Source organism: Haemaphysalis longicornis, unplaced genomic scaffold (assembly GCF_048455015.1).
Source record: "Haemaphysalis longicornis isolate Haplotype H1 unplaced genomic scaffold, Haemaphysalis longicornis Haplotype H1 scaffold_20, whole genome shotgun sequence".
NCBI lineage: Eukaryota > Metazoa > Arthropoda > Arachnida > Ixodida > Ixodidae > Haemaphysalis > Haemaphysalis longicornis.
This window is the reverse complement of record NW_027526296.1, coordinates 2,993,211-3,137,389: the sequence shown is the minus strand read 5'-3', so window position 1 is coordinate 3,137,389 and position 144,179 is coordinate 2,993,211. Positions and strand designations below refer to the sequence as shown.

Below are 144,179 nucleotides of genomic sequence, written 5' to 3'. Positions count from 1 at the left end.
ATGCTAATAAATACAACTACTAATAAAAATACCACTGTTGTTAGGCCAACTATTAGAAAAATCTGAGCTGCATAGTTTGTACAATCAGCTTCCGTTGAAAGAATATAAGAAGCTCGCTTGTCCCGAGGTATAGAAGGACACGACGGCGAATGCAAAGTCGTCGATGCGACTCTGCGAATAGTGTTATGAAAAAGAAAATATAAAACATCTAATCAAACACCCAAAATTCAAAACTTAGATGCAACGCGGTAGCGCAGTTCTATTCGTCTGTTTACAAAAGACGGCGAGAAATAATGCAGACGTGAATAATGTGTTTAACAATTTACAACACAGCGAGTAACTGAAACCACCGATGTTGATGCCACCGAATTGTTCGTGTAGTGGGCCGAGGTGGCATAATATATATTGAACTCACATATTTAAAACTACGCGGGGCAATGGCTCGCGGTATTGTTCCGCCATCTGTTGATGTCGCGGCTGCTTCGTTAGTTGCGGCGTGGCATCCAGCTGGCGCTGCACGACTGCGAACGAGGTCGATCAGACGCGCTCTAGCTCTTCGACACAGGGCTTTTTTTGGGGTGCAATTCCATCCACACGTGCTTTGTCCGCGCATTTTGAACGGGATAATAGAGAGAAAACCTAATGTGACAAGTAATTGTGACTGCACTCTTCGTTCACCACTTGATCTTCTTGCGTGCTAACCAGCCTTCTGCAGGAGCATTCAGCTTCTGCACCGCCACAATCGAAATCGTAAGGGGAAGCATGGGCGTCTGCCTACGCAATGAGATGGCACGAGGAGGAAAGAGGCAGGCGCCCTGCTTGAAATCACCGGAAAAAAGGACCCCTAGTTGCAGAGATAAAATTGTAGAAGAGGCCACTGTTGTGCGTCCTTTTCAATGGTCGCTACACTGAACGAAGCTCCTGCTCGCATTACTTCTTGCATTCTTAAAAGAGAGCAGTTTTAGTGCACAGCATTCTTTGGAGAGTACCCCAAAGCCCCAGCCATGTAACGCCCCGCGTTCGCACAAAAATGCATAATTTGCGGAGTTAATACATTTATTCGTTATAATAGCGTAAATAGAGATAATGTGCCTCCCACATTGAAAAACAAAAACAAAAATAGAACAAAGTAAGAAATTAGAAGGGATTTAAGAAAAACGAAATACGCATTCATAAACCACCCCCCTCCTCCCGAAATAAACGCAAGAATGAGGAACCTGACGGGCGACGGAAACACGTATAAAAAATCGCGAAAACAGAACGACCGTGCACTATGCTTTGCATCTACCCAAACATACATAATTTGTGAAGTTAAAGCAGTTCACCTCTATAATACCGGGAATCTACATCATTGACAAAAAGAAAGAAAGGAAGAAAAAAAAAAAGAACGGAAGAAAGAACGAAAGGCAGAAAGAGAAATAAAGAAGGAAGTGCAGATATAAATTATTAATGTACAAATAAAAACTTTAAAAGAATAAAATGACCCAACGTATTTGGCTACTCATAGTCAAATCTGGCAATTCATGAGAAAATTACAGTGGAGACAAGCGGCGTTAAAGTTCGGCGCATTGTCTTCCCTTTTGTCTTGGATACGCCAAGTACCGTTCGCTTACCCCTTCCTTCCACCTTTGGGTAAATGTCGGCAGACATACATGAGAGGCGGCGTTCAGAGGCGGTATAAATAATTACATATCAAGGCTGCGTCACGCGGGCCACTACAAAAGCGGGTTAGTAAGAGTGTGTGAAAGCTTGCTACAGCGTGTACAGGGGAAAAGAAGTGTGAGAGGCCCGAAAAGGGGAGTGGGCAAAAGAGAGTACAGCCTGAAAAATATATCGGCCAAGCAAGGTGTAAACTTCGCTCGCAGCGCACCGAACAAAAGGCATCAGGTGTGTTGACGATACCTGAACAACCAACCAAAGAGGAATGGATGTGAGAAGAAAGACAGAAGTAATATGCAGTCTTTCAATATCATGTGGGACAACCGAGAAGGGCCAGCATTTGCAGGGTACGCGAGCACGTTGGTGCAACAATCAGGACAATGCCATACATTTCTATTGCTCTCCATTGCTTTAACTGAACACGTTGGACACACAACAGAGTAAGTGACATTATAGAGAGGAATGAAATAGGCTCGCACGTGAAGCTGTCGAGGCAGCGCCGGCATTTGTGAAAGGAGACGCATGCGTTAGCACAGCCCGTGTTCCCGCATAAGGAAAACAGGCGGCCCTACAACGCACCTGTGCAATAAAATTATTTGGCAAGCGCAACAGATTATGTTATACTTCCTCGAGCCATGCGCAACGTTCTCACACATATACAGGTGCCGTGGCGCGAAGTGAGTTGGTAGGCGACACCGTGCGTTGTGGAGCCGTACATCGTACTCCCGTTTAAATTGGAGAGTACCAATAAACACGAACTGACTCAGTCAATTACAAGCAATACCTGCTATTCTTATGGTTACGTTTTTTGCTTCTCCTTCCCCTCCATCTCTTCTGCGCAACGTCCACCCCGACCGCAACCGCGGCCGCCGAGAAGCGAGGGCGCACGCCCTCGCCGCGACGCACGCAAACGACACGGGCGCCCTGTACGTGGATGCCGCCCGGTACCCCGACAGACCCGACGCCTACGTCGCGGTGGCGGTCCGCGCCACCACGGGTGAAGTGTACAGCGCCTGCAGCGTCCGCGCCCCGTCCGCCCGCCAGGCGGAGGAGACGGCGATCGCTGTGGCGCTGACGGACCCGCGATGCACCACGGTGATCAGTGACTCGCGCTCTGCCATCGCGAACTACGCCAAGAACAACGTGTGTGAAAGTGCTGTGCGCGTTGTGAGGTGTCGTGCAGTGATCAGTGAAGCGGTGCCGGCCACCCACCTCCGGTGGTTTCCGGCGCACACGGAGATCAGAAACGTGGGCGGCGGTCTCCCCAACCGCAACGAGATGGCGGACGCCGCCGCGCGAGGACTGACCAACCGCGCGGCGGCGGTGACGGCGAGTCCGGCCGGCGGCCACCGAGCTGCCGGCGGGGCCCCCCCTCCTCCTCCGAGCTCCGCGGCGAAAGACCACCGAGAAGACGACGACGACGACGACGGGTGGGACCCGGAGCCCCTCCTCACGTACGGGGAGGTGCTGGAGTGGTACCGGCTCGGCCGCCGCACCGCGCCACCGCCCCACCCGGGACTCACGCGTTCGCAGGCAGTGCTGTTACGCCAGTTACAGACACTATCGGTAATCACGCCGGCACTCGCACGCCACGTGTGCCCGGACGTCTACGTCAGTGATGTGTGCAGTGTATGTGAGCGCGAACGCGCAACTTTGGCCCACATCCTGTGGGACTGTGCAGTGCATCCTGTAGAAGCAGCCGACCTCTACGGCCGTTTGCCGGACACCATCGTCAGTGCCGCGAACTCACCGGACCTGAAATCACAAACCTTAGCCGTCCAGCAGCTCGAGGCTGCTCTCGCCAGGCAGAGGCGGAGAGAGGCGCCGACGGGGGGGAAAGAGACGAGTTCCCGAGTACCTTTCGCGCGCCGCTCTCGCCGACGCCGGAGGGGGCCTAGTCCCGAGGGCGACGTAAACGCGTCGGGGGGAGAGAGCGGCTCTGTGTAGCCCGGACCTCCCCTCTGCTGGCATTGAATAAAGTCTCTCTCTCTCTCTCTCTCTCTCTCTCTCTCTCTCTCTCTCTCTCTCTCTCTCTCTCTCTCTCTCTCTCTCTCTCTCTCTCTCTCTCTCTCTCTCTCTCGTTTTTTGCTTTTGCGATCCACAAATCTTTACACAGGCTTCAAATGTATGGCATCGCACACGTTTTGCCTTTTTGCACTTATTTCCTACTGCTCTTACAGAGCTTCAATTGCTGCTTTTGTGTTTGTGCTGAGTTTGCTATCCTTCAATGCTATCCTCCCTTTGCTATCCCCCCCCCCTTATAACGTTATTGCGATTTTCGCGCGCTATTGTATTTCTTTTTTTTGCATAAAACAGCTGCCTTTTTCTTCCTTGTGCCTGTCATGACTGGAGTCACGCCTAAATTTGTAAATGTATAGTTTTTTGTGTTATTGTTTTAGTTTTCAAGCTTTCTTTAATCCCGACATAAATTGTTAATGTACTGTTTCTTCTCTAGGCTATTAAATAGGCTGTTCGTTTTATTTATTTTAGCAAAAACTTCTTTCAGCTTCTGTTCATTTTTGCTGGTTCGAGCTTTCCCTAAATATCGCTCGACAATGTGCGTGCTCATCTTTTAGTTCCAGTCAATATTGTGTTTTGAATTTGTTTTGAGGATATTTAAAGAGTCATTAATGAGTTTGTTTTCAGATTCGCAGAAGTTTTTCGTGAGGAATAATTTGTCTTCAGGTTGCAGCATAGTTGGGCACTTGTCTTGAGTAATAACATGTCATGAAAGTTATATTTTTATGGTTTTCTTTCGGTATGTTCTCTACAACACTTGCAAGAGGATGACTAGAGTGACAAGATTTTGTTTCCATTTTTTGAGTGCTGTGGGAGATTAACCACAGGCAACATGTGCCTAAGTTGTAACTGCAGTAATTATGTTAACATTGAAGTGAAAAGGGAAAATTATGCGCCTCCGTAGTTTAATTGGGTGCAGCTTCATGGGTAATTGCTGTGCGCACATGTATGTTCCTTTCTGTCTTACAATTTTCGAAGGCGGTCAAATTCTTTGAATGTTCACATGGAGTTGAACAGTAAGGTATATTGATGTTATCGACGTGAAAGTCGGGTTGTTACTCTTATCAATCACTGCTTAACCAAAGCGAACATTCGACTGCGGCTGTTTTCATGTCTCGTAAATCTTTTCAAGCAGAGATAAAATAGCTACGCTCACGGTGGCCTGTCAGACGTTGACGGCATTGTGCCAAACCGCAGTCCATGGCTTTCCGGTCCACTCAAAAACAGTTGTGACTCAAGAACGCGCAACACAACATGTGCTTCCTCTTTAGCGAGGAATTTTATTGACCTATTGCTGGAACCCATTTCTGCAGAGCTTCTCTCTTGTGCAGTGGGTACTGGCGTGATGAAGCGTTATAATCTAAATAACATCGCAGAGCACATCAATGTGCAGCAGCAGAAGAGTACACTTTATTGAAGCCATAAAATGACTTCGGATGATCATACTGGGATGGTCCCTACGTCGGGGTCCATTTGGTCCTTCAGGCCTCAACTGCTAAGGGTATCTGCCGGCACTGGCCCTCCGCCTCCGAAACCCTGCTCGCCGTCCACCACGGGCTGGGGTGGTCTCGCAGTTGTGCGGCGTCTATTGGCGGTGAGATGTTTGAGTGGCGCCCCCTGGCTCTGACGTCGGCTTAGGGACTCGCGCCGCTGTCGTCTGCTACACTCCGCTTGTGAGGGGCAGCAGTGCCTGTACTAGAAATGGCCCGCTTTGTTGCTGTAGTGCGTTAAAAAGCGTATTTCTAGTGACTCAATTATTTTGCCAGCTTCTGACGCATCTGAATAATTTGAAGCTGTATCCCCCAAAGTTTGCAACACACGAAGAGATAGAGAACAAATTTCTTCAGAGCATCGGTCAGAAGACCGTGTGTAACTCGTCCTTTCTAGCTTATTCGCGAGGATCAGCGATCAGAGCTTCTCGATAAGTATTAAAAATGCGTGGGTTTCCCTGCAGTATTTTTGAGATGCTCTAATGAAGACTCAACTGTCTACTGCCACGTACCAAGCAGCCGCCCCTACACGCGCATCGCACAGCATGAAATAAAGCGGCTTTCTTCTATTTCTTTCGGTGTTGCTGTCTTGTATCAGATTAATGTTTCTTGCTTTTTTTCTGCCCAACGCTGCGCCGTCACCAACTTCTTATTAGGAGGTTTCGGAATGTTTGGGAGGCTCACAAAGGTCGTGTGGATACTTCCTTCATGTTGTATGTCATACATTCCCTTCTTCACAAATTGGCGTTCATTACGGCTGCGTGCAAGAAGGTGCATATCCGCAACGTGCTTTGTTTATTCACATGCAAATACAATGAGAATGTTTGTGCTACGCCCCCGCGATCGCGCCCTAAACGACGGGGTCCACACTACTCGAAGGCGGCTTTTGTGCTCCGAATTTCTATCGTAATTATATCGTTATCATAACGAACTGACTCTCAACTCGAACAATGATGACATGATTACAGAGTTGAAGGCATGATATACTCGCTAACTAACGTAATAAATAGTATACCTGCATATATTACAAGAATCGAAACCGAAGAATTCCAAGTAGCCCTTTATTGCTTTTCAACCCTTCCAGGCGCGAAGAACAAATCCTATTCTACTCGGGATGGCGTTCTACGATTTGAAAAAAATTACTTTTACTCTCTTGTCCTGGACTGAGGACCCGTCTCACTAACCAGATCGATTTAATTGTTAAACAAAGTTCTCCCCTCCTCCCCTTACTCCTCCTCCTCCTCTTGAGTGCAGTTTTCCTATAACGCATATCCGAATATTGGGAAGATATGGCTGTGCAAAATGTTCCGAAATATCCCTCCAGGTCTTAACAAACATATATGTGTTACTATAAATTTAACGAAGACGTGACTCGTTTTGCTCAATAAACCTCCATACTGGTAGATGCCTGGTATAGAATCAGCACGCCCGTATATACACACTGGGTTATTTGGAACTCAACCTACAGTTTTTGCAGTCTATAGTGCATGTCGGCAAATTTTCATGCCTTGACAACGTAAAGTGATGTGACAAAACACGTTCAAGCGTTCGGCAAGGTTGCAAAAACTGTTTTACCTTACATATGATTACCGGGAATCGTAATGCCTTCTGCCAAAGCCAACAGCCCTGAAGGCCTAGAATTTGTTTTGGTCTTGCATTTTCGCTGTTGTCGGTTATTAGCAGCTGACTGTTCCTTTTGTTCGAATGCTTACTTGAGAAGCTGACGCCTAGCTCCGACTCTTCGCGCTCCGCTCAGGACCAGCTTCGCAAGGAATGGGGTGGCGCCGGCAATGTTTCTCCCGCAGCGGTATCCAAAACTATACTTTAATTGACACCATGAGTTAGTGCATGTGATTTTAAGCCTATTATTATGATAAAAAGTTACCCACACGCCAATTCTGGTGCGGACAATCAGCAGACGTTGACCGAGCGCAAAGAAACAGCAGGGAGAGCGATCCTGAGTGAAGCAGACGACAAATGCGAGAATCCCTAAGCTGACGTCACGGAGGCGCGCTTCGCAGCGCCGCCTGTGTTCGCGCTCACCGCCAATAGGTGCGGCATGGTTGGGACAGGCAAGGACCATGTGGTAGATGGTACCGCGCACCTGTAGGCAGTTGGGACACGTGGGTGAGGGGCAGAGCCAAGGGTAAAGCAGGTTCGTTATTTATAGTGCTGGAGAGGTGTTGCTTTGGAACCGGCGCCACTTGACTTGCTCCCCCTTGTCAAGCAAATGATGAGGTGGTAGTAGAGTGCGCCATCGCTCCCGATATGAATTTGTGATGTTCTTGTAGGTGCTGAGTGGTGTAGGTGGGTCCAGTCGCTCTTCTTCAGCTTCTTTGTGTGCGAAGCGATGGGCTCAGTATGGGACGGAGAGAGTATTACTCCTCACTTCGATCTTGGTATGGGGCGGTTTCCAATTGATGCTGACGGTCCGCTTCCCTTGAGGTGGTTGATGGGTGTCGAGAGCGTGACGGGCATCAGAGCAATTGCGACCACGTAGGCAGGTGCAGAATTGTGAGTCGGTGTAGATGTAACATGTCACGCGTCTCACCAGGCAGAGAAATGATGCTCAAGTTGATTCATTTGATGGCAACACAATATATTTACATAACAAAACCACTCAAACGAACGAAATCATAGTGACTGAACACACATATATCACACTAAACAGCAAAAACAAGCACAACCTCCCACTACCAACACTCTACTCCTAAAGTCACTATAATACATTAACTGTCTCTGTCAGATTCAAACAAATGTTACCGCCGGTACCACGGTGCGATGCCGATGACGTGGCCCAGTGGATCGGTTGGGTTACGCGTCACCCAACGTCGCCGAACATCGCGATGGCCCGTGCTGGTGCGTCGTGGTCCGGAGCTGCCCGCTGTGCGATGACTCGGCTTCGCTGAGCAGCGCGGCTCAGCAGGAGGCCAGCAGTGCGAAGCTGCTGGTAATCGGTGGTTCCGGGCAGCCCGCTGCCAAACGGTGCGATGCCGCTGGTGCGTTGTGCAGGTACGGCCCGAACTTCCCACCGTTCCTTCAAAGAACCCGTTCCCCTCTGTCTACTCCAACTTTGTTCTCTTCCTCTTCACCTCGCATTCTATCGTGTGCGGCTCCCATTCGCTGAACAAGCTACCTCCTCCTCCTCTTCGATTACCCTGTATTTCTTCTCCATTGGTCACTTCAAAATCCTTCTCACCATCCCGTATGCTGATTTTTCTTCGTCTTCATATTTTCTGACAACATCTTCTTCTGGGGCCAATCCCCCTTCGGGTATGTGCTCTTCTTACCACATGACAAGCACCTAAAGTTCAATGCCTATTAGATGCGACGCTAAAAGGAGCATCTCTTGCCGGCGGCCCTGTCCTGCGTGCGTCGGCGTCCGCGTCCGCACACCTGCGTCTCTCCTCCGCTCACCCCTCTGCTCTCTCCGATAGCGAACACTCTCTCTCAGGCGCGTGGCGCAGCGCACTCTCACCCCGCCGGTGGGCGGCGCTGCGCGCTGCGCGCATGTGCAGTACTCTCTCTCCCGCAATCTCCTCTCCTTCGGGTGCGCTGCGCATATACGCGGAGTGCCGCGCTCTGGCCGGTCTCTCAGTCGACGGTCGTCCGCGTTTGCGCTTGCGCTTGCTCTCTTGCCGTACCCGACGACTGCTTGATGTGATGCCAATGGAACCCCCTTCAGCGTCGCATCACACCAGGGTTCCCGCGAGGGGAGGTGGGCGTAATTTTTGTTTTGATAGCAGTGAGAATGGGGGGCGAAAAATGAAACTTAGGAGCGAACACTTAAACATCGAAAAAGTTATTGGGGCACCTTGGCGGCTGACTTTGCTTAACACAGCCATCGGACGCGTTGGGCTTGTCTGGCACAACACTGGAAAACTGACATAAGTGGCACGGCCATTTACGTGGCCATGTTTGTGGAGTCGAAGCTTATGTTTTAGGAAAGGATTGCTACCAAACGTGATAAAAATACGACAGGTACAGAAGTGCAATCAGGAGCAAAGTGCGAACACTCGTACTGATGATGAATAATATTGTATTATTATTGTATATGATTATTGTTAATATTAATAATAATATATTATTATTATTATTATTATTATTATTATTAATATTAGGAACAGGCCTCTGGCTGTTCCTGGGCACGTAAATAAACAGGATTGATTGATTGATTATTATTATTATTATTATTATTATTATTATTATTATTATTTTCCTTTTTTGCTATTTTTTTCTGAATTTCTGTAAGTATTTTTACTTTATTTTTTCTGTCATATCGAGGATTTTGTGTCTTGTGCCATGCTGTTCTACGTTTCTTTTATTAATGTTTTGTATATGGTGTGCCAGCACCAAGACCTTAGGGTTGTTCCTGGGCACCGAAAATAAAGGTTGATTGATTGATTGATTGATTGATTCTTCTTCTTATTATTATTATAAGATGGCGCCTAGCAAGAATTGCTGTATTCTGTGCTCCTGTGTTTTTTACGGTAAGCAAGAGTTTTTCCGCTGCATTTCCTGTAAGAAACGCGTGCACGCGAAGTGTGTTGTATGGCCGGACGCTGAGCTTCAGCTCCTGAGATCTGGTGCTCGGCCGTTCAAATGCAATATTTGTGAAACGGCTGAGGTGGCGGATGGGCCTAGCGTAGCCAACGACGACATCGGCCCATCCGCAAGCAGGGTCCCTTCCCCCTCCCTTCGACGAGACTCGCCGGCAGTCGTCAAGAAAGGCCCGCCGCCGCCGTCCCAACCGGTTGACCTTGGAGCGGAAGCTGCCGGTCTTCGCGCACTCCTCATCGACGCGCTGGACGGCATTTCTTCTCTCAGCTACCAAGTGGCCCGCCTGCGGGAGGACAACGACCTTCTACGCCGGGAAAACGCGCAGGCTTTCGACCGTCTCCGTCAGGGGAGGGAGGGTGACCGCGCCCATTATGCGCAGGTGGTTGCCTCCTTGCGAGCGGAGGTGTGCTCCTTGCGTGCCCAACTACTTCACCCCCCCCCCCCCCCCCCCCCGCCGCGTTGCTGGAAGGAGTGCGTCACAGCTCAGGGCAGCCTTCTTTTGCCCAAGCTGTAAACAAGGAAGTGCTGCCTTCGGCTACGTCTGCTCCGCTGCAGTCGGTGTCTTCGGCTTCTCCTGCACTGCCTCCTACTCCGTCCCAACTTTCCCCGGTGCATTCTGCGCCTCTGCTTGACTGTCTCCCTCCTACTGTTGAGAAGAAGCGTCGAAGCCGGGCATGTGTAGGTGCATCGGACACATGTGGACTGGTCGTCGTTCCGCAGCCGAAGCGCCCCAAAGCAATGTTCGTTTCAAAGCTTTCTCCGTCCACGACCTCTGCTAGTCTTAATGCCCATCTTACAACCTTAGGTGTCTCGCCCTTGAACTGCCGACGACTGAAGACTAAATTTGACACGTACTCATCCTTTTATATTTCCGTCAGTGCAGAGTTTTTTGAGCGCTTGAATGATCCCGCTGTTTGGCCGAAAGACTGCCTCTTTAAGGAGTTTCGAGGCATGTTTCGCGAAGGCATGCTTCACAGCTCTGATCGCAACACATCAGAAAAAGAATCATGACTAGTTTAGATGTTTTTTATCAGAATGTGCGAGGTCTTCGAACTAAGGCGACTGAATTTTTTGGTAATGTTCTGGCTTCTTGCTTTCCGTTAATAGCTATATCTGAAACTTGGTTGTGCCCTGATATTCTATCTAGTGATTATTTTCCTCAAAATTACCATGTATATCGTAATGATCGTGCCTTAACGGGATGCAAACAAATGGGGGGCGGGGTACTTCTCGCAGTTAACAAATCTCTCCCGTGTGGGCTACGTAGCGATATTGAAAATGCTGGTGAGTCTTTATGGGTGGAAATTCATATCTCTAAAACTGAAAAAGTTCCAGTTGGTATTTTTTACGTTCCTCCTGATGTAGTTCCTGACGCGTTCAATAAGTTAGTCTCCTGCATTGAACAGGTGCTCAGTACTCATTGCGACCTCAAGGTCCTCCTCCTTGGAGATTTTAACGCTCCTGGCGTTCAGTGGAGCCACCTCACCTGTTCCCACTACAACCACCACTTTCAACAGAAGGGCAATAGGTTACTAGATTTTTCGTCTTTCACTTCCATGGCACAGCTTAATCACATAAAAAACTGCAGTGGAAGCATTCTGCACCTGTGCTTTTCAAACTTCGATGGCGTTAGTGTGTGGCGCTCTGATTGTTCTTTAGTAATACCCGACAAATATCATCCTCCTCTTTCTATTTCCTGTAGCCTTCCTACAATGCTCCACCGTTCTGTAATTTCAAGCAATGTGCAACCTCGCTACACTTTCGCCCGGGGAGATTACGTTGGGCTGTATGGCTACTTTTCTGCTGCCCCTAGGTCAACAGTCACTGACCACTCTGATGTCAATGAACAAGTTGACTGTTTTACTGAGATTGTGCTTTTGGGTATGAAGAAATACCTCCCGCAATAATTACCAAAGAAAAAGTTCAAGTTCCCACACTGGTTTTCTTCTGAATTGCGGGATGCCCTGAAACTCAAAGAACGTGCGCACAGAAAGATGAAGCGCTCTGGTGCGAATCAGCTCGCTCAGGAATTTCGGCGCCTACGTGCCCTATGCAAAATATTTCACAAGCGTGATCATGCTTTCTACCTGGCGTCAGTTGAAGCTAAAGCAACTCATCAGCCGGGAGCCTTGTGGAAGTACATTCATTCTAGATCTAGTACAACGAAAGAATCTATTCGTTTACTGGATTCCAACGGCGATGAGGTTGCAGATGCGGCCGACTGCTTTGCTCGTCAGTTTTCTTCTTTGTTTGGGCTTAGCGGTGGTAGTGCTGACGGCAGCGTCTCTTGTCACCAGGTCGGTACTCCGCTTGTTTCCAATTGGATGAGAACATCGTGCGGACCAGCATCAAGCGGCTAAAGCCCTCGTTTTCTTCTGGGCCAGATGGTATTCCTGCTGCAATTCTAAAAACGTATGCAAATATATTCGTTCTTGTGTTCACGTCAATATTTATTAACTGTCTCCGGTCTGGCACGTACCCTCGCTCATGGAAAATCTCTCGTGTATTCCCTGTATTCAAGTCAGGCCCAAAAATTGACCCGATGAACTATAGGCCGGTGGCACTCCTTTGTTCTGCCTCTAAAATATTCGAGTTATCTCTTCATACGGTATTGTCTTTTTCATTTAAACACGTCCTCATTCCTAATCAACATGGCTTCATGCGTTGGCGCTGAACTTCCACAAACCTCGCATGCTTCATGGAGCGGGCTGTCCCAGCAGTCGTTGGTAGAAGCCAGCTTGATGCGGTCTACTGGGACATGAGCAAGGCCTTTGATGTAGTCAACCACTCGTTATTGCTTGCCAAGCTCATTCTGTTAGATGTTCACGCTTATTTAGTGGGTCTTATACGTTGCTATCTCCAGGAGCGATATTGCGATGTAAGTGTTAACGGTCAAACATCATTTAGGTACAAAGCAACCAGTGGTGTACCCCAGGGCTCCGTTCTGGGCCCCCTTCTTTTTTCCATTTTCATTAACGATGTTGCTTCTGCCATTCAAAAATCTTCTTTTTTGTTGTATGCCGATGATATGAAAATCTTCAGAGAAGTGCGTAATGTTCAGGACTGCAATCAATTCTCTTCAGGCTGATATCGTGTCATTCCATCGTTGGTGCACCAAAAACGACTTAATTTTGAACCCCTCAAAAGCGAAAGTTGTTTCCTATAGTAGGAAAACTCAACAGCTGCAATACGCCTATAAAATAGCAAGCACTGCACTACCGAGGGTGACCGAAATTCTGGACTTGGGAGTACTATTTGATTCTTCTCTGACTTTCTCTTCACACGGTACACAAATTACCGGACGCTCTCTTCGATGTCTGGGTGCTGTTTGCGGGTATTCTAGAGAGTTTAAGTGTCCTCTTCCTTTCTTAAAGTTGTATTCGGCTCTCTGCTTACCTCTTCTCGAATACGGTTCTGTTGTTTGGAACAGAACTTGCAAGTCCAATAGTGACCGCATCGAAAGGGTTCAAAATAAGTTCCTTTCTATCTTTAGGCACCGTTTCCGTCATGTACAAGAAGACGCAAAAGGCAGCATGTCTTGTCTCAAAAGTATTTCTTCCCTTTGGTGTCGACGAATGAGAGCTGATATTATCTTTCTTTATAAACTTTTTCCTGGTGATATTTTGTGTGATGACTTGGTTGCACTTATCAATGTCAACTTGCCGAACAAACTTTTCCGAAGATTTCGAACTTTCAGAACAGATGTTTTAAGTAGACGACCCTCGTCCATCTGCAGAATACAATGTGCTTATAATGAATATTCCGATCGTCTTGATATATTCCAGAGCTCTTTGTCTTTGTTCTCTAATGAATTGAAAACTGTTGTAGCTTAAGTGCCTTTATGTCATTTATGTGCCGTATTTATGTTTCGTATTTATTTTATGCAAATCATCATCTTGCTTGTTTGTTTTTCCCTTCTCCTGATTTTGTGTTGCTTGAATTTCTGTCAGTTTAAGTGTCAGTGCTTGTAACGCTGAACTTCGTTTTTCTCTTTTGAAACTTCCTAACATTTTGTTGCAAAACCTTTGTTTTATGTGTAAATCTATCTCCGTCATGTTCATTGAGTATTTGCTTTTGTATTTTCAATTTTTCACGTGCCTTCAACGTTTTGCTGGCCGGGTGTCATGGCTTCTAACACTAGGCTTCCTTTTTTTTGCTGTTTTGCTTTCTGGGATCTGTGTAACTATTTTTACTTTATTGTTTCTTTCATATATATGGTTTTCTGTGTTGTGTTGTCTTGATTTTAGTTTGTTTTTATGAATGTTTGTATATGGTGTACCAGTACCAAGACCCTAGGGTTGTTCCTGGGCACCGAAAATAAAGGTTGATTGATTGATTGATTGATTGATTATTATTATTAATTGTTCATGGTGACCTTTCTTGCGCAGACCTGATTAACTGTTTAGAGTTTAGTGTACCACAAAGGCCCACCAGGTCGCATCGGCCGTTCTTGACCGCTGCGCGCAACTCCAATCATTCTCCTGTGCGCAGAATACAGAATTGTTACAACCGCTTCTTTGAATGCCTTGACATCTTTCAGAAATCCTTTACAATTTACCGTACAGCGCTGTTGAATACAGTATGTTAAGCATCTATGATATGTTTGTCGTTCTTTTTTTTCTGGAATTTGGTTTCTCTGCGGTTGTGTCTATCCAACTGATAGTTGCCTATTTTTGAAACTGTTTACTGTCATTTCTTCGTCTTATCATTTGTCTCTACACTTTTGCCGTTGTTTTTGTTGTATTACTGTCAAACTTCGTTGCTCTGCCGGTCGTGTGGCCTTTACGATGATGATGATGATTGCTATTGGTTTCCCCTTTGAAGCGGGGTGATGACACGTCATCTTACCAAAAAGGACTAATATAACCATGTTTTACACTCTTGATTTAATACTAGCGCTGCTTAGGGCAGGCACTAAAGCTTATTAGGCACGAAATACTTTTTTTTTGCCTTGTTACAGGTGGTAACTGTCCTAGGCAATATTCCGCTCTCTGCTCTTCGTCCATCAGCATTCTAATCTTCTTTTCGTCCCCTCGACAGCCTTGAAGTTAACTTCCCCTGTGATACCCTTAAATCCTAGGGCTTCTGGAAGCCCAATATTCCCTTCATGTAGATTTGGATGGATACCCTCACATTCTAACACTATGTGCCGCATAGTTTCTGTTTCTTTTCCGCAGAACACGCATACCCCATCATTTTGTGAATACTTCACCACAAAACTCTTAGTTCGCAGGCAACCTGCTCTAGCCTCAAAAAGCAAAGCACTGCCCTGGGAATTATCGTAGAAATTTTCCTTTCTGATGTTCAATTTCTCAACCCTGTGCATCTCTAACGACATTTTAGCCTCCATTTTTTCCCTCCATTTATTCGTTTCAATCTGCCTTGCCTCTTTTTTGGTTCCCTTGGCTGTTTTGGATTCCCCACTGTTCTTTCCGCATTTCATAGTTAGCCTTCTATTCTTTCTTAACCACTGCGTGTCCACGCTTTTCAAGTATAGGTACCTAAAAACCTTAGCTGCCCACCTTCGTTGGTCCATTGCCCTCAACCTCATCTCAAAGCATATTTTACTCTGAGCTTCTCTAACTTCAAACGACGCCCAGCCCATATCTCCCTGAACTGCTTCATTAGTTTTTTTTCCATGCGCGCCTAAGGCCAAACGTCCTACCGTTCTCTGGTTTACTTCAAGGCCTGATAGGACGTCTGATTTTAAGCAGAGTACAGCATTCGTAAACGTGAGACCCGGAATCATTCTCCTTTCCACATTCCTCTTACTACTTCATATTTGTTATACCCCCACAGAGCTCTATGCTTCATTATAGCTGCGTTTCGCTTTCCCTTAACCTTAAGTTGCTCCTCGTGAGTTCTTAAGTAGTTATCCCCTTCGTTTATCCACACTCCCAAATATTTATATTCCTTCACTCTAGGTAATTCGCCTTGCTGGATAGACACTATGTCAGTGGTAGCATCATTGAAAATCATTATTCCTGACTTTTCTGCACGGAAATTTAAACCGAGGTCGGTGGCTTCCTGGCCGCTAATGTTTATTAGCCGCTGCATATCGACAGGCATAGCAACATAGGCATCTTCTTTTTATCCTTTTTTACCTGTAACCAGGCTCCGCCTCTACTTTATTTCTGTCATTTTCACTACTTCAATTTGTGTGTGTCTTGTCGCTTGTTTGTTTCTTGCTATATGTTTCTTGTATTTTGTTTTTATGTAACTATCCGTGCGCCAGCACTCAGGCCTCTGGCTGTTCCTGGGCACGTAAATAAACATGATTGATTGATTGATTATTATTGTTTTTATTATATCACTATTAATATTATTACAGGCCCTCCCTTTGTATCGGGGCGTCGGTTGTCAGCGACCGACTTGGACGTTTTATTCTACTCCTTTGCGCTACCCTTAGCTAACCTCATGGATTTCCTCCTTCTATCTCTCCCCAGTTTTAAACTCCCATTTCTCCCTTATCCCTTTTCCGGTCTTGCACGCTTGTTTTTTCTCTTCCCCCCGCTGTTCTAAATTCTCGTCGGCTTGATTACTCCCCCTGCGTACCCATCTCTTGCCTACATTTCCTCCACCACCATTCCAGCCGCCTTTTGGTCACCTTTATGGCCTTGAATGTGAGGCTCGCCCTCACCGGAAATCCGAAAGCCTTTGTCAACGCATCTCCCCATCGCCACGCACTAACCCGTGGCAGGGATCGCCACGCCCGATCCCTGCCGCAGCACACACACGTTCCATCCTGTTCCCTGTAGATACCCGTATATGCCCGTGTTCTCAGACACACCACCCGTGCTTGAAAGAGCAACGCACTACCTCGCTTTTAGCAACAGAAACATTTCTTTCTATTTCTAGTTTCTCTGCCATATTACTCGATGATGATGATGATGATGATGCTTAGTGGCTCCCCCTTTGTAACGGGGTGGGGTTGCACAGCCGCCTTAGTCGCAACGCCACTGTACAATCACTTCGCCAAAAAATACAAAAAAGAATAATGTCAAAATAAAAAGAAAAAACTTTTACAAAATTTTTGTGCTAGTCTGACTTCTTTGTTCGCATGTTTTCCCAGATTGTTCTCTGCTCTTTTCCCACCAACATTCTAACCTTCTTTTACTAACCTCTACGGCTGTCCAATTCACTTCACCGCTGACCTTAAAGCCAAGGGCTTCCGGAAGCTGGATGGCTTCATCACTGAGGACTGGAAGGATACTTTTGCACTCCGTTACAATATGTCGCATGGTTTCTGGCTCATTTCCGCAGCCTGCGCATAGTTCTTCCTTTACCGGCTCGCGGATAAGCGTTTTTGTCCGCAAGCAACCCGCCCGGGTTTCAAAAAGCAATGCACTCCCTTTGGTATTATCGAATAATTTTTCCCTTGTGATCTCCTGCTACCCGATCCGGTAGATATCTAAGGACTTCTTCGCATCCATCCTCTTTTTTCAGGTCGTTGTCTCTGTTTCTTTCACTTCATTTTATATGCGACGGCATCTCATTCGCTCGCCTTGTCCCTCCATACGGCGTTGACGTATTCCGTCCACACCCCTCCCCCATTCTCCTCGCCGCGTGAGCTGCGCTCTCCGCCGCTCACCCCCTCTCCTCTCCGATAGCGAACACTCTCTCGCGAGGGGCATTGGATTGGATTCGATTGGATTGGCTTGGATTGGATTTGTATTGGATTTGGATTGGATTTGGGTTGCATTTGATTAAAGTGGATTGTGTTGGATTGTGTTGCGTCATAGCCGCGCCACGTTGCGTCATAGCCGCGGCAAGGGGTTCACGGCACGTTGCACGCGATGGGAGAATCAACCTAACCGAAACAACAACGGAACCCCCTATGCGTCGCATCTACACAGGGGTTCCCGCGAGGGGAGGTGGGAGTAATTTTTTTATTGCCTTGGTGGTTACCCCTGCACTTCCAGGTTTCATATACTTGGTCCTGAGCCTTCTGGTTCTTTTCCTCCATTGTGTTTCCACGCTTTTCATGTAAAGATACTGTAACACTTTGGCCGCCCATCTCTGACCATCCATATTTCTAAGTCGTTCTTCAAAAAAGTTTTGCTCTGTGCTTCTCTCACTTCGAAGGATGCCCATCCTATGTCTCCCTGCACTGCCTCATTTGTTGTTTTACTGTGTGCTCCTAATGCCAATCGACCTACGGCCCTCTGTTCTACTTCTAGCCCTGATTGAATCTCTGATTTGACACACACTACTGTATTTGAAAAGGTGAATGCTTGTACCATTACTCCCTTCCAGATTCCTCTCACTACTTCATATCTGTTATATCACCACAATGCTCTGTGCTTCATGATAGAGGCGTTTCTTCTGCCTTCCATTCTTAAATGCTCCTCATGATTTTTTAGATACGCCTGACCTTCATTTCACCATATGCCCAGATATTTGTATTCCGTTACCCACGATATTGCTGCTTTTTGAACGAATATCATTTCGTTACGAGCGTTGTCATCAAAAACTAGAACTCCCGACTTTGCTGTGCTAAACTCTAACAACAGTTCAGTGGCTTCTTCCCCGCAGATATCTGTGAGCTGTTGCATACACTGTTTGCTATCAGCTAGTAGTACTATGTCATCTGTATATATCAGTCCCGGGATATGTTGTTCCACTTCCTGTTCTTTGCAGCTATAACATAGATGGAAACCTATTTTACTGCCTTCAAGCTTTCTTTCTAGTATAGCCATGTACAGCATGAACAGCAATGGCGACAAAGGACAACCCTGCTTTAAACCTCTACTTGTGACTACCGGTTCTGTGCACTTTTAGATGCGACGCATCTCTTTCACTCGCCTTGTCCCTCCGGCGCCGTCCGGCGTAGTCCGCATCCCTCCCCCATTCTTCTCGCCGCGCCAGCTGCGCGCTAGCGCCGCTCTCACAGCAGCGCCATCTGCGTGTTAGCGCTCGCCGGCGCTCGCTCCATCACCGTGCGAGCTGTGCGTGGGTGCGGGTTAGCGTGCAGCTTGCGCTCGGTTAACACATGCGCATGCGCTGCTATGCGCTGCATATACACGCGATAACTGCGCCACTCCGCTCAGTCATTCCGCCGCCGCTCCGCCGATGACATCCTCCGATGACCACCGATGATTTGAATGGAGACTAACAGGCCTGCTATCGCGATGGTCGGCGCAACCGTAACAACCGCCGGCTGCCCCGATAAAATTTACACCATCTTCCCGCGAGGGGAACCATGGGGTAGATGCGACGCATCGGGGGTGAACATGCTGCGTAAAATATGGACACACAACAACAATGGACACGCTAACATAACGGAAACGCAACGGAAACCCCCGATGCGTCCCATCTACCCCATGGGTCCCCTCGCGGGAAGATGGTGTAAATTTTGGTCCCCCCCCGGTAATTTGCACCTCGCTCTCATTGTAAATTCCCTGCAACAGCTGTATAAAGTCCTAGCCTAATCCCTCCCGCTCAAGTATGCTCAATAGAAGTTCTCTGTCTACGTTGTCGTAGGCTCCCTTTATATCGAGAAATTATATCCATAGTGGTCGCTCCTGAGCCATTGACTCCTCTATGCACTGGGTTAGGACAAATAAATTGTCCTCTAAGCGTCTGTCTCGCCTGAAATCATTTTGTAGTTCTCCCAGTATGCTGTTCCCCTCTATCCACGCCGGTAGTTCCGCTTTTATGGCTTGCATGGCCAGCCTGTATGCCACTGAGGTAACTCAGGTAACTCAGGTTTTCCAGCGCCATCTATGAAAGCACAAGATAAACAAACAACCAAATGGATGTCTCCAAGGTGGTAGCAGGCCTGGTCAGCATAATATATTTAGTTTGGAGGCCCTGCACTGGATACGTCATTGCCGACGCGGCGAAACGAGATTGAGCGGGACAATTGAAATTTTGTGTCTGTAAATTCTCAGTGAATACAGCGTCATTTGCCAATGGACCAACTCCTTATGGCAGTGTAAAATCCCAAATACTTCGAATAAAACAAATTGGTAATTTCTCTTCATGTCCCCGTAAACTACACAACCTAACTTTTGTTCCTCAGGCTTATATCTCCCCCTCCCCGACAAATCGCAGTGTGTTGCGGGCCGTTATGGCGAACAGTATCCCATAGCGAATACTGTCTGTTTGTGCCTATGCTTGATATCATCAAGACAAGGAATGACACCAAAATGTTCCCTTTTTCGTGTTCCATCTTCTACACCCAAGTTTACTGCTCCGGACCTACTGGGTTTTGCTAGCTTTTCACATTCCCATGAAAGCTGACCATCCGGGAATTCGGGCTGCTGAAACTTCTCAACTTGCCAATTGAAACTAAATCCCATAAAATCATCACGTGACTTTGTAACGGCAGAACAAAAATATGATAAGACAATAGCATTCTTGACGAGATTTGCATGTCCAAATAAATAATGCAGCAATAGCTTAACGGGTTGTGGAGCGTACATACGAGAACTGGCGTCTCTCCCAAACTGTAAAGACAAATCTAAACATCCAATTAAAAATTAAACATACTTTCCAGCGAAACATTTTTGTTGTGCATTTCACGACAACACTTTGTGTAAACAGCGCACCTTCTGAAATATATCGCTCATACTTTCTTCATTGCAGAACTACGCAATTTGTCATTTTTGCTTTATATTTTGAACCGTGATTCTTGCCTGCGTTCAAGCATGCAGATGTGTGTGTCTATTCTTCAGTCTCTGCAAAATTTCTGCACTCGGCTATGCAGAAAATACCCAATGCGGTGGATCAGTGGCTAAGCGGTTGTGCCGCTGAGACGCAAGTGGCAGGTTCGATACCGGCAGCGGTGGCCGCTTCCTCATTGCAGGGAAAAAGCGAAAATGCTCATGTTTCCAGATACCGGGGCACCTTGAAGATGCCTACATGGTCACAATTTTTCGGCGCGCCTTAAAGCCCAGGTGAAACGTTTGCGCGTTCAACTGCATATTTTGAGTTGTTCAAATGCAGGAAGGGCTGTATTCTTGTATGTGTGAAAGTCATGCGACCAACGGAAGCCGCATCAGCCAATGAAAACACGTCTAGCTTATCCGAACAGAAATACGCCGTAAATGCGTAGGGTGCGAACTTGTATACCACATACAACTTAAGTGCTCCTAGTGTACATTGGAGGGTGGGCGTTGTATAAACGATCGACTCTGCGAGCATAATTAATGGCTGTGAGTCAATAATGACACATGATCACGTTTGCTTCTTCAGCTTTGCCGTTATGATTAGACCACGCACCTGCAAGACTTTTTTGTTGCTTTGAAATAAAAGGGGGGAGTAGAGCCTTTTTTTCCTTCATTTAGCATTATTTTTTGTAAGCTGCACTACGACATTGTTTATTATCCCGTGGTGAACTATTTTGTTTTTGGATGTTCGCTTAAAAACATGAAACATTCTGTGTCGCTCTACTCTGTGAAGAAGGATGACTAGCAAAGCGGGGCGCATACAAAGAAGCAGCACGAAACAAAACACGTTTCTTTGTTATTGGCGATTTAGCATGCTTCCTAGGTAATTAGCCCAAGGAAACTTGGGAGGACTCCAGTTTTAGTATTGGGTGCAAACATGGGGCTAATCGTTTTCCTCTCGCGTCGTATGCATCTTACTGCCTGCGGAACACACTAAGATCACTCGACGATGGTGTGAAGTAAACAGGTCGAATTGGGCCGTGAGACGACCACGTTTAAGTCTCCGCAAGCCCTTGAAGCTGAACAAGAATTATTGGCTCGCGTGGGCGTATCAAGCGCCCAAGTTGATCTTCGTACCGAGAGGTATTCGCAGCTTCTCGAATAGGTGGAGCTTGATGCTGAACCTTTATCAAGGCGTTGTAGTAGCGACCGCGCCGGCTGCATGTTCTGCGGTAAAGGCGTTGTTTTCGTGCTCATTAGCACTTGTGTGCGCGCGAACATTCCTTCAATTCCTGCTCTTCTTCCTCCCTGCAAGCGGTAGGCAGCCGTCCCATAGCAAGCGAACAGTGAACCTGCTGATAACGGCACTAGCGCCGTTATCAGCCCATTGCGGAACTTGTGAAAGAAGGGTCGGCAGTGGAAAGGGGGAACGGAGAAATGATGCCGAGTAAAGCGGCTTCGCCGGAAGGAGACCTGTGGGAGGGGGGTCAGACATATACAGCTTGGCTGTCAAGGGTTATCATTTCTCATGGAGTTCGGTTTCCTTCTTTTGAGCAACGCTTCAAAATTTTGGATGGCTTTTTTCACGCTCTTAAGATCGTTTCGCGCATAGCGCCGCATTTCTGAACCTATGTAGGGCGCCCAAAATTATGTACTGACCGCTGTGCTGCTACGTGCGACGCTTCCTCTTATTCGATTTCCGGCCTTGACCGGTGTGGATATTCCGCGGAGTTCCAGCGTCTAACTGGTACTTCATTGCTCTGTGTGGTTAAAAGGTGCTTAATCGTTCGTCATAATGTGTTCCTCTTTGGATAAAAAAAAAAGAAAAGCCGCCGCAGTCTGAGCTTTGTTTTCGAGTATTTCGAGTATTTCGAGCATTCGAGTATTTATACGTACACTAAAGTGGTCACGTAAGTACCCGCAAAAATATTAAGATTGGTTGGTGCTGTAGAGGCATTTGATTCACTACGTGTGAGTTGCATTTCTGCCGGTTTTTTTGTTTTAATTCAGACGTCTCATCAGGCATTTCTTGATTTGCTTCGCCTTTCCTTTCTTTTCAGTCGGGTACATTGGAATCAAGAGGAATGTATCCTCACTGGATGCCGTAGAGTCTGAGTTCCCGGATGTGAGGATGGGCGGATGCTTCCAGCCCAAGGAGTGCACGTCCAGACATCGGGTAGCCATTCTAGTACCGTACCGCAACCGCGCTGAAAACCTCAAAGTGCTCATCTACAATTTGCACAGGGTGCTTGCTACACAGCAGATTGATTACGGCGTCTTCGTCATAGAACAGGTGAGTTGTATCTGTTACTTTGTGGCATGCTATCACTACAAACTTACAAACAGAATGGAAATTCTATGGGATGGTTTCTAACGCAAAGTGAAAATTATCTGTGCTAAATCCCCTGAGAAAACTTTATATTATCGTACGTTGTTGTGGCTTAAGATATGGTTAATCTGCCTACTATAATACCCTAAGGTTATTTTCTTTCCTGTTTCGCGCGTCTTTCCAGTCATTGTTCTTTATTTTTCTTCTCGGCGCATAAGCGAAATACCAAAAGGGAAGTACCAAAGCACTCGCATAAAGACATTATTACCTTAGTTCAGTTCCGCGGACCTGCAGAGAACGCTGGTGTTAATAAACACGTCCGCAGGAAAAAGCATGGTTTACTATTATGGAGTTTTCAGCAGTGTCGGCCGTTAACTACAGTGAAAGACACTTCTATAGCGCCCATGGTAGTCAAAGTTTTATTATTGCCGATTTTACCTGCGGAATGCCATGCAGATTAAGTTAAGGTACGGACAATGCCACACCAGTCGCGGACAGTCTCTTGAAGCATGCACTACCTGTTCCCCCAAAGTTATTGGGAAGCGTGTTCCCGTCCACAAAGCGACACCAAACAACCACCAGCAATAAGCTTTGAATTTTGGTGTACTAAAGGACAAAGGCGATCATAAAGGTTACATTGAAGCGTGGTGAGGTAAAACCTCAGACAATTGGTCCGAAGAAGTGCATTATAACGAAAGTAACTGTTATTTTGTACATCCTTGCACTCTTTCGTTCGGCAAAACTGGGTTATAAACCAAAACGTAACAATTTCTTCAAACTGCATTCATGGACCCTTCTGAAGTATTGAGCTACATGAAACTTTTCGTGGCGTCGTTTTAAGTATAGCTTGAAAGTCGATGCACTCAGCGAGAAAATGCTTTGTAACAGTTTTACGCGCACAACTAAAACCAATGACCTGAATTCACCTTCACAAGAGCTGGTCTAGAATAAGTCAGCCGGAAATTGCCTTGAGTGCCACTGGGCCAGAGAAAGGAACATGAAAATGCGAGAAATAGTCCCACCCATTGTACTGCTTGGGTTTGTTGGTATCATGTTCGTGTATTTTTCTCGTGAAGCAATCACGCTAACTTCAGAAAATAGCAAGTTATAAAAACAGGGTCAAAAACAGGCACCACAGATTGTTACGCCAAGAAACCGGTAGTGTTTGGCCGTAATATGCAGTGCATATAAAAGGACTCCTATACTCTGTCAATCGGACATTGACGTTATTTATTGTTGCACATAAAATAGCTGTGTGTGTATTATTGTATCATAGTACGTGGAGTTGTCAGAAGACGGCTTATCTTAATTGAGCAATATAGGTGTCAGTGTGTCAGTGAAGGCAAACCCCTGTCATGCCTAAACGCAGTTCTTTTTTCTGGTTTATTTTGCCGGAAGACTTATATGAGGGGGTAGAATGAGGTGATGATGAAGAAAGTTGATTATACTGTTACGACACTGAATAGCAGCGCCGTTATATGACAAAAAAGTATCTAATATGTGCGAGATTCTATATTTCTCGCTGGAAAGGAGCTCATGCTTCGACGAAAGAGAGGATAAGAACAGCAGCACAGGCCACTGGTCCTATTTTTCTTGTCGTCTGTTTACCCAAAGTTTTAGTTGCTTTCCTTTCAACAAAAAAGCTATACTATTTCGGGAAATTCGTTACCGAGAAAGCGACCTCGTTGTTTCGCTGCTGAAATAAAATGATTTCAGAAAGTTTGTATCAATCAATCAATCAATCAATCAATCAATCAATCAATCAATCAATCAATCAATCAATCAATCAATCAATCAATCAATCAATCAATCAATCAATCAATCAATCAATCAATCAATCAATCAATCAATCAATCAATCAATCAATCAATCAACCAATCAATCAATCAATCAATCAATCAATCAATCAATCGATCAATCAATCAATCAATCAATCAATCAATCAATCAATGAATCAATCGATCGATCGATTAATCAATCAATCAATCAATCAATTAAAATAAATCAAACGCCAATAACGAAATGAACTGATCAATCAATCCATCGATTGACCCATAAGTTAATAAATGAACACATGAATCAGATTGTGAATGAATCAATAAACGAAATATATGGATCAGCCAATTCATTAATCACTGAAAAAGTAATCGATTATTCGGTCAATATATACACCTAGCAATCAATTATTGCAGCACCCAAGCGCAATGCAGTGCTGTTGCCCGCACCACACATTTGAAGCAGCCGAGGCTCTAAGTGTAAAACAAAGGTTGCAACAGAATATGGTACCTCACGCGCACGCACATACAAATGGCACATAAGCAGCAGAATAGTATGAAGTACAAAGCTAGATTCCTGTAGCAATAACTATTATTGGAGTGAAGTTGTGCCCTACACTAAATTCTAAGAACAACACCAGTGTCAAAAAAGCAAATCATCGAGGTGACGTGCCCAGACGAACGTCAGAAAAACATCAGAACATTATATTCAGCGGTTTAGCACACCTAACCTGCTGTGGGGCATGAGTGAAAGGTTGCCGATGAATTTTGACGACCAGGGGATCTTCAACGTGCAGAACATAGGCGTTTTCAATTTTCGACTCGATTTAGAAAGTATCCACCGTGGTCGGAATCAAACCCGCGCGTTTGGGTTCAGAATCGAGAATAATATCGATCAAAGAGCAGTACAAGTTATTGACCACAGGATAAAACCGTTCCGCTATCAAACACGGTTGTGCGGTGTGGCATACGTAAAAATTGTCAAAGCTCGAAACACAGGATTATATAGCCGGGTGTGGCCAGGCGCTAATAACAAAAGGCAAACTGGGCATGCTTGGGGCAATATCACTCCAGCAGTATTCGATGTGCAGAAATTTATTGAAGCATGAATTCTAAGGCCATGAGCACTAAGGCATGAATGACTAAAAAAGACAATAGAATATAACTTAGAATAGAACTTTATTGTTATTGTTACAGAATGGTACATCACTAGAATATACTTAATACAGAAATGGGTCACAGAGTAATAAACTGTATTGGCACCCCTTGTTCGTGATAGCATACACTGAAATAGCTTCATTGCAGCTGCTAGCATGAATGATACCTAATAAATGTAAATCCACATTCCAACAATAAAACCAGAAAATGCTTTATCACGGGGCATTGGAGCATGCCAAAGTCGAGGCAGAGCATTTTTCTGCAACACACTAAGCAGCGGTGATTGAACAGGAATACTTTTTGTGCAACTGCATCGCAGCGGTCTTGGATGTGGTTTTACAATGGATTACTGGTGCCCCATCACGGTTTCTCTGTCGCTAATGCACTGGACTGCCGAGCCGAAGTGCATGATTTTGGTTTTGGCAACGCCGGCTATTTAAAAGACCACAGTCCTTCTCGGGCTAATGAAATACTAAAACTTTGGTTTTTTATCCACCCCTCCATTCAGCCACCGGATCAAAACATAAAAGAATTTTGGAAAGGTAAGTTTATACCGGCCAAACGTTTCAAAACCACTAAATGGAGCACCATGATTCGTGCTTACATTGTTGAGCAAAAAGAAAACAGGCACATCTGCGACATAACATTCAAGGGTAATTGGTGCTGAGCAGTGTATTTGTAATTTAACATATATGTGGGCTTGATATTTGTAACATAAAATACAAAATACACGTTAAAAACAATATTTTGACCACAGAATAAAAAAAAAAACTGGCCCGCAAGCCTAGATCTCACGTCGGCATTTCAGGTAAGAGGATGTTCCAATAGATGGTGCGGAATCAATGGAACACAATAAAATTGATTTCACTTGCGCAATCCACCCCCGCGTCTATGTGGGGAGAGTTAGGAGGGAGAAGACGTGTGAGAAGTGGGCGGAGGGAGGCATTCCCTTGTCAGTAGCGGCGGAAGGCTATGATCTTTCGACATTATCAGCCAAGTGACCAGATTTGCGGGCAATTTTCTCTGATGGAGGCGGAAAACGATAAGCACCGTGTGTTGAGATTTCAGCACATGTTCTAGATCCAAAGGACATAGCCGTAACGCTGTCCGTATAGCACAGCTGTTGCTTTCCAATGTTTAAGCGGAATTTGAAAACCTTCCTTTTTGCTGTTGGCCCATCTGGCGGGGACCTGGGACGCCACGTGTGCGGGAACGTTGCCTCTCAACGTTCGCAAATGGATAGCGCCAAATCGGTCTGTGCAGCCTCAGAGGTTGCGCATACATACATAGGTGTATACAGAAAAGAAGGACGCTCTAGGCACCGGTAAGATAACACGTCAATTATAGCAAGCTTGGGAAATGAATTCCGAAATAATCTTTAAGGTTGACGGCACATACGTAACATGCGTCTTGCCATTTATCGACATTTGTTTTCGACATGCACTATGATCACTGCGTTATAACCCCACCTGCCGTTTTTACCGCAGGTGGTCCATGCTCATAAAAAGTGACAAGTGGCATATAGGCCGCAATTATCTTTCGGATAGCTACTGTTTGCGGGTATCATTTGTGGATCACAGTGTGCGCCATACACAAATGAGAGTACACATGATTTGGCTGGAGGTGCAAGAACACTCCGAGATGTCTGATTTGATTTAGTGAAATTACGTTCTCTGCGTAGCAACGATACATAAAATGGGAATAAAGTTTAATATAAGTCATATCCCTCGAATAAATAATGTTCTGCAGAAAAGGATTGATCTTGGAAAACCTGTACACTTTTGCCCTAACCATACTCCCGTGCGTGTGTTGTGTTTGTATTTCCGCGTTTTTCACTTTTCGTGTGTGTTTCTCCGTTGTTGAGGTGTGTGGGTGGGTATTTTTGTGTCCTTGTGTGTCTCACCCATTTTCGCTCTTCTCATGTTCATACGGAGTAGCAAGCCAAACTCGCTGCCAGACGGTTATTAAGGCATACATTCTCCTCCTATAACTCGTAGGTATTGATTGTGTTGCATTGCTGCTAGCAGTCCAGTCTTTAATCAGCTCCATGAGCACTTTCGTTTATTCGAAAGCTGTGGCTATCTTTGTATTTTTTCCATCTAATTTCTTTGTAATTTCTATATATTCCTTTCTTCTAACGCCGGAACTGAAGAGAGGACCGTATCAATTGTCCGACATTTATTAGTTCACATGACATAGCAAGAATACATTGCAGGCGAAACACCCATTTTGGCGGGCGCTGATGAGCGACCGTGTCACGCCACTATAAAAATTAACGCAGTCTAAGAAGCTTTGCAGCTGCAACAGTGAAGGAGATGATGGCGGCGCCTGATAGACGAGGTGATCGCGGCCACATCTCTTCCCTTTGATCGTCCCACGTTTTGGCTGCGCAGCAGGATGCCAATCACGGCACCTGCGCTGTTTGTTGTCCCGCAGCAGATACCGTTAGTTCAACCTGCGCACATTACCCGTGACGTTGTCGATCCGGCATCAAGCGAAGTTTTACTTTTGGCATCGTTTCTTGCTCCGTGATGGAGATGTACTAGCGGCCGTGCCTGCCGTTACTGATTATTTAAGAACAGGCGTATTAACACTGCTTAAACGGGATCGTGAAGTCCTGCTGATCCTCCATTTAATTTTTCCTCCGTGCTTGAAGTTCTTCAAAAACCCTATTTGTATCCAGCACAGAACAGCACTGCGTGATTTGCTCGCCCCATGACACAACTCCCTTCCGACAGTTCGAAAACAATCCCCAAGAAGAAAAACATATCTAACAAAACGCCATACACTTCTTTTTTTTTTTTCAGGGTGACGACCAGGACTTTACCCGAGCCAAGCTCCTGAACGTGGGAGTGAAGGAGTCGACAATACTTCACGAATATCAGTGTTTCGTCTTCCACGACGTCGACCTTGTACCAGTGGATGACCGCAACGTGTACACCTGCCCTGAACACCCACGGCACATGTCCGTCAGGTTAGTTGTATTGTATTTGGGGCACGCATGCAATGCTATAGCATTTCTGATTCTCATAGTGTATTGGCATATGCACTCCAAACACGTCTGTCTCATCAACAGCTGGCTAAGAAAACCAAATATAAAAATGAGCCGCAAACAGTAGTAAAAACATTACCCTAACTCCAATTGAATTGGTGTCCAGCCATAAATTTCAATTGATTACGAAAAAACTAACGCAGTCTGCCTGGAAGAGAAAACGAGATAAATGCATATTTGGAACAATGTGATACCTTTTTATGACTTTAAAATGGCACTGAATCTTAAATTGTTGCAATGAACCAAGAAATCGGTCTCATTACTTGTACGCACCCGCGGCGGAGGCCCAGTGTTTAAGCCCGACTTCGCTCAAAATTTTGACATCTTGAAAATGTCATTTGCGTATAGAGTGCCTAAAAAGATTGCAAGAAACAAATCATCAGAGCTGAAATACGGGTGCACACGGCGTAAACGACCATCAAATATCGGGTATTTTGAAGCTGAATGTGAGAGGAACGAGGCCGTTATGGCCCGGCTGAAGTGACACTCCAGCCAGCCCAGCCGGCGAGCAAGCGGCCGCAAGCGGCCGGCCGGCCGATGCAAACCTGCGCGCAACGCTTCATCCTCGCCACAGCCTATGGAGAAGCCCGCCCAGCGCAGCTCGACCGGCTCTCCGGGCTAGCCGTAGAAAAAGCGTAGGGCCGGCCGGAATGTCCCTTCCGCTTCAAGGCTGTTTGCGCGATCCGCCGGCAGGTGCACCATCGCCTGCGACGTAGCTATTTTAAACGTTCAGAACTAATTAACAACGCTTTTCACGGGGCTACCAGTCATGCCCCAGTTTGTTTGGTGGTACGTACTGTACGTTCAAAGCAAATTTGGCCAAGTTCAAATTTAAGTGCAGTTGGCCCATAGAGTTTTTCTGGTAACTCGGCAAGTCGTGTTACTTCAATTTTTCTGAGAATGCGAAACAGGAAAACGCGCGTGGCCATGGCACATGGTAAGATCCTCGGAGGTGTAAACACATACCAGTCATTTCAATACGCCGTGCCTTATAGACCAAGTGTAGCATTGGCGTGTAAAGCACTTTGCAAGTATGTAAAGTACTTCTTATGGGTACAAGTTTGTAAAAATCGAACCTATGATCCCTTGCGGATGGGAAACCCGCTGGTGCCAATATTATGCAGGGAGAGACGTGCAGTAGACTCAAGTGAAAGCCAAGCGGGAAGAGGGGAATTAACTCCCACCTGCCCTTCTGGTACTGGCTCACTGGCGGCAACAAACTCTCTATTGATGTGCCTTTACGCAGCTTCCGGCTGAATTGAGGGTTGCCGGGAAAATCTACAGTCTACAGTCGGGCAGAAAAGAGCCCCCCCCCCCCCCCCCCCCCCCCCCTTAAAAAAAAAGAACAGGCTAGCCTTCTGACACATTTCTATCCGGAGCATATTTTGAAACCCTCCCAATGTTTAGAACAGATTAGATGCAGATTGTTCGTGAAAAGAGCTGTAGTATTGTGCATAGAGAACAAAGACAGAGTACCACTTCGAACAACGTATTTTAAGGGGAATCTTTCTCGGGCTCTTGGGCAAAAGCAGCCTTCCGTCGTCTGTTTTTTGCTCCTAATGTTCGCCGACTTTAGAGTGCACTCTAGATGGAACTATGCGATGTGAACTTGTGAAGTGTATTGCTCAGGAACGTGACAGTGTGCAGGTAACCATAGCTGTAGTCTTTGAGACGGTTGCAGGTCTCTTTTAAGGACGCTGGAAACGCAGCGCGCGTGATACGTTGAATCAGTGAGCTTCATTACAAACTTATGGCTTGTGTACGTCCTTTATTCAATAATCGTGCGAATTGTACGCTCATTGCAAAAACATGAAATTGGCTTGTTAATTGCCAAACGCAAATTACGTGGACTCCTGATTGCGGCGTTATAGACCCCTTGTTGTCTTTAACACGCACCCAGAGCTTTGACACATCGAGGTTCATGTTTTGAACATTCACTGCAGATACTACATCAAAACTGATTCTCTCAAGCCAAACAAACTTGTTTTTAGTCTCGAATGTCTTGCCGGATTCACGCTCATGTGCATGCTCCTACATACGCTGATATGCACCATTTTGGGATCCCGTACGAGAGGTTTTTTGGTGGTGTGGGCGCTGTCAACAAGGAGCACACGATGCAGCGGAACGGCTTCTCCAATCGCTACTGGTACTGGGGAGGCGAAGATGACGATATGGCTTACAGGTAAATTATTTGCCTTTTGCTTTGTATACTATTGTTTTCTAATAAAAAAATTGGCCGCGTATCTGCTCTTTTCGTTGCAAATGTCGTCAAAAGACGATAGTCTTTGTAGACATTTGCCAAGGAAATGCCCCCCTTCGCTTTCCCGCTCACCTCTCATGCTGTTCCTGTTCCGTCGCGCTTAACCCAAGGTAAACACACGAAAGGTTTGCTCAAGGCGATTTGAATTTACCGCGTTCCACTGCTACAGGCGGCGTTCCTCGATGCCAGCGCTGCAGTAGGGCAGAGACACGCGTGAATCGAGGCGGCCGACTTCAAGGTTTATAGAACCGCGTTGCCGTGCTCCACGTGCGTTCCAAGCAGAACGTGAAACATAGCTAGTGGTACCTTTCTTTTCTGTTGCCGCGTGATTTCTCATATGCCGCCAGGAGGTGGCGCGGGCAACACCGGGTGGTACGCGTTGTTCTGCAGTAGATGTAGAATATCATTTGCTATCGAAAAACCAGGTATCCACGAATTTTTAAATAAAGGAACACTGTAAATATCCCTTGTGTACTAATTTCTTGTCTTATATTTGCGTAATGTATTCTTCTTGTTCAACAAAGTTGACAAGTATGAACATATAAACCGGGCTGAAACATTTACATTTGGCTGTGAGTATATAAGACTATTGCGCAGTAAGCATTTTACTTTGACCGGGTGGCTGAATCGGATTACAGACAGACAGACAGACAGACGGACAGACAGACGGACATGCAGACAGACCAAAATTACGGGGTTTACGTAGCCCAAGAAAGACTATCGTCTTGAATAGAAATAAAATGGCTTGCGTGTACCCCTCTCCACCAGAATGAGCTAAACAAGGCATATGTTTTGTTAGCGTGCCACTAAAATGTCCCTTGTCAAATCGCTTTGAAACCAGATTGGAAAATGGTTTGCTGTATTCACAGCGTAGGGTAAATAAAGCAAGGGTGCCGATGCTTCTGGATATTGATGCATATAGCAGATGGGTATTTTGAGTCCCCTTCGGTTTCGCTAAGGGTCCGAAAAACCAGGAGTAGTGGAGAAGGGCGGTCCTTACCAAGAAGCAGCAAGCAGCAAATCTCAGCCACTAGCACATTGTGTTATGACGATGATTCTTTCTCCAGGAAGCGCTCCCTCCTCGTTAAAGGCTTGACATGATTCTAACGTAAAAAGATTAATGCCAGTCATGACTAGTAGACGGCATTGCACTCTGTACGTCGTAGAAGAATGGCAAATTGGGCTAGTTGGTGTAAAGTAATGAAGGTCAGAATAGCGCCAGATTGACGTGGGTAAGCGGAAACAAGGACGGCGCATGACAATGGTTTTGACTGGCGGTACAAGGTTATACGTCGCAACATTCCTTCTTTGTCTTTGGCGCTACAGAGAATGTGACAATATGACGGCGAAAATAGGCAGTTAAATTATTTTCATTTAGAACAGCGCACAACAGATGTTTTTCGCTTTTTGAATGTAATGTCTGCCGATAAGGGTACGTAAGAGTCCGCCCTAGCCCTTCACAAAAATGACAAATACCCCTAGAACTTCTTATGAGGAAGGGATTACGCATGATGGAGTGCCATTTACGTGATGCATGACGTCCTATTACGCAGGCATGAGTATGAAGGAGTGTTCTATTGCAGAATGTGTTGTATAGTTATTGTTGTGATCCTGTATATTTTGCGTATTTTTCTTTTCCGGGTTTCTGAACCGGCCCACACGAGAATTTGCACTGCCCCGCAAGCGGCAACTTAGACGATACTCTAACTTTTACTTGCGTAATTCGCATTGTCAGATTACTCATGATGAGATCAGTACATGTCTCTAACATATTTTTCGGTCTAAGGCCAGAACGAAGTCCTAAAGGTCACATTTATTCCTTCTCCCCTTGCGTCTTTTTCTTCTGTTGCTGTCACTCAGGACACCCGCTTTGGCATCGCGAAGCAATAAGGACAACTAGCGATGATGTACTTTGCGACTCGCCTAATTGGTACTTCTGAAATTAACAGGCCCACATTGTTAATGTATGCGTAAGTGTGTCACAAACGTCTGGTCAGGCTGGTATTCTTGGGACGTCCGCCATTACTGCTTCCTTCTTCCTCGGAATAAAGAGGTGTCTTGACGGCTGCGCTCACTCTCGCACGCGCACCCGGCTCTCGGGTCAATGAAAGCCATCGTAGCCGCTGGTATTCCCTTCGATCATCTAAGTAGGTGATTATGGAGGTGCGTAGGCCAGCAGGGGCAGTCACTTGGAAGTCGGACTCATGAATCACTACAGGCAAATCTAAGCTCGACGTTCAAGAAGTTCAAGAACCTCAGAGTAAAATGTTCTTAGAGGAGGTTGAGAGCAATGAATCAACGTAGGTGGACAGCTGAAGCTTTTAGGCACCGATATATGAAAAGCGTGAACACGCAGCGGCTAAGGAAAACTAGGAGGCTAACGATGAACTAAGCAAAGAAGAGTGGAGAATCAAAAACAGCTACGGTAACCAAAAAAGAGGCAAGGCAGACAGAAAGGATAAATTGAGGGAAAAATGGAAGCTAAAACCCCCTTAGAGATGTACAGGGCGGAGAATTCGGACATCAGAAAGGAAACTTTCTACGATAATTACAAGGGCAGTGCTTTAATTTCTTATGCTGTAGCCGGATGCTTTAGAGCTAAGAGCTTTGTGGGGAAGGATACACAAAATAAGAAGGTATGCGTGGTCTGCGAAAAATAAATAGAAACCATGCGCACATAGTATTGGAATGTGAGTGTATTCACCCGCACCTATTCAAGGGACATATTGTGCTTGCAGAAGCCCTATGATTTAAGGGTAGTGTTGATTCCCGATCTCGGAATGGGGCGCGTGTGCGGCCATTTTTGAAGAGGAGGAGAAAGAAGTGCGCGGATGTTGGGCTCGCGCTTGTGTTTCATCATAAGAGGACATAAAAGTGGAATATGTTCCGAACGGTAGCATGGCGTCGGGCCATCTCGAGTTAATATTTCTGGTGCTGTGAAACCCGGGAAGAGAGGACAAGCTCTGCCGTCAGCGAGGCGCTCTTCGTGGAGCCGTCGCAAGACTCCCCAAGGCAGCCACCAAACCGAACCCGAAGTCGCTGTCCAGAACGCTGCTCCCTTGTCAGCGTGGCTGCTCTCTTCCGATACCTGGAGAGACGAATGACCTGCGGAGAAAATGGCGTACATTTTTATGCCCTGGATGGCCACTGGGACGTGCTCGAGTTCGAGAGCCCACCACTATGCATCGCGGTCGTACTCCACACCAGTGTCTTCTGGGAATAATGGCTCCCAGCCCCAGCGTCGTGCTCCTGATTGGTCCGTGTTTTGCGGGTGCTGGTTTTGTTGGCGCTAGGCGTGGAAGCCAGCATCAACAAATGCGGCGGATCTAGCGTGGGTCATTTTCTTGGTTTGCGGCACCAGAGCTTAAGCTTTTAGTTGCGATGTATAGTGTTATAAGAAAGAAATAACAAGCAAAAAGACCGAGAAGCGTCCGGTATCGGCCAGGTTTGAGGGTGGGCTTGCCCCACGTGAGGAGCTTGAAAAAAAAATACGAAGAATAAATACCGAGCACACGTGAGCGTGCGCCTCGTGAGGAGCGCCCGGCGTCGGCCAGCTCGACCTTGCAAAACACTCTGCCCGGGGCATGTGTCGTGATTTCCTCCGTGCTGTTCCCTCGCCAGTTCACCCCCGTTCGCGCCTGAAGTGGGTAGCCCATACGCCGGGTACGCGCTACAGACGCGGAGTTCGTGAACTCGGTTGCCGTGAATTGGAGCGCGTGCGAACGCTGTGCATTTTTGGGGAGATTTATCTATGTCTGGGAAAAATAAATGAGGCATTGAATGGAAACGCTGTGGACTTTTTGAAACAATCAGGGCCTGCCAACCATGGAGAACCTTTAGCGGCAAGGTCGGCAATCCACGTCAGTTGCAACAGCCGGGTCTCCGACGAAGGGACAGAGGCCACCAGGTCTGCTGTCTGCTTAAGCCTCGCACCACCAGTGGAAGCTGCGGCAATTTTAAATGCATAGCATTTTAGTAACTCACAATGTCACGCGGCGTTGGCGAGCCTTGTCGTAGTCCGCAGGTGCGCCTTGTCGTAGTCCGCAGCCAGGCCACTACACTATAAAAGAAATAACAGTTTCCGGCGCCCGGTTTCAAACCCATGACGCCGCGGGCGGAACGCAAGGTGCCCGGCGCACTACCGACTGAGCACGAAACCGACACAGATTTCGATGCACCGAACGCGCCTTATATCCTTCACTCATTTCTGGTTTGTTTCGAAAGCGCCACAAGTTGTCCCGCGCCTCCGAAAGATGGCGACACGGGTCCCGCGATCGAGAGATACGACTTGCCGGCGCACCCCCTCGGAAATGCTGTGCATTTGATCTTTACTTGTCTTCGGGGCACCGACAGGAAAGAGGGCTTTTTCATATTTTGTCGTTCTTTTCCTGTGGCGTGCCTTTCCTTTTCGGTGCATGAGAATGTGTGCCAAGGATGACCTGTTTTGGAGTACAGAATTAACGACTGCCTCGGCATTAAAGCATTTACACCCTCTTACCATCAAGCACCCCCCTTGATCAGCGGCTACCGGCCCGATTCAGTTAGGGAATTCGATTGAGAAGTCCACGGTGGTTAGAAATAATTAAAGAGTAGCACGCTGTCTGAAGCATCATTGACTTCAAGAAGCATCACTACAAAGCTTCTTTAAATCAATATTTCGCTTAAAGCTGGATTGGACGACATTCGTTTCGAGTTTCCGCCACGCGGACAGCCAAATGGAACACCTCTTGTAAGATAGAGCATGATGTGCGAAATTTTCCCCAAGTTACGCGCAACCCGCGCAACGGTGTGTCGCAGAACACCACGGCGTTTCCTTTGTCGAAGAATTTGCACTAATGATTTTCAATGCTTTAGTAAAGTGCTGCCCGCGCATGCCACGTTGAAGAACTTACCTAGACTTGTCATGTTTGTTATGATGTACTACTTTCCGTTAACAAGGATATCCCGTCCTAAATATCAGTGCGAAGCCTTTCAAATGGCGACTTATATACGGCATTTTTCACTAAGTTTTCCTGACCTAACAAATGCCGAAATCTATCTTTTAGGAGGTGGCGGCTCTTGGGAGCATGGAAGCAGCGTTATATGGAGGATGGGCTGAACAGCCTACATTACAAGCGGCTGGGTTTCGTATTCAAGAAGCTGTACACGTGGATTTTCGTCGATTTACGAGAACCCCAGTGATATATTCATGCGACTACAAAAAGTCAGTGTTTTTTTGCTGTCACCTTCGAATTGTGACAGCTGATGAACAATTTCACTCGTCATTCCAACTGGCAATCGACAAAACAGCAGTACATCAAGTTAACAGGCGGCTTGGCAGATCCTCTTCAGTGTACAGCACGGACTGTGCCAACACCACGTCGCGTGAAGACATGCTACAAAGAAATTTCAACTCAATCATTTACCGCGCACCACGGTCGAGTTTGACTTCCAATATCACGTGCCGCAACATCACGCGGCCCTTGTGAAACTTGCAGCTTCCGCCACGGCTTGGATTGTGCCTTATCATGTGCAGGAGGACTCTTCACGTCATACTGGCGATGTTACAGCGGGCTTCAATGATTCTTGCCCGTATTATGCCTCATAAATAATTCCCGTTGGACATTTTTACTCGGAAAAACCTCTTTTGTGATACCTATAGAGAGCTCTAGCGCCACACGCGACGGGGTGCTGGAAAACTTCCCGTGGGGCTGATTTCTCGCATGGTTTCCCGTTATTGCCTTTGAGTGCTGTTATCTGTGATATTTCTGATCATGCTACCAATCAAGTGTAACTGTTTGAGAAAATAACACTCGCGGGACGTTTTCTGACCTCCAAATAATTGATCTCAGTCTATTCATTTAGTAGGCTTTTGTTTCTGACTTCAACGCACCCTAGCTCCCACTGTCGAGGTTGAAGTCTGTATGAGGGCGATGTCGACCTGACGTGCTGGGATGCTCATAAAGCTTCAAAGCTTCCCACGGCCACTTTGTTTATGTAAAAACAATGACATATTTTTTATTTATTTATTTCCAAATACTGTTGGCCTTTCGGCTGTTACAGGGGTGGGACATACTAAGAATGTCAAACATCAATACATTCAAATCATAATCAACAAATCAATCTTGAGATGTTACATGGCATACATTCGAAACACCGACATTGAGGTTAAAGGAAAAACAGTGCAGTCGTAGTAAGCACACAGACAAATTACAATAATCAAAATAGCAGACCATGCTTACAGAAAAAAATCTTTGAGCCATTCCTCAAATTTATCCAGTGAATCACAATGCACCAGTGGTAACGGCAAAGCATTCCACTGACGAATTGTTTTTGGAAAAAACGAATTCGCATATACATTGACACGTTGTTGCGGCTCTTCATATGAGTAATCATTTATACCTCTCAGGTTTCGTCCGCGGCGTGGCGTTAAGTATTTTGTTGTGTTTATGTTTAATCTATTTTTTGACAATAAAAATAAGAACTTCATCCTTCCCAATTGCCGACGTTCGGCTAAAGTGGGCAGTTGAAGAGAGCGTAACATTTCTCTTACTGATTCGGTCGAAGAGTACTTTGAAAGAATAAACCTGGCAGCTCGCCTTTGTACTCTTTCTAGCATATTAATGAGGCCTATTTCCGAGGGATCCCATACAATGCTGGCATATTCTAATGTTGGCCGAATATACGTAAGATATGCTGCTAGATTAACGGGAGTCGTAGAAAGTCCTAATTTTCTTCGCAGGTACCATAGTTTCCGCTCCGCCACAGTACAAATGTTTTCCAAATGGGCCCTCCAATTTAGATTCAAAGATTCAATTTAGATTCAAACACATCAAATTTCCCTCATGAGCGAAGAAAATGTAGTATCACTGGGGAGTGGCTGAAAAGAAATATTGAGACCCAGAGCTTGTCGAATGTCCCTCATGAACGCATCAAAGATATCAGGGTTACATTATAAGAACTAAATAGTTCTATGGGAATACTATAACCCATTTTATGGCTAAGGATTAATATAAGAAATGTTTTGGCAGATGCCATGCGTGATTTTTCAGTTATGATTGCCGGGATCTCTGCGTATAGAAATATCAAAATAAGCAAAGGTAATTTGAATGGCACGCTACAATACCGACGTCGCTGGAAAACTGCTGCCTCTCTGACTTTCGCATTCTTATCTGGGCGTAACGTGCTTTGCTTTTTGTGCACTCTCTCGGGGTGGGGTGTTGTGACTAAAAAATAGAGACCAAACGAGTCCCTCAAGTGTGTGCGCTATTTTGTTTTTGTGCTGAAGGCATGCAGTACTCTCATGATGCGGGAGATCCCTTCGGCGAGGAAAAACGTCTTGCGGTGAAATTACCACCTGTTTCCTGTCTGTCGCTGCAGTTTGTGTTTTGATTAAAGCTATGCGCAGCTTACCAAGTCTGATTCACGAAAATTTTCATTTTCCATTTCCCGAGTACTTTTTTACATTTGGATGTTGCATAAAGGCATTATTATTTCATTCTGAAAAACAATGATTTTACTTTAGCCAGTAAGGAATGGCAAAGAATACAGCTAAAGTCCACGATCACGATAAACACTAATTTGATCGGCGCCGCGTCTCGTGCAGTATAGACAGGTGCGCATGTGTTTCTGCTATGATCTGAAGGGGGAATTAACATTACTGAAGCTTTGTCTTCTTACTAGGTTCTCATGGGACCTGAGTCTACTGATGAAATCCTCGAGCGAGATAAAGAAAGAGAAAATATATTTTTTTAGAGGTGTTCGGTCTAACCCAACACCGGAATGACGAACAAGTCTGCGTAGAGTATCGAACAGTTAGCGAAGTGTACGGTTTGGCGACTTTTCAAGTCATCTCAAAATAGTGTATATATTTAGGTCATATTTGAAAATACACTTGTTGTCCCGTCGCCTTTCTTGCCTTTGTTCCCGTTCTCGCTGTGACTATTTGAATATCGAGAATGTTTCTTTTGGTTACGTACGTCTGTGCAACAGCTGTCGCCGTTATCCCATTACCGCCACACGCTGCTGAAACTCTGTACATTTATTTTACTTGCAGGAAAGAATCAACAAAGTATTTCGTGTGCAGCCTTCTTTTTCTTTTTTGTTGAAAGGAAGGCTATGATTGAGCACCACTTTTTTTCCCAGAAAGGTTTAGGGCAGTGAAACATTTCTCTATGCATAAAATCCACCTACAACGTAGGTGAAGTTATACACAAAAACGTCGCTTTTATGAAAATCTCCTTTATTCTACAGCCCCTAAAAAAGGTGCAATGTGAGATTTTATTCATTTGGGAGATCACCAGTGTGGCTGTCGTATTAGATTTTTTATTTCGTCGCGTACAATGCAGACATTATCCGGCTGAGGTAGCGAGGTTCGACGCATAATTTTGCCATGTCTAAAAAATTTTAAGAACTTTTGTGGAAGTGGGAAATTCCCTGATTACATAACCTTATAAAAAAACCCGCCTAAAGCCCGTGTGATGTTGCATCAAAAACCACATTGACGAGATGCTTGACTACAATAAAAATGGAATAGAAGGGAGATATGGCAGGGTCAGGTTCCCGTGAGGAAAATTTTAAAATCATGATTATACAGTATACACTGACTGCGGGATGTACGAAAGTACAAGGCAGATACTTTCGTGTCGTAGTCGACTATTCGGGCCGTCTTTGTGACTCCGTGAACCTCCTACAAAAGGAATAAGCAAGCGGAAGGTGTTGCTCTTTCCTTGGCAATCCGACTAGCGAAAGTATCGAATAGAAGCGGAAACATCATTAGAGACCCTTAAAGAGCATTAGACAGTTGTCTGAAAACAGAATACCCAAACGCTTCGGTAAGATACTCAAAACACAATAAAGAAAGTTAACACCATTCGGACACCTGGACAACACCGTCTGGGAGAAAATGAGGCATCGATGAAAAGGTAGGCGAACTAAAATACTGCGCTCCGTACGACCAGTGCTACAGCCCTCCCATTCCCGAAATACGTTATGAACGTCTCCTCATCCTACGCCTAGGAATACGGTCCTTCCCTGCGCCACAAGGATGGAGCCACGGGGAAGGGTGTCAATCCCGAAGAATCGCAAACTCTGTTGAGTCACACACTGTTCCAAACATGATTCGGACCTCCAGCTTGGACATACGTATCACCTTGGAATTGGATCCGCATTTGCAGTAGGTTAGAACAGGTACGATTTTTAAGATCAGTAGAACCAATAAGGTCCGTGCGTGTATTTTTGCCTTCCTTGGACGACTGCCTACAACGCTGACAAGAACAATCTGCAGAAATTCAGCGAATTGTCTAGCCAACACCAATATTTACAAGTGCATGTGGGCTAACCCAATGGGCGGGAACATCACACATTAACTTAAAACTGTGCTATATTAGGGGAGCATCCACCCTCTAGCACGCAACCTAGCCCTGTCCAAGGGTATGCTCAGGGGAGAACAACTCGAACATCACATATTGTGTGAGGCAGCAATGACCATCTAGTTACCTCAAGATCAGCGTGACCTCATCGAGACAGCAAGCGACGGAACTGCTGCATCTGGGGTCCATATAATTCAGGTTCCACCCTTGACCTCGATCGATCCCTATCCTCTGTTTACCCGGTTTCCTAATCCCCAACTATTTGTTCCTCAACAAAATCTTCACTCTCTCTTTCGCTCCGCAAAAAATCAAAAGCATTCAGTCCGGTCAAGACATCCGAGAATAAACACTTTGAAACACTGACATTGTCGCCCTCTCGCTCAAACTTGCCACCACCCCGTAGCCGCAACGTTTACATCTCACATCTTAAGCTACAAAATCGCAGAGGGCCTCTGTCTTTCCTGGGCCAAGGCGATTAAAAACCATTGATGTTAATCTTTGTCTTTTCGCTAACCTTCTGTGCTCGTGAAGCATATATCGTAAATGCAGCAACTCCTTTTCAAAACGCTCCCTCGGCGCTGAAGTAACGCTATTGCGTCATACATCGAGGACCAAACGTAGATGCCATCTGCAACTTTTGATTCGCGCTATTTGCGAGCAACTCGCGTGTAAGCCCCGGCGCAAGCCTGGCCGACGCCGGGCGCTCCTCAGGCATGTGGCGCACGCTGCAATGCGCTTGGTTTTTTTCTTCATATTTTTTCTGGTAACGCTATACGGCGGAACTAAAAGCTTAAGCAGCTCTGCTGTTAAAAAAGATATACTGTACGCCACTGGTGCAAACACGTAACGTAGACGCTCCTAGATATGCGCCGTATAGCCACCACTGAATGTTCGAAAATTGTCCCGATAAAAGTGATTGGACACCTTTCAGTTAAACAAACCAGCTTGTGAAAAAGATGACGTTCACCAAAACTGAGGGTGAAATTTTGAGCGCTTGAGAAACCAGTAGCGCGCAACTCTAGGGCGTACGAATTTCCGGTGACTTTTCGGCGCTCAGGACAGCGTGTTACCTACCCTTGGAGTGATTATCGTTACCACGCAAAAAATAAATCTTTTTGTAGCCTGCTTCTTACTTCGTTCGTAAATTACACGAATTTCTCAAATACCACCCAAAGAATGGCTAATTCGCCAGCTGTAAAAAAGTTCTCAAACGCGCGAGCAGCGATTTCTATGCGAAGGGGACGACGAACCCGCAGCGCTGGCCCGAATCTGGCAACAACAACCAAATTTTGCCCGCGGCACCTTCCTAGTTCCACTGGATTGGAAGCAAGCAACCAAGAGTCACAAGTCGTGGCGTTGCTTCAGCGGCCAGCACGTTTTCTTGATGAAAAATACACCGCAGATTTAGACTTTGCGATGTCTCGTGAATTAGGAGCGTTGAAAATGTATATAACTTCCCAGTTGAAAATTTAACACTTATCTGACAAGCAACACTTTTCTCATCATCATAATTAGCCTGCTAAAGTACACTGCAGGATGGCCTCTCCCGTTGACCTCGAACTGCTCCCGTCTTGCGCTACTCGAGCCCTCAGTTCACCCCCAAAGTTTCGCATTTCATCCCTCCATCGTGCTATTGCCCTTCCCCTTCTTCTATGCCCATCTCTTGGTATCCATTGTGTCACCCTCATCGTCCTCTGGTTGTCGGTTCCTTTCACTACGTGACCAGCCCAAGTCCGTTTCTTTTTATCTTTGTGTCGTCACCGGCAGTGTGCACCGGTTGTAGAATTTTCTTTTGAAAGAGTTTTCAACGGTACACCAATGGTTACGTGGAAATGGGACAGTTGAAACATCCCGCCCGTTTTCTATGTAATACCTATGGAGACGACCCCAATCTACTCCCCCAAATCGGAGATCTCGGACTTTAATTTCACCTGCAAGCTCACTATCCAAGCTGAATATAATTACGTTACCGCATGTACCGGTCTAGGTGGCGCTAGTTGTGCCCCGAAAGAGTAGCTATTCGTGTAAAATATTTATTTCGCTATATCGTCGTGTCGCCTTTATAAGGACCATATAAAAGAGCACGTGCCGTTGCGATGGCGAGCTTATTGCGCGAGTGGAAACAAAGTATCTCGCCATTGTAAAACAGGTAAATTGCCGTAAACAACCGCAATATTTAGGAATCAATTTCTCCCGCTTGCCTTTAACTAACCCGTTTCCCTGCAGACTTAATTGGCTGACCTGATTTTGTGCATACAATTATGAAGGCCCTCATAGATGGCACTCAGCAATCGTGCGCCATACATTTGAGAACCTTGAGAGGCAAAATAACGGCGCACGTGTTGCTCCACTTTCACCGGAAATGCGTTAATACAATGTCAAAAGTCTTCAAAATTGGGCTAAATACGCGGTGGAAACATCTGGGCTATGAGGCTAGCTACAGGCGGTTTTTGAATTTTTAAGATGTTGTGATCGTTAATGCACGATATCTCAATACACAGAACCTCTTGTTTTTAGCGTCCATCAGAATAGCAGCTGCCACGGATAATATTGACTGCAAGTTGTTGGGCTCAGGAGCACAAAATCTTATCCCATTATTCACCGTGGTGGGCTAACAGTCGTCAAATCGTCCACATTCGCTACCTTTGTAATGCACTTTCAGCAAGAATGTTCTGATTCCACTGACAATCTGACTGTTTTGGGAAATAAGCGCCGTCTTATGGTCTGTTGAACTAGGCTCGTTTATATTTTGTTGAAAGTGTATTTACGGAAGTTTATCGACCACATGAACACTTCATAGTCAAGTATTCATAGCCTCTGAACTGATGCTTTTGTATTTCTTCAAACCCTAATATGTCTGGTATGCGAAACATTCCCTGTTTTTTTCCTCGTCCGAGAACAGAAACTCTCTAGGCTTCACGTGCCTGTGAAGCGCAAGGGGTCGTAAAACAAACCTCCCGGGATTCGTTCTGTGAGCACGAAGTCACCACCAGCCACACACTGTTCCAAACATGATTCGGACCTCCAGCTTGGACATACGTATCACATTGGAATTGGATGTGCATTTGCAGTAGGTTAGAACAGGTACGATTTTTAAGATCAGTAGAACCAATAAGGTCCGTGCGTGTATTTTCGCCTTCCTTGGACGACTGCCTACAACGCTGACAAGAAAAACCTGCAGAAATTCAGAGAATTGTCTACTCATGCGTAGCATTCTTATCCAGCTTGTCTAAAGCGTGAGGTTTTTAAAACCAAATATGGCTGGGAGTAGCGAAATACGTTGGAATATTTTATTATTTTTGGGTTTTCTTTTGTTTCTTTTCGCCAATGATGTAAATTTATACCATTAAATCGATGAAGTGCCTTTATTTCACTAGGTAATTCTTTTTCAAAGATTCAAGGCGTACTGCAGAGTTGGTCCGTTTACGCTATTTTTATTCGTATTTGCAACGTTCTTGTCCAGACGTTTTTTTGTAGGGCATTCGGTATTTCGTGGAGATGTATAAGATGTGTATTATTATTTTGTCATCTGACTTTTGAATTTTTTTTCATTTGTCTTATATTTTGCTTTTTCGAAATTGCGCCCGAATATCTCCATTTACGCTATTATAACTTTTGCAGGCGTTGCTTTCACACAATATGCATTTTTGTTGCAATACAGGGCGTTGAACGGTTTGCCACTCCGGCTATTTTCTATTCACATTTGAGCGGTCGTTTGCTGACCTTTTTTTGTTTAGTCTTGGGTTTTTGGGGGAAATGTATAAGGCGCACACTTTTGATTTTGTCAGATGCTTTGTTACAATTTTATGTTTTTCTTTTTTTATTTTTAAAACTCGGTGCGACCAATTACCTCCACTTTCGCTATTAAAGCAAATTAAAAGTGTTACTTCCGCCAAATCTTCATTATTTGTGGACATGGAGGGCGTTACATGTCCTGGCTGAGTGGGTACTCGGCAAAGAATGCTAAGCATTCATAAAATGTGGTCACCTCCATTGGTTCTGTGTGACCCGATGGTGGGCGCTAAAAAAGCTTCGCTGGTCATCTAGCTTCACAGAGTGGAATGGCTTATGGTGGTTTCTGTTCTTTCCTAGTTTTCGCTAGCTCAAAGCAGTTTTGCCACGGAGTAAAATATCTAACCTCGCGTTACCTAAAGTGCACCAAACACCTTTCATTGCACCGCCGGCGTCTTCGGAGTGCCGCAGTTCGGCGCTGCAGCTAACCATCCTGCCTAAGTGTGACTAGTGCAGAAACACGGCTTCAGAAAGCATTGCATGTGTTTCGTCGCTCTGCGGTCCTGTATTACGCATCTTGAACGCCAGCGTAGCATACTTAGGCACGAGGAAAAGATGACGATAGTACGACGCTGTCGTCCTGTCGTCTTCTTTTCCTTGTGTCTGTGTATCCTACGCTGCCATTCGAGATTCTTAAACAGTATACCAACTTGCCCAAATGTCGATCCTTCCCATGTGTTATGCACATTGGCGCAACCATGTAGCTAAGCCGTAGCGGCATGCGCCGGAGGCTACAACTTCGACGTTAGGCCTCTTCGATATGCACTTTCTGCATAAGTCCACGATTAGTTCAGCGAAGGTGCCGCCACTACAGAAGCGGTCTTGCACTTTTTTCGTCTGCTCCTGCACCCCCTCTCTGGGAAGGGCCGGGAAAGCAGTGAACTCACCCTGCACTCTTTGCAACGGCGATAAATTGAAGAGAAAAGTGCAGGCGCCGCGCGTGGCACTTTAACATCGAAGAGGTGAGTGGTGAGCTACCTGAATGAGTTCAGCGAGTGCAGCCAACTCCAAGAAACCTGTTATTCCCAACAACTCTGTGTATGATTCGTGTGCGAATGAATCAGTACATGTTCATGAAATAAAACGTGGCCAACCAGCTGCTTGAAGAGGTTTTCATTTACATCAAGGGCCGGCAACCTTTCGAGGTGGAGGGCCGCATTGCATGCAGCCGACACGGCAAGGGCCGAACGGCAAACAGCGACGGGATGGTGGGGGAGCGCGGGAGGGAGGCGGGGGTGTTTGTTGAACCGGTGCGAAGAAAGGCAGTAAAGACCTCATCTGGCTAAGTGGGAAGATGGGGGCAGTGCCAACTGGAAGCGATCTTACCACTTTTCAGGTTAAAATTGCCATGTCGCCCTTCAGGTATATGAAGTGACAAGGGGTTGGGCACTTCTTACGCCGCGCCGGCGGATGCATAATACTTTCCCGCGGTCCGCAGGTTGCCGATCCCTGATCTACATGGTAGTGGTGTACGTATAACTATAAAAAAATCCGCCAAATGGCTATGAAACGCGTAGAAAGGAACTTCGGGGATGGATACCGATCATAATTCTTTAAAAAGTATACGTGTCATTTCTCGCTACTAAGTAGTTCCAGATAGTTGTCGCACAATATCTAATTGTGCCATAAGTTCCCCTGCACAGCGACGCTGAAAAATAATTTAATCATTCGTCCACAAAGCTGCTCCAGCGCTCACCGATGCGCCTCAGCCCCATGGAAGGCCACGGCGAGAAACCCGTCCTTGAATGCCAGCCATGGAGAGTGTCGTCACACCATGGCTGCACTCAGGCCGCTGCTCTGGAAACAGTGTATAGACGCGCTGAGGCTGAAGGCTTCGCCCGTAGCGGTGGGTGCAGCGGCAAATTGCAGGCGCTGCATCTATCGGTATTAGATTGGAGCCGGATGTTGTGTGGCTGGATGTGGTGACAGCTGCCGGCATAAAATGTTTCTTTTTTTGCTGTATAGGGAAACGCAGAAAGTGGAACATGCCGTCGCGCGCCATACCACTAACAGAATGCGAAGAGGTTTTACAAGACGTGTCGGATGCGCGGTGTTCCAGTGCTGTGGGAAACCTGGAGCTGAGAGACGAAGTGCACCACTTTCGGCGACCGTATGGGAAGCTGGGCCCGAGAAGCGTCATTTTTCACGGCGTTAGGAGGCTGTCCAGTCTAGGTAGGTGCACCTAAATCCCTGAAAGTAAGCGTGAAGGGACAGGCCTGCACTCTCTTTTTTGCCAACAGCCCAATCCCCCAGTCTCATTCCGTACTATTTAAACACGAAGGCCGGTTAGAACCTTCAGTAAACCTCACATTTAGTATGCTGAATAAACAAGAAAAACCTATTAGCAACACGAAACAGCATGGTACAAACATGAAATGAACTAAGAGGTACTCAGAAAATCTTGAAAGAAGCTTGATACTTTATAACATTTAGGGGCAAAGTCGTAACAAAAACGTTTCGTTGCCGAGCTTGTACTCCTTTCTCAAATAGATGATCCATTCTACCAGCTCAGTGGTTTTGGCTACGAGGGTAGTCCTTAGAACCAACGCGAATTTTTATCGGAATTAAGTCAGTCAGTAAACTTTTTTGGGTGAGAGAGGGAGGAAAAGGGGGGGGGGGGAATGTCGCTAGTGAAGTGAGTGGAGCCCTCTTTCCAGGACCACAGTTTCAGCTTCCCTGATCTTCGGTCTTCGGATCAGCTCTCCCTGAGTCTAGGCGGCAGAGTTTGTCAGGGCTGCCTCCCATGTCTCTAGTGTGTTTGGTTCGTGGGTGTTCACTAGGAGCCGTATAACAGGGCATCTCCAGGATGCGTGGAAGAGATTTGATACCCGTCTACATTTCTTGCAGTGTTCGTCGGTGGGGTTCGGGAACATTAATGCAAACCTAGATATCTGTATGAAGGTGTTTAAATTATCCATAGTGTTTGGCGTTTGTTCTGTGGTGGGGAACTTAAGACTGCTGAGGTAAATCCTGGTGAGGAGTTTTGTGCCATAAAATTCGAACCGTAACGTTCCGAAATAACTCCCACCGAAATGTCGAAGATATAAAGTGAAAAATAGGGGGTGGGCTATCTTCCGGTTTAGGTGCGAAAAACTACAGAAACTGTCGGCACCGCCAAGCAAACCTGCGGACATATCAAGAAAAAATCGGAGATGGGCGAACTTTCGGTTCATGTGCGAAAAGGACAAATTTGTGACCGCATGAACACATGAGTACATGATTCGCGTAATTTTGTTCACTCACTGGCGCTAAAGCCACCAGTTTTAGAGGGTGGGCGATTTTTGGGGTCTTTTAGCAAATTGAATATTTCACTCCTACAGGGGGGCGGCCGATTTTTCGGGGGAGGGCGTTCTCTCGGTAGTTTAAGGTAGTTTCTTTAAGATATTTCATGAGGGATCTTCGGACACACATGCCAGATAAATTACCCGGCTGCAAATTATAGAAAACTTAGTTCGACAAAATAGTGAAAACATGTTTAACAAGTATTTTGTTGCAATGAAGACAGTTTTCAACATTTTAAAAATTTTGCGTAAAAGTGTATCAGTAGACTTCATGCGTAAAAACGAATCACTGGTGCAACAAACACCGAATTCTTCATGAAAACAAGTGATCCGTTTACACTCTCCTGGAGCTCAACTTTAGATTGTGAAATTTGCTTTCTGCTGTAGCTACGGGTCACCTCTAGGCACTTACAATCGTTAAATAGCTTCAGGAGCTTAAAATACGTTTAAGCAGTTTTTGAGAGCTCGCTTACCCCTGTCAGCTTTGGTATGAGAGCTGTTTTAAAGATTACGAAAGTTGCTTTCGAACTCTAGTAAGAAGGATGGTCACAACTTGTTCAACAAGCTGAACAAGTTGAAGTTGAACAATTTGATTAACTTGAAGTTTCATGAAGTTCAAATTGAAATTCACAAGTTTAGCGTACGTTGTTGAGTTAAATCCCCAATGCAAATCTTGTTAGAACCCTAATATTATATTGTGGACATTTCTATTAGTACTCTTGCTCAGGCCGCTGCTCTGGAAACAGTGTATAGACGCACTGAGGCTGAAGGCTTCGCCCGTAGCGGTGGGTGCAGCGGCAAATTGCAGGTGCTGCATCTATCGGCATTAGATTGGAGCCGGATGTTGAGTACTAATTTGATATCTTTGAGGGATTAAGTGAAGTAAGTGAGATTTGTGGAAACACGTTGAAGCTAGATGTTAGGATGTGCCTTGGTTTATTTAAGATTTCCGGAAACGTGCAGGTCGTTTGCAGGAATTTGTGCCACTAACCCTTCGGAGAAAAACATCTTTCAGGGCTTGAATTATATTGTGGGAGTTGTGATGACGAATTAGAGTGAGGTGCAATTTGTTTATTCTCAATAATAATAACTTTTAACCCTTAAAGTCTGTTTTTAAGATATGTATAGGAAGAACCCCGCAAATGTAAAAACCAACTCGCTCAGTTTGTGAGTCTAAGCCTGCAATTTCGCGTGTACGAACAAGTTGAAAAAGAGGGGTTTAAAGCGAAACCTCTATATCGTCCGTTGTGCACTCGGCGTGCGTACGATGATGCCAGAAAATCACATTGACGGCTGGCTGCTCCAACATAAGCACGCTCAATTACAACATACCGACTGAACGCGATTGACCAGCGAATGACAGCTGCTATGAGAAGTTCGCAACCGATCCAATAATTTCCATTCGGCTGTAACATCAGCACTCACCCTCCTCAATTTACATTTGTCCGTGATTAACTCTTCAGCGCGTACGTCAGCAGCACCTTGAAAACGTAAACCCGACTGAAATACGCTTCAGAAGAAGGGTGTGACCACAATAACACCACTCCACGAGCAAACAAATAGGAGCTAGCCACACCTAGTCCTACAAACATTGCCACTAGCATGATTTCTAAGTGACGCATTTAAGTTTCTGATGAGTACTACGACGGACGAACAAAAGGTATAAAGGAATTTAGAAGAATGTCGTATTTAAACGTCGCAATCGTAAACAACATGCGGAACCATGCAAGATAACCGAGGCGGGAAGCGAATGTGAGAGCATGAACACTTATACAAACACACATTTGGAGACCTAAGCGTCTCTGTGAAGGTTTTATTAAAGGCACTTGAGACATTGTGTATAGTTTAATATGTTCTTTCAATTGGTGTTTTCGCGTGTGTCTATAGAAGGGAAACCACTTGTCCTCTGCCACTGATTTATTCGCAAAAAATGTCACCAGAACGAGAAATCTTCACACTGTTGCCGCAAATCAGCGTGAAAAATCGTCGCCCCTGAGAGCATACCGAATGTAATTAGAGGATATTATGCACTGCAGCATTTTACTTTTTTGTATACAATATTGAAAGCTTCCCAATAAACAATTTCAGTAGTGCCTGCAAAGGCGTTTGCAAAAATAATAGCAATGTACGACAACAAAATAGACTACTCATAGTTACCTGGGGTCTAATATCCACAAGTTCTAATCAGCATAGGTTTTGACAAAAATTTTCTAGTATTTTAGCAAAGGGGATTTAGGAGAGGCGTTGCTGCCAGCACTGAAATAATGGAAGTAATACATGCTTCGCAGGGACTATTACGTAAACACTTAGGTTAACCCGATGTCAATAATCTATTGTAAATCCTCTCGTCAGTACGCCAGTTCATAATAACGGATATGCTTAAATCAGTCCGCATGAAAGCGACACTTCCCTCTCGCACCATAGCCAATAAGTTCAAATAAAAAAAAACGCGGCGTGTAGCCACGTAACTGTTTTCTCGGTTGGGCGACAGGGGTCGAATTTAGAATTTGTAATTTATTAAATATGCCTGAGAGCAATTTGCGATTTCGTTGAATCTTGGCGCACCGTTCCATTAACCGCCGATTGTGTTATATTCGAGAAATGCAACTGGCTCATCAATGTGCGATTCTAAACGGGAATGTGTTTAGTCGTTTATAGGTGTATGTTCATTTATGAATAAAGAAATACAACGATTTTTGCCATTTCTGGCTGACATGTCGTGTTCTTGCGAAAGAATGGACATTCATGGTTTATCAACAAATGAGAGATATACGCGTAACGAAGATGCACTAAAAGATTGTATTGGGGATTAACATTCAAAGAACGTTAAAAAAGACGATCGCAATATTATTACATTGGAAAAGGTGTCTATGCCATCGAGTTTTCTTAGCAAAGTTTTATCCCGTCGCTTGTAGAACTTTTGGTATGATTAATTCTTGACTATACCAGCTTAGTGCGGCATCTCATAATGATTACTTAGTAAGCCCATTTGAAACATTGGAATAATTTATCCGCAGGCATTGTGTTTTATGCATTAATAAAAAGGCATTAGTTGTCGGAGTATGCCAAAAATCAGGTCTCAAGCAATAGTATTAAATGGCCGATGTACAAAGATGAAATGGCTGACGGTTAAACAATGAAAAAATCATGTTAGATTATGGTTGCATTGAGACCAGCTTTCCCAGGGGAGCTCCTACATACAAATCAATGTTATTGAGCTGGAACAAATAATTAGCTTTGGTGTGTGTGAGAACTAAACCCAGGAGCTCCGATATGCGACACAACTGCGCATCCTCAACACCACTCTGGCTACTTGGCTCTAGCTTACTAAATGGGTCCCAGAGAATTCGTTGTGGCATTAGACTTATAAACATGGGTCGAAGACATGTACTGAGCCCCACGTGAGCAATTTCAGCATGTAAAACAGAACGGGCAGTTGGACGAGTATTGCAATCCCAGCAGCCACCATCAGCTTAGCTCTTTCGCTACCGCAGAAAATTGACCAATTTTGGGGGGTCCAAGAAAACATTTTTTTTTCTGCTAAAAAATTATTTAGGCACTAATTGCAGGAGCACAAAATGCAGATTATTTAACGGCCTTTCCAATAACACCAGTTTTTTAAAGGTTTTCATATATCATAGTTGTGAAAAAAAATATCAAAATCAAAAGTTTTGTCAAGTTGTCGAAAAAAATGATAAAAAAGGAGTTGTGTATATCAAACCACCGGTAGTAGAAAAAAATTAGAATATACATTTTGCAGGGAAACATTTCAAAAACACACCCTAAAAAAAATGTCGACTTGCGCGGAACAGTTTTTCAGATATAAAAAAAAAATGTTAGCACGCACGGTGCTCGTGTCATGCGGTGAAGCCCAACCTCTAATTCAAACTGTGCAATTTTGGGTGGTTCCTTGGAATAAATCTGGCGGTTTGACGTTATCAGAGGCACCAATTTGCCCCCACATAACGTAAAAACATCTTTTCAATGGCTGACTTTGCATTTACAGCAAGCACAATATTTGGGAGAAGCACGCGATGCAGAAAAAAACATGCATGAAGTTGAAAACGGAACGCCGTGGCTGATGTTTGTTGTCGTTCACGGTCAGTTATCTCTCAAAACATAAAGCTGAGCTTTATTATCATCTTCTTACTCGCAATTGTAGCCTTGCTCGCCAAAATGAGGTACGATGAGCTAGAATCGTCCCCTGCGATCTTTGGCCGAGTAGCAGTCGCGCGCTAAAAAAGATCAGCACAACGAGCCTCCTCTATTGCAGCGTCACCTAACATTTTTCAAATGAAACAGTACAAAAACTTATCAGAGACTCCGTCCGAATAGACAGTTCAACTAAGCAGCAACATTAGACACCCGGACATACCCTCGCATGAAAACGAAACTGGAAGGCGAACAGCTGGCAGTGTAAGGCCGGTTTGAAGCGCTGTCCTCGGCGGAACAGATATCTGGCGACTGGGTGTGACCTTTTGACTTGCATCTGAAGTTCTTATCGCAGAAATCGGGTTAGGGTGGGGGGAAATGAGGAGCGGCGTGCTTTGTTCGAGGATCAGTCGCGGACGCTTCAGGCGCCATGGCAGTTAGCCTTGAAGTTGGGTAACTGCGTAGTTGGGCTAAATATGAATTTCGCGATGCAGAAACGAAACCGAAACTGTTGTAAACTGTTTGGGAATGGTCCTGGGGTAAGTAGAACTACCAGAGTACTTAGGACAACTTGCGCAAAGGCAATAAAACTGCCTAAAATCATAAAGTAGCTTTGCAACCAGGCACTGCTTGACATTTTCAGCCGATTTCTGGGATTATTACTGTCACAGCTTGAAGCTGACGATTGAAAATCGTTTGCTAGTTCCCCATTCACGCCCTGATAGCAAAAAACAAGCGCTGGTGCAGAGTAATTACGAGTTGCACGCATTCTTCGTTGGTAGCCTTGAGGCGCGATGACCACGCCCCTTTTCCACAACCAGGTGATTCAAAAGCGTGTCAAAAATCACGTTTCCGTTGCAAAAATGAAAACAAAACTGATTTTGAAAGGCCATTTTCTGATCTAACTCCGAACAGCTTTACTTGTTCGAGAAACGCCTGGAACGCTATGAAAAGTCGCTCCCAAAAGTATCGATCAAATTGATCGATTTTGATAGGCGCGGTAGCGAAAGAGTTAGAGACTCGAATGCGATTACATGTGAAGACAAAGTATTGGAGAAAAAAAAGCCTCCAAGGTAGAGAATAAGGATGCTTATGAAGCAATTCGGCAATTGGGACATAATGCTTTCGTCTTAACTATAGAATAAGAGAGGCTCAGGTGCCAGCGTAGCTTTCCTAGCACTCCCTATATGACAGCGTAAGTGGGATGCACAATTGCGCACGCATCCCGGCTCAGAAAAATCGACGTTGGGTTCCTTCGATAAACTTGTCTTGTTGTTTGGGACGCGCGTGGTAAACACTCTGAAATTTAACACCTCAGGTCGCCTTATAAGTATTAATAAACTAAGGAGACTAACATCACCAGTCAACTTTCACGCTGCCGTAGTTTGAAGTAGCCTTCTGTGCAGATAGCCATGGCAGCACGAAACAAACTGGGTCATGGCTTCATAGATTTCTGATTGAGGATCTCTAATGTAAGAATAGCACAGAGTAAACAACTATATCGAGACTTGTTTTCGTGAGATGTACTATTTTTCTTGTTTCGAGCTTGGTGTTTTGTGGACGGTATGAATAATATCATGACGGAATTCACAGCAGGTTTGAATTCACTACCGCGCGCACCTAGATTGCCATCTGCTCATGGGCAGAATTTGCTTTTCGTTGTATGCTCGGCGCATCCTTGCGGTATTTTTCTACTCAGCTTTCTGCGGCCGTGTACCTATTTTCGTACCGAACATGCACGTGCTCATTGAAGGTTCTACGTACCGTTTTTGAATCTAGTTGTAAGTATTTTTAGTTGGATCGTTGTGACGTGTGCATTATATTAGATGCTTCGCCCTGTCGCAGTGTAAAAAGGCTCAAGGCTCCGTATATATATCATTTAACAAAATATATTGTTACGGGGACGGGCAGGTGATTTCTAGTTTTATAATACTTGCTTTTTTATTACGGTTGCAATGAAATTATAAAAATTATGAACATTCTTTGTAGACGTTCGTATTGCCGGGTAGTTATTTAGTAAAAGCATTGTAACTACTCAGCAGCATAAGAAATCCGGCGTCGTCATGGCTAACGAAATGGGTGACGGCTAAACGGCAAGAGCTCTAACAAAAGAAAATTCGTATCGACGCCAAATGTCACCGGGAAGTTACTCTAAGTAAAGTAAAGTATTAAGTTGGAAGCAAAATTAGGTGCATTTAGATGCAAGCGGGAATCAAAATGAATCTTTTGGCCCCCGGAGTGCGAAAAGAGCATGGATTTCCTACGCCAAGGCGCATACATGGCTCAAGCTCACGAAACATGCCTTAAATGAATGTGTTGAGGCTTTCCTCGTTAAAAATTGTGTTGTAAACATGTTCAATGCAGCCGTTTAGACTATTCGGTGAATCAAGTTCATTATGAAAAAAATCTTGAGAAGACAGGGATGCAAGAAAGGACACTTACACAGGACGGGCGCTAGACATCAACTTTGGATTATTGGGGAGAAAAACAGCATATACATATAGGCGTAGAAAAGCCAGGAAATAGACGGGCGGCAATTCATTGGCGGGGGGAGCACATTTAGCAGATCGCTGCTGGCGGTGCTTTTGCACGCTTGGCTTTCAGGGCAAACACGTCTAGCGGCTTTGGGACACAACAAAAAAAAGAAATCTTCGAGGACTTTCGTATTAGCAAGAAAAACGATGAATGCGGTAGCTCACGCTCTGTGGACGGGCTACTAAACAAAAAAAAAACTGACCTTCAGCAGCAATCACATTCCCTGTGAAGGCGGCGCCGTGGGTCTATTTTGTAGCGCTCCTGGGCATTTATATGTATGTTTCTGTTCTCACCATTAAAGCCCCTGTTGGTGTCTAGCGCCCGTCCTTTGTACGTGTTCTTTCTTCTGTCCCCTTAAGTACTGACACAAAATTTTGAAGGCAAGATAACTTCGGAGATATATTGGTGGGAACACACATACATCATATGCAAAATATCAGCGACAAATACAGCCTAGAACATACTTAAAATCAATTTTAAAGTGTGCGAAACGCAACCGACCAACCAGCGGAACACCTGGCGCAATCGAGATTCCCTGGATATTTTGCAAATAAACAACATCAAAATTCCCCGCATTTCCCCGAGGGGAAGAATGTGAAAGTGCGAATGCACGAGTTGAATTTGCGCGGTTCGGTAATGTTCGCGAAAGAGAGATCACACACACACACACAACTACAAAGAAAGAAAGATGCATTTATTCACAGACACCTATTTGTGTTGTCGTTGTACTTGATTGCTAGAGCGGATCTCAGCTTTGAAATTTCGTGTCAGTACTCCTTTAAGCAGGTGCATTAGCCCTTCTCACGCCCGATTCTTGGCCAATCCCCCACGTGGGTATGTGCCATGTCAGCGGCCAGGCAGCTTGAGGCAGCGCGCGCCCATCTCCCCCCGTTGCCAAGGAAGACGAGGAGATTCCTGGCCAATCCCCCACGTGGGTATGTGCCATGTCAGCGGCCAGGCTGCGCGCGCCCATCTCCACGTGCGCGGACATCGCCGGTGGACGCAGGTTCAGGGTCGCTTAAGAAGTGCATTGCACTTAAAAAAATTCCCCGCATTTCCCCGAGGGGAAGAATGTGAAAGTGCGAATGCACGAGTTGAATTTGCGCGGTTCGGTAATGTTCGCGAAAGAGAGATCACACACACACAACTACAAAGAAAGAAAGATGCATTTATTCACAGACACCTATTTGTGTTGTCGTTGTACTTGATTGCTAGAGCGGATCTCAGCTTTGAAATTTCGTGTCAGTACTCCTTTAAGCGGGTGCATTAGCCCTTCTCACGCCCGATTCCTGGCCAATCCCCCACGTGGGTATGTGCCATATCAGCGGCCAGGCTGCGCGCGCCCATCTCCACGTGCGCGGACATCGCCGGTGGACGCAGGTTCAGGGTCGCTTAAGAAGTGCATTGCACTTAAAACACGTCACGAGTTTGTGTTGGCCGCTTCCCCCCTGCACTGCCGGCGTTTTCCGCCGGCTTGCCGCTCCAAGCGGAGGTCGGCGCTTCTGCTCTCGTGCAACGAATGACCCGATCGTTGGCGGCGGAGGGGCCGTGATTTCGCCGGCTCATCGGGCAGCTGGCCGCGATCTAGGTTCTACAGCGATTCCAGAAACTATTTATGTTGCTTTTAATACACTGGGCGCGAAAACGCGCCGGGGACACTAAAAGCGCACTGAGCGAGCCGCACGGTCGCTGCGCTGGCGGCGGCCACGGCCGTGACGTAACGCAGCCCGGCGCAGGTAGCTCGAGCGATAGCTTGTCACGGCTGCACAAAATGGGACCGAAGTACCAAATATGGCGTCACATATGAGGAAGCAGTTAATGATGCGATGGCGGGTTGCATTAAAAATTGTTACCTGCAGGCTTACGAGAGCGGCAATCGAATATCCGCCGCACTGCTAAGCTGTACACATCTGTAGGCGGACCTGTAGGCAGACCGGACGGCTGCTCACAGCGCGCGTCTGCCCGCCCATTGTCTCGAGCGTCGCGCGTCGTTCTCTAGCCGCGGCAACAATTTGAACTCGCAGCGCCTGCGTCACGTCCACGGTCGTATTTAATTACGCGGGTCATGAGATCCATACGTGGGGCCTTCGCAGAAACTGCCGGCGACGTGGATTCGACAGTGCTACGGCAGCTCTGCTCTGTGATATCCGTCCGACGATTACGTGTCAGGTTTGTTTACACAAAATCCCGCGCTTCGCGGCACCCCCTGAAACTGAAACTGCGACCGGCCGCATTGAAAACGCCTCTAATTAAACAACCGTCGCACGCTGAAGCAAATGAGAAATGCACACGTGATAAGTAGGTTATTAGCTACTTATCGCAACAAAAACACGAAGATGCAAAATTTTTGTGTTAGTGCCCCTTTAATTCTTGTCACACTTTACACAATGTAGAGCTCGTTACAGGCATGTTTTCATTAACCTGAGCATGCTAGTACTCAATAACACACTAAAATGAGACAATTAACAAAGTACGTATGGGTCGTATTGTATTTTCAACAAGGCGCTTTGGCCAAGCCTCTTAGGGAAACTAATAGAGTGAAAAGTAGGCGCGAAAAGGAAATGATACCGATGACAGTAGGGGGTACAATTTCACAACTGGATATGCGCAGTTCTATCCAATAAAAATGGTCAAACGAAAAATGGCTTCGATGGAAATGAGATGACATGTCCGGATATTCTGCACTCATGCTTTCGCGTACATTGCATAACAAAGAATGCTCAGCTGTCTACATGATTTTAACTGGAAACAGGTTCCATGAATTTGCAGGTGTGATATCATTTTTAGAGTTTTAAAAAACACATTTAGGGCTGGCGCTCTTAATTTACCCGGTAATGCTGATGAGTGTTACGTACGTAACATAACCGTACGTAACTGATGAGTGTTACGAACGAAACACTTATTCAAGCAACTTTGAAAGGTACAAGCAGTCTTGTTAACCTTGGCGGGACTGAGAGATAGGTGCAGATATTGGAACCTGTTCCATTATGGGCTACGCATTTTATCCTGTCAATACAAGGATTGTTGCAAGCTTTAACATTTATTGTTGATGGCATTTCTAGTTCTAAGTAGCGGCCGTCGAAGATGAGGGTTACCTTCGAGATTGCGGTTTCTCTTCCCGTGTTGTTGTTCTTATGGTCCAGCATTCTCAACATCACCATTGTTTTCGAAAACTGAGCGTACTTTTGAGGTATTTGTGAAATTCATTCTGCTGTTGTTGGCTAGCTAGTCAGTGTGTTGTCCGGCTTGCTCTGTTTTGATACTAATTTCGGTCTTCGATACATTATTTTCGCTCTGCCTTTTCCTTTCTTCTCTGCCTTCTCTTCCATAGGTTTGCCAGATGCTTATTGCCGCTTGACATATCCCAGTTCACTTTATAGCCGAGATATAATTGTTGTGTCGATTTGTTATGCTTTTGCGCCAATACCTTCTCTGATACTCTTTCCATTTCCTTATATGCTCTGTTTTCAATATATTCTCCAGGCACATGCATTCTCCAATTTTGTTCCAAAGGATTCCTAGCTGTCTTTTTTTTTGGGGGGGGGGGCGGCAGTATTTGTACGGATGGTGCCGATGTTGTGATATTTACTAATTTTCTAATGTATTCTGCCATGGTGTGAATTTTTGCGTTTCTCACACGAAGGATAAGCCGGGCATGCACCGTTCGTGTTTTCGCCTCCATTCTGTGGGGCCTATGGGATAGGGTATGTATGTATAGAATAGCACTGGCTACTTTTTAATTCGGGGTCGCTATTAGAATAGCTCATCATAAGCTTTCCCCTTCGTGAAATGTTTTCAAGCTTTAAGACGCTATTGGTACAGCTAGTGTTACAGGTTGTCCGAGGTCAGGTCAGGTGACATTTACATCGCCTCTAGCCAAGGAACCATCATAGTATACTGCGAAAACATACGGAATTCAAATCAGTTCAATGTGAGCCTACGTTATGCCGTTGCTTGTAGGGGGTTCTCTGGCTAGCTGTATTTATATTTGCAGCTCCATTCTGTGTGGTTTGTGTTGAAGTCATCCAGGAAAATGAGGCCGTTTCCAGCAGTTGCTCTTTAGTTTCCTCCAACAAAACGCACTGCGCCGTCTCTTTGTTAGCGCTCCAAACAGGTGCGCGGCTATTTTCCTCCTGCTCCGCGATGCGGCGGTAGCCGTTCACGCTGGAACACAATCCCCAGCCTCCAAGTTTGTTTGGTGTGCGAGACGTCCGTGTTCGTGCGTTCGTTTGTTCAGGCGCTAGTTTGCCACTCCCGCCCACCGTGCTCCCGCCTCATGCGAGAGGCCGTGCTGAGCGGGCGACATTCAATAAAAGCATCAGTAAGCCAAGATCGGGTTAATTTATGGTATACAATTGCTATGGGTAACCACGCATAGTTAGGACTGCAGAAGAGCAACGTGCTTACGAGGAGTGACGGTGGGAATGTTGCTGGGATATCAACGGCGGCGGCGCGCCGCAAGCAGCGAACAAGCTCTCACTCAAGAAGGGAACGAAGCGGAGATCTGCGCAAGACGACGAACCTACCGAAGTGCGCAATGCATTAGAAATATGCAGGTACCATGCCGCTAAATTAAGAAGCTTTACATAAACACACGCTGCATCTTCAACTGGATGTTTGTTGAGAGAAATTTCGGATTTAGGTGTAGAGGGTATGATAGACCAAGCGATCCCGACCGATAACGACCAACGACGAAGACAATAAAAGTGTGTACGTACCTTTCGTCGAACTGAGCACCAAAGACGACTTGGTCGGAATTCTCCTTCATTTCTGTGTCGTGCGCTAAACAGCTCGCTTTTGTCCGCCTTTACAGCGTGGAACGGCTGATGATATTTAACAAAGTTAGAATTCCTGGACTAGTTTCTGTTCATGCGATATGCCTGTCTTTGCGCAGCCCTACGTAGCCCTACCCCAGCCATCTTCGTGGGAAATATCACGAAAATGGAAAGGGGGAGAGTAGCGAGAACGGTGATGGCAGTTGAGGGGGGTAGGAGGGGAGTTGTGAAAGCGAGGGAGGGCAGTTGCGACGAGTGGGCGAGGGAAATGGGAGGGCAAGTGTGGGCGGAGGGAATTCAGCTGGTGAACACAAATTGGTCACACAACCGGAATCCCACTCCTAGTGTAGACCCCATCACTTCAAACAGAATGAACGCCCTAAGAACATTGCGCTCGTCATTGCTATGCAGCGAAGTGGGGATATAACTGCGGTGCTTTTTTCGCACAAGTGCGCTATTTAAAACCGAGGACGGGCGGCAGAAATTCCACACGCTAGAGCTTGTCGTTTGCACCAAGTGCGGGCACCTTCCTTTTCCGTAAAATAATGCACCAGTTATCAATACTTTGACTAAACCAGTTGTTCACACGCGAACAGGTGAGCCAAACATTACGCTCAGACTCAAACCCGATCTGAACCGGTACGAAATGAACCAGACCCAACCAGAACAGAAATAAAAATTCCTTTTATATTTGACATGTTCCTTTTACATCTCATACACTGCCGTTTTATTTTTACGTCGTTTTGAAAAACAGTTGATGAGGCAACTAGAGACGGAAAATCAGCACAAAAAAGAAAACACAAACCAACGCGCAAACTTTATACCGATTTTGATAGGACCTACGCTATTAAAAAAAGAATGTTATGCGAAGCACCAGGGCCGCAATAAAGTGCAGCCTTCGTGCGCGGTTAGGTACCACGTGCTGAAGCTTTTTGCGGTCGACGGCAGTAACGCCTAGCTGACAAAATATATCCGCACGTCAAGAGAAGGCGGGAAGTGGTGACAACAGGTCTAGTCGAACTTGTGGGAATCGGTACAGACACTGGCGGCGCGGCATAGCTTCGCTTTGCCCTGCCTGCTTCCCGTCGCTGCAAACATTCGTGCACCTGTGTTCCGGTGAGCCGTGCTATCGGTCGCCCCGCACCTGGTTTCTCGATGCTCGTGTTCGGAAAACTAAGCGTGTCTTGGCCAAAAAAAAAAGGCTGAGTGCTCTATCATTACAACATCAAAGGTAAGGCTGAACTTCTTTATGCCCCTGACGAGGAAAAGTGTTAAATGTACTGGCGCTACTTTTCGGCTAAGCGTAAACTTAGCTGTGAAATTAAAACTTGGTAAATGCTTATAATATCTTAAACAAGAGACATGAGCTAACGTTACTTTAAAAATGGGGATAATGAAACAAAGGAATTGTTACTGGCAGAGAAAACACGAAAAAAGTATTTCAAAGACTAAGCGCTAAAAAGCAACGCGAATGTCTAATGGGGCGTGCATGGAATATGGAAATTGTGTTACGTCAGTGATGACAAAGCTAGCGTAAATTATAACGTGCACCTGTTAAATTAGCTTGAGGAAAGTGTTAAGGCAGGTTTTATGAAATCTAGTTGATGGGTCACAAGTTTGCCTATCCTGAGCGGTGTTTTGTCCAAAAATTTTAAAATACGTAAAGAAAGCTTACTGAAACGCCGTGTAAAAGAAAACCAATAGCGATTTTCATTAAATTTTGGCGCTCTTTGGGTTCTTCAATATGCCTTAGGCTCTCAAGAGAACTTACTTCATTTAGTCTGAATTCAACATTCTAAGTGCTGATTAAATTCACGACCGGTACTTGTTAAAATTGCAGGTGACAAAACATTATATTGTTCATGCAGCAGTCTGCGTGGTAATCAGGCCAAGAGAAATTACTCCCAGCTCCCAAAGAAATAGCAAAGTACCTGCGTTGTAAACCGCCAGTACAAGTCATCATTTTGTTTTGTTCTAGAATGCATATTTTATGCTACAACTGAGCCAGTACGGCTCCAATCAGCCCATTTTCTGCCACAAAGCATTTGTTCAGTAACCCGGGGTAAATAGCCAAGTTTCATGAAATACCAGAAAATCACATCAACTTACCCTTAGAGTCTTTTTTTTTATTTGAACGTCTTGTTGTCCCTGCTCTGCAAGCTCCTACACACATTTACTTAAGGGAAATGTTCTGGGTATACAATGTATATTAATCTTACCAGACAGTTCATTTAGTGTAATCGCTGGAATAAGCAGCTCGAAGTTCAGGGACTTAACTAAACTGAGTACAAAAAAAACCTTGCTGAAACTCATTAAAAGGGACTTACAAAGAAAAATTTGAAACTGCTTGTATGAATGTGTACGCAAGTGTTGTATAACATAAAAGTGGCGGGAATATCAATGTGAAAAGTGCTCATTCATGAACTGTCGGGGATTTTTAATGAACACAAGTGAGCCCTAATCCAAGCCATATTCAGTTTTGTGGGAAGTACTTGTTGTCGGTTCAGGAAAACTTCAGGTTTGTTGCTTGATTTTACTCCTAATTCTACTCTTTGGAGTACACTTCATCTCCTTTGCGGCAAATGTCTCCACAACAAAATGACCCAATCTATAGAAGCAAACAGAAATCCTAGCCAGCTTTTCATTTAAAGAATGTAAAGAGAACACCCTCGCAATTAAGAATGATTTAATGACAAGACGCGTACAATCGACTCTCACTAATTCAACATTTGGTTGATTGATTGATTTTGGAGTTTACCGCGCCGACGCTACACAGGTGATGAGACGCGCGGTAGTGTGTGTATGTGTCGGGGGGAGGGGTGGGGCGGAAGGCGGGGTCCGGTATTATTATGACGTGTCTAGAAATCTCGAACACACGGACAATTTCGCTTTTAGCCTCCATCAGAAAAGCGGCCGCCGCGGCCGGGAGTCGAACCCGCGTCCCTGGGCTCAGCAGCACAGCGCCATAGCCACTGAACTACCGCGGTGGGTTGCTAGTCCGACAGTTACGCAAGCTCGTAAATATGATGGAAATAAGTATATATAATGAGATGCAAATAATCGGGTTTGGTTTAAGGCAAGTATTAAAAAGTATTACAGTAGTTGACTGCCACAATATATAGACCGTTTACAGTGAACAGTTGTTTATGTAGTTATTTATTTTTTATTATTTATTTATTTATTTATTTATTTATTTATTTATTTATTTATTTATTTATTTATTTATTTATTATTTTATTTATTTATTTAATAATTAACACTGCAATCCCTTCTGGGATTTTTAAAGGAGCAGGGATAGTCAAAGAACACATGTCGAACAGTTTTTTTTTTTTCACAATAGTTAACGAAGAAGTATAACGAAAGTTAACCCGAAGTACAGAGCTTGCAGTAGCACAGAAATTATACAATACAATAGAGGCAAGAAAGATAAACGGTGAAGAAAAGATAGCGCTGGCTCAAAAGGTATCAAAATCAACGCAGAAATTATACAATACAATATAGGCCAGAAAGATAAACGGCGAAGAAAAGATAGCGCTTGCTCAATAAAGTTTCCAAATCACACACATCGACGCACATAAATAGCGCAACATGGAAAACCTGTTATCAAGAAAGGACAGCAATTTCAGCCAGAGAACTGAATTTGTCTACTGTTGTTTGTTGAGTGATGGAGTGATCTAATAAATTCCACTCTCTGAAGGCGCAGGGAAAGAAAGAAAAGTAGAACGTGTCGTTGTTGCAATCATATTCTTCGAGTGTATTTGAATGTTTTTATCGCGTAGGGCGGGTTTTATTGGTTTGAATGTAGTTTTCGGAGTTTGTCTTTAACGAATGGTGAAAGAATAAATACAAAAGCATCAAGCGGTTCACTTTGGCACGCTTTTCCGGTTCACTAAGGCCCGCATGCTGGAACATTTCAGTTGGAGAGTCACTGCACCTGTACCGGTTAAAGATAAAGCGCACAGCCTTGCGTTGAACGCTTTCCAGTAAAGCAGTGCTCGCCTTTGAAGCCGGTAACCAGGCAGCACTAGCGTACTCCAGAACTGGGCGTAAGAAAGTAGTATACGCGGTAAGCTTCGTTTCGTACACGTGGCTTCTTACAAAGTACGCTTCAAAAAGAAAAGCTTGTTGTAGGCTTTATATGTAACATGCTTAACATGTGCATTCCAGCTAAGATTAGACGATATTATTACTCCTAAGTATTTATATTCTTCAACTGATTTAAGAACCAAATCGTTAATTTGATAGCAAAAATTTAATTTTACTCTCTTGCGCGTCAGGGTCATTGAAACGGTTTTTTCAATGTTTATTTGCATTTGCCAGTCGCTGCACCATTGAACTACTTTATTAATGGCGTTATTGAGGTTCAGCTGATCAGTTCTGTTTCTAGTTTCTTGGTAAAGAATGCAGTCATCTGCGAATAACCGAATCTTTACATCAATATTATAAGGCGCCACCACCGCACTCGCCACGACTGACCTCTTTCAGTTTCGGTTTCGAAGTAGACTCCCATTGTCCGCTCTAAGTCCGTCGTTAACAAAATGGGTTAGGCAGGAAGGAATGTCATAATTTAGTATTGTCGATGCAGTCGTAGCTAATGTTGGTCGTCGCGAAATGAACAGAACGTTCGCGGGAGCACTCCAATGTACGGAAGCATGGGAAGTCTTCCGGGTGGCTCCGCCAAGCGCGATTCAGTCATTCGCTCTTAATCATTGAGGCCCCTCCATAGGTCACAGTGTCGTACTTATTTTGACAGGTGGATCAGATGAAGTGTCGAAAAAACATTTTCGATTACAACGGTGGCTTGGAAAGTATGCTCAGTCTGCGCCCTCGGCAGCGACACGTATCTTGCGCAGGGCATTCTCGAGGAGACCAGTATCGAAAATCTTGAGCGATAGATGTCGCTGCGCAAGTCGTTGAAGTATATCATTCTAGCGGTACATTTTCAGCATAGTCCGATGCAGAGCCCCAACTGAGGCTCCACCAAACGCAAGTTCGCCCCTTCAACTCTCTAATTAAATCCTATGCAGAGTTCTAATCGGCGGCATACATGGTTGTCGCAGTGAAGTAATTAGGTCACAAATAAATAAACCTTGCTGTAGCAAATCTTACAAAAATTATGCACGAACGCATTAGCATACATAAAAACTAAGAACCTAGCCAAAAATTGTCGTGCCGTCTATGCTACCAAACCAATAACAACATAAAAAAAAACAAAAAAAGTGAAAATGCTCACATCCGCAGCCTTACGGGCCAGATCTGAAAATATTTGTAGGTGTTAACAAAGCTTGATCACAAAATTTAAGTGTTTATAAACCTCACTGTACGCGCTAAGTAATATATCTCGATTTGCACGCAAGCGCGCCTATCTGTAATAGTTATGCATATTCAATTTTTCACGTCCACCGTATGCGCCATATGCCAGTTTCAACATGTGTGTTTCCATGGCCACAAGTTAGCACATACCAAACCGGCAACAGCTGATAACGCGGAGCAGGTATACAAAGCAGACCACGTCATGTAAGTGAGCTGGCAATTACAACGCTGAGCGCTGTAGCTTTTTCATCGCACGTCGAAACATGAAGAAGGGGTAAAGGAGTAATATAGAACTTCCACACCAACGCAGGTTTATTTAATTTTGCAGCCCTTCATATTCATAATATAGTGTACCCACAGCCAACCATTTCAGCGTAGGCCGGAAAGAAGAGCTTTGAAAACAAGCTTTACAACTTTAATAATGTATGCAGAATTATGCTTTATTGCACAATGCTACAGCGCTTAGGCTTTTATTTTGCTACTCTAAGAGATTACGCAGCAATAGAAAAAGAAACTGAGGCCATCGGACATTCTATTTGGAGGAAATGAGTGAACAGAAAACTAGGCGACCAACGCCAATCAAATCAGCGCTCAAACGACCTTTATGTGAGATTTTTCTGACAGCGTAATCTGTGAACGTTGGCACACCCTACCTAGTTCGACATCAAGCCCCCATTTATCGCAACACTCCAAAAAATTTGAAACTCGCCCATTGAGCCGCGATGCCGCTCGCCGATGCGCCCTGGGACCAGCAAAGGCCACGGCGGCAAACGGGTTCTAAAAGGCCAGCCACGCAGAATGATGTCAAGGCGGCAAACATGGACGCACCCAGAGCGCTGCGCTGGCCTGAATTCGTCGCGCACCTTACAAACATGCCAAAAAAGTCCACCACAAAGCCGGTGGAGGATGGGGATTATTTTGTTTTTGGTGTGCGCAGAGTTAGTCCAGTGCACGGGGCAAAAAAGAGATCAGGTGTTGACACTGCGCCCGGCCGAGGCAACCACATCTTGTTCGGCGCTCGAATGAACCGCAGTAAATCCCGTGAACAACTAACCGCAGTGACGTCAGGTACATGTGCGACGTGATTGGACGATGTCCAAGGTTAGCATGCAAACAAGTTTCGGCTTCGGTTCTGTGAAACAACATGCCTGACATCCAACGTGTTCGTTAGATGGGTATTGTAGGTATCTCAATAATCGCCATACCGCGTTTTGTAATGTTGTCGGCTGTGAAATGCCTCAGATAAGCCTACCAGGAAGGCTTGGAACCGTAGCAATCACTAACCGAGGCCCAAGCAGTCGATGAACGCCCTTCGCGTCACTGCAGACGCGCAAATGCCATGCGCTTTTCCCCCTATCTTTGCAGCTTCTCTCACTAATTCCTGTATTGTTAAAAGCGTGGTCGCACCAGGCCAATGGTCGGCTGATTCGGGACTGTGTCCACTGCCCGCAAGCAGTCGGTACTTCTGGCAACAGCACGCCAACGAGAACTCGCTAGAGTGTCAGTGTCAGTCTGCGCGAGATCTTCGAACTCGCTTGTGGAGCAAATAACATTACAGTGCAAAAGGGGTGAATTCAGTATAGAAAACATTGGCCGAAAATAAGGAAATTGACTCACAAAAAAAAAGGATGCACCTTCGGGGATTCGAACTTGCGACTGGAAAATAACATGCCTACCGCTGCAGACCACCAAGCCCCGAGCCAGCGCTGCCGGTGTTAGAAATGTAAGGTATATAAAGTAAAACCAGTTTACAATTTTTTTTTACTTTTAGCATTTCAAGCAGCTGAGATGACTATTTGTTGTATAGCGCCCGTGCAGTAAGAATCCCCCAGATTTCCACAATATCTCACGTCTAGAAATTGCATTTCTTAGACGAAAAAGCGTTCGCAGATGTGTGGTCGTGCTGCTGACCGCTGTGTTTGTTCACCCAGCACAAAACAGTGCTTCCTACTCGCTAGTTTTACGCTGTGCGGTAAAAGTCTCAGTTGATTTTATTTTCTTAGTACCTATATTAACTTCGCTGACTCTTCGCCCGCCTTCAATTGGCGTTAGGTTTTCCTACTAGCGTACCAGTCAGCAAAGCTTCTCATGCGGGCTTGTGCAGCGCTTTTGTGGAGCGACATGAACTTGGAGCTTGATGCAGTGTACAAACTAACAAACTAAAGAAAGGCACATTCTTCCACTGAAACGCGTGTGGTCGCTTAGTTTCAACTGAGCGAACGAACTGCGATGACCCGTGGGCGGCCGGCGGACTAAACGCTGGACCGACTGACTCTGTCAGAAGGTCGGCGAGCCGTGCAGTAGCGCCGTCAAGCCGTCATTTTTTCCTGGAGTCACCCGAAAACGCCACAGAAAATGGGCGGGGATGCAGAGGGGAGGACAGCATTTACGAATTTGTTTCTCTACTAAATAAATTCGCGTAAACGCACCCAGAGTGGTCGAAACATGGCCTAGTAACTCCGGACTACAATTTGCGCTAGTAATCCCGCAATGTTTAGAAATCACTTCAGTATCCCTTTAATATACTAGTTGCTGCTCGTAAACATCTTGAGACATTTTTTGCTCATCTCGGCGTCATGCGGGCGTACGGCCGGTTCCAAAGCGGTTTGTTATTATGGGTGCTGCGGAATTAAGGACATTTCAATAGCTGTGCGCAGCAAAAATGTTTATTTAAACGCTCATTCAATTTTAAATAACCACCAAGTCCTGAAATAAGGTCCTACTTGAGCGCACTTTGCTTTCACAGTTATATAGTAATTGCACACTAAACCTGTTCTCGGGCGCATAAATTAAATAATGCCAGTGGGAGTACAGTTCTCAACTTTTTTGTTATGTTGCTTGCCTTACATGGGCGGTTTAATTCAGTCTAACGCAAAACATTAAGGGGATACAAGTGGTTGCCAGTGCTATTGTTATTCCTGTTTCGTCTGTGCACTAAGTTCAAGGTAATCGAACTGTGATGTTCACTAACACTGTCACATTTTCCGTGCTTGTTCAATTTAACTCTGTATTGTTGCTGCATCTCCCGCGTAAAAAATGATTTTTAGCCTGAGGGTCAATAAAAATAAATAAAATTAACTAAATAAACAATTGTGCTAAAAAGAGTACGACCGGACACAGTAAAAAAACGGGCGGTATTGTGTTCATTTGTCCCGTTTTTAGCAGTATTGTTTATTCAGTATGTTTTTCCAAGTCGCCCACACCAAGCTGATGCTGGTAAATAAAACTCTCCTACTGGGGACAGCCCTATAAGAGACCTGGAGGGAAGTGTAACCATGGAATATCAGAAAGAGTAGTTATGGGACTATGGTGCTTCTTCCGCTAACGCTACGGCGGCGGGTAGCGGGGCCCAACTGGGCAGGCGCATATTCGTTCCGGTAGGGGGGATTAGTTCCGCGAGCCAGCCTTCGTCAGCGCCCGCGCATTCCTCCTCATCCTCCGCAACCTCCTCACCCTCCACTCGCGCGCATGCGCGGCAGGGTCCGGCTATCGCGCCGCTGAGCGTGAGCCTCCGCTAGCCGCTACTAGTGCAGCCCACGCATTTAAAATGCAATTATATATATACGACTCGAAATCTTTGTGATGCGCCCAGTGTGAGAATGCCAGTAAAACGGGCTACACGCGAATGCCTTTATTCAAAGCACTTGCAAAAAATACTAATAGCGCAGCACCTGGGAAAACTCAACAAACAATATTAGCAGTAAGCAAAAAGCCGTTGCCAATGTGTGCTCAGAGGATGGGAAAAAAGGTGGCATATTTTTAACTGAACCCTGAACGCCAAACCTTGAATGCTTCCTTACACAGTGCTGATCGGAACTTCTTCGCATATGTCAATTGCTGGATGCCTATGACGAGCACAGCTTTGCGAGCTCCTTCTTCTCTGACTTTTTTCAAAGCCACATTGACATGCTGACAATGCCGCCTCAGTAGCATGCGTACATTATAATACAGCAGCTGCACGGTCAGTTTTTTGGGTTCGGGAAAGGAATTAATGTCAGTGTGTACGTGACGAGCACGCATGGAAGAGAAGATTGTGTGAAGAGCAGCACTGGCTTTTCGTACGTTCTGTTCCCAGAATTTCCGTTCGGAACAAAGCACTTCTTTCCCATTACCGAAATCCTTCAGCGCCATGGCCCATTTTAACACACGGGCACCAACCACTGAGATATGCCGCGCTCGCCGCTCCATTGGGTCCCCATGCCTCCGCGCCCTCTACAATTGCGCTATCGGCAACGCCGCTAGTTCTGAACACGATGTGGTACCGCCGGCTGCCGACGGGACGGCGTAGTGTCATCATCTATGCTATTTCTTACACCGGGGTCTAGTACTGTTATCGTTGATAATAGAAACACGCCTGATGCTGCTCCCTGTGGGCGCAGTGGTGGCCAAAATCAGGTTATCTCGGCGTGCTACACCTCCATGTTGGTAACTATCCTATGTTGCTTAGCGCACAGCGTATTTGATACTGGGAACAGAACTGCTCCAGCGCCTGTCTTCTGTTTCCTGTGTCAAGTTCCTTGTGTTTGAAAGTACCTTCTACAATCGGTTTACTGATGAGTGCTGTTGGGTCATAGGTTCTCATTGGTAAGGAAGGGATGAATAATAAAGAGCGGCATTAAAGTGGCGGAAGAGGGGAATGAACAAGTAAATGGTAACGCACAGAACAATATAGAAGATTTGAATAAGTGTAACTTCATCGGCCCCCGTCTCTTGACCTTGTCGCGAATTATTCAGTGGGACTTATTACCATTGGTCAGCAGTCGAGCTGTCCCTTGAAGCACTTGATTGATTGATTGATTGTTGATTTATTGATCAATTTTGGGGTTCACGCACCGAATCTACATCTGGGCTATGAGGTGCACCGTCGGTAAGGGCTCCGGATTAATTTTGACCACCTGTGGATCTTTAACGGGCTCCTTAATCTAGATACGCGGACATTTTCGCCTGCGTTGCGTCGGCGCGTTAAACCATACAATCAATCAATTCACAATAATTTGTATAAAATAGAGTTGCTATCTCTTAATTCAGAAAGGTTTTGCAGCTACCCAAAACAAGTTTCACCGAAGCACTGCCACCGTCACCACCTACGTTGGCTCGACCCGTGTATTCATAATTCCACCCGAACTACCGCGACACGGGAGCCTTTCTCAAGACTCCAGAAAGAGCAGTCTTAAGAAAAGGCCAGCAGATATTCAAAAAGACTTCGCCCAGGATATTTAAGGGAGTTTTGTAAGCAGAACCTCCTTTTGAATGGGTTAGATATCCTGAATTAAGTTTAATAATGAGTGAAGTGACAAATCAGCACGTGCACGGGTGTGCGGCGTACTACATTGTCAAAGAAGAGTGACCTGCCTTTTGGTTGTTTCAAATAGTTTTGAACAGTTTAAGGATTCGCTCCTGGAAGAAATGGAGGCCACCATGTTGGCCAGCATAGCATGGCTGTTTTAAGGGGGAATCACCTGATCAGAATCCTACGGGGTTACTGATTCATTTACCAAGGCCTGAAAAAGCATGGTGTACCGATACGAAAAGTTTGCAAATTTGCAGAAATATTTATAACGGCCTAGTTTGCTTCGTTTAGAAATACTCCACTTCTTTATTGAAATGAAATATGAGCAAGAAACGCATCTTTGCTTATCCAGTTTTCACTAGATGGCGCTAGCTAAAAAGCGGGAGTTTCATTTCTCATTGTATTGCAGAAGTGACCTATCTCAAAAATGAGCAAACTAGGCTGTTGTGAACATTGATATCTATTTATAAAGCTTTTCTTATTGGTGCACGATGGTTTTTTACTCCGTGGGTCATGAAGTAGTGAATGTGATAGGAATGTTAGCAGGTGCTTGGCACAATTTGGCCTTCATTAGTAACTTCTTTCCTGCATGTGTGAGTATTTTTTTCCGAGATTTCTATTCTTCAGAGCGATGATGCTTTGTGGTCTGGGCTACCTGCACCAGTGGATAATTTCAGCCAGGGAACCGTGGGGGTGATGGCCGTGCTGAGTCAGTGGGCGCCCAGGCTGTACGCCACGCGCTTAGCTCTGCGGCAAACAGATCGTGCGGTGTAGTCATCTCCAACTGCAATGCACAAGTCATAAAATATATAAATACAGCCGCGGGGTAGTTATAATCCGCCTGATTTTTAATCAAACGCACCTGACATAGTGATGGTGGTAGCTCAGAAATACGATGCAGAAGAACTAGATGGCTGTTGTGTCCCACCAACCGCACACACCGCCAACTCGAAACATGAGAATCTTCTGAATCGCCAGCCATTTTGTTGCACTGTTATTATGTAACACGGAATACTTGTGGCCATTGCCGGCCTCTAACAAAGGTTGTCGTAAATAAGAATGATTGTTCTATTTTACTCGTGCAGCTGGTTCTGCTCCATCTTGCCGCTTGAACGCGGGCGTCGAGCTAACACGCTTACTTTTCTGTTCTTAGTAGCCAGTCGGTGGCGGCCCTGCTGTCGTTTCCTAACAGGAAATTCAAAGTCTATCAAAATTTGTGAGCCTATGTCGCGAGAAAAAAGTCGTTTGGGCTGGATTGGAACTGAGCGCTTTTTCAAAGTGTGGTTGTCTTCGACTCAACAAGAATGTATGTTCTCTTCATGGCTCCTTTGAGAAGAGCTTAGCTGTAATGCGGGAAAGGGGCACTTTCCGCACAAGTTTACGTATTGGGAGGCGTTAAGGTTGCACAAAATGTGTGATAAAAGAAGAAAATCTCGAGGCGTGTTTCTGAATACAGGCACTAGTGTCCACAAAACAGATATGAAGATGTGGTTAACAGCAGAAACGAGTACTGAACACACGGGGTTGTATGCAGAACACAGGAGTATTGAATGCTACGTTCTACTGGATTGTAGTACAGTCTACAGTGGTTCCTAGTCAACCACTTTTGCACAATATAAATACTGTTAAGGAAGTGCAGTAAAAAAAGTAGAGCAAAGCGCTAACTGGTCACGACTCCTTTCTGCAGCAAAGCAGAAGGTTTGAGACCTTTTAAAGTCTCGCGCGGTCTTTATTCATTGTCTAACCAACCTCAAAAGGTTGCTGAAGAGAATGATGGTAAACTTCGTGTCAAGCATAGACAAAAGATGCCCGGAACACAAGAGATAACTGTCATCGAAAATCCACTATATTGAATAAGCCCTGGCAAAAGTAACTCCCGCAAAGAAGACGCACCGCAGACACTGTTGCGTATTTGCACATGTTTTTTTCCAAAGGTGAGGCACCGAACGGGGAAAACTGTCATGGTTTACCTCCATAGCACGTGTGTGGCCAATGACACACGTCCGGTTTCTACATTTCTGTTTTTTTTATTGTCACTGCATTTGAGGAACATCGAGCAGTTGTGCGGCTCGTACAGGTGCCATGTGAAAGGCTTATTACTTCGCTTATTCTTTTTTTCCTTGATTTACTTAGGAGTGTCACAGCATCGGTCTCCGATGCAGTTAACATTTATGCAGGTAATTGCATTCTAAAAAAGCAGCTATTTTGAACCACTAAAATTTCTTTTCATCAATAAATAAACTTCTTGGCTTTTTTTGGGATTCGAGCCGCCACTAGCTTTCGTTATCCCAAAACGTACGTCGCACATGAGTCCTACCAGCTGTTTAGGGGCGAAACCCGTTCGGCGGTCGAGCTGTCGGCATCTTGTGTCGTCGTCGTCATTTTATGTAGTAGCGCTCCTAAAACTCCGGGACTCTCGTTTTCCAATGCCTTGCACTAGAACGTAACGCGTACTAAAAGAACACACCGGGACACTCGTTTTCCAACGTTTTATCTGCGTGGGCAAAAATGCGTACTAAAAGAACGCACCCGAGCACTCGCTTTCCAACGCCTCGGGCTAGGACCCTTCGTGCTTCAAAGACACGTAACGTTTACAGCAAAGCTGTGTACCTGTACCTTTCAATGGTTTCATCTCCGTGGGGAAATACGTGAAGGCGCCAAGAATACACTCCAAAACCGCGTGCTTCGCCTCTCCTCAGCTTTCATGTTAGTGAGATGGCCCGGTGTTTTATATACATCGGGGTTTAAAGGTTAGCCGAAGGTGCGGGTGATTACTTAGGCGCATTTTATCTGAAACAAACCTGAGCCTTTTCGTATATAAAACCGAAAACAGGGTGGAATGTACACTTGTTCGCTTCTCTTGTAACTTAAAATAAATTCAACCAGCACAGTTTCTTCAATATTGGTGACAATACGAAAAACATCATGTTACAGCGACGCTTGCATTTATATCATTGAGCAGCGGCTCTCAAGTCGAAGTGGACTCAAGGGGCTGGCGGTTGCATTTCAGGGACCCTTGAAACTCCCGTACGTTGTTTTTAGTTTTTTTTTCGAATGATTGGAATGTGGATTGGAAAATACACCTTATTGACAGGGATCCTGCAGTAGGTGGCAGTTGGTTTACGGCTCCGCTTCAACGCGGCCTAATGTCGCATCTCCGTTCGCAGCCCTACTGAGCAGTAGCTCCTTTTCGGAGCCCGTGCTTTTCAAGCGCGGTGAAGATCTGCTGGATGGCCCACTCTTGGTCCAACTTGCTGGCCGACTCATTGGCTCCTGGAAGCTTCACTGGATACACTTCAAAACTAGCAGTGTCTTTTTCGAATGAACTTGTCCACGATTTAAAAAGGGTGACATTCCCAGATGTCGCATTTATTCATTTCACTACTTAGCACGCAATACAAGGCGGTGTTTTTGGACATCCCGGCAGCTGTGCGAAAAATACAGGTACACAAAAAGCGAGATCTTTATGGTTTGTGGGCGACACAAGTTGAAACGTCAAATTTAGGGAAAATAATATGAGTAGCAAGCGTAAGTATATTTACCCTTGGGGTCCGTCATGACGTTCTCAACCTCAGGAAGGACGTCTTGCCAAATGAAGGTCTAGCGCTAATGGGCTGGAACATATTTGTGCGCACGATAGAAAGGCTTCGCATGAAGCCAACGTGAGGAATGTGAAACGTTATTAAGCCAGTACACGTGCGCTATACTGACGCAGGTCAAAACATCACTCGAAAAATTCCAGCCCCGTTCGTTGATCCTTTTGTCGCGTCTAACTTCGTATGAGGCTGATTTCACGAGTTATCCTACAGGTATATACAAGCGCATTTCATTTTTTTTAAATTTTGAGTTATGGGTCCGACAGTCCCTACCCCCAAAACAAACGCGGTTATTCTGAAAGAAAAAAAAGGGCAGAAATGCGGCACGAATGGTTTTCCCCGTCCGGCAGTTGCCGATGTATTCACTCTTTAACTTTGCTCTGTGCTAGCGAGGAGTTATTTCTAAAATTTGAAACAAATAAGAGCCCGGGATGTTCGTCAGAAGGAAGAAAATCCTGCCTTGTACAAAAAACAGAAATGTTTATTAATATTGAAATGCTTCCAGAAGCCGCATTTCTACTCTGTTTGACGAACCCTACGACAGAATGTGCGATATTGCCAACATGTTAAAGGCATTGTAAGCCAGGCATTACCTAACACTTAACCCTGTAGTAAATACACTACAGGCAGAGCAAGTCGACAGCCTGGCAGACCAGGTGGCTCTCCTTACCGTATCTAGAAAAGAAAAATGGACGAAATGATTGACTGGTGTTCTTTGAAAAAGCGGATTGAAGGTATAAATGAAAAAGAAGGTCAATTTCGACCTTTTCTAAATTCAGCAAGGCCGACAATAAAACTGAAGAAAAATACCTTTTATTTTGTTTGTACTTATTGACCAGGCAGGAAAACTTCAGCGTCGTGTTACGGCAGCCCTCCTATGTCATACGCTGTATCGCAGGTTTTCTGACTCTGAGAGCGTAGAACAGAACCGCTGTTTGCATACCGCCGTTTTTCCTGTTAATGTGAAACGTACTTACTTTTCAATACAGAAGCTGTTATTCAGTGTTAGTACGTAGAAATAAAAAGGTCTTGATACGTACTACAACCTTGAAGCCTAGACCAGCTGCGCTGTGAAGCACGTTTTTGTAGGCGTCACTTTTCTGATGGATAACCTTGGGAGCCTGGGACTAAAATGGCAACAAAATAATAAAGAGCGATTACGCTCTTTCAAGGTGGATAACCAAGAAATCTGTAGGAAATACGCATCATACACATGTTCGGAAAATCTACTCGAATTATTTGCTCATCACTTAGTAATGGTAGTGACCGTGCTAGGCCATTGCCTAATGCAACTGGAAAGGACTCAAGTATCATCCCAGCAGAGAAATATGGGGCTCTTTGTTTCCCTCCGGTAGAAGCCCACGTATTGTTAGCAGGTAGAGATTCCACCAACGTCGCCACCTTACTGTGAGCTGCGTAGTAATGAAAAGTCAGCAAACTTCACTTTGATGATGCAGTCATCATAGTGGCCATTTTCACGCAGTGGTTGCTTTGAAAGTTTTTATAAAACAGGAGCAACGGCCATTTTGTGCTGAGCATTTGCGATAAAGTTGGCCTGGCTGGAAGTAGTTCTCGCCCACGCAAATGCACCAATCCCTAGCCTGTTTCTGTTCCACCCTCTGACCGCCTCATCATGTTAGTTAAGCAGATTATCAATGAAACGTAATCCTTCTCAACGCTTTCGGGCGTACATGTACCGCACTGGAGCAGAAGTCTCGAGCTTCTTACGTTAAGAAAAAGAACATCACGCTGTGCGCTACAATTGCGCAGTTACCGTCAAATCAAAGGTCCTTTGATACCAGATACAGACTCCCGACGCTCTCTACAGTTGCGAGAAATCGAGGCATCAAGGCAACCTGTTCCTTAAAGACAAGGCAGTTATTACGCAGAGTTGATTGGTTGATTGAAGGGTTTCACGCGCCGATGCAACACAGGTGATTAGGCGAGCCGTACAGGAGGGCTCCCGATTAATTTTGACCACCTGGGGATGTTTAACGTGCGTCGAAATCTCGTACACACGGGTGTTTTTGCTTTTCGCATCCATCAGAAAAGCGGCAGCCGCTGATGGGAATCGAACCATCGACCTCGTGCTCAGCAGCACAACGACTTAGCCACTGAGCCACCGCGGCGGGTTCTATCGCGCAGAATAATTTTCCGGATGCACCAATCACCCCGATCTGGTAACGCCCTGCACTTGCACACAAATCCGTAACTTCGAGGATTAACGTACTTGATTATTATAATAGCGTAAACGAAGCATATTGCCCGGAGAGAATTACAAAGTAACCTAATGGAAATATAAGAAAAAATCACGCCATATCCACGGAATGAATGATGATAAGTGGGGCGAAGCTCGAGAGGGGCAGATCATCGGTAACCGTAACTCTCCCATGAAAATTCGCCCATTACATCATTAAGAAAGACGTAAGACTGTGTGCGTACATTGTACAAATCAACTTTTATTTTCGGAGTCAATGCTCCCAGGCCCAGACCTGGTGAAAGACCCCGCGCCATCGAGGACTACCCCGCACCTCCACCACAATTTCTCACGTAGGATGGGACACAACGGTAAAGAAAGAACTTTTATTTAGGGCGAACTTGTGCCCGAACAAGACGAGAGGAAACGAGCAAAGATCCTTGCGTCTCGTTCGATCTCCGAGAACGACTGCCTGCGTTCGTGGCGTGATCTCTTGCGTGATCTCCCCTTAGCAGTGCACGTGCGCTCGCGCCTCCGTTGGCGAACACAGACAAGCTCGCGCTCCCGGTGCCGAGTTTGCGCTGCCGGTTGCAGCCGGTTCTTGCGCGTGCAACGCGGCCCACTTTGCGACATCTCCGAAAGCATGCGGCGGTCACGTACCACGAGACACAAGGGATGGACAGACCCATGGCTTTTGGAGCTTCGCCCCTAAAAGTAAGGATGAGAAACACAATAATAAAAAGGTTATCAGTCTAAAGACACTCAAAATTAAAATGTGTTATCATCACCACTACCATCATCATCACCATCACCACCACCACCACCACCACCGCCATCATCTTCATCATCATCGGCAGCAGCAGAAGCCGCAGCAGCAGCACCCTGTCTACGCCCGCTCCAGGGCAGAAGCCTCTCCCACAGATCTACAATTATCCCGGTCCTGTGCTAACTGCGACCAATTTATCCACGCAAGCTTCTTGATCTAATCTGCCCATCTAACTTTCTGCCGCCGCCTGCCACGCTTGCCTTTCTAGCAATCCACTCTGTTACCCTTAAGGACCAACTACCCGCCACGGTTGCTCAGTGGCTAACGCGTTGCGCTGCTGAACACGAGGTTGCGGGTTCGATTCATGCCCACGGCGGCCGCTTTTCTGATGGAGGCGAAAAGCAAAAGCGCCTGTGTGTACGAGATTTCGGCGGAAGTTAAAGATCCCCAGGTGGTCAAAATTATTCCGGAGCCCTCCACTACGGCGCGCCTCATCGCCTGTGTTGCGTTGGCGCATTAAACCCTACAATCAATCAATCAATCAATCAATCAATCAATCAATCAATCAATCAATCAATCAATCAATCAATCAATCAATAAATAAATAAATAAATAAATAAATAAATAAATAAATAAATAAATCGATCGATCGATCGATCGATCGATCAATCAATCAATCAATCAATCAATCAATCAATTTATGACCAACGGTTATCTTGCCTTCGCATTGCATGGCCTGCCCACACCCATTTCCTCTTCTTAATATCTACCAATACGTCCTTAACATGCGTTTGTTCTTTGACCCACCCCGCTCTCTTCTTGCCCTTTAACGTTACACCTATCATATTTCGTTCCACTGCTCGCTGAGCCGTCTTCCTTTAAGTTAAGCTCTTTTAGTAAGCCTCCATGTTTCGGCCCCATGAATGAGTAGGTGAGTACCGAAAGAAAAGATGGAACTGCGACCATCATCATCATCATCAACCTAATTATCATCATCATATTTATTTCACGTGCCCACCAACAGCCAATGGCATTAAGCGGTGGTGCACCGGATGAAACACAAAATTTAAACCAAACACAAACGATTTAAATATGTAACCTTAAACGAGGAGAAATAAATATGAGAAACAAAGAAAACCGCGATCAGTACACCTGAGTCAAGCAAGCTTAAACAAATGCAAATTGTTGTTATAAATATCAAGGTGACTTGCCGTTTCATTGCACAGTCTAAAAAATCTTAGCATGGGAGGACAAGTATAATGGATTCGAAATAAAAGAAAGTCTCGGAAAGACTTACAGGGAACTCTCACCTCAATTGATGACGTAAGGTCTTCACAATCAATGATGCTGTGTAAAGATTTAAACAACGAAAGCAAATCCATGTCTAGCCTCTTTTTAGACAATTTAGCCAATTGAAATTTCTCCAACATGTTTTCTTACTGATAGTAAACTCGGCGATCGAAATGCTTGTATACTATTCTAATAAAACGTCTTTGTACTTGGCGCTACTTAGCGCTAAGCTTAGCGCTACTTAGCGCTTAGAAGCTTAGCGCTACCTATTATGCCCAACCTGTTCCAAACAACGGACACAAACTGAAGTTGTGGGATCACCATAGTTAAGGATACTCGAACAAAACACACAGGATTAGAAAATGGCCTCGTAATTCGCTCCACAATTCCCAGGAGGCTGCAGGCCTTGTTTACAAAAGAATCAACATGCGAACAAAAATGCAGCTCTGAATCCACAAAAATGCCAAGATGACGACTTCCTTTAACTTGTTGGAGCACTGTTCCATTTATTGTGTATACACGTAGCACAGCAAGACTTTTCCTAGTGAAAGTCATTACATAGGTTTTGTTGACATGAATCGACGGGTTATGTTCAGCACACCAATTAACTATATTTAAAAAGTCAGACTGAAGTAGGACGCAGTCATCATGCGGGCTAATTTCTCGAAACAATTTGATATCATGTGCATACAAACGGATGCGGGAATGTTCGACACAGCATGCTTTATCGTTAATAAATAAATAAACAAGAGAGGTCCCAAAATAGATCCTTGTGGAACACCAGAAGGAGAAATACAAGGCTTGGACAGCACCCCGGTAACGCGCTCGTAGTTACATCTACTACAAAAATAATCCATAATAGAAGTACAAAGTTGATTGCACACGCCATACGCTCCTAACTATTAAAGCAATCTCTGGTGGTCTACTAAGTCAAACGCTTTGGACAGGTCGAAGTACACGACTCTCAATATAATGACTTGTGTGCTCCTGCTGGTCACTTGCCTCTTCAGTGACAATGGTAGGCTGTCGTTCGTTATTTGAGAATGCCAGTCGAATGCACTCCACCCCATTCTTAACCATGTCTTATACTCCTGTATAAAAACAAATACAAAAATAAAAGGATGTATAAAAGCACAACGAAAACGCAAAAAAATCTGAAAAACTCCACAATTCCCAGGAGGCTGCAGGCCTTGTTCACAAAAGAATCAACATGCGAACTAAAATGCAGCTCTGAATCCACAAAAATGCCAAGATGACGACTTCCTTTAACCCGTTGGAGCACTGTTCCGTTTAATGTGTATGCACGTAGCACCGCAAGACTTTTCCTAGTGAAAGTCATTACATAGGTTTTGTTGACATGAATCGACAGGTTATGTTCAGCACACCAATTAACTATATTTAAAAAGTCAGACTGAAGTAGGACGCAGTCATCATGCGGGCTAATTTCTCGAAACAATTTGATATCATGTGCATACAAACGGATGCGGGAATGTTCGACACAGCATGCTATATCGTTAATAAATAAATAAACAAGAGAGGTCCCAAAATAGATCCTTGTGGAACACCAGAAGGAGAAATACAAGGCTTGGACAGCACCCCGGTAACGCGCTCGTAGTTACATCTACTACAAAAATAATCCATAATAGAAGTACAAAGTTGATTGCACACGCCATACGCTCCTAACTATTAAAGCAATCTCTGGTGGTCTACTAAGTCAAACGCTTTCGACAGGTCAAAGTACACGACTCTCAATATAATGACTTGTGTGCTCCTGCTGTACACTTGCCTCTTCAGTGACAATGGTAGGCTGTCGTTCGTTATTTGAGAATGCCAGTCGAATGCACTCCACCCCATTCTTAACCATGTCTTATACTCCTGTATAAAAACAAATACAAAAATAAAAGGACGTATAAAAGCACAACGAAAACGCAAAAAAATCTGGAAAACTAACCAATCGTGTAAGGCTATTCGTATGCATGACAAAGCATTATTATCAGATGTAAATTACTTGATTGTTATAATAAAATAAATTGCGATAGTTGGTAGGCGGAAACAATTGATAGAACATGGAATAAGTATACAAGTATGGGAGCTATAAAATTCAGTGAAAACAAAACAATGCATCTTATTCACTTCTCCCCCTGAACGGAGTGCAAAGATAAAACACCCTAAAAAACGACCCAAACTCGAATGAAACGGTCGTTATAGCGAAGCAGTGGTATAACTACATGCATGGGTAAGCAAAGGCGGAATGTTCACCCACATATATATTACAGTAGTAAAAATAAGCAAATCTTAAATATATAAAGAATCATGAAGCTGGGCTACAGTAATCAAGAATATAAATCTTTTAGTCTCCCTCACAAAAAAGGCAACAATAGAAGGCCCCGAAAAGAACGACGGAAACACGAATAAAAATGAGAAACAAACAGTTGTGCAACGCCAAGCATTTGCACAAAAATGCACACTTGGATATATGGACACGTTTAGCGTTATAATTGCGAAAGAGAAAATTTTTGGAAGGGAGTTTTAGAAAAACAAATATTACAAAAAATACGTGAAATAAGCAAATAGGAAATGACGTACCGAAATTAGAAAAATATGCATCTCTACGCCACCTCCACAAAACCAAGACAAAAATAAAAGACGTCAAATAGAGGGTGGAGACGAAATACCGCTTAGAAAAAGACCAATCGTGCAACGGGCTAGATTTGCACAAAAATGCATAACTGGTGCAGTTAACAAATTGAGTTGTTATAGCAGTTTGAATGGAGATAACTGCGGCAAGAATTCAAAAATAAAGGAAGATGACAAAATAAATTTACAAAATCTAATATATGTACTTATACGCTGTACTAACAAAAAAGATAAATGTAAAAATATTCCCCCCCCCCCAAAAAAAAAAAAAATTCACAAGAACATCGTCAAACAGCAGCAACCCTGCACCAGGCCTTGCATCTATGGGATATTTTATCCACATAATAATAAAAATATGCATCATTGACTCACCGAAACAAAGGGGCTAGTGTCTGGATGAGGAGAACAGCTGGCTCAACGTTATTCCTGGAGCTCTTTTAGAAGGCAATACAAAACGCCATCCCTGGAGATAAGGCGTTTCCGCTCTCGTTGATTTTGCTGGCGGACTTGATATGTAGAAACGGAGACATAACAGCGTCGCTCTGAAAATACACGAGGCACTGTGCCCCAGATGAGTGTCCAAAGAATACCTCTAGAAAGCTCGCAAACTTTCTACTGCTGTGTCTTTAAAATATTTCTCGTTAAGGGAGATCTGCCCTGTACAAGGGTCCACGCGGATGAGCGTTGAATTCCCTTGGGATCAGGGCAGGCCGGCACGACTCCGAAGGAACGACGTCCGCACATAAAGATTCACAGGACACCACTAATATTTTCGCCAAATGTCGGGACATTCAATGGCAGTGCCCGCTGGCGCATCTGGCCTTGTAATTTTACGCACACTTGATATTGCAGCTAAATTTAAATGCTTCATCATCTTGCGTTTCAATCCCGCCACCTAGGGTGCAATGGACTGAAAGGTATGAATGTCAGCCCGCTCCCGACACTTTTAAGAAAAGGAATGGCTCTTAAGTATATTTGAACGAGGCTGTGATCGTGCTCTTAAAAAAGCGGAGTAAACTCTAGGACGCATATCATTTTTCTTGCGTTCGCTTCAGTCAATCTTTCGCTACACAAATTCCGAAGTTTGTTCAAACCGCTCCCATTCATAAAAAACTCTGCACTTGTGTTGGCGCGAACGTTCGCCGAAACAGAACACGAAATCATAGTCTGATTGATTCAAGTCTTTATTGAAACGAAGCCTGGATGTTAAAGTGATAGGAAAGTTCTTGCCAAAATAACGAACCAATTAAAACTACTTTGCATTAGGCACATACTGAATTGGTCAACAGGAGAAAACTTGCAGTTGAAACAGCGAGGCTTATAGGATGTAGCTGCCCTTAAGTTTACGTAAAAAAGGGCAATATTTTTGTAAGCGAGTCGACAGGATTTTCTTTCCATAGCAACACCATCTGAAGCAGGATTTACATCATGTCGCCCTGAATCACAGCTTGAACACGACCAAAACTAAGAACATTTCGCACGTCCCTGCTAGTACACACTGCTAAAACTAAACTATTGGTGCTTGACTAAAAAAATGCGTCAGATTTTTTGCAGTAGTGCCGCATTTTTCAAACAAAAATATTGTACCTAAGTAGCTCTGTTGCTTTTCGATATCTATTTTTCGGGGGCACGATTATTAAATCATACACAGCCCTGCCGCAAGATTCGAAATTTACCTGAATTCGAGGAATGACGTACACCATTCGCAAAACATGCGGCGATGGTGCACCGTTGTGGAGCCCACGATAATAAACTAACCTGCGTTTTGAACCTTTACATGCGCGTAACATCGTTAAATTTGGCGTGTTTGTGCTCTGTTTTAGCAGACATTTATTTCACGAGACATCAATATTAAAGACGGTAGTCTTCTTGGATAACCCAAACTCAAATGTGTTTACGGTCTGCCTGACTGTCTGTCGGTAGACTCAGCCGCGAGGCCAAAAGGAGCGAGCCTTCCTAAGCAAGAAGTTTATAGAGGCAAAATACTCCCAAACAACTAAGACTGGTACCATACTTCCCTCTTGTCAAGAATTTTGAGCAAGAAGAAAAAAACCACCTCCCCGCGAGGGCAACCCTGTGTAGATATGACGCATCGTGTGGTTCACTTGGTGTTTCCGTTGGATTGATTCTGAAATCACGTGAGACGTGTCGGGAACGCGTATGATTATTATGTTTTATGATTATTATTATGTTTTATTGGCCAATATTGGTCAATCTCTCTAAATGGTATGCTTGGGGCTTGGCTGTCGCAACGACCTTTACTCTATCATTCTGGCTGTAAGTGGGAGCTTCTTTTCTTTTATTGCAAGTGTTAATCATTGCCCCATCATGCGTTGTATCAGTAGCATCTTGACGTTGTTTGAATGAGTCAAGGATATAAGGCGCGTTCGTAGCATTTGATTCTGTCTCGGTTTTGTGGCGCAGTGGGAAGAGCACCATGTACCTCGCGTTCCGCCCACAGGGTCGTGTGATCGAAACCGGGCGCCGCTAACTATTATTTTTTTGTAGTGTAGGGGAGGGGTGCGGACGGCGCCGTATGGAGGGACAAGGCGAGTGAATGAGATGCGTCGCATCTAAAAAAAAGCATTAGGCATATTCATATAAGAATGCGTTGTGTGCGTGCTTTTTGCGACAAAACATCTGAAAAGTACGTGTAGAAAACAATGTTTGGACCCCAAAAATTTCGCATTCGATCACATACCTTGTGACGGCATTCCGAGTCCAATGGTAACGATATGTCCCAACAGATTGAGCACGAGCAGTAGGGCAAATTGGTAGGAGGGCAGCAGTTGGTGGGTAGCAGTAGGTGGGCAGCCAAGGCTTTTAGGTATCTATACTTGAAAAGCGTGGACACGCAGTAGTTTAGGAATACTGGACGTCTAACAATAAAATACGGAAAGTGCAGTGGAGAATACAAAACAGCCAAGGTAACCAAAAAAGAGGCATAGCAGATAGAAACGAATAAATGGAGAGAAAAAAAATGGAAGCTAAAACGTCGTCAGAGATGTACAGGACTGAGAAATTGGACATCAGAAAGGAAAATTTCTACCATAATTCCCAGGGCAGTGCTTTGCTTTTTGAGGCTAGAGCAGGTTGCTTCCGAAGTAAGAGCTTTGTGAGGAAGTATTCACAAAATGATGGTGTATGCGTGGTCTGCGGAAAAGAAACAGAAACTATAAGGCACATAGTGTTAGAATGCGAGGGTATCCATGCAAATGTACATGAGGGAGATATTCAGCCTCCAGAAGCCCTAGGATTTAAAAGTAGGACTGAGGAAAGTAACTTAAAGGCTGTCGAGGCGACAAAAAGAAGATTAGAATGCTGGTGGACAAAAAGCAGAGAGTGGCATATTGGCTAGCACAGTTACCACCTGTAACAGGGAAAAAAAGTAGTTTGTGCCCAATAAGTTTTTTGTGCCTGCCCTAAGCAGCGCTAGTATTGAACCAAGAGTGAAAAACACATGTATATCAGTCCTTTTTTGTAAGATGGCACGTAATCACCCCGCTACAAAGGGGAAATCAATAGCAATCATCAATCATCATCAAATAAGTAGAATTACACAGCCAAGCCGGTTGGTAACAACCAACGTTCCGTTACGGAGAGCCTTTAATCATCATCCTCATCATCGTCGTCGTCGTCGTCGTCGTCGTCGTCATCCCTGGAAAAATGACTTGCGGGGGAAAGGCTCCAGCGTGTTTATTGTGAAGAGGGGGCCAGGAGGACACGGGAGGGAACAGATGCATTTGCGTTGCAAGGAAAGCCTTTCCACGAGATTTGCAGCGAAGTTAGCCAGAGGCGCGACCACCTTTTGGGGCATGTTTCACTGTTGCCTCGCCCCGTTTAGAAAAAAATTATGACATTGTCACGTTCAACAACGCATGGGGGAAATGCCATCAGTATGCAAGAGCGCGAGGAAGAAAACCGTAGACGTCTAAGGAAGGGTCGCTTTGTAACGAGTTGCTTTCGGGGCGTTGTCTCCTCGCTTCGCCCTAACTGAACGCTTGTTTGTCTCTGTGTGTCTCTGGGTGTTGAAATAGGTTTCTGGGCATTTGTCGTTTGTGGCCAAGATTTAGAAATTTTGTATTAAAATGTTGTGACGTCACACATACGCCATCAAGAACAATTGCTTTTTCGTCAGGGAACCCCACTGTAGAATACTAAGAAAAGTGTGCTGGTTCTGGTTAACTCGCATTGTATTCCGGATTTGCATTGTCGCTCTTGACACCGCAGCAACGTTTGTCCTGCTGCTGCTGCTATGCTTGACGTAGGGATGTACACCCTTTGTCAGAATTTTCGGGGCCAATCCTAATTCTTCTACGCAAAAAGAATTAACATAATAAGCCTTACCTTAAAATGTGTCGAAAATATTTTATGACAGCTTGAATGTCTTTCCACTAGCTTTCCGGCGTGCTCCGGATGTAAACTTGTACACTGACATTTTTGAGGCTAGCGCACTTTCGGTTTGGTCTAGAAAGTTTTGACTACGTGCGTACTTAATCTAGGGGAGACGTAACTAACTCGGTGAAATGGTGAAAAAACTGGCCACACCACTAGGCCCCGCTGAAATTTTCTGCTTCTGTAAGCATTGCTACAATCAAGGTGGGGTTAATAATCGTCAACCAGCATGAAATCGTGAAATAGTCGATCATTTTTTGTTCCCACGCAGAAACGCACGCTTTTCCTCTATTCAGAAGAAGCGAACATTTCATAAGAAAATTTGCATTTGCCAGAGAATTCGTGGAATTTCGGGAAGTGGGCGTTGAACATTCTCATAATAAACACTTGATGACGTAGTGCTCGTGGGCTACGTCAGCACCTTGCGCATGCTAGGAAAATAATTATGCTTTCGCTTCTAACTTTGTATCCAGTCTGCTATATTCACCCTAAAAGGAAACTTTCCGATCCATTTATTTTCTGTAAAAGTTCCGTCATTCGAGTGAGAGTATGGTGCTGTAAATTTTTCTCGCACATTACTGTACATTGAATACACCAGCGCATACAAATGAATCTGCGTGAACGAAGAAATATAGGACGGCCACTCAGCAGCGGTGCTAATTTGCGTGCTAGGGGAAGTTATATTGTTCTCAATTTTAGGCTCATTGACATTACTGGCTGGCTGCAAACTAGTGGTTTAGTGGTTTACATTATTCTTTTACTTAGCTACAATATATATATATATATATATAAATATATATATATATATATATATATATATATATATATATATATATATATATATATATATATATATATATATATATATATATATATATATATATATATATATATATATATATATATATATATATATATATATATATATATATATATATATATCAAGGTGTCGAGCCGGAACCGAGCTACACTTTGGCCGTGAGGTGCACCGTGTATGAAAACGAGCGATAATTACAGACGAAGACTTTATTGGCTTTGAACATTTCTTACGAGGTGAGAAGGAGGGCATGCGGTGATGCTTTGTACTTCGCACTGCAATGACCCATGCATGCATGATATTAATCAATGAACTACTGAATGAACGCCTCTTCCACACCCTTTCGACACTTTACCAAAACCGACAGTGTTGAAGTTGGTCAACACCCTTTTTTCACACAGAAACGGGTGTGGAGCCACGAATTAGCACCTTGACAATATAAAAAGGGGTGAAATAGCCTCCCAACGCCTTTTTTCCAGTTATACAGCACCATTTTCGGCCAAAAATGTTCTAGGAATGTTTAATACGTAGGATTAGAAGCTTGCTGATGCGCACACGCGGAGGGATATGTGCAAGGCGAAGAGTAAGGTTCACAGTTTTGCGCTTTACGTAAATATAGATAAAAAACATCAGCGTTATCAGTCGAAGAATTCACAGAATTTTCCTTCCCTAGTGAAGATAAATAGCAGAATTGACAACAGCATACCTGACAACTGCATACCTGATCCGGTCTTCGTCAGAGTAACGAAGACCGGACCCCGGTCTAAACGTTAGTTCGATCATCGTTTTCATACGTGTGTCTACCCTCTCGTGTATATATATATACATATATATATATATATATATATATATATGGTTAGCAAATGAGGGGCTCGTTAGGAAATACAGGAAGAAATGCGGGCAGTCTACAACGCCAAATTGCATAGGGGAATGGTTGGACTATATTTTTTTTTACCGTTAGTAAAATTATATTTTTTTTCATAGTAATTGAAGCGAGACAGAAAGAAAGAAAGAAAGAAAGAAAGAAAGAAAGAAAGAAAAAAAAACACGCGCCCAGAGTGGGGACCGAACCCACGCCTTTCGATTAGATCACGAATGCCTTACCATAAGCATAAGAGGGTTTCCCGCCTGTTACCCGCTTATGACAGGCTGTAGACGTTCGCGTCACGCCCCGGGGGTTGAAAAGAAGGTCCCCTTCTCCCCGTGTAGTCTGAGTGGCGCTGGCTATCACCCTCAACCGTCAGATACAGTTGTAGTAAATATAAATACCCCAGAAAGTGAAGCAGAACACAGTCGCCCAGATAGCCGAATTGGTAAGGCATTCGAGATCTAATCGAAAGCCGTGGGCTCGGTCCTCACTCTGGGCGCGTGTTTTTCTTCCTTCCTTTCTTTCTTTCTTTCTTTCTTTCTTTCTTTCTTTCTTTCTTTCTCGCTTCAATTAATATGAAAAAAAATATAATTTCACTAACGGCAAAAAAAAAATATAGTCCAACCATTCCCCTATGCCTTCTTTGGCGTTGTAGACTGCCCGCATTTCTTTCTGTATTTCCTAACGAGCCCCTCATTTCCTAACCATATTATCCTGCGAAAGCTTAGCGAGGGCCTCGGTTGTGGCAGCTTTGATGCCAAGGTAGCATAAGAGGGTTTCCCGCCAGTTACCCGCTTATGACAGGCTGTAGACGTTCGCGTCACGCCCCGGGGGTTGAAAAGAAGGTCCCCTTCTCCCCGTGTAGTCTGAGTGGCGCTGGCTATCACCCTCAAGCGTCAGATACAGTTGTAGTAAATATAAATACCCCAGAAAGTGAAGCAGAACACAGTCGCCCAGATAGCCGAATTGGTAAGGCATTCGAGATCTAATCGAAAGGCGTGGGTTCGGTCCCCACTCTGGGCGCCTGTTTTTCTTTCTTTTTTTCGCTCTTTCTCGCTTCAATTATTATGAAAAAAAAAATATAATTTCACTAACGGTAAAAAAAAGAAAAAAAAAACATAGTCCAACCGTTCCCCTATGCCTTCTTTGGCGTTGTAGACTTCCCGCATTTCTTTCTGTATTTCCTAACGAGCCCCTCATTTCCTGACCATATTATCCTGCGAAAGCTTAGCGAGGGCCTCGGTTGTGGCAGCCTTGATGCCAAGGTAGCATAAGAGGGTTTCCCGCCAGTTACCCGCTTATGACAGGCTGTAGACGTTCGCGTCACGCCCCGGGAGTTGAAAAGAAGGTCCCCTTCTCCCCGTGTAGTCTGAGTGGCGCTGGCTATCACCCTCAAGCGTCAGATACAGTTGTAGTAAATATAAATACCCCAGAAAGTGAAGCAGAACACAGTCGCCCAGATAGCCGAATTGGTAAGGCATTCGAGATCTAATCGAAAGGCGTGGGTTCGGTCCCCACTCTGGGCGCGTGTTTTTCTTTCTTTCTTTCTCTCTTTCTTTCTCGCTTCAATTAATATGAAAAAAATATAATTTCACTAACGGTGAAAAAAAAAAATAGTCCAACCATTCCCCTATGCCTTCTTTGGCGTTGTAGACTGCCCCCGCATTTCTTTCTTTCTGTATATATATATATATACAGGGTGTCCCAGCTATCATGCACCAAGATTTTAAAAAAGAGTAATGGCGTAACTCGAAGAAAACCTAGTGGATATTGTTTGCAGTACTGTGGCGAAGCGGACAGCATTTTTTTCGTTAATGAGACTTAATTAATTAATTGTAATTAATTATCTAACTCGCTAAGTACCGTTCTAATCACTAAGGTGTCAGTGAGGCACTTGTAGGTACCCACGAGGGGCATCTAACTGCGGTATTTTCAGCGACGAACTAATTGCGTACACATTTATTCTGACTGTTAAAGAAAACCCGCGAAATATGAAAAATACCACGTGACGGCGCGTCCGCGCGCATCATAAAGCAACGCCCTCAAACAGGCTGCCTCTGAGTTAGCCAGAATGAAATAAACAAAAGAAAGAAAGAAGAAATCGCCACCGAGTTTGTGCCTTATCTGCACACGCGCCTTATCAAGGTGATGCGCTGTCTCTTCGGGCGGGTAACACCAGAAGCAGTTGCTTTCAATCAGCTTATTTGGGGACGCTGCTTTACAATGCGCGCGGATGCGCCGTCACGTGGTATTTTTCATATTTCGCGGGTTTTCTTTATCAGTCAGAATAAATGAGTACGCAATTATTTCGTCGCTGAAAATACCGCAGTTAGATGCCCCTCGTCGATACCTACAAATGCCTCATTGACACTTCAGTGATTAGGACAGTAATTATCGAGTTAGATAATTAATTACAAATAATTAGTTAAGTCTCATTAACGAAAAAATTAGTCACCGCTTCTTCACAGTACTGCAAACATTACCCACTAGGTTTTCTTCGAGTTACGCCATTACTCTTTTTTTAAAACTTGGTGCATGATAGCTGGGACACCCTGTATATATATATATATATATATATATATATATATATATATATATATATATATATATATATATATATATATATATATATATATATATATATATATATATATATATATATATATTATATATATATAGCGAATCACAAATTGGGAAAATAAGGGGCTCGGTGAAAATAAGACAGAACATAAGGGTTGGCAGTCAAGAAAACCTCGAAATCCGAACCCACGGAGGTCGTGGGTTCGTATCCCACCCGGAGGACATTTTTTCACCAATTTCTTTCTGCCTCAAAAAATTCTTCATCTGTTTCTATGACCCACCAGCCCCTCCCCTTTGCTTTCCGAGGTTTTGCTTGACTGCCAACCCTTATTTGCTGTCCAATATATGTATATATATATATATATATATATATATATATATACGTGGGTGACACGAGGCTGATGATAGTGTGTTTGGACACAAGAGAGAGATAACCACTCAAGCAATCACTGTAAAGACAGTGCTCACACTAGTTTCCCCAGTGGCTGAAGTGGCCAGCCTGGGCGTCAAAGGAAGGATGGTCTGCCCCGATAGGGCTTTAGGCGCGAAACATGGACAGATTCGATGCCACGGCACCGTCGGTCAGCGAATCCACAAGTGGGAGCAACAACATAGTTGCCGGGATATGTTCGCTGTAGTACGGTGCACGCACCAATGAAGCACGGCATAAGCTTTTCAGAGTCCTGGCGCACAGAGCGGCGTCGAAAGCAGTACCTCATCGCCAATATTGAATATAACTTCCCGGTGGTCTGCGTTATAGCGAGACTTGCGGTCATTTTGGCAGGACTCGGTGTTCAATCGTGCGAGGTTCCGGCACTGTGCTAGTCGATAAACATATTGGTCGGTAGTGTTGTTTGTGGTGTCCACGGGACGGGAAAAGAAAGATGCGTATAGAATAAACGGTGGGTGGCAGCCGTAGACGCGAAAAAAACGGTGAAAATCCAGTGGTGGTTTGAACGGCGGTATTATAGGCGTATGTGACAAAGGGAAGTATGACGTTCCAGTTTCTGTGGTAGGGGTGATATAGAGGGAAATCATATCCGAAAGTGTACGGTGGAACCGTTCTGTTAGCCTATTTGTCTGTGGATGATAGCTTGACTTGGTTTTGTGGGCAGTACCAGCAGCTTGGAGAACTTCCTGAAGGACTGCTGACCCAAAGGTTTGGCCACGATCCAGACTACGATCCAGAGTACGAGGTTGTCCATGCCGTAAGAAGATGGCTTGCAGAAAGAAATATGCGACCTCAGAAGCGCAGCTGGTACGTAGAGGGGCAGTTTCTGCATACCGCGTAAAGTGATCGACAGCGGTCACAATCCATTGATGACGAGTCGAAGTGAAAGGCAAAGGGTCATACAAATAGATGCCCACAACTTCGAATGGGGCAGAAGGACAAGGCAGCGGCTTTAGCATACCGGCAGGGGCTGAGGTCGAGCGTTTACGACGCTGGCATGAAGGGCAGGATGCAACATATTTAGCGATGCTTGAGGAAAGGCCTGGCCAAAAGATAGTGCTTTTGATGCGGTCGTAGGTCTTGTAGAAAGCAAGATGGTCAGCTGTGGCGTCATCGTGGAAAACTTTCAAGATGTGGGCTCAAAGACAGCGAGGGATGACTGGAACCTATCTGTCTCCGGTAGCGTGGTAATTGTAGCGGTCAAGGTCTGTACCATTGAAAAGGCGAAATTTACTTATTTGGCGGCGTGTTCGGCTGTTAGGTGGGGATGTTGAACCGTCGACAAGCTCCAGTAGTCGTCGGCAGTACGGGTCGGCTCGTTGGATAGAAACAAGGTTTGGTAGGATATCTTGACCGGCGGTTTGCAAAGGGGCCTTGGGCAACGCGAGTGAAGTTATTGAAGGCGATGAGTTACTTTGGGACGATGGCTGTGGGCAGTGGGCGGTCGGCTGTGGGCAACGGGAAAGAGCGTCGGCATCGTTGTGCTTTCCCCCCACTTGTAAGTCACAGTAAAGTCATACTCCTGTAGACGGAGTACCCAGCGGCCAAGGCACCCCGAGAGGTGTTTGTGGGAGGATAACCAACACAGGGCGTGATGGTCTGTTACAACTGAGAAACGGCGGCCATACAAATAAGGACGAAAATTTTGCAAAGCCCAAACAACCGCGAGGCAATCTTTCTTGGTTATCATGTAGTTCTTCTCAGCGGGAGTCAAAGTGCGGCTTGCATAGGCAACTACTCTCTCCGACGAGGAATCCGTGCGCTGAAGAAGGACAGCACCAAGACCGTGTCCACTGGCATCAGTGTGAGAAATAGTGGCTGCCGCCTCATTGAAGTGGCACAGCACTGGTATAGAATGGCTTGTTTCAGTGTCTGGAACGCCATTTCACAGTCTTGAGTTCAGACGAATGGAGTTCCGGATATGAGTAATTTGTGAAGGGGTGCGGCTATTGCTGCAAAAGTTCGGATGAAGTGACGGAAATAGGAAGCTAAGCCCAGGAAACTCCGCAGCTCTTTCTGACGAAGAGGCTCGGAAAAATTGAGGACCGCATTGATCTTGTCTGGATACGCGCGTATACCTTCCTTGCTTACAACGTGGCCCAAGACTTTGATTGAGGTACTGGCAAAGCGACACTTCGTGTTCAGCTGTAAACCAGCATTGCCAAGACCGGGGAGGACTTCATCCACACGTTGAAGGTGTACAGCGAAAGTGGACGAAAAAATGACGATATCATCTAGGTAGCATTGGCAAGTCTTCCACTTCAAGCTACGAAGTACACAATCGATCATACACTCAAAGGTGGCCGGAGCGTTGCAAAGTCCAAACGGCATCACGTTGAACTCGTAGAGGCCGTCTGGTGTGGCGAAGGCTGTTTTTGTTTCAGCTTTGGCCATGGGGATCTGCCAATATCCTGACCGAAGATCGTGACTCGAGAAGTATTCTTCGCCGTGCAACGTGTCGAGAGCGTCGTCAATTCAGGGCATAGGATAGACGCATTTCCGGCTTATTTTGTTAAGCGCTCAGTAGTCCACGCAAAAGCCCACTGAACCATCTTTCTTCCGAACCATGACAGCCGGCGAAGACCAGGAACTGCCTGAAGGGCGAACAATGTCCCGCTGAAGCATGTCGTCCACATTTTCTTGAATGATTTTGCGTTCTGCGGATTAAACACGATAGGGACGACGGCGGACGATACAAGAACCATCGGTTTTTATGCGATGAGTCGCTGCTGATGTTTGTCCAAGAGTGAGGGAATGGCTGTCAAAGAACGCCTTGTGCTTGTTAAGAAGGGCGAGTAGTGATTTATGATTTTTTTCGCTTAGCTCTGTGCTGATGGTGGATGTAAGGCTCGAAGACATAATCGCTTGCACACGGGCATGCCGGAGTGATGCTATAGGGCAAAGCACAAGACGGCCAACTTCCTCGTTTAGAATAGAAGCCACCTTAGTGCCTTTAGGAAGCATAATCGGCTCGAAGGCAATGTTTAGTGCGGTGATAAAAGCTGATCACCGTGAACAGCGAACGACGCAGGGTGGTAATATATAACTCCTATGCAGGCGTAGTTCCCAGCTGGTATGGCAAACAAATCTCCCTCGGCGATACTGTCACACATCACGGAAAACACCGTTTCTTGGCCGCGACACAAGACACAATCTTCGGCAGAGACCAACCGCGGTACGGGAGCATCTGATGCACAGGCCATTCCTGTCTCGGTGATGTGAATCCCAGGCTGGCGGCAGCAAATTCTCGCAGACGACGCTGATACAAAGTCCCAGCCCAAAATAATTTCATGAGAACAAAGAGTCAGCACTGCACACTGAATTTAATGTAGGAGCCCGTCTATCGTAACCCGCACTGTACAGTATCCAGAAGGCCGAATCGCATCACCATTTGCCCCACACAAGGATGGCCAGGCGTAAGTTCTCACGTTCCTCAGACGTGAACATAACTGTGCATTAATAACTGAAACACTGGCCCCCGTATCAAGTGCCTCAACACGCAAACCTTCCACTTCCTGCAATAATAAGTTCCATGGACGTTCAGGAGGAGTTCTGGTCTCTTCGAGCAATGCAGTTTCTCCTCCAAAAACTGCAGGCGCTAGTTTTCCGAAGGGTGGCTATTGAGAAATGAGGTAGGATGAAGAGCGAAAAGCGAACGGCGGTAGGGCGAAAGTGATCTGCGTCGTGTTGGAGCATCACGCTGAGAAAAGTCAGGAGAATCGCGAGGCGGGGAAGAACGGCGAATAGAATGAACGTTTGTGCTTCTACGAGTACCATAAGCAAAGCAGGCGTTATCCCGCTCATCAGGAGCGTACCCTCGGCGTTCATCCTGCTGGCGTCATCGGCAAAATCTGGAAATGTGGGCCCAAATACCACAGTAGTAGCAAACCGGGCAGTTCCGAATGAAAAGCTAGCGGTCGGGGCGCACGTGATCGTAGTACGCCTGTGCACCCCGAGAGGGGGAAATGGCCGTCAAATGTCCGGGAGCAGTCGGAAGTGGAGAAGACGATTCCACGAGCAAGGGGTCTTTTCAAGCTGCCGCTGCGTATGCCGTCACGTAAGGGGCAGAAGGAGTCGAATTTGCCGGTGGATACGCCGTCATGGATGCCAGTTCTTGCTTGATGAGATCCCGTAGAGGAGATGGGCTACGGTGGCAGTGACCGCGTGGGAGACACGATGAGTTACGGTTGCCTAGCTCCTCACGAATGCTTGCGCGTATTATAGTACGCAGATCTGTGTTCCCATCCAGACGAGCCGGCTCTGGCTGAAGGCGAATAGACAGCAACTGATCGAGGCGTTGGCAGGTCTCCCGCACATCGCTGACTGTCAGGGGATTCTGGATAGCGAGGGCGTTAAATGCAAATGAAGCAATGCCCTTCGAGATGTGCCGCACCTTATCGGCCTCTAGCATGCTTATGTCCACCGGGCGGCAGAGGGCGAGGACGTCCTTGATGTACGCCGCATATGTTTCGTCGGGACGTTGGACGCGAGAACCCAGATTTTTCTTGGCGTCATCGACGCGAGCTGGCGGGGTGCCGAATCCTTTGCGCAGACGCTCAGTAAAATCGGTGCAGTTCTCGAAGGTTGCCTCGTTGTTGAAGTACCATAAATTTGCGACCAGGTCTAGGTGGAATTAAACATTGCGCAGTTTAAAAGCATCATCCCACCGGTTAAATTGGATGACGCGATTGTACTGTACTGGTCCCGCCAATCTTCGACATCTTCACCACGAAGACCAGCGAAAGAAGGAGGGTCGCGCTGGTGGCCTGTGATCACCCATGCGGAGGGCGGTGGAGTGCTGCGTTCCAACGCGCTTTCTCGTTGCATCGTTGGCTCGCGTAGCGGGAGACGTCGACCGAAACGCAGCTCCAGGGGTGTACCTAGGAGCGGCAGAGGTTGGGGCCGACAAGCAACTCCACCACTTGAGAGAGTAAAGGAGGGAAGCAGACCTTAGTCAGGGCGACGTTTATTCAGGTGGCGTTTACCAAGCAGCCAGCCGAGCCAACGAACTTCGATGATGATTAGGATCGCGCGAGGCCAGGGACACGATGATGACAACAAACGTTGCGTGGGTGAGATGATGCTGATGATAGTGTGTTTGGACACAAGAGAGAATGACCACTCGAGCAATCACTGTATATACAGCGCTCACACTATATATATATATATATATATATATATATATATATTTATATATATATATATATATATATATATATATATATATGGGTGTGTGTGTGTAGGTTAAGTAGAGACAGAGACACACGAGAAAAACATTAAAAATTAAAAGTTTACTGACGTTTCAGGAAGAGGACTTCCTTTCTTCTTCAAGTTCTCTTCCTGAAACATCCGTAACCTTTTATTTTGTAATGTTTTCCTCGTTGGTCTCTGTCTCTACATACCCTATTTATTGCTATTGCGCTTTTATTTAGCAACTGTATATATATATATATATATATATATATATATATATATATATATATATATATATATATATATATATATATATATATATATATACATATATATATAGCGATGAATAAGTTCCGGGATTTGGTTTCAAAAATACACGAGAGGGTAGACACACGTATGAAAACGACGATCGAACTAACGTTTCGACCGGGGTCCCAGAGGGTTCCCTCTGACGAAGACCGGACCCCCGTCGAAATGTTAGTTCGATCATCGTTTTCATACGTGTGTCTACCCTCTCGTGTATATATATATATATATATATATATATATATATATATATATATATTCGTCAGCGTGATATCGAACCGATGACCAAGAAAATCGTGGAGGCTGCAAAAATCGCAAACCTGGGCGAAGAACTCTTTTGCCTGCCTGACATAGCGGTGTGCACCAAGGAGCTCGGGCGACACAACGCTGACGCCATATAGCCGTAGAACAGAACACGTGTACAGTGTGAGGGCCGGGAGGGTTGCATCTCGTGCGTTTGTATCCAGCGTCTTGGTTTAATTCTTACTTCCACTTCACGTGTTGACTGTTCTCGCCCTATGCGTGCGCATGGGCGTTTACAAATAAGACATGCTTCTGTAATAAAAGTTCATTGGAAAGTCAGCACTCGCTCGGTGTGCCTCAAACTCAGTCTTCGTATTTTGCTGCGCTGTAGTTCTCAAGACGAATTGTCGCCTCAGCCATTCCTGTATTCTATTTATCATGTACTTAGCCAGTTGGCTGAAATGAAATGCGGTGAGTATAAAGAGGAGTAACACAGGCAAGAATGTGTGCACAACTGCCGCTTTGCAAACAGAAAAATAAGCAGCTTTGAACAGAGAAGACATCGGTCTTGCAGCTGCTTCCGAAGTTTTTTGCCCCGAGCTTTCCCTGGAATCAAACATTTCTCGGTGTGTGCATGTCTGTGCCTGATGAAATACATTTCTTGGTACTTGTTTGATGTGGCATTTATTGCAAATGTTCACATTAGAAAGAAGCGCGGACGTGACACGCAGTCAAGAACTTTTCTATTCTTATCAATGGCCCGCACATTGGTAATGTGAGAACAGCGTTCTTGTGCCTTGTCAGTTCCCGTTCTCATCCTTGTCGCTCGTGCATTAACTTGTACTTTATCTAGGCTTCTGCTTATGTTTTGGGTCCGGATTTATCCACTGAAAAGTGAACTTCTACCCGCAGGTGAGGAAATAAGGCGCCGCTGGGTCAACAAGGAACTGGCTACCCCGTTACACCGGCTTCAGATTTCCAACTCATGTAAGAAAAGTGCTGCCGCTACTTGGCCGTATGAATTTAGATGTGCTGATATTTATTACGGCTAATGGTCACAACACCGAAGCTAATTGGCGAAGGGTGAAAATATTTTGTATCCTACGATAGACGGACGCACGTTTCCCCTGTGCAGGAAAAAGGATCATTTTCGTAGGGAAGCTGTGCTGTAGGTTGGGTGTGCTAGAAACTTGCTGTAATGAACACCTCATAATTTATTAGAGCGAAGCCTTTTCGGTCTCACAGAAGGCGGTGTCGTAACCAGAAGGCAAGCAGGAAAGACAGCTTTTCATAATGGGATTGCACAAGATGATGATGATGACGGCGATGATGATGATGATGATGGTGGTGATGATGATGATGATGATGGAGCAAGAGAAAAACGCTTCCCGTGGTCGACATCGATCCTGGGTTCCTGGCGTTATGAATCTGACGTCTGTCCTATTGCGCCATCACCGGATTCGGGTCGCTCAGGGTTGGTTGTGCGGGCGTTGGCTTTGAAACTTGAGTTTGGCTTTGGACTTTGACAGATTAGATTTTGGACGACGACTATGCTCTATCGACGATGATGGCAAAGTGGGGTGAGGGGGCGCTCAGATTTCTCGTCAATGGTTTTCACATTGATCATTTGCACATTGATCGTTGCCGGCGCTCAGATTTCTCGTGAAGGATTCGTATGTTTTTGTCTGAGTTTCAGCTTTGACTTTGACTTTCAGCTTTCAGCTTTGAATCGTTGACGTTTCGACTTTGACTCTTAGGCGGTTTCCACCTCGATCGGTCACCCCTCGGCTTTGATTGCAGCTGCTTTGACTGTAGAAATTCGCCCATTGATTTTCCCAGCCGGAAAGCTTCCATTTTTAACCATCGTCATCGTTAGACGAAGGGGGGGGGGGGTTTGTGATATTCAAAGCGAAGCTTTCTATCTATTACTGATGTCGTCTGTAGTGCACTGAAAACGCTCTGTGGGGAAGCCAACATTCTGTGACGATGATGATGGCCAAGAGTGAAATGAAGGGAAAGAACGATTCCTGTGGTCGGAATCGAACCTGGCTCCCTGACGATATGAAGCCGACGCCTATCTGATATGCGCCATTCCCACACGTTCGAAGCAGTTTAGATATAGTGAAGGAGGCATGGCGGGCAAAATTAGGAAGAAAAATAATGCACCCCTCCCTCTAACGAAGACGATGCTCGAACGCGAACTTTCGTGTGGAATGAAGTGGCCGAAGGGAAAAGTAAAATACGCTGAATGCAATCAAAAATCGAGACTGCGTGAGAGTTAAAGTCAAAGTTCAACCACTCAAAGCCAAAAGCCTTTTTGCGCCAACGCCCAAACTAAGACGACAACCAAGCAATTCCTAACTAGAAAGCTTCGTGTTAAACCATTGTCGCAGTTTGGCGGACGTGTGCTTGATTTTTTTTTACTTGGGAACTACGGCAGCTGTATAGACATGCAGAAAATTCCTTTTATATTTCTTTGTGGCATTTTTTGGCCTTTAGTGTTTCAGAAGCCGCTCCAAGTCGCGAAAGACAAAAGGCTTTTCAGAAATGCTCATTTGCACACATGGTTTCGTTAGTTTTTTGGAAATATCGGAAAACAGAGGTTTTCCTTGAACATATGGCGCAAAAGTCAAAAATTTTAGCATTGAAATACCGTACTTCACGCGAGCAAAATATGAGGACGACACATGGGCGCCGAGGTGTTTAATGTGGCATGAATTTATTTTTGTGTGGAATTGTGCGTGCATTGAAAGTGCTGATTCCGTGTGAAGAAGTGGTTGAAATTTCTCGGTCGCTTAGCTATAAGCAAGCCTTGCGAAGTACCAGTCTTGTATCATTTCCCTCACGTAATACATCATCATCATCATCAGCTTACCTACGCCCACTGCAGGGCAAAGGCCCCTCCTAGTATTCTCCAATTATCCCGGTCCTGCGCAAATTGCGACGAAATCCCCGCAAACGTCTTGATCTCATCTGCCCATCTAAGTTTCTGCCGCCCCCTGCAACGCTTGCCTTCTCTATGAATCCAATCTGTTACCCTTACTGACCAACAGTTATCTTACCTTCGCATTACATGCCCTGCCCATGTTCATTTCTTCTTAATTTCTACTAATATGTCCTTAACATGCATTTTTTCCCTGACCCACTCTCTTCTTGTCCCTTAATGTTACGCCTATCATCTTTCGCTCCATTGTCCGCAGAGTCGTTCTCAATTTAAATTGAACCCTCTTAGTGAGCCTCCAAGTTTCTGCCCCGTAGGTGAGTACCGGAAACATGCAGCTGGCACACACTTTCCTCTTCAGGGACAATGGTAGGCTGCCATTCATTATCTGACAATATCTGCTATGCACTCCACCCCATTCTTATCCTTCTAATTATCTCTGCCTCATAATGTAATTTAATATATTGAAATGTAATGTAATATAATATAATGCGAGACAAAATTTCTCCCTGCAAAAGCTGTAAAAATAAGAAACCTGCACTTCAAATATTCGAAATTGTTTTATGATTGGTGATTTCATACGACACTAGGAGATCCTAACTGGACCAATTTTGGTGAACCTCGCAATACCACATGGGTGGTACGGCGAGGTTCACCGCTATACCAGTGTATATATATATATATATATATATATATATATATATATATATATATATATATATATATATATATATATATATATATATATATATATATATATATATATATATATATATATATATAGCGTATGAATAAAGTACAATGGCGCCTGTAAAAATGTACAGTAAAAGGGAAGACTAAAGGGTAACGAACGAACATGTATTAACGTTTCGGCTGGGGGCAAGCCTTCGTCAGAACCTGACGAAGGCTTGCCCCAAGCCGAAACGTTAATACATGTTTTTTACCCTTTAGTCTTCCCTTTTACTGCATATATATATATATATATATATATATATATATATATATATATATATATATATATATATATATATACATATATAAGAAAAGAAAACTTTGAACTGGGTAAAAGCACGATTCAAAGTTTCAAAGTTGTTCAAAGTTTTCTTTTCTTGTGTTTTCTACCATCTTCAAAATTTCAACTGCTCCCTGGATTTCGTATATATATATATATATATATATATATATATATATATATATATATATATATATAGGAAATGAGGGGCTCGTTTTGCGAGGTTTTCTTGAATGCCAACTTTTAATTCTGTATATATCTATATGCACTTTTTGAATGAATACAAGCAGCGTTTCTGCTAGCATGTATTACCGATCGTTGGGACGAAATATTGATGGTAAATTTGCCGTCGCTGCTACAGGATAGACGTATACCCATATTTCAAGTAAATGCGTCTTTTGTGCCCTTACGCACCCCACTGTGTCCGTTGAAATGTAGCGAGCAATGCAAAACGCTACATTCATGTAGCTCCCATACTTGTCATGTTTAAAGTGTTCTTTGCTTGCAAAAGATCTGCACTGGGCACGGCTGAACACGAGTGAACTGAGCGTTGACGTCGGCTTCGAGTCAGGCATGTGCGATTCAAAGCGATTAACGTCAGCGCATGACTTTTTGTAGAACACCCCTATTGTTTTTTCAACGAGTCGAGACAACCGAGAGCAGCGCTCACTAGCGTATTTGTTTGTATTTTAAGAGTGTTTTTATATCGCGGAAATGTTACCTTTTCATTGTCCGGCATATTCCCTGTGGGTGTAGTGTCCCGCGACATTGAATTAAACGCTCAGAGTGCCATTCCGTTGGACACATTTGAAGAATCGTGGGACACCGAACGACGTGTCATGAGGTGGGCGGAGATCATTCTCATTAATCAGGAAATATCGCTGACTAAAGCATATAATTCTTTTTCCAAGAAAGAGCCACCTGAATCGAATCTTTGTTTATGCAAATCGCAGAAGTGCTTCAGAAGCCACTCCAAGTCGCGAAAGATAATAGACTTTTACTACCTTCAATCATTCATCGCAGAACAAAGAAAAACAAAAGAATGGCTACATTCTTCGAAAATCTTCATGCAGTTAGAAACATAATAGTCTAATTAAATTAAGAGTAGGCGGTCCTATATTGAGGGTTACGGTATTCCTGTTTACTTAAACGTACAGGTGCCGTCAAAAGTAATTGGAACATGGTCTGGTAAATTTACGGAAATTTCTTCTTCCAGAGGCTCCTTTGCTCTTCCGTTCTGCGTTCAAAGGAGTCTTCTCTAATAGAAAAAGCTTCCTGTAAACCGGTAATGGCTGTCATTAGGCCAGAAAGAGAAACATTTTGTGGCATTCAAAACCCATTGTTACAATCTCAGGTCGGTACCCACCTGTACCGTAAAGAAAGAGCTGCTTCATCAGTAAGAAATATTAAAAGATTTCGCTCTCGACAGTGACACAATGTGGACAATAATTTACATACTCCCACCCTGAGTTACCGCTTGATTCCCAATAAAACGAATTGCATTTCGCACGTCCTTTCCAGCGCACACTGCACAAACCTAACTGTTGGCGGATCATTTAACGAAGGCTTGTGAGTTTTGTTTTGATGTACTGCCCTATTTTCAGCATGATGGCAAACCAGAAGAAGCCGTTAGTATTTCTGAATATGGGTATCCAGTGCATGATGATTGCGACACCTCGGAAGGTTCGGCCACGAAAGGCAAGCTCTGAGTGTTCGGGAAGAATGAGGCACACCGGCCGCGATAGTTGCAATTTCGCAGGTCAGCACTATGCACTGTGGACTTTACCGTGACGCACCACAGTGAAGTACAACAGGACATATAACCCACATTTCACACTACACGTGTCTTAAATTGTTTCAGTGCGCAGAAATGCAATTCATGTCGTCTTGTTTCGCGTTTTCGTTGCTGCTGAGTGGCCCTGGTACTCCGCCATACGCGATTGTCATGTACCTTGCGGGTTGGCCGGATTGTTATCGGTTTAGGGGTGGGGAGAAAAGAGAAAAATTCTACAGAACAGTCGCTTTGTACCAAGAAAGGTAAACAACTTTCACCCACGAAGCCATCTGTCTTAGAGTTGTTTTGGAGCTTATTTGCTGCTGGCGTCACTTCAGCTATACCTGTGTCTTCGTGTGCACATCTGGCAGCATTGTAATAAATTTCCGAGTATTTGTGTTGCGTGGCATGGTTTTAATTACTTTCGCATTGTGATTGTGCTCTAGCGCCACGCACACACCGTACGAAACAATTACCACAGGACGTAGTGTTCGGAGACGAGGGTACCCGCTGATATTCACTCCCGTTCTCTGCCACGTTTGTCTTGTCACTCAGTGTGCTTCGACTGCTGGGTCAGGAAGGCTGCTCTTCATGTTTTACGCTGGGATTTACTAACTGCACATAAATACTAGCGGATGCGTCACTAATACGAGGCTAATTCGAAGAAACCAGCTACCTGGCTGCACCGGCTTGAAATCTCCAGCTCCTGTAAGCAAAGCATTGTCTCATTATCGCTAACTTGTCGTTCTAATTGAGATGTGACCACGTTTACTCCGTCTTAAGGTCGTCAGGCAGCGGGGCAATGTTTCCATGATAACATGTGCCGTAAATTTGAGCAAGCAATTCCGCTTGATCAATTTTAAGCATTTTTTTTAACTCTATTTGTCACTCCACTTTTCTGTTAGCTACTTCTTTTATAGTGGCTTCCCTGAAAAATGTGGTGTAATTCCGAGTATTCAATGACCAGTTTTTCATCTTGTGGCCAATAGGCCATTTTTGTGGTATGAACACCGCATTTCCCGCCGAAATAGCTAGTGTTTTTCTCATACAATTTGAACCACTGCTAGCCGCGCAAGTTTTTTTGTGGGCGCTCTCCAGATTTATAAGCTTGACCTATCCGCTTCGCTTATGGATGAGTCCATTGCTTGAACCATACATTTAAAAACACCCAATTTACCACTGAATAATCTGAGTAGTGACAAAGAAGTTGAACACTTCAACTAATACCACAAATCCAAAGAAATAACTTAGCTTAATAAGCGCCCGATAACATTTACGTAGTTACGTGTAACTACAACCGCGCAAAGTTGCCACACAATGACCGCGAAATGTATTTCTGGCGCCATCTGGCATACGTGAATGGAAATGGTGCAACTTCTCAATCGGGATTGAAACGTGCAGTGTAGCAGCGGTGATGTGTCGAGCGTGCTCAAGAAGTCAATCGCGCTTGGCATCAATCTGAATTGAACGTTCCAATGAGGCAGGGGTATTACTGGATGGCCCCACCTGAAGTGCCATGGAAACGGAATGTCGCCGCGTTGGTGGGTAATGACGGATTGCACAATGCCCATTAATCCCGATGCCAAGATACCCATTCCGAAACACGCTCTGCCTCATTCAAGTGGCCAATATTGCTGTCGCATCCATAACTCAAACGAAGCGCTTAGGTGTGTCCTCAGATTGGTTGTACTGAAGGATTGCGGTACGCAAAAAATTGCAGCCACTACTATGGGAGTGTTTTTTTTTTAATTTTTTTTATTTACAGATACTGCAGGCCCTTCTCGGGCCCATGCAGGAAATGTGAGGAAATTTTTAATATGCAAGAAAGGCAGATACACAAGTTTTAGATCCACTTGACTGGTTTAAGTCGCAAACACTTTTTCAGTGTGGTTGCCACCCGCCGCCTGCAAGGTGCGCTTGTTTTTACAGGTAGGAGAAACCTCTGGCCATAGTGGGTACCTTCCTTCCTATTCCCCTCACCACATTGAGGCTCCTATCTTTTTTTTTTGATTTCTAGACAATTTGGGTTCGTACGTAACAAAATAAAAAAACAGTGAAATAATCTACGAAACCACACCTGACGATAACGTTTGTTGCAAGCACAGTTTAACCGGGATATAACGAGTTGACGAAAATTTGCAAGTTTTTGTTACATGCCAGCTTTTGTTACATTCAGGTTTCGAGTTAAGGCTCGCGTGAATGAAGCAGAAACGAAGTCAGAATGCTCGACGGTGAACTCACCCTTCAAAGATTTATTTCACAATGAAAAACTGCGGGATTTGCTTCTGCTGCTTTCCCACAAGCTTAGCCACTACACGACACTCCGAAGAAGCAAGCAAGGTCGCTTAACGCCGTATTCACAAACGTAACTTTAGCATCACACTTTGCCCTTTTACACTTTTCGGTACCCTAATGCGTTTCAAGGACCAAACGTGCGATGAACGGGCGCCTGATGCTCTTTTCCGCACTCGAAATTGGAGAGAGGGTGCTAGTTGGGATGCTGTACCGGGCGGCGACGTTATTTCTCGCCGGCGGAGACACCATTTAAAAGTGCGAGATTGTCTTGAAAAGACAAAACTTTTCATTTACTGGCAACAGAACTCATCACCGACGAACCGACGATACAGATAGCAGTGGAGACGCGCTACTACACGCCGACAGGCAGGCGTAGCATCTAGAAAGTTTGGTCTCGAATCGACCCTGCACTAACACATGGAAATGCGCGGTAGTTTTCGGTGTGGGCAAAATTTCTTAAATTAGGGTGTTTCTCAAGCCGATTTCTCGGAAGTGCAAAAAACAATGACTTGTCAGCGTAGCCAATTCATTACATCAAAGTTACCGTTGCAACGCCTTCATTACATCGATGTCGCCAACACAAATGGGCTTCAACGGCGCTGGCAATGCGGAATTGAGAAACTTCGTTAAATCCTGGAATTCGTTACATCGATGTTCGTTACATTCAGGTTAAACTGTACACTTCGTTTCCGGAACTACGATTTGAAAAAAAAATGCATCGTTTCCCTTTTTTTTGTGATTTCTTTAGGACTGAGTTTTTGACCTGGGAAAGGAAAACGAGACACATTTTTACACGGAAGCATCGGTAAAACGTCCCAGAAGTCTGATTAGCATGCTCAATAGGTGTCACTCTGGTTAGAAGCGCTGCTTGGCTCAGAAACCTTAGGGATGTTTTGGATGAAGCGAAGAACCACTCTTGTTCAACCAACGCTCGTTTGGGCAAATCAGTGATTAGCCCTGCGACATATTCCATAGGACCTCAAGATCTTCTCAGTTCTCTGTAAATTCTTCAAGACTAGTTTTAGCTCAGAATATATTTGGTTCTGGTGATTTTTAGCTCAGAATATATTTGGTTCTGGTGATAAATGCAAAGCAAAACATCTTCAGGGTTCCGGAGCTCCCATCGAAATAACCGGATAATACCAACTGGCTTCCATACAAGTACGCTATTCGAAAGTCCTATCTAAAATGGATACATATGGGAGGGACCTCCATACGTCATCCCCTGAAAAACTTAACTATGCTGAAACCATTGATTCAGTTTGCAACCCATGACTCGTCTTTAAGGCCTAAGCTAAGTTACCATAAAAACGGAAAACAGAAAATGGTCAGAACATAAAACTCCACTGTTGCCGATATAGTACATTGTTTGGCACCAAGTTTCATTTTACTTCAATGCATGTATTTGTTCTTTAAAGGGTTGCCGAAGTGACTTGTAAACATTATTGAATTATTTGCTGAAATTGAAGTCTGGAGTGCCTAGGCCACGTTTCGGCCACTCCGGGTGCGTTTACGCGACTTTATTTAGTAAAAAATTCTATTTAAAAATGCTGCCCTCCTCTGTGCATCTTCATTGCCCATTTCCTATATCGTTTTGTGTAAAGTTTATCCCAGCGGGTTTGGCTTGACTGTGCTCCTCGCCTACCCTCCCACAGAAACAGTCCGGCAGCTGGCGGGGGGTCGTCGCAATTTATTCACTGAGTTAAATATAAGCCACAACAAGGTTCGTGCCCGGCAGCACGTGGCTTTAGATTTTTTAGTTTGTAGGCTGTGTCAAGCTTAGCAAAATCTATGAAGTCAAAGTAGCTCAACACAATCGCACATGCGACCGTTCCCTTGTTTCGCTTCACTTGAATGTAAGCTGGATATACCTGTGCGACTAGTACGGTAGTATAAAATCTGGGGACAGTTGAAGGCGAGAGAAGAGTGAGCGAAGGTAATATAGGTAAGGAGAAATTAAAAGAAACTGAAAGTTTTATTGTAAGCAGTAAAAAAAGGTACGGGAAGCAGTTTTTTTTTTTTGCTTGGTGAAATAGCAGAGGGGTCAGGAACACGGTCTCACATTCACGATGGCTTTTTCGGCCTTAGGGACACATTAGGAAGTCATAAGATATTCTTGGATATTTGGGGGACGCTTACAACACACGCGTTATTCAAGAAATACTATTGTAAGCTGCTGGGAACTCAGAAAATAAATAAACAAACAGCCTATGCGTTTATACTTCGTATTTCCACCGCCGACACCGTCGGGATTATGGCCGACTGGTCTGAAGCACTAGTTGTAGTGCGCGGCAATCCCAATAGCGCGTGCTTTTTTTGAAGTTCATTTCTTTTTATTTGTGTAATGTTTTCTATAAGGCATTCGCCATTTAGGCTGGAACTTTCGTTACTCCATGCCCGAGTTAGCAGACTGCGTGCAGACTGCACTGACACGCTGGTGAGTTCTCGTTGGCGCGGTGTTGACAAAGCACCGACAGCTTGCGGGCACAGTGCCGAAACAGCTAACTATCGGCCTCGGGCGAACAATCCTCTTACGACACAGGGAGGAGCCAGGCTAACTCCAAAGGTGGTGGCGAAGCGCCCCGCAGTTGAGCATCTTTGATGACGCTGAGGGCGTTCATCCACTTCGTACGCCTCGGCTAGTGAACGGTACGATTATAAGCGGTGCTTGCAGGTTTATGTGGCCCATTATACTTCCGAAAACGTGACAGAAGCGCAGTATGCCAATTATTGAGACATCGAGAATTACCAACCAACGATAAGTTCGGGTGCCAGGCAATATGTACCACGGACCCGAAACCAAAGCTGGTTTGAACTTCAGTCTTACAAATCGTCGAAGCAAGAAGAATACACGTCACTACAATTTGTTCTTACGGCTCCCGCAAATCTGGCATAGTGTGTTTTCTTGTTTCAAATTTTTAATCTACATTACGCTTTATCGACGGGATAAACGAGGAAAAGTGTGTTTATTAGAGCCAGTCTATTCAATGGAAACAAAACACATGTTTGACAAATACGCTTCAGCGTCGCTTTAGGGGCACGATTGCATATAAAAGCATGTGGGGATAACTTTTTTCCGAATTTCATTTTTTATCGTAAATTAGAAAGCATGTATGTAAGCATGATCCTTCTCTCGTTTTGTTAAGTATTCCTTGCTTACACGACAGAGCGAGAAAACGTTTAAAAGAAAGTGATGCGCGTATTCCACGTGGCTGTGTTAAAGCGAGTCCTCCTATGTCTGACTGATGGAATTGGACGTCACGCCGGAACGCACTGCGGGAGAGCCTTCACATGGCCTTCACAAAACGGTGATGATGACAAGCGAAGGCTCGTCAAGCGCAGTAAGAAAAAAACGTTTCCCGTTCTGGAAGTCGGACCTGGGTCCCTCGCATTTGCAAAGCCGAAGTTATCTGATTGCGCCATTGCCACAGAGTCTAAGCAGTTTGGCTTTTGAATTTTGACTCGGGTTGCATGGGGTTAAGCTTCGCGTGCTAACGATCTTTCTCTTTAAAATAGTGTTTGAATTTTTGCGTTTCTCCAACTGAAAACAAAAACTATGTTTCCTATGGTTCAAAATACGTTTTTGCAGCCACTATGCTTTCGTGTTTCTAGTTTTTGCTCAGGGCACACAGTGACGGCGCAGTTTCTTCCTCAACATATGCCCTCCCTCTTCTCTAACGCAATACGTGGCCGTCGGTCTTGGGTTTTTGGCATGCACATCACGCTTCGTCGTGGTTAGGTCTGGTCAAATCGACTGCGACCACTTTCTGAGGCTCGCGTTTTTAATATTGCTTATGTTTTGGACGGTACTTGTGAAAGCCCTTATTATTTGTTGAAACTCGTTCGTGAGTGCCTATAACATTTATAACATTTCACCGAAACGTAACAACAGAAGCCTGACGCTCTGCCACATCTGCGGTATTTGCTCGGTAATCTATCATTTTTTACTTTGCTTTCAGGGATCAACTGGTCATAATATTTAGAGCAATGGAGCTGACTTTACCTTGAACAAGCCACTAACAAATGCAGAACTCGACCTAAAGGAACCTATTCAAGCGGTACAACATTTAGGCCTCAATGGCGCATACTGCCATTGTGGAAATCAAGGACCACCTCGACATTGCCGCTGGAGGCGGTGCTTGGCGTTGGAGAAAAGTTTGCAAACGGTTCCTGGTATTCATGGTGGTTCTCGTACTCCTTGAATGGTGGTTAGACGTGACTACAGTCAAGCAAACAGCAGTCGCCGTATGTGATCTTCCTTACTACGTAGCATGTATTTCTTATGTTTTAAATGCCCTAAGCATTAGGAACATCCAGAGTTTGGACACGTGAACAATATTTTGAGTAAGGCAAAACGTTAGCGAAACATGTCTGTAAGAGTAGACAGAAACATTTTAAAGCAATTCATAAAAAAGAATACACAAATAACCAAAAATAGACACGTCAATTATTAACCAGGCTACCTGATAAACTATGCTTCGCTAGTGTTCCAAAAGAGACTGACGGACGCTTTATCTGTGCACAGCACGAATCATGGCGCGAAAAAACAGCGTACAGGCCCCTTTACAAAGCACTTTTCAAAACTCTACAGCGGGCATGCCCACTGTGGGTATACAGCTCTTTACAAGACTGACAACACGAGCTGCCGCCATGGGCCAGAGCTTAGTTTTAGGTTTGCGTCTGAACGTCTCACAACATCTGATACCACAAGCGTCTAGAACAAGTAAAAGGGTTGCTTCGTGCAGTAACTACGGGTTGGCGTTGTCCGACCTCAAAGGGTAAAGTTAGGACTGACAGCTTATGTTTAGTATGAACCCAGGGCACCCTGAAACTGCGCCAAAGATAATGACCAGTAAAAAGCACGTGCCACCGTACCTCAAAATAATTGTGTGTCGTAGCCTAATTATCTAATTCAGCGATTTCTTCGCACTCCATGTTATTTTATAAAGGCCCGATATTCTGTTCAGAAAATTGAATAGATTTGCATTCAACCCATAAACTTAAGAGGAGCGCAGTCGACGGTTTGGCCATGGCCAGGTTCCCCTTGTGGGTACGGGCTATTCACCACGACGGAATCATTATCATAAGGTTGACGACGTTACACTCAATGAGTGCGATTAGGCCAAAGTTCGGGCCGCCCCATACCCACGAGACGAATACTACATAGACTGTACACCACTCACCTCCTTCTAACTCTCTTTCTGTCTTCCTATCCTTTGAACCCCCTTTCCCTTATCTGGACTGGGTTGTATGAGGGCGAACTCCTCGTTGAATTCAACAATATCACCAGTTTTTTCCCTTCCCTGCTTTCGTATTAAACCGCAACCACCTATACCCACGTAACATCTCTTGCATCGCATCAAGGTTTGTCGAAGCGTCTTACAAACTGGAAAATACGGGTGGCTTCACAAAAGTGTCTTCACCATGTGCTTAGTTTCAACATTTGCAAAATTCACGGAGGTAAGGCGTCCGTGTCGTCAAACCTAATGTATGCCTATTTCGAATAAACGAGGTGGAACACTCCGCACAATTAAGTGAATCTTATTCGCTCTTGAATTAATCGACCAGACTCAGGGGAAATCCCCAAGGTAGAGTAAGTTTCTGCGAAGGACTGTTTGACATCCGCCTCAATGCAGCCATATGGCAACAAAGGAAAGCTGTAAAGCTTTCTCAGAAACTTCGCAGTCGAAGAAAAACTCGTTGAAGAAAAAATGAAGAATAATCCTAGACCAGGACGAAGTTTTTTCGACTTCGAAGTTTCTGAGAAAGCTGTACAGCTTTCCTTTGTTGCCTTATGGCTCCATTGAGGCGGATTTCAAACATTCCTTCGTAGAGTTTGGATTATACTGTCAAGGAGAAGAATATCGTTTGGAATTCTGACGTTCGTGATTTCAGATAAACTAGCGGGAACTCTCCGAACAAGTAGTTTAATTTCATTAGCTCTTGGAGCCGATTGGAGCTGAGTAATTTTGTAGCACTTTTAATGTTTATAGTTAACTGTCAGAATCCTTTGTATATCATTCACCCCCATAATTGCTTGACAATATTTTCTCATTTTTTTACGTAGGTTGTTTCACCGAAAATTTCCTGGATCACGGATGGGCTTTTTTCCACTGCCAGTAAAAACAAAAGCTCGCTCATGACAAATGGGACGCATCTTGTAAAAGGTGTTCCACAAGACGTCATAAGTGACGGAAACCGGACAAACACTGTGGCCGATAATCTTTGCCCGCTCATACCGCCAAATTTGGGTGAGCTGTTCGTAAATCATCATCATCATCGAACACTTATTGTAAAAGACGGGAGAGGGATAGAGTGGTGAAACTATGAGCGGAGTTATACCCAAAACCACAGTAGCAATAGCTCCGGCGTTAGCATTGTGCTACAGAGCTTCGATGGCCAGGGCCGCCTCCCTAGTTTTCACTCAGGCGTGTATGTCATCATGTGCGTGCCGGAAAATGGGCAGTTCTATGCAGCATTTAAAACATTGGCGTTGTTTTAGCATTATAGCATTGTTCACTGTATTTGTCAGGCAACATAGGTGCGAATCTGGATTTGGGTTGCTTGCGTTCAGTTACCGTTTTGCCATGGAGCCTAATGGAGAAATATTTGAATCGAACACCGCAACGCTTCTGGTTATTTTAAATAAACCATTGCGAGGAAGTGTACTAAAAGCTTTGAATTTTAGGCACGGTGATCGGGTAAAGCTTTGTGAACGCCTGGGTGTGGTTTACGGAATCCAGTTGGGTATAGACACTTCAGTAGAGGCATGTGTATAATATTAAATTGTATTCATCGAACAAGCTAGCATGTATACAGTGCACATAAATGTGTTTTGATGAGGAAAATTGGCTGGACCAGCCGCGGTGGCTCAGTGGCTAAGGCGTTGCGCTGCTGAGCACGAGGTCGCGGGTTCGTTTCCCGGCCGCGGCGGCCGCTTTTCTGATGGAGGCGAAAAGCAAAAACGCCCGTGTGTACGAGATTTCGGCGCACGTTAAAGATCCCCAGGTGGTCAAAATTATTCCGGAGCCCTCCACTACGGCGCGCCTCATCGCCTGCGTTGCGTCGGCGCGTTAAACCCTACAATCAATCAAATCAACATTGGCTGACTGGTTCCGCGAAACCCTGCCGTCAGGAAAAGCATGACAGGCAAAGTGCGCGTCAAGTGGCTTTGACGCTGACACTATGTTTGGAGATGGCCTTAAGCACGATTCCCTAGATGACGCTAAGTCTACATGTTATGTTTTGCTGCGAGGCAATTTGAGTTTTTAAAAGTACACTAACGGTGACACACACGCATGCACACAAAAATATTCAGAATTCCTTCTAATACCTTGAAAATGGAAGACCAGCGAACCTCTTGGTGTATAACTATATTCAGTTCTGTATGGTGGCTAAATATATTGATCTAATAAAGACACGCACACATATTACCAACTTATATTTATTTTCAACGAATTTCTCATGTTATTAAAAGTGGTTTATTTTTGATAAACAATTTTTGACAAACTGCCTTTTTTGTAACCACACATCCTTCGTAGAGGGCCTTGTATTGACAGCATTCAAGAATTTGTTAACGGTTGGAATATTTATGTGAATTAAATTATGAGGACAAGAAATTAAATCCGGCATAATAATACAGTGTTGTGTGCACCCGATTTCAGTTCAACGTTTTAAAATAACCATATTATATATATACAAGTCCTGAACATTTCTTACTAGCTCTTGAAATAGCGCGTGCGCTTCTTTGTCAATGCAGCTCAATGGACGCACGAAATGTTAGTCAGAACCTATCGGAAGACAGCTTCGCAGTAAAAACCTACAGATGCATTCGGTAGAACTGTCTGCGTATGATGTCTTAAGATCGTACCCCATTGTTCGCAGACGTTTTATCTCAGTTCGTTATGAAAGAACGCACTATATGGATTGTTTTACACTGCCTTTATTTCTGTTCAGTCGGGTACATTGGAATCAAGAAGAGTGTCCCCACACTCGAAGCCGTTGAGGACGAGTTCCCGGATGTTAGGACGGGTGGATTCTTCCAGCCGAAAGAGTGCACATCAAGACATCGGGTGGCCATTCTCATACCCTACCGCAACCGTGCTGAACACCTCAAAGTGTTCATCTACAATTTGCACAGGGTGCTTGCTCGTCAGCAAATCGATTACGGCGTCTTCGTCATCGAACAAGTGAGTTATGCGTGCCTCCGTAATTGCTGATAGCTCTGTAGACATAGGTGACTTCGCTATCCGACTGGGCATCATGCGAAGCGAAACATTTCTGGTGTTAAACACAGAATGAGTGTTTACCGCGAGTGGTGGTACAGGATAAAGCAAAACCGTGTATTACAATTTGCCCAGATTATTATAGCGTACCTACACAGCTCTTTATGAGAATGCGTGCAGGAAACACTGTAGTTTTCCGGCACACACACTCCTGCAGCACTTCTGCAGCACATTGTCTTGCTTAAACTTAGATTATATACACGTGGAGTGAAAGGCCCTGCTTCGGCCTTTGGGCCTGCAAATTGAATAATTGAATACTAAATAATATATAAATAATAAGCCATCCACGTTAGGGGAAGTCCGAAAATCTAGTGCAGATGCATAGGAAATAGAGAGCAAGGTTTACGCGCAGACTGCGAAAGTGTGCGCTTTCCATTCCGCCTACCGTCAAAGAAAGCGTGTGTGCGCCAACTAAGCGGCATTGAACAGCGATCAGTTCTTAATTGTGAATATAGTTATCTCAAGAATAAAGCTTAACGATATGTGAAACTAATGATGAGCCTTTGTAGCGGTCAAATGCGACGCAGTTGGTTGTAAAGAAGCGGATTAGATGGGTTGTCGTGATTACCGACCGGAACTTTATGGATGAAATATCAAGGCTTTAGGCGCCCATAATAGGCACGAATAGGCGTCAGAATTCCTAGTTTAGGCTTACATAATTTCCCAATTTGTTTTTACTTCAGCGGCGCATTTCCAGCGGCGCATTTCAGAACAAATCCTTCACTACAAATGGAACAAATATTGAAACAAACCATTTGGAACAAAACAAATGAAACAAAAACAAACAAAATAGAAAAAAAGGAAAAATGAACAAATATTGGGCTACTATAGAAAGTAATTTTGTTTTCTTCATGAAAAGGGGCCATAAAAGAGTCGCCTATTTAACAGCTTTACGTGAAATTTGAGTTATTCAGCAAGAAAATAACGGCTTAAAAACCACGTAAATCCATTCGTGGCAATGTTTTCGGCATGAAGTTGTACCTCCTTCCAGTCGATATTTGTGGGAAAAAAACACTCAAAGTTTACGAAAGTTGGCGTAGCATAATTGTACTTTGGAACGCTCTGTGATTTAATTTAATCTGGAATATGAATTGTTGCCGCAGAGAACCGTTGAAAGTTTATTAAGACAGAGAATCGAGGAGATTATTGTGATATGTTCAAGATAGATTTGGATTCGGAATGGCTTTGTCAGCAACGGGTCCTTCGGGGACGGCGGTTGACGTGTGCGGTACCTCCGAAATAGGCGCAGCATTCTGATTTAGTTTGGTGCGCAAGTTTACTGCTGCTGATTTCTTTCAGCCCAAAAAAAAAATAGCTACACGCATGTGCCAAATTACGCTCAAGTGTAGCGTGGTATAGAAAAGTCTGGGCTGCGATGTCCCTGCTGTGAATAGCCCAGAAGTGTGTTTTAAAGCTCTTGCACCCTTAGCCATGTTCCCAGGGGATAAGAACACAATCTGTAGGAAGATGCACAATTGGTAACTGCTCCTTGAGGAAAACCCCGATTAATCCCAAAAAGGACAATCTCCAACAGAGATAAATCCTATGGATAGCGCAGTAAAGCGCCATAATCCCGGATGAATACAAAGACATCCTGTACTGCAGAATTGATGGACAGAAAAGCTGCTGGGGATGACGCCACCCTGTAGCTATGCTCTTTACTCCGATTACAAAATTAATCAGCACGCAAAATAATTTCCAACTTAACCAAAAAGCTGGATTTTCAACGATTGTAAAAGCTACCCGACACGGCAGATGACGATTGTAGCGACCAGGCGGAAAAAGGGGTGAATGCTCCTTCTAGAATCTTTTTTTCTAATTCTTCATTCTTGCTATACGTCCTTCTTCTTGACGGCTGGCGATGTCCCTTTAATCAGCTGCTAGTTATGCAGGTGTTTATGGTGTCACCTCGGAAACTGCAAGTGTCAGATGTTCACTCGGGTTTTCTTGGTCGGCTTCTTTGACCTTGAGCGGCACATGCGCGGTTGTGTCGCGTGATTTCCTTCTTGGCTTTTTTGCATTAAAAATGAACAATGCGTGTCGGCAAACGTTCTGGCTATTGGTATTCAAACACAGTGCGACAGCATGACACAAAACTAAAAGCTCACGCTGACACCCAGCGGTGAAGCTGGCGGCGTTGTCCATGGGCTCAGGCCCCTTTCAGTTTCAGTTTGCTTAGTTGAGTTGCTCGGGGTAGCCTCAATAGAAGTCACGGCGGCTCGTGCACGAGTTTGCGCGTCTGGCCGGGTTTGGCACGGCGGGTGGGTTCCACTCACAAACAGAATGAGACGAACGCAGAGTTTTGGAATTCTCAAGCGAGAGCAGTTTTAGTTGAAAATGGACGCAAAATACATCGAAAAGAAATATATAACCTTAGACAGGCGCTTTCAGGCGCTAAAAGCCCTTTTAGACCGAAACTTGGAAAAAGGCACTTATAGGCACAATGAAGAATTGCTTAAAGTGTTTCATTCCCCTTAGTTCATGCTTATAAGTAAAATAGGCTTGATATGGACTCTAGAAAAAAATAGGCATTTTGCCTAGAGTTCTGGTCGCGAAAATTTCGCACCTATACACAGGCTCATTCCGCAATTGTGTGACAAGCAAAACTAAATCGTGCTTATTTGGAATTGCGGAAAACACAAACTTTACATAATGAGCTGGCTGAAATTTTCTATGGCGTTGGAGTAATTTTAAAGACCGAAGATGTTCTACCCAGCAACTATGCATTTTTCTATAGCTGAACGCTCACCAACTAAACCAATGGGATATTTCCCCTTCAAGGTAACTTCGACGGAAATTCGGAACCCCAAATTCGAGTCAGCGCAATTGGACAACAAGAACGACTCAAATGTATGGGAAATAAACCCGAAATTGTGCTGTGCGCCTGGTTTTTTATGTCCGCGTATTCTTTGCTGCGGAACCGGTCTATACCTATAGGATACCAATTTTCCCAGATTATTACTGGTATTGATAATCAGCGTCAAAGGTTGAGATTGTATGGATATGGTGCAAATAAGCCTTCTTGGTTTTGCTGAAATTTGCTTTGAGCGCATAGTAAATCTCGTAATCTAAGTAAATTATCGGCTTTGATCTTGGTTATGTTATTACGCAAAAATCTGCCTACGTTCCATCGCCCGTAGCCACTTCAACAGGCACCTTAGGCCGGGTTTAGACTGTTGCCGCAACCTTCGTAATATCTTTCAAGACTGACGCCATTTCACGCCTCCAACCGCACTGCGGGACACGCCGTTTTTTGACGTCCATAACTCACGATATGGTTGGTACGTCGGTAGTTTGAACACAGCGTTATGCTAACTGACCTAAATAAACGACAGATAATGGAAGCCGTGACTTTGCCCCAACAACGTACCATATTGATGCGGAACGAACAAACGGGTATTCTTCTGCAAGTCAGTATACCTCTAACCAGCGAAGGGAATTTTCGTTCCCGCGTCAGCAGGTAACTCCAAGGCTTCGCATGGCTACGCAAAAAAAAAAAACATGTCAGTCTACTACTGGCTACTGGCTGTACCCTGCCTACACAAAATACCGGCACCGCCAGGGATAGAACTTGGTCCCAAAGAGAAGCGAAGCGAGAGCCCGTCGTCTTGCCGGCTAAGCTACGCCCACAAGTGGAGACGGGGAGACAGGTGGTGGTTTTGATTTAGCGTCTTGGGAGGTGGAGGGCGCTTTTTAGAGGCGACACATAAAACAACACTGAGGGGGAGTAAGTGAGAGAGACGGTGCCATAGCCGCCTGTGCCACCATCCTTCATACCCTAGGAAAGACGCTCTTCTGCGTTTTATTTCTGCCGCTGCTTCTGCGTTCGCGACGCTGCCCCGGCGAATCCCAGATATAGGATGCCAGAGCCTCTGGTTACACTCTTTTTAGAGCCCCGTGTGCGTATTCGAGTGACGTCACATGGGTAATCGTTCTGGGTGTCATTCACAACCTCCAAGTCTAACCCAGTTCACAGCTGGATATGAACCAATTTTTTGGGGGATCTGGTCTGTTGCAATGGCTTTATTGTTGGCAAAAGAAAATTATTAGACCAATTCCCTTCATTTTTTGTTCTAAAGACAGCGGACGAAGGAATGTGCTAGAGTGAAGGCATGTTCGATATTTCATTGGGAAAAATCAATCAATCAATCAATCAATCACTCAATCAATCAATCAATCAATCAATCAATCAATCAATCAATCAATCAATCAATCAATCAATCAATCAATCAATCAATCAGAAATCCGCCTAACAAACCCTCTAAAACACAAAACCCGTCTCCTAAAACTACAAACCTACAAATGAATGAACGTTTGAAAGCAGGGACTAAATACCTAAATTAAGCGCAATTTTTACCTCTGCCTTCTTGTGCAACGATAGCAGAATCCAAACCACGTACGTGATAATAAAAATGACCGGTGGATTACAACAACTCTCAGTAAATAAACGCGCGAGATCAGACCAAACTGTTCCAATGTGAATTATGTATTAGGCGTCCATTACATTATGCTGCAGCTGTGGGGAACGCTGACAAAACCAATATTAAACTCCGAAATGTGCAGACGAAGGCATTTGGGCTTATTTTTATTTCTTGTATTTGGAATACAACCTCATCAAGTCTTCCACAAGCAGAAAAGTTAGAAAAATTACAGAATGTGAAAGGTTAAAGTTTTACTAACTCGATATCATCATAAATTGGGTATAACCGAAAGTCGAAAGCAGCTGTCTTTGGAAACGATTGGAACATAGCTGCCCACGTGTATGCTTTCAAAATTTAACTACCAAAGATGTTCAGGCATGCTCGGATCAGAAGAGAAAGGCTATTCGGCCCAGCACACTTTTTCTAAGGATGCGTGGCGGTTCACTGCCAGTGGAGTTGTTTTGAGGACCGACATGCGCAGACAAATTATAACGGGGTGCGATTATCTTTATGTGTGGGTCTTTTTAATCAACAGCAGAAGCACGACGGTGCGCTGTACTTACAATTGCTGTTGTGAACGGCACCGTTTCTCTAGGGTGGTATCGAGAATGAGGCTACGGTTGCGGGGGAGGCACAAATATTCCCTGCTCGCATGCCTATACTATCCTTGTAACGTAGTGTTGAGATATTTGGAACGCAGTGTTCAGAAGGCCGAATGGGAGAATTGCTGTGAGCCCGTAAATGTCATCGAAATGTTTACGAACTCTGGTGCCTTCCATTACTTTCAACGTAAATATTACAGTGTTTTCAAACTGTTTCACCGTCCGTATCAATCTGTCACGCGGCATATATTTGATGAGAGATGAGCATGAGGGTATTTGTATAAAAGTTACGTTTACAGGTGTATGTTTTTTATACATTAGCATTGATTAGAACGTTGAAATACATTTGAGGTATGATGCCTGCTAGTTGGTGTAACTTGGCAACAAAAACAGCCCACAAAACTGAACCGATGAAGAAAGAAGCCCACCAACGCTCGATACTTTTTCTTGTAGGTGTCGACAAGTACGTTCGTCTAAGATGTACATTTGCGTAAGCACGTAAAAAAGAAAACATTGACATTTACTATTACTGGGGTACGTCTGAAACCCGCTTGAAACGTAGAGGAGATATCATTCATAATAAAATGTTGTACACTACTCCTTTCAGGGTGACAAGCTGGACTTTAACAGAGCGAAACTTTTGAACGTGGGATTTCGGGAGTCCACAATGCTTCACGACTACCAGTGTTTTGTCTTCCACGATATCGACCTTGTTCCAGTGGATGACCGCAACGTGTACACCTGCCCTGAACACCCACGTCACATGTCTGTCAGGATAGACGAGCGATCCGGGTGAGTTTATTTGTATTTCAAAAATTCCTGCAATACCATATTTGCTCATTGCCTGCATAGCATATTAGCATATGCCCCTCAGTGAGCTTTTGTATCATGAACATCGGCGCCAAAATGCACAAAATAAGCAGAAAGCCGCAATAAAAAAAGAACGCAACAGCAAATAAATTCGCACCTATAATAAATTTAAATTATTCGCAGAAAAATTAGGGGAGACGGCTACAACGAAACAAACATGCGGTATTGCATGTCGGAAAGTACCGTGGTATCATCCCTAAGCGTAATAATATCAATTAATAACAAAACATAAATCAGTTACACTCACCATGAAAGCCGTCGGAAGTGCCAAGCAATTATTAATCTGCCGGAGAAGCTGTGGGGCCGCTATCCGCTCATTGATAGCCCCCGTCACGCTGTTCCCCTCCCTGCCTTACTTCAGGCATTGAACAAAGGGTTTGTTCAATACATTTCAAATTTTCTGCCTTCGCAGTGCTAGCGCCTTCTCTGCCTGGAACAGCACCAGCGGGAGTTCAGTTCTTTTTGTGCTTGCTATAATCTCGCACGCGCCGGAGCCTTACGGCACAGTTTCAAACGCGCCATTTTTTTTTTGCGCGGCCACTTTTTTTCCCTAGCTATCGTAAATACCTATACAACAAGGGTTCCTCACTTGGTAAACGAGAAAATTGCTGGGAAAGTACATATATTTTGCCCGAGATGTTCCTGCTGTTTTCTTTGCGCTAAACAATAGGGACATGTATGACCAGTGCCAGCTGTTCACGAGTTTGGAACTGTTATGACTTGATAAACCGGTTGTTCAAGTATTTCTTTAACTGTTGGTCGGAGGGCTGAACGGAGGAGCCACAGGGTATACTTTAGAAGCCTCTCTTTGGTTGCGTGATGCCGTGTGGCCCTGTTTTTGTTCGTGACGCTGCATCGGTGCGGTGGCTAGATAGCGTGACAGCGAGCGAGCTACTCCGACAAGCCGGGCACCTAAAGTGCTCTGCACGTAAAATACAATCTTTCGAAGCCTGAGGACATGGACCTTATTATAAGTACGCACCTGTCGCGGAGGTTCGGGGGTTAAGGAGTTTTGCTGCGGATTCGGAGGACTTTGGCTCGCTCCGGGTTGTGTGGGCGCTTATTTTAATGAAGACGAACCACGATAGCGCTGCCCGTGAATATAAGTTTCGGTACGAATTTAAGATCCCAGGTGGTCCGAGGTGATCATACGAGCACTTCCATTTCGACGTACTTCTCAGCCCATGTGTAGCGTTGGCGGAGAACGACATAAACTTGGAGTTTTGTATTTCCTGTACAAATGCGTATGGCAGATCATGGGGCAAATGAGACATGTTTTAACATCTTGGTGCACGTATAAAACGGAGACACCGAAAGCTGAAATCTAACGGAAGCGGGCGTTGAATTTCCCGACTCGTCTTTTTCTTCCCTCAAGCCATGAGTAGGTATGTACTTAGGCGCTTTCAGGCCCCTTCCTCCTTGCTTGAAGACTGCCGGCGTGCTGTATACAATATAAAGTCGCAAAGACCGTAGGAAGAACGGTTAGGCTCGGCCACAAACAATCGCGTGTACGAAGTCCATTATGCAAATCATCGCTGACTTTGGATGAACATCCAGGCAGATTTACAATGATGGCTGTTCGAATATTTCTAGTCGCAAAAGTTTGGTAGCACCCAAGGAAGGACGCGAGGGCAAAATTACACATTGAATATCTTAGCTTCTGATTTCAAGCAAAATTGTTTGGTGTCGACTGAAGCTCGCCAAGCTCCCTTCAGTCCCGGGGAAGCAAATGGATGTTTAGATCCTTTAAAAGAACGGTATTTTGTTTGCTGTCAACAAGCGGAAACAGCAAACTCTCAGAGAAACGCTACAACTTCGTTTTTATAGGTGAGAGCCTCATATTTTGTTCCACACCCTGATTACACGTATCCGTTGATTTGAATAGGCCCTCAGCTACTGCGGCAGGCGTCATTATGACTGGCTAGTTTGTTCAAGAGTGGTTATGCGACAATTCTGCGTGTTAATTTACGTCGCAGTCAAGCTGCTATCGGCCCATGAGAATTGACCTTCTCAGGTCAGGTATAATCGTAAGAGGCCAAATCTCCCTCACCGGGAATGTCGTAAATGTGCGTGGATATGCTGAAGTCACAGCTAATGATATGAGAACTGTGGTCGTGTACTCGATGTCTCAGCCAACGGAGGTTTTGGTACCATTGTATGCAGAATGCCGGGCAGCGCCATTTTTGCACTGCGAGCCCTGTATAAGTGTTCCATAAAATAGCGGCGAGAAAAGTTTGCCTTCTTCCGAACGTGCATGATGGGAGTTAGAGAGGAACATGCGGGCGGCTGTGTAATGCGCATGCAGTAACATGCTAACTTGATCAGTTAATGCCCACTGCTTCTAAGACGATGGTCTTTCTTGGGCTAGTGAACGCAATCATCTTGTTTGGTCTGTCTAGCTGTTATCTGATTAGGTCAGCCCGCAAAAGAAAGAAAAACACCCCAACGCCCCGTTTATACAGACAAAACGGTTTCAAACGACTGTCACGAACATTTGAGTCAAACCACATGTACAGGACCTATGGTTCCATATTATTTCAATTAGAATACATATATTCGTACTTTACGGTAGCCACGAAAAACTAAGCATACAAATGGTGTTGAATAGAGGCGGGATAACAGCAGACATTTAAGAATTTTGTAGACCTGCTTCCCCAAGACTTTAATAAACAAAAAAGAAAGAAAAAGAAGCGTGTTTTGCCAATAGATTTCCCTGAAGAGTGTGGAAGCGGTAAAACTAAATTTAAGTGAAAAATCCTTCGTTGCAGTCATAATAAATGGAGCGGGAGGAGGGAAGGAGCATTATGTATGGGAATGGGAGAGTGGAAAGGGAGTTACGTGGCAGGGCGGCAGATTACGAGCATATTTCGATGACATTTGCACCAAAACGATAGGATACGTGGCACAATTTCGAAGCACATTGGGCAACGATGCGAACTTATTTTTTCGAGAACCGTATTTACGTTTCTCTCAACCTTCTGTTTTTCCTCTACCCCACATTCATGAATTTGCGGTTTTGCAGTTAAAATTGTAAATTCACGGCAAAACCGTGTCAAGTATCACAACCTCACGTAGGAATACGTGTATTCAGGTATTCAGTTAAAAAAGTATGCTACATTCATGCGGATTTGTATGCTCGGTTAGTACCTAGCCGTTAATTTTGAGGGTCGAATTTATGTGCATATATATGATCATATTTATGCCTAAATGTGTATTTCTAGGGTCCCCTACGACCTGATGTTTGGAGGTGTGAGCGCTGTCAACAAGGAACATATGCTGCGGGCAAACGGCTACTCGAATCGCTACTGGGGTTGGGGAGGCGAAGATGACGACATGTCCTTCAGGTAAATCCTGCGGTTTTCATGCTCCCATTGTTAGGTGAAGAACAAAATTATAAAAACAGGCTAGTTGTCTTTTTCACGGGAAAATGCCAACCAAACGATTTATTCAGCTAGCATATAGGTCAAACCACCCTTCCTCAATTTCTCTCAAAGTGTGCTATGCAATGCATTGCTGTATGGCTTGAAACAAGGAGAGAGTGCCGGCATTCATAAATATGACTTCACCATTTCGTAGTGGGATTAATTTTTGTTTGTGATGATAAATACCGAGGTGTTGTGGCATTTGTAGGAAACGTCTGCTGTTAAAGATCTGGAAAAGACTCCGTTTGTTTATAACAGAAAATCTTGAAAACTTCTAGCGTCCTCGCACCGGTTTTTATAATATTAATGTTTATTTTCTCAAGGCACTGGATTCATGTGCGGACATGTGCGGGGCAGCCCAAGCCAAAACAGTCTTGTGCGGCCGTGCACGGAAGTTGCTGCATATCACGGACGTAGCGTTACAAAATTGTCCAAGTCTGTAGGGAAAAAAGAAAAAAAATGAAGAAAGAGAAACGTGCGAACTTTGAGAGGGAAAGGAAATGTGCTTGTCTGACAAACTTCATCATGTGTGTGTTTACACTTGCATCGTGAATGTTAAGGCACGAAAGGGAAATGCAGTAGCCAACATCATATTAATCTGGGGACCTCGCTGGTGCTGAGATTAATTATATCTTCGCGTAAGTTTGGCTTTGCTGAATTCGTTTCCTAAACGCGCCGGGCGCCTAGCGTCGCGGCATTCTAGCATACCTGGTTCCGCATTAGGTGGGGGTTCAAAATGACTTAATGTGTCGGGCGATGTCGCCTTAGTCAAAATGCCGAGTTTGCTACACCAGATGAATGTAGTGACGACGATGATTGACATAATGATGATATTGATTATCGTGAAACTCGTGGATGCTGTCAATTATTTACGGGGTGGGGTGAAGACCTGTGTTTAAAATGTACAAAATCATCGCATTTTTTCGGACATGAGGCACGTTTGGGACCTCAGCACGGACCTAATATGCCCCTCAGTTCAATACTGATGGAAAGCGTTCGACACAACGACGCTGTGAGAGCCTCTCTTTGTACAGTAGATCATGCACTTTCGCAGGTTTTCGCATGCATGGCAAAGGTGGCAGATCTCTGAAATGGTCTGATGTAACTCGAAGCCAAAGTGTCCACTGTAGGCGGTTTTCAGCCGCAAACGACATAGTACGGGATCTTCAAGCTTGGAATTCTAGGTGCCATCTCATATTTTCAGTGGTTATGTGTAGTTCATAAGGCGTAGGAGGATCTCACGCAGACTGATCGCTGTATACTCCAGGGGCAGCTGGATGCGAAAACCTCAGCATTCCCGGGGAATTACATTGCTCTCTTTTGGGGCACTGCTGGAAGGATTCTGCAACGTCTCTCTACACGTTACCAGTAATTAAATGACAGGCTTGTGGCCACTGGAGTGCTACATGGTGGTGCGACTGTAGTGCCTATAGACGTAGGGCATCCATGTAAAGCACTTATATGGTCCTTCGGGAAATAGGTTAGACATTGAAGGGTGCCCGAAGCGCCAGCGAAGATAGCCCGCGACCATGCGGGATGCTAGATTATGCAGGCAAAGCTCACTTGAGAGCTGCAGGTTCTGTACCTGGAGATTATGTTTTGTGGCGGAAGATGGCACTAAACGTTGTGCGTAAGTAAGTTATCCACATTCTGAAAGTTGATCGTGGGATGAAATCCACCAGTCAGAGGACAGATGAATGTGCGCTCTGTATTTGTGTGAGCCGCAGTTCAAGCTAAGTGCTTATGTGGGGAAGTACAACTGTGCTTCTTCATCGTAATCCCGGACAATGTGGTCTATATTTGAATGAGGAGGAACGTCGAAATGGGTGAGTTGAAAAAGCTGGCTGCTGTAAGAGCTACGGTAACTAGTCGCTCAGTTCGTTGCCCTAGCTTCTCACTAGAGGATGGTCGCATTGCCTTCTGACGTCTACGAAGTCATTTTTGCGTTCTTGGAGCGAGTAGTGACGGCCGTCTGCCTTTTGGTGGCATTCAGACAGTGGGGCCGGTATTCGATAGCGATGCGCGCATGCAGGCAACCATGTGAATGCGCCGTCACTGGTTACGTCGGGCTCCGCGAGATGGCGGTACTTGCCCGTGTCCGTGCTAAGCGCATGATATGGGTTTGACGTTTCAACCTCTAGCCAGCCGAACGCCAATAAATGCCTCGACTCAAATGTGAGTGCGATAAATAACAACTCTGTTGGCACCGCCGTTGAGAATCGGGTTGAAACGGAGCAGACGATGCACGCCGGTGTTATTTTTGTTCTTCGGCGTGCGGCCGCAGTGGCATAAGCCGCGCCATGTTTGTGGCGCTTCGGCCATGGCCGTGGCCATTTCAGTGTTGCCAAATGATGAAATTGACAGCTATACTTTTCAATGAATACCGGCTATAGGTTGCATTTGAGATGACAACATAAATCCTCAGGCTTCGCACTCACTTGCTGTCTACCCTGCCAGTTAGTTTTAAAGGATGTGACAAAACGGGATTGTTTGGGGTATTATGCCAGCGCAAGGCGCCTACCTACAGCCGGGGAGGAGAGCTGGCTGAGCAACCATCGGAGTTGGTCGAGAGAATGCGGAATATGCAGACTAGTCTTGTAAGCTTATCTATTAAATGGGGCACATTCGGTGACCACGTGAGATATTTATAAAATTTCGACCACAGAAACTTTAGTTCTGGACGTATAAGATTGCAGTACGCAACACTGTGAGCCCATAACGCGTTAGGTCCCACTTCCTAAAGGCGATCGCAATGCATTCGGTGGCTGTGATTATCATGTCTGATGCTGCCAGAGTGCCGTAGGGGTGTCGGTAGCACGCTCCAGTATCTGCCGTAGGAGTTGCCTATTACGCACAGTGCTCCATATGCAGCTGTCGTGCGCATAGAGATATTTCGACCGACAGTGTACCATTCATCCGCTCCTACAATGGAGATGCTACGCAGTGTGGGGGTAGCACCCCACCCTGACGAGCACCTTGCGTCACCTTGTGTAGCAAAGAGTAGCCGCTTACTGCAGACCATCCCTATCTAAAAGCAATCCGATAACCAAACACACATCAGGACCCGAACCTTGAAGACGGGGTAATGTAGGTTTGATGATGCTTTTGCAAGAGTGGGGATGTTGTCGATGCTGCTAAATCTCTCGTGGAAGTTCGACAACTGTGCCTTACATATATTTCGTATGGGCGAATTCCCGTCAAGGTGATTGAAAACCATTTTCTCTATCAGCTTCCCAACACCACTCGGAACGGTATAGGTCGGTACGAATTGATGGACGGTAGGAACTTCGCCTGGCTTATAACTGGGACCAAACGGGAGCGTTATTGTCTTGGCAATAGGCGGCCGGTCCTCCACGGACACAAAATAAGAAAGAGGAGGTTCCGTTTTTTCCATTTTCGTTTAGACGCGAAGAGATTCTGTACTTTAAGTAGGCAGCTACATTTCTTGATCAGCGCTAGTGCAGCGATAAGCTGTGCATAAGAGATGGCTCGTCATGGGAGACGTTGGCCCTGAGTTTAACTCACTGTGAGGCGAACATACCCTAATGTTCAGCCCATGCAATGCAAGAAGTTACATAAGTGCCACAAATCATGCGTCGGCTAACCACACATCGTTCTGCACACTAAACTTTTTTACACCTTTTTTCGGCAAAAAAGGGGCAAAAATCCTGTCCCACGGAGCACACATTTAACAGGTATTTTGGCTAAAAAGGGTGTTTTTCTGAACTAACTTAAAAATGGTGTAAGGTTGCTTAGCACCTTCAAGAACGGCTATCAGCAGCGCAGCTACGCCTGAATAGGTAGATCGGCTAAGCGCGCAGCATGACATACAGACACATTCAATAAGCACAAGTCATCATCATCATCATGATCATCAGCCTATCTACGCCCACTGCAGGGCAAAGGCCTCTCCCATTATTCTCCAATTACCTCGGTCCTGTGCCAACTGTGACCAGTTTATCCCCGCAAACTTCTTGATCTCATCTCTCCATCTAACTTTCTGCCGCCCCCTGCTACGCTTGCTTCTCTAGGGATCCACTCTGTTACCCTTAATGACCAGCGGTTATCTTGCCTTCCTATTACATGCCCTGCCCACGTCCATTTCTTTTTCTTAATCTCTACTAATATGTACTTAACACGTGTTTGTTCCCTGACCCACTCCGCTCTCTTCTTGTCCCTTAATGTTACACCTATCATTTTCCGCTCCATTGCACGCTGAGTCGTTCTCAATTTAAGTTGAACCCTCTTCGTGAGCCTCCAGGTTTTTGCCCCGTAGGTGAGTACCGGTAAGATGCAGCTGTCATACACTTTCTTCTTCAGCGACAATGGTAGGCTGCTATTCATTATCTGAGAATGTCTGCCATATGCACCCCACCGCATTCTTATCCTTCTAATTATCTCTGCCTCATGGTTGGAATCTGGGGTCACAACTTGGCCTAAGTAAATATATTCGCTTACCACTTTCGCTGACAATGGTTTGTTGTATAGAAAAATTTCTGGTTAAAGTGATACTGAATTCACAATGGCCAAAACAGGATTAATACATGGTGCGAAAAGCGGGAAATGAGATTAAACCTCGAAAAAACGGTTTGAATAAGGTTTAATAGAAAAGAAAATGTGCGCTACCTAAATTATAAAATAAGAGACTGCTCTCTAAAGTGTGCAAGAGAATTTAAATCCTGAGTAATTATAAAATAAGAGACTGCTCTCTAAAGTGTACAAGCGAATTTGAATCCTGAGTAGTTTATATCTACACTGTGCTGGTACAGGCACATTGATTACATTACCTGTAAGGCTTCAAGGACATTGGGATTTCGGCGCTGCAACACAAGCACCTTCCCGAAAACTGCCAGACAAATATTGTTCGATATGAATGTACGTATATTGAACCTATAATCAAATATGCTTGCGCGGTTAAGGGCCCGCAAGCCTTCTTGATAGAGCTAAATTGGAAAAAGTTCAAAGCCTCACCACCCGATATGTGTTAGGAAAATTTCCAAGAGAGACAAATATTAGTACAAATACCCCATTCACTCTACTGAATTGGGAATCACTTCAACATCGTAGAACTGTAGTTTGCGTAAAATTATTTTATGGCGTTTACGCCTCCCGTAGTTGCATGCCCCGCGAAACCTTTATTTTCCTGCCTCATTGCATATCCGCCCGCACAGACCATATTTATAAAGATATTGAGGTAGATTGTAAGTCGCGTGGGTTCCTTGGCTCATTTTTTCCCTAAAACCATTCGTCTTTGGAAAAGACTGCCTTCTTCAGTGGTTGTACACCATTGTAGTAACACATTTCTGTCTACCGTTACGTTACTCGATGGCTTAAATCAACATTTTCACGTGTTGGCTGTAGCGCGAGTTTTGTTGTTTCCTCAAATAACATGTCAAGTACGCGAAGTATTCTGTAATTGTATCTTGTATTTGTAAGAATTGTATTTTTGCAGTCTTGAAGCACGCATCTTTTTTTTCGATAATCGTACCAGTGCTGTATTTGTGCGTGGTGCGTTTAATGGCTATCGAAAATGTATAAATGATTTTAGGTTGCTCTATCGTTATTTGTACCTCCTATTTCCGCTTGTGCACGAGTACTCAGGGGTGACTTGTGCTTTTCTAAACAATCGTAATAAAGCATTATTTTCACGTGGTATGTCTTAGGGTTATTAGAAATGTAAATATACTTTTTTTACTTTCCTTTCCCACTTGTTAGTGACCGCACTTTTTGCGAGTGCATTTTTGTGCGCCCCTCGCTGTTATGTGGGGGTGCTGGGGGAACAAAATAAAAATAAATAAATAAAAATTAATTAAAAATAAATAAATAAATAAACAGCAAATCATCCACTCACCAACATCTACGATCATCTATATTAGGTTTTTTTCTGAAATTGCAAAAACATTGTGCACTGAAAAAAACTACGTTATCCCAGGTAAACCATAAAGTGTGCTCAGAATTCTCCGTCAAGTATGTAAAAGAAATATTTGTCGATGCTTAAAGGTTTACAAAACGTTTTTATTCTTTGGCAGGCTCAAGGATCTCAACTTACAAATACATAGGCGACCTGGAGATGTGGCACGATATGCTTCCCTCAGTCATGTTAAAGCGACGCCCAGCGCACAAAGGTGATTATTTGAAAAATAGCTTCGGTTTGCTCTAACAGTTCGAAAGAGCACAAAATTTCTGAAATTGATATCATTGTGCTTTGTTTGTGCAAACAAGTGATAAAGTCAATGGCCAATATTAGGAAAAATTGGAAAATATTTGTAATGAATGCATTTCATTGCATGTCGAAGAAAAAGTGCAAGGTTGAATAGCCTTATTTATATGCTGGCGTGCGTGTTACAGTATTGCTTTACCCATAAAGATTTCATTAAGTAAGCACCGTTATTTGGCCCACAAACAATAGAATACAAAGAGATATAGAGCTCATTCAAGCATTCACATTGCCTTTTGTGGGAGTTTGGTATGGCAATGACACGTCGTTATTTTTTTATAAGAGTTTTGAGGCCTTCTCTAACAAATGAATATAAACACGCGTGAGCACTGCGTTCCAGAACACATATTTCCATCCATCCATCCATCCATCCATCCATCCATCCATCCATCCATCCATCCATCCATCCATCCATCCATCCATCCATCCATCCATCCATCCATCCATCCATCCATCCATCCATCCATCCATCCATCCATCCATCCATCCATCTATCTATCCATTCATGCATCCATCCGTCCATCCATCCATCCATTCATCCACACATAGATACATTTCATACATGCATGCATACATACATACATACATACAAAAATACATACATACATACATACATACATACATACATACATACACACATACACACATACATAAATACATACATACATACATACATACATACATACGTGCGCAAATACTTGGAAACTTAGGCATAGCCGCATACGTACACGCATACACACAAATGTTTTGAACTTTTAAATCGTCCAAGTGCAGAAGGCTGACTTTTTGCTTGCTTCAAGAAATATTTTGTGCTACATTGGTCAAACTGTTACAGGATGGGGCTCCTGGCTGAATGGAGACAACGCTCCAAAGAGGATGGCCTGAACAGCTTGCATTACAAGCGGTTGGATTTCGTGTTCAAAAGGCTTTACACCTGGATATTGGTCGACTTAAGGGAGCCCAAGTGATACATCTTGCGACGCCAAAAATCCAGTCTGTGCTAGCTACAGCTTATAAGTTGGGATAATGACCAGTTTCCAACAGTGCATTCGCTGACAACCTGGCAGTATCCTAATGCTAGCCCGACAGCTCTACCATTTCATTAGAATGTACTATACGAACTATAACAAAGCCAAGTCCTGTGAAGACATGCTACAAAGGATGCCCTACTTGCCTGGTTCGCATGTAAGGCTCATTTTCACTACCGCTATCCTTTCCAGTGACATTTCGAATCATGCTGGTCAAGTTTCACCTCTCGCTATGACGAGGAAGGTGCGATCTGGATGGTGCATCAAGAGTCCAGAAGTCATACGGAAGACCTGCCACGGTGGCTAAGTGGCTAAGGCGTTGTGCTGCGAAGTTCGAGGACGTGGGTTCGATCCCGGCCGCAACGGCCACTTTTCTGATGGAGCCGAAAAGCAAAAATACCACTGTGGTCGAGATTTCGGTGCACGTTAAAGATTCCCAGGTGGTCAAAATATTCCGGCGCCCTCAACTACAGCGTGCCTCATCGCCTGAATAGCGTCGGCGCGTTAAACCCCACATTGAATCAACCAAGTCATACGGAAGATCCTCCAGCGAACTTCCAACATTCTTGCCCAAAAAATGTCGCGGAGGTAACACCAGCCGGAGATTTTGTTCATCTAGTGTACCTTCGGTAGCCTATTTAGAGATGTAAACTTGCTTTTCCTTCATCAAAATCGTTTCAGTGCAATGGTAAATTGTTACGGGTCATCGTAATCATTGCGAGACGTCTTTGACCGGAGCACTACAAAAGTAGTTTGTGCAGAGGACTTTGCGCTCACTATGCTACCTCGTCAAAATATATTCTGAAATATTTACGGGCATTAGAAACTGGAAGATCATAAGAAAGATAGCCAAGCTTCTGGAACCTTGATTAGTAGCCAAGCATGGCTTCTCATACTGAACTTAAGCTGTATCATGACGCCAAAGACTAGGAACGACAAGAGCGTTCATCGACGTCAACCTTAGCTGCCTCTGTTAGGCTTCGTTAGTCGATAAGCAGTGGCCCTCCTCACAGCAATGCTAGCTCCTCTGATGAATGCCAGTGCGAAGGCCTCAAGTCTTTTATTCGTTTGAGCCACGCCAGTAGCACGGAAGCGCCACTCTCTGTGTGGCTGGGCGCAACCCTTTTTTGCGCCACACCTCATATGTGTCCATATACGAGAAAGCGCGCTTGTGTTCGTGGCGTTCGCAAAGTGAAAAAAAGTTGCCATAACGATAAGCCGCTAAGCATGAGGCGTGAGAGTCGAACGTGCCAGAACGAACAATTTTACTTCAAAGATGAAGGAGGAAATGTTGCCCTGCATGTTCCCTGCAGGGGCCCACCACTGTCCCGCTTCCAGCCTGGCCGCCGTGGCCGAGCCGAGCCGAGTTTCGCCACTCGCTGCTTTCTTACCCAGAAGCGCAGCTCTCAAAAGTGATGCAGGTGCTGTGCAAGCCACGCATCCACTTTTTTTCGGTTTGCCACCGCAGAGGCTTCTGTTCGTAGCAAAGAAGTTGGTGGTGACCCCGATACGGACAGTAGCAATTTTAATGCACGTGAAAACATTGCGGGAAAGCACTTCGAAAGCGGGCCTGTGATTCTTTCTCATTTTGCACTCGTAAGAAGTATTTCTCATCATCATCATCTTCAACAACCAGATGCTCTCCAAACAAATCTTCCGACGCTTCAGGTGTTTCAAGATTAATATGTTCCACAGGGCACCCATTCACTCGAAAATAGGGATGCGGAACAACCAGTGGTGCAATGTGCAGGAGAAAGATTGAAGCCATTTCAAAAAGCAACGCGGATGCGGGTACCGAACCGTATCATGTCAAGCATCAAGAAGACAAAGTGTTCTGTGAAAGCGGGGCGAAAGAAAAGCGTCTCAGTCATTCAATGGCACTATACTGCTTCCGCATTCAGAACATTGATTAAGTGAAACTGTGTCCTGGACTGTTCTCACGCTGTGGTTTGGTTGCGATAACACTACTTCTACGTTCAAAGTCGGTGATTTCAATGAGGATGTGTGGGGAGCGAAGAGGGAGGGATTTATGTGTTTCGCATTGGATACACTTGATGTGCGTTGCAACAGCCGTCTGGCCTAAACGACCTCGAAGGGACGTACGTGGACCGATTTGCCCTTCAAGCTTGTGATTGCAGTTTCCAGATATGCCCATCTGTGTACATCCCAGTGACAACAAAGCCGCAGTGGGCATTGGTACTGCCAGTGGCTTCACAGCTCTGCTGCGGTCATCAACATTCGCGAAGTGGATTTGAACACTTTGTTTTGTGACATTATGCTGCCTCTCATTCCTTTAGGTTTTGCATTGATATCTGGACATTTTTATTTTTGTTTTCTGTTGAACTACTTCAAAGTTTATATTTATTAAAGGAAGTTTTACGTGCCTGGATATTGCTGGTATGTGTTTCTTTTGCGTTATATGGTGTTTAGATACATGAACCATACCATGTCCCCGTGTTAGTAGTAGGTATACGTGCGTGCTTGCATGGAGTTAATCTGCTACCCCGAATGTATGTATGTATGTATATATATATATATATATATATATATATATATATATATATATATATATATATATATATATATATATATATATATATATAAGGGTTGGCAGTCCAGAAAACCTCGGAAAGCAAAGGGGAGGTTGTGGTGGGTCATAGAAAGAGATGAAGAATTTTTTGAGTCGAAAAGAAAGTGGTGAAAAAATGCCCGCCGGGTGGGATCCGAACCCACGACCTCCAGAATACCGGGCATTTTTTCACCACTTTCTTTTCGACTCAAAAAATTCTTCATCTCTTTCTATGACCCACCACAACCTCCCCTTTGCTTTCCAAGGTTTTCTTGACTGCCAACCCTTATTTTCTGTCTTATTTCACGGAGCCCCTCATTTCCCATTTTCTGATATATATATATATATATATATATATATATATATATATATATACAGGGTGTCCCAGCTATCATGCACCAAGATTTAAAAAAAGAATAAAGGCGTAACTCGAAAGAAACCAGCTGCATAATGTTTGCAGTACTGTGAAGAAGCGGACAGTAATTTTTTCTTTAATGAGACCTAATTAACTAGTTGTAATTAATTATCTAACGCGAGAAATACTGTCCTAATCACTAAAGTGTCAATGAGGCACTTGTAGGTAACCACGAGGGGCATCTAACTGCGGTATTTTGAGCGACGAACTAATTGCTTACTCATTTATTCTGACTGATAAAGGAAGCCCGCGAAATATGAAAAATACCACGTGACGACGCTTCCGCGAGCACCGTAAAGCAACGCCCTCAAACAGGGTGCCTCTGAGTTAGCCAGAATGAAATAGACAAAATAAAGAAAGAAGAAATCGCGACCGAGTTTCTTCCTTATCTGCACACGCGTCGCGCGAATCTTGCTGCTGCTGCTCCTTCCATGCATGCTATTATCAAGGTGATGCGCTGTCTCTTCGGGCGGGTAACACGCGAAGCAGTTGCTTTCAATCAGCTTTGTTTGGGGACGCTGCTTTACAGTGCGCGCGTAAGCGTCGTCACGTGGTATTTTTCATATTTCGCGGGTTTCCTTTATCAGTCAGAATAAATGAGTACGCAATTAGTTCGTCGCTGAAAATAGCGCAGTTAGATGCCCCTCGTGGTTACCTACAAGGGCCTCATTGAAACTTTAGTGATTAGGACAGTATTTCTAGAGTTAGATAATTAATTAAGTCTCATTAACGAAAAAATTACTCTCCGCTTCTTCACAGTACTGCAAACATTATGCACTAGGTTTTATTCGAGTTACGCAATTTCTCTTTTTTTAAATCTTGGTGCATGATAGCTGGGACACCCTGTATATATATATATATATATATATATATATATATATATATATATATATATATATAGTCGCGAAGTAGAGTCCTTAGTTGCTGCAAGAATACGCACAAAGTAGAAGCACGCTCTTCGGAAACTTTATTTCCAACGTTTAGACCTGAGACAGCTCTTCCTCAGGAATGAAAGCTGTGGGTAAAATCGTACGGACTCAGAGTGGGGGCGGCGCCCCGAAACACAAGCCACATGGGAAACAAACACACAAACGACCACACACACCATACAGAGCTTATTCTGCCAAAGGCAGGCGAAAAAGAGCCTCACAAAAAAAAAGAGGAAACGAAGAGGGAGGAACAAGGTGACAAGGAGGAGGCAAGAAAGAGGCAAGGAGGAACACACTGCATGAACGCTAGTGGTGGGGATAACAGGAAATGCGACGAGTTCACGGGTGGCGAAAGGCCCAAAACATCCGGTGTCTCATAGAGGGAAAAACTACAAAGCACACGCCGCCACGAGCAGTGAGTTTACATGCGCGTCACCGGTAACAAGGATTAACTACCGACCGTCTTCAGCGGCATGGTCAAGAATGCAAGCGGGGCCCATTACTGTATCTGAAGCGCAGGCAGCCTCCGCGACATTAGCCCCGTTTACATTGACCCGACGAGGGCGCATTGAGTCGAAATAAACAGGTTTTTTGGACTCGACACCCCCATGTATAAGCGGACGGGGTGGGTCAGAGAGCCGTCGCGGCGAGTCCAGTCAACTCGGAGGCAGGGGGTGGGTTAGCTCGCTCGTCGGGCTGAGTCGGCGGGCCGCGGGGAGCAGAATACCGTATTCGCGCGGTTCTAACGCGCCCCCAATCGTAACGCGCGGGTAACTTCTCGCAGGAAAATTCGGAAAAAAAAATGTGACACTGACGGTACTGCGCAGATGGAAAAGACATGACACCACGTGGCTAGAAGAGGGAGATTTTATTTTCCGTATGCAGCTCTGGAAGCCAAAAATAAATTGTGCTTCACAAGGTTGCTTATCCAGCTGCTGCTGGAAATAAAGTTGTAGCGGGGAACACTGAAGCTGCTTGCGATTTCAAGTGCCTTGATCTTCATAATTCTAAGCGTTAGGGGCTAAGCAGAAGCACAAAAAAATGTGCAATAGCTGACCAGGGTATGCGGCATGCCATTGAGGAATCAGTACGCCGAAATTCACTCACTTGGTGCTGACGGATTGTTTTAATTCGATTGCGTTAAATTTTGCGGGTACTTCGTGTCCGTTGCGCATGGCAATGCTGCTGGCCGCTTTAAAGCCTATTTCGGTTTTGAGCCCGATTGTAACGCGCACACAAATATTAAGCAACCTTTTAGCAAAAGAGGGTGCGCGTTAGAATCGTGAAAATACGGTAGCCCCTTTTCGGTGAACCCCGCCGCTCCCCTCACCTCGATTCTTTGGACGGGGTTCATAACGCGTCGAGGTAAGCTGAACCCGCCACTCAACTCACCCCGCCCAAAACTACAAGGTCCCGTATGTCCCGGGGTCACAATGCTTCAATGGTCATGCAGCGTACGAATTACAGTCCTTTGTTGTCCTTTTGTTGTCCTTTTGCTATGATAACATTAAGCTTTTCATGTGCATCGGCCTTTCCCGCGCAGGGTATTGCACGGTCTGATGTTTACAGGCAGCCTGTTGTTCCAGGTGTGAGGTTGTACATTGTAACACCAACGAACTACCATTATGTTCCGCGGTCACTATAATTATCTCGTCCGCTCCCGGCCCCCTACCAACACTTCCCTTCCCGCCCCCGATATTTATTATTTTATTATTTTTTTAATATATTTTTTTTTTCTCATTTCCTTGTCTCAACGCTCTGCAAGCATAACACGCCTCATTAATAACCAGATGGTACCCACTGCCTGTTTATGTCACCATTTGTCATACCAATTTTATCCTTGAGAAATGTGAAATGGAATGTTGAAGCTTTTCATTCCAACCGAGCGTGTAAGAAGTATTTTATTTTGGTGTCTCTTGTGGCTTATGCCTCGAGTGTCTTGTAATCACATTGTGATCCCCAATGCTGGTGTTCACGGAGTGCTCGCGTCCTTCCTGTCTTTTCGCTCTTGTTTTGCTTTGCTTCTCTTTTTCATTGTTTCCCTCTTTTTCTATTCTTTTTTTCTATTTTTTTGGTTGCCCCGGAGGCACGGCACATACCAGCGGTCGCCTCCCTCTTCTTATTTTCACGTTTTTTAAAAATTTCCGCGCTCCGCCATATTTTCGTAGATTGGACCCAGGGGTCCACGCGTGCCGGCGACAGGCCGACTACTAACAGTTAACAGGCCGTCAATTGACCTGGCGCGACACAACGCGACGCCGTGTAGAAAGGGAGGCGTAGGCGGGGAATGGGACGCCTCAAATGGGCTCCACTATTGGCTTTTGTGGGACCCTCCAAAGTCGCGGAGGCTGCCTGCGCTTCAGATACAGTAATGGGCCCCGCTTGCATTCTTGACCATGCCACTGAAGACGGTCGGTAGTTAATCCTTGTTACCGGTGACGCGCATGTAAACTCACTGCTCGTGGCGGCGTGTGCTTTGTAGTTTTCCCCTCTCGGAGACACCGGATGTTTTTGGGCCTTTCGCCACCACCCATGAACTCGTCGCATTTCCTGTTATCCCCACCACTCGCGTTCATGCAGTGTGTTCCTCCTTGCCTCTTTCTTGCCTCCTCCTTGCCACCTTGTTCCTCCCTCTTCCTTTCCTTTTTTTTTTGTGAGGCTCTTTTTTCGCCTGCCTACGGCAGAATAAGCTCTGTATGGTGTGTGTGGTCATTTGTGTGTTTCTTTCCCATGTGGCTTGTGTTTCGATGCGCCGGCCCCACTCTGAGTTCGTACGATTTTACCCAAAGCTTTCATACCTGAGGAAGACCTGTCTCAGGTCGAAACGTTGGAAATAAAGTTACCGAAGAGCGTACTTCTACTTTGTATATCATCATCATCATCATCATCATCATCATCATCACCAGCCTATCTACGCCCACTGCAGGGCAAAGGCCTCTCCCAGTATTCTCCAATTACCTCGGTCCTGTGCCAACTGTGACCAATTTATCCCCGCAAACTTCTTGATCTCATCTGCCCATCTAACTTTCTGCCGCCCCCTGCAACGCTTGCCTTCTCTAGGGATCCACTCTGTTACCCTTAATGACCAGCGGGTATCTTGCCTTCGCATTACATGCCCTGCCCACGTCCATTTCTTCTTCTTAATTTCTACTAATATGTCTTTAACACCAGTTTGCTCTCTGACCCACTCCGCTCTCTTCTTGTCCCTTAATGTTACACCTATCATTTTCCACTCCATTGCCCGCTGAGTCGTTCTCAATTTAAGTTGAACCCTCTTAGTGAGCCTCCAAGTTTCTGCCCCGTAGGTGAGTACCGGTAAGATGCAGCTGTCATACACTTTCTTCTTCAGCGACAATGGTTGGCTGCTATTCATTATCTGAGAATGTCTGCCATATGCACCCCACCCCATTCTGATCCTTCTAATTATCTCTGCCTCATGGTTGGGATCCGGGGTCACAACTTTGCCTAAGTAGATATATTGGCTTACCACTTCCACTGCCTCGCCACCTATCTCAAACTGCTGTGCAGTCCCGAGGTTATTGATTATTACTTTAGTTTTCTGCATATTAATTTTCAGGCCCACGGTTCTACTCTGTTCGCCCAGTGCGGAAAGCATGCTTTGCAATTCGTCCCCCGAGTTACTTAGCAAGGCAACGTCATCAGCAAATCTGAGGTTACTGAGGTATTCTCCATTAACCCTTACTCCCACCTGTTCCCAATCCAACGTTCTGAATACTTCTTGTAAGCATGCTGTGAATAACATTGGAGAGATTGTGTCTCCTTGTCTGACACCCTTCCTTATAGGTATTTTACTGCTCTCCCTATGGAGGATGATGGTAGCTGTAGACCCACTGTAGATATCCTCTAGTATTCTTACATAATGCTCATCTACCCCCTGGTTCCGTAATGCCTGAATGACTGCTAGGGTTTCGACCGAGTCAAATGCTTTCTCATAATCTATGAAGGCTATATATAGGGGTTCAGTATACTCAGCGCACTTCTCTATCACCTGATTGATCGTGTGAATATGGTCCATTGTTGAATAACCTTTACGGAACCCTGCTTGTTCTTTAGGTTGACTGAAATCTAAGGTTGCAGAGATTCGGTTAGCGATTACCTTGGTAAATACCTTGTAGACGACTGACAGTAAGCTGATCGGCCTGTAATTTTTCAAGTCCTTCATGTCGCCTTTCTTATGGATTAGGATGATGTTCGCGTTCTTCCAAGATTCCGGTACCATTGCGGTCATTAGGCATTGCGTATACAGGTTGGCCAGTTTTTCAAGTACAATTTCTCCGCTATCCTTCAAGAGGTCTGCTGTTATCTGATCCTCACCAGGCGCTTTGCCCCCTTTCATTTCTTTCAAAGCCTTCCTTACTTCTTCGGTCGTTACTGGTGGGATGTCTATCTCCTCTGAACTGCTGTCTCGTTCGGCATTATCCTGTATGTCCCGGCTACTGTACAGATCCCTATAGAACTCCTCGGCCACTGTGACTATTTTATCCCTATTTGTGATGACATTGCCTTGCTTATCATTAAGTGCATACATCTGATTTTTCCCCACGCCAAGACGTCTCTTCACTGCTTTCAGGCTACCTCCGTTCTTTACAGCGTATTCGATCCTCTCCATATTATACTTCCGTACGTCAGCTGTCTTACGCTTATTGATTAACTTCGAGAGCTCGGCTAGTTCTATTCTGTCAGCTGCGGTAGAGATTCTCATGGTTTGCCGTTTCCTGATTAGATCTTTCGTCTCCTGTGAAAGTTTACCAGTATCCTGTCTAGCCATAGTGCCCCCGACTTCTATTGCACACTCCCTAATGATGCGTGAAAGGTTGTCGCTGGCTTGCTGGGTCGTAGGCTCGGCTTCCTCGTTAAGGGCTGAATATCGGTTCTGCAGCGCGATCCTGAATTCTTCTACTTTACGTCTTACTGTTAGTTCGTTTATCGGCTTCTTTCGTACTAGCTTGTTGCGGTCCCTCCTCAAATCTAGCCTAATTCGAGATCTTACCATACGGTGGTCACTACACCTTAACCTTCCGAGTACTTCCATATCCTTCACGACGCCAGGGTTATCGCATAATATGAAGTCTATTTCATTTTTGTGCTCACCATTCGGGCTCCTCAAGGTCCACTTCCGACTCTCCCGTTTACAGAAGAAGGTATTCATTATGCGGAGGTTATTCCGTTCTGCAAACTCAACTAGTAGGTCCCCCCTGCTATTTCTACAGCCGAGACCAAAGTTCCCAACTGCCTTGTCTCCAGCCTGATTCTTGCCTACTTTAGCATTGAAGTCCCCCATAACTACGGTATACTGTGTTTTTACTTTAGCCATTGCCGATTCCAAGTCTTCATAGAAGCGTTCCACTACTTGGTCGTCGTAGCTAGATGTGGGCGCGTAGCCCTGTACCACCTTGAGCTTGTACCTCTTATTGAGCCTAATTACAAGACCTGCTGCCCGTTCGTTAATGCTATAGTATTCGTCTATGTTGCCAGCTATGCTTTTATTGACTAGAAATCCCACTCCCAGTTCTCTTCTGTCCTCTAGACCACGGTAACATAGGACGTGCCCATTTTTCAGCACCGTAAAGGCTTCGCCTACCCTCCTAACCTCGCTAAGCCCTATTACATCCCATTTAATGCCCTCTAGTTCCTCGAACAACACCTCGAGACTTGCTTCGCTAGATAAGGTTCGTGCGTTAAACGTTGCCAGGTTCAGATTCCATTGGCGGCCTGTCCGGATCCAGGGATTCTTAGCACCCTCTGCTGCGTCACAGGTCTGACCGCCGCCGTGGTCAGTTGCTTCGCAGCCGCTGGGGACTGAGGGCCGAGGGTTAGTTGGCGTATTCATGGGAGGTTGTGGCCGTTACTACACCAGGGTGGCCAATCCTGCTCTGGTGAGGGAGTGCATTACCGGCAATGGTCGCCGGGGTCAGGCCGCACCCCAAGCCCCTTTGTGCAATTCCATCATACGCGGATTTTTTTTTTTTAAATCCGGTGGGAATTGTCCGGCACCGGGATTCGAACCACGGTCCTTCTGCACGCGAGGCGGGTGTTCCACCTCTACGCCATCGCTGCTTCCTTTGTATATATATACTTGTATACTTTGTATATATATATATATATATATATATATATATATATATATATATAACACAGAAATAATGGTTGGCAGTCGAGAAAACCTCGGAAAGCAAAGGGGAGGATGTGGTAGATCATTGAAACAGATTAAGAATTTGGAAAGAAAGAAAGAAAGTGAAGAAAAAATGCCCGCCAGGTGGGATCCGAACCCACGACCTCCAGAATACCGGTCTGGTGCGATAACCACTACGCTACCGGCGGGGCGATTTTCCCATTCACTTTCTGGGGTATTTATGTTAGGTATGTTTGTTTCCTGTGCTTGGGGGTGGTAGCCAGCGCCATTCGGACTAATCGGGGTGAAGGGGACCTTCTTTTTAACCCCCGGGTCGTGACTCGAGTGTCTACGACATGTCCAGAGTGGTCGACCAGCTTTGAACCCTCTTAAGCTCCCTTTGGCAACAAGACTGCCAGAACAGAGGCCCTCGCTATGCTTGTAGCGAATCAGAATAGGAAATGAGGTAGCGTAGTGGTTATCGCACCAGACCGGTATTCTGGAGGTCGTGGGTTCGGATCCCACCTGGCGGGCATTTTTTCTTCACTTTCTTTCTTTCTTTCCAAATTCTTAATCTGTTTCAATGATCTACCACATCCTCCCCTTTGCTTTCCGAGGTTTTCTCGACTGCCAACCATTATTTCTGTGTTATTTTCAACGAGCCCCTCATTTCCTATTCTGATTCGCTACAAGCATAGCGAGGGCCTCTGTTCTGGCAGTCTTGTTGCCAAAGGGAGCTTAAGAGGGTTCAAAGCTGGTCGACCACTCTGGACATGTCGTAGACACTCGAGTCACGACCCGGGGGTTAAAAAGAAGGTCCCCTTCACCCCGATTAGTCCGAATGGCGCTGGCTACCACCCCCAAGCACAGGAAACAAACATACCTAACATAAATACCCCAGAAAGTGAATGGGAAAATCGCCCCGCCGGTAGCGTAGTGGTTATCGCACCAGACCGGTATTCTGGAGGTCGTGGGTTCGGATCCCACCTGGCGGGCATTTTTTCTTCACTTTCTTTCTTTCTTTCCAAATTCTTAATCTGTTTCAATGATCTACCACATCCTCCCCTTTGCTTTCCGAGGTTTTCTCGACTGCCAACCATTATTTCTGTGTTATTTTCAACGAGCCCCTCATTTCCTATTCTGATTCGCTACAAGCATAGCGAGGGCCTCTGTTCTGGCAGTCTTGTTGCCAAAGGGAGCTTAAGAGGGTTCAAAGCTGGTCGACCACTCTGGACATGTCGTAGACACTCGAGTCACGACCCGGGGGTTAAAAAGAAGGTCCCCTTCACCCCGATTAGTCCGAATGGCGCTGGCTACCACCCCCAAGCACAGGAAACAAACATACCTAACATAAATACCCCAGAAAGTGAATGGGAAAATCGCCCCGCCGGTAGCGTAGTGGTTATCGCACCAGACCGGTATTCTGGAGGTCGTGGGTTCGGATCCCACCTGGCGGGCATTTTTTCTTCACTTTCTTTCTTTCTTTCCAAATTCTTAATCTGTTTCAATGATCTACCACATCCTCCCCTTTGCTTTCCGAGGTTTTCTCGACTGCCAACCATTATTTCTGTGTTATTTTCAACGAGCCCCTCATTTCCTATTCTGATTCGCTACAAGCATAGCGAGGGCCTCTGTTCTGGCAGTCTTGTTGCCAAAGGGAGCTTAAGAGGGTTCAAAGCTGGTCGACCACTCTGGACATGTCGTAGACACTCGAGTCACGACCCGGGGGTTAAAAAGAAGGTCCCCTTCACCCCGATTAGTCCGAATGGCGCTGGCTACCACCCCCAAGCACAGGAAACAAACATACCTAACATAAATACCCCAGAAAGTGAATGGGAAAATCGCCCCGCCGGTAGCGTAGTGGTTATCGCACCAGACCGGTATTCTGGAGGTCGTGGGTTCGGATCCCACCTGGCGGGCATTTTTTCTTCACTTTCTTTCTTTCTTTCCAAATTCTTAATCTGTTTCAATGATCTACCACATCCTCCCCTTTGCTTTCCGAGGTTTTCTCGACTGCCAACCATTATTTCTGTGTTATTTTCAACGAGCCCCTCATTTCCTATTCTGATTCGCTACAAGCATAGCGAGGGCCTCTGTTCTGGCAGTCTTGTTGCCAAAGGGAGCTTAAGAGGGTTCAAAGCTGGTCGACCACTCTGGACATGTCGTAGACACTCGAGTCACGACCCGGGGGTTAAAAAGAAGGTCCCCTTCACCCCGATTAGTCCGAATGGCGCTGGCTACCACCCCCAAGCACAGGAAACAAACATACCTAACATAAATACCCCAGAAAGTGAATGGGAAAATCGCCCCGCCGGTAGCGTAGTGGTTATCGCACCAGACCGGTATTCTGGAGGTCGTGGGTTCGGATCCCACCTGGCGGGCATTTTTTCTTCACTTTCTTTCTTTCTTTCCAAATTCTTAATCTGTTTCAATGATCTACCACATCCTCCCCTTTGCTTTCCGAGGTTTTCTCGACTGCCAACCATTATTTCTGTGTTATTTTCAACGAGCCCCTCATTTCCTATTCTGATTCGCTACAAGCATAGCGAGGGCCTCTGTTCTGGCAGTCTTGTTGCCAAAGGGAGCTTAAGACGGTTCAAAGCTGGTCGACCACTCTGGACATGTCGTAGACACTCGAGTCACGACCCGGGGGTTAAAAAGAAGGTCCCCTTCACCCCGATTAGTCCGAATGGCGCTGGCTACCACCCCCAAGCACAGGAAACAAACATACCTAACATAAATACCCCAGAAAGTGAATGGGAAAATCGCCCCGCCGGTAGCGTAGTGGTTATCGCACCAGACCGGTATTCTGGAGGTCGTGGGTTCGGATCCCACCTGGCGGGCATTTTTTCTTCACTTTCTTTCTTTCTTTCCAAATTCTTAATCTGTTTCAATGATCTACCACATCCTCCCCTTTGCTTTCCGAGGTTTTCTCGACTGCCAACCATTATTTCTGTGTTATTTTCAACGAGCCCCTCATTTCCTAATCTGATTCGCTACAAGCATAGCGAGGGCCTCTGTTCTGGCAGTCTTGTTGCCAAAGGGAGCTTAAGAGGGTTCAAAGCTGGTCGACCACTCTGGACATGTCGTAGACACTCGAGTCACGACCCGGGGGTTAAAAAGAAGGTCCCCTTCACCCCGATTAGTCCGAATGGCGCTGGCTACCACCCCCAAGCACAGGAAACAAACATACCTAACATAAATACCCCAGAAAGTGAATGGGAAAATCGCCCCGCCGGTAGCGTAGTGGTTATCGCACCAGACCGGTATTCTGGAGGTCGTGGGTTCGGATCCCACCTGGCGGGCATTTTTTCTTCACTTTCTTTCTTTCTTTCCAAATTCTTAATCTGTTTCAATGATCTACCACATCCTCCCCTTTGCTTTCCGAGGTTTTCTCGACTGCCAACCATTATTTCTGTGTTATTTTCAACGAGCCCCTCATTTCCTATTCTGATTCGCTACAAGCATAGCGAGGGCCTCTGTTCTGGCAGTCTTGTTGCCAAAGGGAGCTTAAGAGGGTTCAAAGCTGGTCGACCACTCTGGACATGTCGTAGACACTCGAGTCACGACCCGGGGGTTAAAAAGAAGGTCCCCTTCACCCCGATTAGTCCGAATGGCGCTGGCTACCACCCCCAAGCACAGGAAACAAACATACCTAACATAAATACCCCAGAAAGTGAATGGGAAAATCGCCCCGCCGGTAGCGTAGTGGTTATCGCACCAGACCGGTATTCTGGAGGTCGTGGGTTCGGATCCCACCTGGCGGGCATTTTTTCTTCACTTTCTTTCTTTCTTTCCAAATTCTTAATCTGTTTCAATGATCTACCACATCCTCCCCTTTGCTTTCCGAGGTTTTCTCGACTGCCAACCCTTATTTCTGTATATATATATATATATATATATATATATAGAAAGACAAGTCGGCAGTCTACAACGCCAAAGGAGGCATAGGGATGTGGTTAGGCTCTTTTTTTTAGTACGGTTAATGAAGTTAATATTTTTTTTAAATATACGGAAGAAAGAAAGAAAGAAAAACACGCGCCCAGAGTGGGGACCGAACCCACGCCTTTCGATTAGATCTCGAATGCCTTACCAATTCGGCTATCTGGGCGACTGTGTTCTCCTTCACTTTCTGGGCTATTTATATTTACTAGAAGTGTATCTGACGCTTGAGGGTGGTAGCCAGCGCCACTCAGACTACACGGGGAATATATAGAAAACGGGTTGGCAGTCAAGAAAACCTCGGAAAGCCGAGGGGCAAATGCGGTAGGTCATAGAAACAGAGGAAGAATTTTTTGAGTCAGAAAGAAAGTCGTGAAACAATGCCCCCCAGGTTGGATCCGAACCCACGACCTCCAGAATACCGGTCTGGTGCGATAACCACTACGCTGCCGGTGGGGCTGTTTCCCCACAGACTTTCTTTGGTATTTATGTCAAGGCTATTTATGTTTCCTGCACTTGGGGTGGTAGCCAGCGCCACTCGGACTACTCGGGGTGAAGGGGACCTTCTTTTTAACCCCCGGGCCGTGACTCGAGTGTTTACGACATGTCTGGAGTGGTCGACCAGCGTTGAACCCTCTTAAGCTACCTTTGGCACCAAGACTGGCAGAACAGAGGCCCTCGCTATGCATGCAGCGAATCAGAAATGGGAAATGACGGGCTGGGTGAATTAAGACAGAATAAGGGTTGGCACTCAAGAAGATCTTGGAAAGCAGAGGGGGAATGCGGTAGGTTATAGAAACAGACGAAGAATTTTTTGAGTCAGAAAGAAAGTGTTGAAAAAATGCCCGCCGGGTGAAATCCAAACCCACGACCTCCAGAATACTGGTCTGGTGCGATAACCACTACGCTACTGGCGGGGCTGTTTCCCCACCACTTTGTTGTGATTTATGTCTAGGTTTTTTTTGTTTCCTGCATATGCATATATATATATATATATATATATATATATATATATATATATATAGGGCAAAACTTGGGTGAGGACACTTACAGAACACTGAACAAGGGTTTTATTGTTCCCAGCAGTTTCGAAAGGTATACCTTTCTTCTTCGGGGGTTATCTTATAAAAGACATAATAATGATCGTACGCACTTTGCCTTCGAGGGCTTGCCTTTCTCCTAACCCTCGCCAATGAGAACCCTCGGGGAGACTAAAAGTGCGGGATAGTAACAATAACATGTTGTAACTATACTACAGAGGGTGGGGAAAAGGAAGAAAAGAGGAAGGAAGAGAGGAAGGGAGAGGGAAAAGTTGTAAATGGGAAGTAGGCACAGTTGCTACATTAATTGACAGAAAACAGACGCATAAAGTTCAGCCAATGTACGTCTACAGAAAAAACGGCGTGCTGTCCCTGCAGCCCGGAACGCCCCATCTGCTATATATATATAAAAACAAACTGATATATATATATATATATATATATATATATATATGTATATATATATATATATATATATATATATATATATATATATATATATATATATATATATATATATATATATATATATATATATATATATATATATGTGTGTGTGTGTGTGTATACAATAAGGGCTGGTAGCCAAGAAAACCTCCGAAAGCAAAGCGGGGAATGCGGTAGGTCATGGAAACAGATGAATAATTTTTTGAGTCAGATAGAAAGTGGTGAAAAATTGCCCGCAGGGTGGGATCCGAACCCACGACCAGGTGGCACTGGCTAGCACGCCGGAGGAAACAAAAAACACGTTAACAAAATTCCCAAGAAAGTGGTGGAGAAACAGCCTCACCGCATCACCAAACTGGTATTCTGGAGGTCGTGGGTTCGGATCCCACCCGGTGGGCATTTTTTCACCACTTTCTTTGTGACTCAAAAAATTCTTCATCTGTTTTTATGACCTACCGCATTCCCCCCTTTGCTTTCCGAGGTTTTCTTGACTGCCAATCCTTATTCTGTCTTAATTCACCGATCTCCTCATCTCCCATTTCTGATTCGCTACATGTATAGCGAGGGCCTTTGTTCTGGCAGTCTGGGTGCCAAAGGTAGCTTAAGAGGGTTCAACGCTGGTCGACCACTCTGGACATGTCGTAGACACTCGAGTCACGGCCCGGGGGTGAAAAAGAAGGTCCGTTCACCCCCAGTTTTCCGAGGGGCGCTGGTTAGCACCCCCAAGGGCCGGAAACCAAAAATACGTTAAAGGGCTACTGAAACGCTTTTAAAACCGGTCAAAACTCTGCTTTTTATAATTGTTACATTGGTCAGTTTATGCTTGCAAAGTTTTTTTCGTCATTTTTAGCTTGGGGACAGCGGTATTCGTCGTTAAAGTTGACCAACTGCTCCCTGCCGCAAGCCGGAGGAGCGAAAAACTGAGAGGCAGCGACCGGAAGTAACGTCATATTCGGAAGGCGGCCAGGGACGTGCGCCGCCGCTTCTCTATGTCCAAGTTTTCTGGGTGAAGTTCCGAATTAAGCAGGCGTGTAATCTGCGCTTTATTAATCATGATTGTTTAGAGTTGCTTCCGCGTTAATTTTTAACCGTAAT

At 45.0% G+C, this 144,179-nt stretch overlaps 2 protein-coding genes across 2 annotated transcripts; both read left to right on the top strand.

Moving 5' to 3' along the window:
- The first annotated feature begins 21,778 nt into the window (after nucleotides 1–21,778).
- Nucleotides 21,779–34,606, top strand: LOC144172361 (beta-1,4-N-acetylgalactosaminyltransferase bre-4-like). The gene is made up of 6 exons (XM_077701115.1): nucleotides 21,779–21,827; nucleotides 22,402–22,634; nucleotides 28,411–28,577; nucleotides 30,558–30,577; nucleotides 30,714–30,837; nucleotides 34,537–34,606. Exons 1-6 carry the CDS (start codon nucleotides 21,779–21,781, stop codon nucleotides 34,604–34,606), a joined length of 663 nt encoding a protein of 220 aa, XP_077557241.1.
- An 11,490-nt stretch (nucleotides 34,607–46,096) lies between these two features.
- On the top strand, nucleotides 46,097–130,072 carry LOC144172295 (beta-1,4-N-acetylgalactosaminyltransferase bre-4-like). The gene is made up of 10 exons (XM_077701048.1): nucleotides 46,097–46,229; nucleotides 95,655–95,729; nucleotides 101,025–101,177; nucleotides 106,724–107,009; nucleotides 108,832–109,015; nucleotides 110,721–110,953; nucleotides 116,680–116,864; nucleotides 120,164–120,286; nucleotides 126,394–126,489; nucleotides 127,417–130,072. Exons 4-10 carry the CDS (start codon nucleotides 106,842–106,844, stop codon nucleotides 127,547–127,549), a joined length of 1,122 nt encoding a protein of 373 aa, XP_077557174.1. The 5' UTR covers nucleotides 46,097–46,229; nucleotides 95,655–95,729; nucleotides 101,025–101,177; nucleotides 106,724–106,841; the 3' UTR covers nucleotides 127,550–130,072.
- Nucleotides 130,073–144,179: the final 14,107 nt, after the last annotated feature.

What these genes read in the sequence shown, in the direction of transcription:
- LOC144172361 (XM_077701115.1), top strand. Translation starts at nt 21,779, where the DNA reads ATGATGCCGAGTAAAGCGGCTTCGCCGGAAGGAGACCTGTGGGAGGGG. An exon ending in GCGTCTTCGTCATAGAACAG is followed by an intron (nt 22,635 to 28,410) that starts GTGAGTTGTATC and finishes TTTTTTTTTCAG; the next exon opens with GGTGACGACCAGGACTTTAC. An exon ending in GATGACGATATGGCTTACAG is followed by an intron (nt 30,838 to 34,536) that starts GTAAATTATTTG and finishes TTCCCTCGCCAG; the next exon opens with TTCACCCCCGTTCGCGCCTG.
- LOC144172295 (XM_077701048.1), top strand. Translation starts at nt 106,842, where the DNA reads ATGGCGCATACTGCCATTGTGGAAATCAAGGACCACCTCGACATTGCC. An exon ending in GCGTCTTCGTCATCGAACAA is followed by an intron (nt 110,954 to 116,679) that starts GTGAGTTATGCG and finishes TACTCCTTTCAG; the next exon opens with GGTGACAAGCTGGACTTTAA. An exon ending in AGGATAGACGAGCGATCCGG is followed by an intron (nt 116,865 to 120,163) that starts GTGAGTTTATTT and finishes GTGTATTTCTAG; the next exon opens with GGTCCCCTACGACCTGATGT.